This window comes from Aotus nancymaae, unplaced genomic scaffold, assembly GCF_030222135.1.
Source record: "Aotus nancymaae isolate 86718 unplaced genomic scaffold, 86718_ANA_hifiasm-v0.15.2.pri h1tg000017l, whole genome shotgun sequence".
NCBI lineage: Eukaryota > Metazoa > Chordata > Mammalia > Primates > Aotidae > Aotus > Aotus nancymaae.
In genome coordinates this window covers 9,222,379-9,366,557 of record NW_026988429.1, presented here as the reverse complement: position 1 = coordinate 9,366,557, position 144,179 = coordinate 9,222,379, and positions in this window count along the sequence as shown.

Genomic DNA, 144,179 nt, shown 5'->3' with positions numbered 1-144,179 from the left:
TCAGAAGTAATTGCTTTGAGACTTAACTCTTGATCTCTAGAAATGGAGAAACTGACCTAAATAATCTTTAAAGCATCTTCCTACACAAGAACTCAAAAGGACAAATAAATCTGCTTGCATTTATATTGATTTAATTCTAGACCTGTAAAACAAAACTTATTTCAACATTAAACTCTATAGTAAAATCGAATAAGAAAGAGTATAATGTTAATTTTCAGTAAAAGGATTAAAAAAAATCCTAGAACCTATTTCTCCTGTATCACATAAGTACCGTGAAGTGACATGGAAGTAATTTGATTCAGTCTATGATAGCTAGATTAAGTTCTATATTTAAAGTCTGTTGTTGCCTAGGTTTAAATGCTTTGAGGTCTTTAGTCTATATATAATGTTATAGCATGTTTATTAATTGCAAAATTTTTCAATTTAATATGACAAATATATTACCTAGTAATCTGGGTTTTAATGTTTATAGTTTCTATCACTTCACCTCAAACCTACACAAAGCTTTTTTCTTTCCTTCTTTCTTTATTATTTTTTGCTTTTGCTTTTTAATTTTTATTATTATTTTTTATTTTAATGAGACAAGTCTCTCTATGTTGCCCAGGCTAGTCTCCAACTCTTGGCCTCAAGCAATCTTTTCACATCAGCTTCCTGATCAGCAGAGACTACAGGAGGAAGTCACCATGCCCAGCCACAAAGCTCTATATGGACAAAAAGAGAGCTAAATAAGATGTAGTGTTCTCACACTACAGAATAGTTAAATAAATTTGCAAATGTCAAGGAGATTTAAGACAACATAGAATCAAGAAGACAATGAACTTTAATGAAGTTCACTGTCTTCTTGACCCTGACAACTTTCCTTAAGAAAAATTCTCAAAAGAATGGTACTTCTTAATAGAAAACAAACAATACATACTTTACTTGCACATATTCAGAAAGGTGAAATACATTTTCCTTTAAATTCCAATGTTAGGAAATATTTTCTTTTTATTAATTCACAAAACCTGATATCGTATATGTTACTTCTTTGTTTAACATCTCTCTACTGGTACTAACATATAAAGGTCATGAGGATTAAGGTTTTTATTAACCTTTTTATTCTTGGTTATCTCTCTATCTCTAGGCTTGAGAATAATTTGTGGAAGGAAACTAAGTTCATTACATAGATTTATTAAATAAGTAAATGAATAAAAACAATTTCATCTCAGTTTCATCATAAATAGTTATAATTGGTGACATCAAATCAGGAAGCTGCCATGCGAACTTTCTTTGTAGGACTAAAAAACTCATAACATTATTTTTATGAACTTATTTTATATAACAAAAATTCATTTACCATCTTTTATGTACAAGGCAAAGAAGATGAGAATTATGATTAATCATCTCTGTTTAAATATAAAATGCAAATATTACACTAGTTTACATATAAAGTATATTTCCAAAATTATCATAATCTCTTCCCTGGTTTACACGAACATTTGTGACAATAAATCTGAAAACTGTGGTAATAAATATATGATTAACCTAGTAACTGATACAACATTCAATCCCCTTGGCAACTATTGATTAAAACTCTATTATGAAGGCTCTGCCTTCTCCTTAGTTTGATAATTAGATACTAGAGATAATATTTGATATTCATTCCACTCTCCTGATTCATGAACACATCACAAGGGATTTCATACAGACCACATGACTGATCTTAAGAAATTAAGTAAGATAACACATCATGAGCAAGGCAATGGAAGGTCCTGATTCCTATGTGACTTCTCTTCATGAACTGACTTATACACACTATTAATCTGTTATACCAACAATGTCCAATATTTTGGCTTCTATGGGCCACATTGGAAGAATAAGAATTGTCTTGAGCCACACTAACACTAACGATAGCTAATAAACTAAAAAAAAATCACAAAATACTCATAATGTTTTACAAAAGTTTATGAATTTGTGTTAGGATGCATTCAAAGCTATCCTGGGTCACGTGAGGTCCAGGAGCCACAGATTGAACAAGCTAGTTTTATACTCGTCTGATTTTGGCGTACCTTATTAAACAAAAAAAACTCACAAAATTCACAATAGCGTTCATGAAAAATAATACAACAAATGTATCACTTTGGTAATGGATTTTCAAAAGTGAAAAGTATAAATGAAGATATCAAAGATAAATTACACCAGTCAGAGTTAAACAGGAAAAGAGAATTTCTTATTTAAGACTATTGCAATAGGAATTAAGACTGTTACCATGGGGAAATGAGTAACTTCATTTCCAGTGAAATAAAAGATAAAATATTTTTTGTTTGTTTTTTGTTTAAGTACTGGGTTGAGTTAGTGGAAAAAAATTGGAGGACATTATGGAGAAGAAAATCCATGTGATTAGGTCATCTGTATTTTCCAATTGGCACTATTGAAGTTAGGTTCCTCCTCTCCCAAAGAGACTGAGGTTAGGAGTGCTATCTTAGTTAATGATTACATTTCAAACAGATGGCTGCCAGGTCCTTGAGAAAGTCATTTCTGGGTTGTAAAACAGATAATAGGCTGGAAGAAGACATGTATCAAAGGAGCAGAGGAAGGATTTACAATTGCCAGTTTTCTAAAATACATACTTTAAAAAAAAGGAGGTCAGGGGTCCATTATCAGAAATAAACCTGTCTCATGTTTAGTCCAACTGAGAAAAATGTTAAGGCTGTATTGCTGAAAATAAAGAAAAATATAAGTTTGGTACATATTGATTGTTGGAAAATTGATGCTTAGCTCGTATTCACCTACTAGTTAGTGGTACAGGAATGAAAATAGATGTCTCTTGTTTTCTCCTGTCTGAACTGGCATACTTAATAGATTTTATTGTTTCTTAGTTCCCATTTATCACATATTTGTATGTTTCTTAAAGAAAAGTTCCTAGCACATAGTAAAATATGGAATTTTATGGTTTTAGAAAATGACATTCTTCTTCCTTTACAGAGTTTAGAATCAACTGATTAACAAATGCAGAAATCAGAGAAAAGAGTGACAAAGTATCACTTTTTGACTGATAGGTGGTCTGTTACTATGGTCCTTATGTCAACATAACTAGGCTTTTTCTCTTAAACCAGTTATTGCTCTTCTTGATGCCATCCTGGGCCTAACCAATGCTTAGTTTAGCTTCAATACAAGGTTCTGAAACTGGTTAAGAAAGTCTATTAAATTTAACTAATTCTAGTTTAGTTTGTTCTTAAGGTTAAAAATTACTCATTTAATTCCCCACTAATATGGTTAGGCTTTGTGTCCCCACCCAAATCTCAACCTGAATTGTGACTTAACCCCCAAATCCCCACATGTCAAGGGAGAGACCAGGTGGAGGTAATTGAATCATGGGGTTAGTTTCCTCCATGCTGTTCGCATGACAGTGAGTGAGTTCTCACAAGATCTGATGTTTTTTAAGGGGCTCTTTCCCATTCATTCAACACTTCTCTTTCCTGCTGGCTTGTTAAAAAGTGCCTTGCTTCCCCTTCACCTTCCACCATGATTGTAAGTTTGCTGAGGCCTCCCTAGCCATGCTGATCTATGAGTCAGTTAAACCTCTTTTCCTTATAAATTAACCAGTCTTGGGCAGTGTTTTATGGAAGTGTGAAAATGAACTAATACACTCAACATTATTTATGTCAAGTTATGATATACAAAAGAGTTTGTTCAATGATTTGCAAACAGATGAAAGAGCAACATTATCTAATATACAGCAACATATGGAAAGTTCAATTTCAAATATAATTCAGATTTATCAACATACCTTATGGAAAAATTAAAAGCCAAAGTATCAAATAAACAGGAAAATTAAAGTTTAAATAATTGTAATCAAATAAATTAAATTATGGGTTTGTCCTTCTCTATTTACTATTCTTTTATGTTTCAGTCAGCGTATTCTCACTCCAATGCCTGTGTGGACATGGCGCTTCTTCACAACTTTATCCTAGGCCCCCTTTTATATAGTAGATGTGTTCCTTGTAGGTCTTCAAATGTTAATCTAGACTTTCAGAGGTTCTTCTGCTAAATAATCTATAATATCAGAGACCATTAAAGATCATAGCCCATGCCAACATCCAAACCTTGTAACTGCTTCGAGCAAAATTATATTCTCATAATAAACACAGCAGGTGATTCATTAGCTATCCAGGTTAATGATGCCAAACTCAAGGCATAAAATTAGTGATGCTAGAAGAAGGAAAGAAGAGTACAATTGTCTTGGTTTCAACCAGGCTAGAATGCTGATCAATCTATGAGAATATTCATAATGTAAATTGGGTGCTATAGCAGATGAACACCAACTTTTTGTTGTTGTTGTTGTTGTGTTGTTTTAGAGGCAGAGTTTAACTCTGTCAACTAGGCTGTAGTGCAGTGGCATGATCATAACTTACTGCAACCTCCACGTCCCAGGCTAAGTGAACCTCTTGCCTTAGCATCCCAAGTAGTTAGGACTCAGGTGAACACCACCGTGCTGGTTAATTTTTGTTTATTTTTTTGGTAGAGATAGGGTTTTGCCATTTTGCCCAGGCTGGTCTCAAACTCCTAGGCGCAAGTGATCTGTCAACCTCAGCCTCCAAAAGTGCTGAGTGTTAAAAGGCATGAGCCACCACGCCCAGACAAACATCAATATTTAATGGCTTCACACAATAGAAGCTCATTTTCTGTTCAATGGAGGTGGTGTGGCATGGGAAACAAAAAGTTTCACTCTATGCCATTATATACTGATTGTGGACTTTGTGGCAAGGCTCCCATAGTCACCTAGAGCATTCATATCCACTGGTCAAAGGGTGCACAGAGAGCTGAGGATCATGAAAGAAGTTTTTATGGATCAGGCTTGCAAGTGGCGTACATCATTTTCCCCACATTCCATTGGTAAGGACATAGTAATATGGCCAATCTAACTATAAGGAAGATTAGAAAATGCAGGCTACATGTCTGCCAGGAAAAAGACATATTAGATGCCTCCACAGCAAATCAGTTTAATTCCTAAAGGACCTATGAGCTTAAATTCATTAGGATATATCTTTTATGCTAAAATCATTATCAGAGTATAATTTAATATTTTTCTGATGGGATGGTGGATATTGTCTCTTGTCTCAGAGAGGAACATTTGAATATTTCATTCTGCAAATTTAGAAATTTTCAGTGGTAGTAACTTCATTCACCAGGACTTATTGTGGTGTCTTTCTCAATCAGAATATTTCAAACTTCCATTTCTTCTGTAGCCCATTATTTTTGGTACTCTGAGGTTTCATTATATGTGAGTTTTACCTAACAACAGAACTCCTATTCTATCCTTTGAGCATGCATTTTCCTGTGCAAAAGAGATATTGCCACTGCTTTTGTAATGGAATTTCTTATACCTATGAGATTTGCTTATTGGAAAAGTAGCCCACTCATCCCTATAATTGTTTTAGTTAGCGAGTGATTTTCAACAGGTGTGTAAACTAAAGCTCCTATTGATATTTCATAAGTATATACTCTTAGTGGTTTGTTAAAGTCTCAACTTGAAGTATTGTGCTCTTGGGAACACATATTTTCCTGAGATATAAAGTGTTCTGTATTTTAAATATGCATTTCTGCCTTATTTTATTGCTGTTTGTACTATAGGCTATTAATGTTCTCTTTTCCTGTGATATACAGCTATCACTTTTGGGCAAATTACTGGACATCCTAATACTTTAATGGGCTTCTTAACTCCTTTTTCTTCTACTATAATTATGGTTCTATTTCCTGAAATTGAACGATTATTTCTGTTTCCTTTGCTTTCTGCATCAGATGTTATTTCTGGTTTATAACATATTCCTCTAGATTTTGTCTTGTGGTTTCCCAGAATTATAGAATTGAAAAATCTTGGGTCACTGAAATCAAGTGATTCAAAAAAGTCTCATCCACTTCCATCTTCTTGAGTTGAATAACGTCATCAGTAAAATGATATCATTAAATCAATAGGTAAACCTGATCTGACCTCAGTCTATTATAGTCTCACTTTATCTAGAGTTATCCAGTGACTTCTTTTTATATTCTTTCAAGACAAAGTTTAACTGGAATTTATCTTGTAGAAGTATACTCATTTGAATAGTAGCCAATAACTCTAAGTACTTTCTACAAATAATTCTATTTTTTCTCTCAAACATTTCCATATTATCTAAATACTACTAAGTGTTTATGGAGAACTTAAAAGTCAAAAAGGGCAAATTATCTTGCAAATTAAAATTCAAAAGTTCAAGGGATTATTCTCAGTTCAGATTGACAGTTAAAAAAATTCAAGAGATATTTTTCCATTTTTTACTATAAAATCTTATAAAACAAAAAAATACTGTGACCTTTGATTTATGATGTGGGTCAAGCATGTGGTAAACAGTAAAGTCTACCTTGTGGAGCTCTAGACTGGGAGAGAGTCAGATAAGTAAACAAGTTCCCTGTTTATTTGTAATCAGTCATATATTTAATTATTATGTATATTTAATTGCTCAATTACTTGTATATTTCTTGGTAAGTGCAGTGTGTGCCCATTGGTATCTTTTATGAAGATTACCGTTAGCCCTGCAGGTAGAATTAAACATATCTTTCTTTGTTGTTTCCATGAATTCTGAACACATAATTAGGGTGTCTATACTAAGTTATTACATTGTTTATGATCATATGTTTTTCTAGTTTCTTTACTGTTGATGGTAAGAGCAGGTAATTATTTGCTTTAGATGATTAGATGGATTCTTGCTAACTCAAAATGACCCAGACATATGTTGAGTCAATAATTAGTCAACATGTCTTCTCTAGCCCCTTGCAATACATATTTGAAAGAAAGAAATGGATAACTTTTCATGGCTTTTTTTTTTTTTTCCTGATGAAGGGTTATATACATAGTACCTTGCAGGGAAGTTAAAGCCCAGATGGAAACCAGCAGATTTACAGGCTATAACAAGATACAGGAGTATGAGTACAGTGCAGCAGCTAGAGTTACTAATGCTGTTCAAATGCAGAGTCATTTCTAGAAGCTTTCCTGGCCAAGGCTGAGGGAAAGTCAATAGTCATGGGTACACCAGCCAGGAGGACTGAAAATGGTTTTTCCACTGGTCAGAGCTGCTAATAACCAGCATGTATCAGACTTGTCTACCTATTATGATACCTTTTTATCTAGGGAGAAACCAGAAATTTACTATTTCTCTCAAAGATGATGACCGAAAATGAAAATTTACTTTTTTTCCCATATTTTTTCATCATTTTTCCCACCTTTTACAGTAGACCATATCTGACCACTGCTTTATTATAGTTGTTAATGTTCCCTGTTTGTTTAATGAAATTAGACTACAACTTTTTATGGTGATTGTGTTTTTTGTTCAATTGAACCATAGCTTGCAGAATTGGCATATGTAATTCTTATGTTATTATGCACTCTCTTCATTGGCCCACATCTAAACTTTTAACAAGGAATTAATATCTTCAAAATCATTATCCAAGAAAAAGTTGTAACCTCCATAATAATCTAAATCAAATTACATAGTCCTGTGTACAAACCCATCTTGCTGCCATATATATGTGTCAAATATATTAAAAGTTATTTTTACATTAAGTAAAATGTTTATGAATATTTATAACTGTATAAACATATTTATATTTCATACATTTTTAATATATTTCTTACCATTATTTATTATGTTTATGTCTGAGTAACATATATTTAAAAATACATATATCTATATATGTATTTCTTCAAAAGTATGATATATTTAAATAATTACTTCTAAAAACTTTAATGTGTATTACATTCTTTGTGATTTGGAGGGGTTTACTTTCTTCACTTGATATCGTGAAGTAAGATATTGCTAAGATTTAGAAATATGTAAGCCTCGGAGAGATCCAAGAAGGCTGATCACTAGCAGCTCGGGCTCGTAGTTCCCAGTGAAAGCACAGAGAACGAGAGGGTGCCACACTTTCAGACGAATATTTGTTGCTCACGGACCAGGAGATTCCCAGCAGAGGAGCCCCACGTGTCGCCAGGGCGACTCTTGTGGCCGGCGCGGTGGTTTTGCTGGTGCCTTAGCACGCCAGTTTTTGGTGCAGAGTCCGGAGATTCCCGGGCAGAAAAGCACCATCCATCTTATCACCGCTATTTTGGCCGGCGCAGTGGATTGCTCAGATTTCGGCGCAGGGAATCAACAAGTTGGATGTCTGCTCAGAGACCTAGTTAGAAAGTAGGTAATTACAAAGACAACAGACGGATAAATATATAATGAAGGGAAGAAATCAGCGTAAAAAGGCAGAGAATACTCAAAATCAGAATGCTTCTCCCTCTACAGGGGATTGCAATTCCTCATCAGTAACGGAACAAGGCTTAATAGATTACGAGTGTGTTCCAATAACAGAAGCAGGTTTCAAAATGTGGAATTAAAAGAACTTGTTCTAACCCAATGCAGAGAAACTAAGAAACTTGAAAAAAGGTTTGACAAAATGTTAACGAGAATGGACAATTTAGAGAGGAATATAAGTGAATTGATGGAGCTGAAAAACACAACACGAGAACTTCGCGAAGCATGCACAAGTTTAAACAGTCGAATTGATCAAGTAGAAGAAAGGATATCAGAAGTCGAGAACCAGCTCAGTGAAATGAAACGAGAAGACAAGATTGGAGAAAAAAGGATGAAAAGGAATGAGCAAAGTCTCCAGGAAATATGGGACTATGTGAAAAGACCTAATTTACGTTTGATAGGTGTACCTGAATGTGATGAAGAGAATGAATCCAAGTTGGAAAATACTCTTCAGGATATCATTCAGGAAAACTTTCCCAACCTGGCAAGGCAGGGTAATATTCAACTCCAGGTAATACAGAGAACACCACAAAGATATTCTTCAAGAAGACCAACCCCAAGGCACATAATTGCCAGATTTATTAGGGTTGAAATGAAGGAGAAAATACTAAGGGAAGCCAGAGAGAAAGGTCAGGTTACCCACAAAGGGAAACCTATCAGACTTACAGCAGATCTCTTAGCAGAAACCCTACAAGCCAGAAAAGAGTGGGGACCAATATTTAACATCCTTAAAGAAAAGAATTTTCAACCCAGAATTTCCTATCCAGCCAAACTAAGCTTTATAATCGAAGGAAAAATTAAATCCTTTGCGAACAAACAAGTACTTAGAGAGTTCACTACCACCAGGCCTGCTTTACAAGAGCTTCTGAAAGAAGCACTATACATATAAAGGAACAACCAATATCAGCCTTTCCAAAAATATATCAAAAAGAAAAGAACATTAACACAACGAAAAATTTACACTAACTAATGGGCAAAACAGCCAGCTAGCATCAAATGCCAGTATTAAAGTTATATATATTCTAATCGGATAAAAAGCCAAAACCCATTGCTATGCTGCATCCAGACCCATCTCACATGCAATGATACACAAAGACTCAAAACAAAGAGAAGGAGGAAGATTTATCAACCAATCAGAGAGTAAAAATAAACAAATAAATAAAAAGCAGCAGATGCAATTCTCGCCTCTGATAAAGTAGACTTTAAAGCAACAAAGAGCAAAAGAGGCAAAGACGGACATTACATAATGGTAAAAGGATCAATGTAACAAGAAGAGCTAACGATTTTATAGATCAACGAGACAGAAAATTAACAAGGACATCCAGGACTTGAACTCAGACCCGGAACAAGTAAACTTAATAAACATTTATAGAACTCTCCACTTCAAATACATAAAACATAACATTACTACCTCACACCTATTCCATAAGTGACTACATAATTGGAAGTAAATCACTCCTCAGTAATCGCATAGCATTTCATAGGTTTAAATGAAATATTGGTTGGCGGCTCGTTTGTTATTTTCTTTCCTTATTCCTTCCTGTTTATATCAAGTATAATTATTTGTATAAAAGAAGTTTTCAATACTCATTACTAAACTGCATTCTAGCCTGGGCAAGAAAGCAATACTCCCATTCTCTCTCTCTCTTTCTCTTCCTTTTTCCTCCTCTCCTTTATTCTTTTTCTTTCTTTCTTTTTTTAAAAAAAAAAAAACAAAAAGAAAAAAAAAGAAATATGTAAGCCTCTGTATTTTATTCATTTTTCATATTGTATGACTATACTGTAATTGATTTACTCTCCCTTTGCTAGGCATTTGGGTCCAGTGGTAGGCTGTCTTTAAGATGGCTCCCAATAATCCCTGTATCCCACTAGTCTCACAGTTAGGTTAGCTCTTCTCCTTAAATATGAACGTGCTTCTATGAAATAGAAAATAACAAAAGTTATGAGATGTCACTTCCAAGAAGAGATTATAAAAATACAATGACTGCCCTCTCGCCTTTTTCAGAGTCCTCACTCTGGGAGAAGCAAGATGCCATTTTTAATGTTTTCAGTCAACAATCAGGAACTGTCACTAGCTAGATCAGTGAGGAAGAAAGCAGATTGTCCCCTAGTTGAGCTTTAAATTCACTATAACTCTTGAGTATGACCTGGATCGCAGTCCTTCGAGTAACCCTGAGTCAGGCACCATGAATCAAACTGTTAGATAATAAATGTTGCTTGTTTTAAGCCATTATGTTTTTGGGTAATCTGTAACAACAATTTATAAGTAATATAATTTGATTTGTGGGTTTTGTTGTAGAGAAGAGTAATAACATGAACATTCTTGTACCTGTCTCCTGCTGCACATGTATAAGAGATTATTTAGGGGAATACAGCAAGAAGGAAAATTGTTGAGTCTTGAGGTATGTGAACAGTACCATGTGCTTTCCAAAGCAGTTACACAAATTTACATTTTCACCAAAAATGTAAAACGTAACAATAGATCTGCATCATTTTAGTTTTTCCCACATAATGGGTTTCAAAGTGCATCTCTTCATTGTCTTGATTTGTATTTGCCTTGTTACTGATGGTGTTTAACATCTTGACTTATGTTTATAGGTATATATGTTTCCTCTTCTGTTGTTTATTTATGTCTCTTAATCATTTTTCTATTAGTTACATGAGTTTTTTAAATTAATTTGCAAGATTTATGAATAGCTTCTTGATAACCAATCATTTATCATTTATGAGCATCAGAAATAACATTTTTGATGTCTGTTATTATTATTTTCCATTCCTATTAGATAAATAAGAATGCCTAATTTTTGTCTTTTCTTTACACTTAATACCTTTGTGTCATGTTTAAGGAATTTTTACATATTACAGTTTGTAAAAGACATTAACTTAAATTTTCTAAAGGGGTGGGGGGAGTCTAGTTTAATTTTGACAATAAATATTTTAATTTATCTGAGGGAGAGATAAAATTTAATACTATTTAAACATAAGTAGCAAAATTCTTATAATTCCCTTTTATTGAAAATGGCCTTATTGCTCCACTGATTTTTACATGGCTTCTTTGTCCATTTACCGAAATTCTATCATGTATAGAACTGATTTTGAGCACCTATTCTACTGCACTCATCAATTTGTTGATAGATGCACTGACACCACATTGTCCTGATATATGTAACTCCATATAAAATATATAATAGGGCAAATCTTGCTTTTCTTCTTCAGAATTTTCCTGAACAATTTGAACTTTTGTTTTACATCTATATATATTTAAAACCATCTGTCACATTTCATAAAAATCTCTATTAGAATCATTAAATTTATATTGAATCAATGTTATTTATATAGAATCAATTTTAGATTAAGTATTAACTTTATAAACATCTTCCCATTAATTAGCATTATCTCTCAATTATCTAAATTTTTAATGTCACTCACTAAAGTTCTGCACCTTTAAAATCTTGAATGTCTTTTTTTAGTCATAGGTAATTTACATCCACTGCTCACCCTAGAAAATGTGTCTCTTTTATTATGATTTTAGTGGTTTGCTTTTACACTGTTTTCTTATTTAATTTTGTTTTCAATATCCATTTATTTTACCACTTTTCTTGGGACTAGTACTGCCAAGTGCTTCATTTCTTTGAAATAAAAAAGTAACATGTAAGCATGTATATAGTTCAATTACTGCAGAGTAAGACAGTTTTAACTTTTTTTAAATTAATTATATTAATTGAATAAAAATGAAAATTGGCCATCTCAATCTTAAAACTGGAGAAAATTTCATTTGCCTTATCTGAGATCTTTTCTCAGGAAACCAACCATCAGGCTTCCCAGATAGTATCAAGGAACTGAAACTTACCAGATGTCTGCATCTGCTGCATCTGGACAATAAGAGGCCAGAGTCCTCACCCATCATGATTATGTAACTGACCACCTGCTTCCTGTTGGACTAGCTCCTCTTCCTTACCCCTCCCTAATTTTTTTCCCCCACACATGATTACTTTTCATTCCTGCTATGTAAACCATTAATTTTAGTTAGATGAGGAGACTGATTTGAGACTGATCTCTCATCTCCAAGGTTGTAGCACCTGAATAAAGCCTTCTACCTTGGCATTGCTCATTGTGTCAGTGGTTGGCTTTCTGGGCAGTCAGCAATTGGGCCTAGAATGAACCCCTGGTGTTTCAGGAACAGATTCAATTGTCCTGGTATATTATAATTACAGTATGAAAATTTGAAATAATCATTGACATATAAAGTTTTGTTTTATCTGATTTAATGTCAAGTCAATATGTCAACATTTGAAACTAAATATATGGCTCCAAAACAATTTGAAGCTAAAATAAGACTGAAACCAACCCAATACTGGGTTTATTTAGTCCCATGGACAGTATTTTGGACAAACATAGAAGCTGACTCTTTTGGTCTTAAAGCTTGAAACTTACATTTGTTTTATCTGAGTTCCTTCCTCAGGAAAGGATCCCGAGGCTTTTCAAAAAGGATTAAAAAACTGAAACTCACCAGATCATCTCACTCAGATAATGAGAGGCCAGGCCAACCTCTCATTCATCATGTTTGCTTCCTTACCTCTCCTGAGTTTCCATTTTCTCACACATAGTTACAGTACTCCCCTGCTATATAAACCCCTAATTTTAATTGGTTAGGGAGATGGACTTGAGGCTGATCTCCATTTCGTAGGCTGCAGCACCAGATTAAAACCTTCTTCCTTGGCAATAATCTATGCCTCAGTGATTGGCTTTCTGTATGGCAAGCATCAAGACCTAGACTGAACATCTGGTCTTTTGGTAACAAAACATAGACATTCAGAAATGTGATTGGGATGACATTACTCTGTATATATACATGTGCATATTATTTTTATTAAAATTTGAAATGAGTTTTTTTCAGTCAAAATTCTTCAGACAAATTAATTGGACCTCACTTTACATGTTGTAAAATATATAGTTTTAATTTAAATAGGTATTAATGAGAATTTAAAAATTTGATGTGAATATTTTGCAACCTAGAAAATAAGCATCTTAAAAATATACCAGTAACAACACAAAGTAAAATATGTATGTATATTCTGGGCTTTCCCTAAAAATCTTCTATATTTATAAAATTAAAACTCTGCAACTTCTTCATGTATAGCAGATTACTGGCAAGGAGAATGTAGTAATAATGACTGATGTTTGCAAGGAAAAAAAGTACTGCATTCTTAATTCTTCCTCTTTCTCCTTCACTGTCTTTAAAAATTTTATTTATTCATTTAGATGTAATTTATTATTAGATTTTTTGTGAAATTTAATGAAAATCTCCATTATATTATTTTGAACTGTAAAAATCATATTTTTAAATTTTTGTCATGATATTTATCTTCATGACAAAACAAATAAATATTATTATTTTTAAGAAACTACACATTTTTATTCTGTTCTAATGAAACAATTTGTCTCTGTTGCTTTTTTTTTACTCTTTGTAGTAACAACAGAAATTATAATATTTATATCTAAACATTTAAAAACTAATTTTGCTACCTAAAATATACACTATAATTGTACAATATTTTCAGAAAGTAATAAAATCTATTTATTTGTAATTTACTCCCATCATTCTTCAAAAACCAAGTGGTTTTGGAAAGATAAGAAAGCCCTTCTATATAACCCAAAGTCAATGCCAGAGTACCAGACTCCTCTCTCTTTCTAATAACCTAGCATTTTTCCAAATTATTCTGTAAATTAAGTTGGCTTTCATTCATGTTTAGAAAGAAATATAGGAGATTTATATCGAGTTTAGGACAGATAAGGATGTTCATATGATTCATTTTATTAGGAAGATACTGTGTATATAAATAAACATTCTTTATTTGAATGTTTTAATTATATAATAAAGAAATCATCTATACTAACTCAACTTACTATGTACATTAATAGAACTTTACTCTTCAGCTTTCTTCACTGATACATTTCCACTGTCTTCATCAGTATCATTTTTCTATTCCAGGAAATTTATGCTCAGGAAGATAGAAATTGTAAACAAGGTTATTGTTTGTTTCAAAGACTTTCTCAACAATCTACTTAATATATAAAGATTGCTCAAATTTTAGGCAGATAACATCAAACAATTGTTTACTCTCCAGGCCTCTGAAATTTTCAATTGCTGTATTCTTTAATTCTGAAATAGTATGTTCCTTACTCAATCCAGTCAAATTCTTACATCGAAAGATCTATCTTAAAGCAGACTGCAAAACCTTATAAATAGCCCTCGACTGACATTAAAGCTTTGACAAGGTAGTACCATCCTTTACCGAAACATTCAGTAAACTGAGCTTTGATTTAGGTACACGTTATGTTGGTGGTGTTTGTAAGAAGACAGCATTTGACAAAAGCTTGCTCAATTGTGTTTTCTGTTACCATGTGTATAAAATAAATTTGCAGACAAACAAAGCTGCCTTAGCTTGTGTAATTCTGAAAGAGAAGTTATTAACAGGATTTTAGTATGATGTTACTCCTTGTGATACTCATGTCCAGTCCAAATCTGGAAGTTATTAACATATTTTTTGTACATTAGTTTGATTTATATGTTGAACCTCAAATCAAGGACTGTAGATGGATAGTATTTTGTTATCATATGATTTTTGTATGATCCTCATGAAGTCTGAGGTCTAGGGAATACACCTTTTTTCCAAGGTCATGAGACAAGTAAATACAAAAACAAAAACTCAATTCCAGGTGTTTAGACAACTGCATCAGTTGTAGTTTCTCTCAAGCAGGTGGTAGGCACTATTTTCCATCTGTGGAATTAGTCACCCACAAAATTACTTTTCTCCATTTAAAATATTTAATCATCAGAACACAGACTTGTGTTACACAGATAAAATTTAAGTATCCTCACTTATAAATTAAAATATCTAATCCAAAGATAGCATGTCACCTCTGATGTTGCTTGTAATCAGAAATCTGATACTTCTGTTGACTTTACTGCTCCATTAAATATTTAGTAATAAAATAAATAAATCCATAGTTTGTATCTATTTAATTTCCAACTTGAGGTAATTCTGTTACTGGTTGTTGGATTCCTCTTAATTGAAAACACATTGCAAAGTGGTGTTGTGCTCAATCAAACTTGACTATCACTTGTCCTCAAAAAGTCATGCTCAATATTTTGCTAAAATCAATGTCTTAAAAAATAATCATTTCTAGTTAAAGGAAAAATACAACAATCTTGTTAGGAAACAGGAAAAAACACTTGAATTATGAATGGCAGCAGTCTGCCTGACACATTTCATGAAATTTTAACCAATTACTTCTTGGTAACTGTTAAATGAAGGGGAAAGAAAACTAATATTAAATTTACTTTTAATTATTAAAAACAACAAAAAGGGATTTATTTCTGACAAAGTGAGCTGAGATAATGAATATACCACCTGTTTATGGAAGGAGAGGGATTGAAAATGAATGAATATAGTGATATTTAACTTTTTTTCATTTACATTGTGTGTCAGAGCATGCTCCCTTATATTTTAGTTTCCTTATGTGTAATGTTACAAAGGCATTATACTGGACTTGATGGAAACACAAAATGTAGCCACCCAGACAGGAAAATTTCTCAACACAAGGCCCCTCTACTAAATGAGTGTACTGTTACAGTTGAGTCAATTAAAAATAATGTGTATTATTGAATGAGGGTCTAAGGAAATAAGGGCATTTCTATTACCGATTATTGGGACAACTTGGAAAATAACTGAAGATAAGTTACAAATAGTAAAAAGACGTATTTGGTGACAATGTTGACAAGATAAATCTCCCTGTAAAGATAGCCAAACATTTTAAAATAAGTTCTTGCTACTGAACCAGAGTGTGAGCACTTCAAAGAGCTTCACTCTTTAAACTTTTCTAAATTTAAAAAATTTCTTCAATGTGGTCAGATTATGGAGTCAAATTATTTCTGGAGGACAAAGAGCATGCTTCTTGCTTCAGATTTCTCTAATTGTGGCTACAGAGTATCACAACCAAGAGGTAGCACTCCAGGTTAAGATATATTTCAGTTTTTAAATCATCTTATATTCCAATAATTTTCCCAGCAAAGCACTTCCCTCTACCTCCCAGGAAGGAAAGACGACTTTTCCTTGGCTAATACAGTAGACCCCCTAATGACCAGTACAGATCACATTTGTTATTTTTAAAAATCATAAATAAATCAAGAAATCACACACAGCCTATCAGGGGTACACAGAGGAGTGGTTGGTGGCCCAGAGAATCAGACTTGGAAAACAAATGGGAGACAAAGTAGCCCTGAAAGGACTTTTTGTGAAACACACCTTAAAATATGCATGACTACACATATACACACATGTGTCAGTGTTCACAGGTTCACATGCACATACATACATGTTGAGTTTCTGTGTCATTGATTATTTTATGAAAAGGGAGTTATAGTATATAATCTTTAATTTATTCTATTCTTCTCACTCCATGATACTTTATGAACATTCTTTCTCTCCAGGTCTTCTGATATGGCTCTAATATTTTCTTATTCCAATGGCTACATAATATTTCATGTGCCATAATTTATTAATCCACTTTCCTTCTGATGGGTATTCACTTGATTTTTAGACTTTGCTATATTACAATAAAATCCTTGTTTCTTGAGTGCTAGGATGGTCTTTTGTGGGCAGAATGGTTTAACTGGATGAGAATAGGCTGCCCCTGGCAAGCTCTGGCTTGCTAGCCAAAGTCCCTTGAGTTTCTGCTTGCCTTATTCAGGTGCAGTGCCCCTCATTCGCCTCAGCTGTGGCTAAATGAGCCCATGCATAGCTCAGGCCACGATCCGATCTGAAGATTGTAAATGGCGAGCCCTGGCAGTGCCCACGTGGTTCTATCTGCAGGCTCACAGTATAAAGAGCTGTGGAGGATGTCTGCCTGCACCTAGATTTCAAAAGATGCTACAGAGAACCTCTGGCCAAGGCAGAAGGATGGAGCTTCTGCAGAGAGCACTCACTAGGACAATGCTCAGTGAAACTGTGGGGTCCAGAGTTTCACAGTCTCCACTAATGTAACACCTAGGGCCACCCTTGAGACTCCAAAAGTATGGAGATATCAGTGTGCAGTGCCAGCCTTGGAAAGCTGCCAATAAGCAATTTTAATGTGTAAGAACTGAAGCTTGGACTGTGCCCATCAAACCTATGGGAATGGGGTTGTCAGAGTTTTGGGTACAAAAATGGACTCTCTTTAGACTTATTATAAGTGAATATTGCTTAAGAAAATAAATGTGACTATAACACATGATCTGTAACATGAATCTGAAACTTCAGTTTTATTATTTCCAAGTCATTTGACCTGTCAAGTTTAAGCATTCTCTTACTTTACAATTATAGTCTCTATCATAATAAATGTAAGCAGTTGGTTAAGTACAATTATATATGCATTTATATTATACATATATTCAGATTAATTTTTTTAGTTTCTTGTATCTACAGGAAATTGTTCAGTCAGGTTTTTAACAATGCCACCTTTTTTTTTTTTTTTTTTTTGAGACAGAGTTTCGCTCTTGTTACCCAGGCTGGGGTGCAATGGCGCGATCTCGGCTCACCGCAACCTCCGCCTCCTGGGTTCAGGCAATTCTCCTGCCTCAGCCTCCTGAGTAGCTGGGATTACAGGCACACGCCACCGTGCCCAGCTATATTTTTGTATTTTTAGTAGAGACGGGGTTTCACCATGTTGACCAGGATGGTCTTGATCTCTTGACCTCGTGATCCACCCGCCTCGGCCTCCCAAAGTGCTGGGATTACAGGCGTGAGCCACCGCGCCTGGCCACCTTTTAATAAATTCAGAGAAACAAGTTTACTCACAAGTAAACTTAACATCTTTTGGATGTGGGATGTATCTTCTTTATTTTATTAACTAGATGTTTAATTAATATATAAATTAAAACATAAATAAGGTGCTTGTTAGATTATTTTAGGATTTCTATTTTCTAATATAAAGTTTCAAATTTGTATATATATAAAATTTTCAAACATATTGAATAAGTAAGTTAAATAAGACCACAGAGATGTTTTAAATGACTTAATTATTTGAGAAAAAATTCAAATGATTAGGAAATAAGATAATAACTGAAAAATGGCTCCCCTTTAAAAATGTCATCTGGCTTTTGTTTGGGAGCCCCCAGAATATCCTTTTACATGATTTTATATACAGACAACATAAAAGATGAAAAGTCACATCACAAAGCTAAACTAAGACTAGTTGTAAACCCAGCACTAAAATTCAGCAGGGTACAGTGGGTAGTCTACCTGTATTATACACTGATTAAAATGATCTGTTAGAAACTAGGAAGTGGCCCATTCCATCTTCCTTTCTGTTCACCATCTGGATTAGAAACACAAACTTTTAACAAAAGATCATAGCCGTGGTACCTATTCCTGAACCCAATGACCTTAGCTATTAGAGAACCGTCTCCCTTATTTCTTTACTTTTTTTTTTTTTTTTTTTTTTTTTTTTTTTTTTTTTTTGAGACAGAGTCTCACTCCGTTACCAGGCGCCAGGCTGGAGTGCAGTGGCGCGACCTCGGCTCACTGCAACCTCTGCCTCCTGGGTCAAAGCAATTCTCCTGCCTTAGCCTCCCGAGTAGCTGGGACTACAGGCATGTGTCACCACGCCCAGCTAATTTTTTTTGTGTTTTTAGTAGAAATGGGGTTTCACCATGTTGGCCAGGATGGTCTCAATCTCTTGACCTCGTGATCCACCCTCCTCGGTCTCCCAAAGTGCTGGGATTACAGGTGTGAGCCACCGCGCGCGGTCCTTATTTCTTTGTACATATGTATCCCAGTGAGATAGAGCTATGTCTGAAAACTTGTAGGAAAGAATGTACACGGGCCATCTAGGACTGCAGATGTATCAAAATCTGGGTAGTGTAATTTTTATAGCTACCAAAAGTCAGAAAGGAATCATGATGAGAATTGTGGCAGAGAACTGTGGTCACATTAATTATTCATTTATTTATGAGTTCTGGGCTAAGCGATAGAGAAGTCTGTATTTGGAACAAACAGAATTGCATTATATCAAAGACTGTTATAGAAACTTGGAACTGGCATAAAGTCATTAGGTATCTGCCTGACATCCTTCTAAATCTAATAAAGAGATTTGATCACTGTTTACTGATCAGAGTTTTGCCAAGGGCAGTAATTACACCCTTTTTATTATACAAAATTAATTCAGAGGGCTGATCTTATTGAATGATTAAAAAATAGAAAAAAATAATCCAACAGTATAACACTTGTGAAAAATCAATATAGAAAAGAATAATGGCATGTCACCATAAATACACTAAGTTGGAACAGATGACTAAAAATAATTTACTAGAAGAATTACAAGATATTTAAAAACTTTTTGATATAAAATCAAAATATGGGAAGGCATGGCCTTTGTAGAAAATCATAAGCTAAAAACAAGGTGAGAGGCAAAGTAAACTGAATGAAAGAAAAAAAAAGATAGGTAAGATAAAGAAGAATACCAAGGAAATTACAAACACTAAAATCAAAATATTAAAATCTCTTTTTAATATAGAAAGAGAACAGCTAACATTTAACTAATTGTGTCTTAACATGAAGAGGAAATACTCCAGTCTTTCTCTGAGGAGTTTCAATTAAAAATTCATAGTTAAAATGAGAGAGTGCTTGATATTACAAAAATTAAACTAACACTATCATAATCATAATCTTCCAAAATATTACCAAAAATTTTCCTACAAAGGGTTACTTATATCTAAGGAGAAACAATGACAAGAGTCCTATATCTTGATATCTTCCTATGTTTTAAGAAGTAATTATTATAAAGGCAAAAGTCTTTAGAGAACTAGGTATTAAAAAAAGAAGTCGTTTACAAAGAAAAAAAAACTTTAGCTAATGAGAATTCTGATAACATTCCATGTTAGGACATAGAAAAATATTTGCAGCAAAAACATGGGGAAAGATTGTTTCTATGCCAATAATTTTTCATCTAGCAATGTTTTCTTTTGCATATGAAATGTACAGAAGTGAATTTTCCAGATGGGAAAAAATGTGCTCTTCATGAAATAAATACTCAAAGAAGCGAAGTAACAAAATATGTATGCAATAATAATGAAACAATTATGAAATAAGTATTGCGGGACTTCATTCATTCATATTGAACTAGAAACTTAAGAATAGACTTGAATCATGCACTATAAATTGGATACTATAAACCCAGTACTAGAGGGTGGTTTTTGGTGTTTTCCTTAGCTCTCTCTGTCCACACCCAATTTATATTTTTATCTAGGACAAGGTATGCCCATCTATCTAGAGTAAAATATTTCCATCATCTACATCTGGCCCAGGAGTCACATCTCTTGAAAAATCCTGAAGACTTTTCCATTTTCTTCAGTATATTGTTTAATATGCTGTTACAAGGCCGGATGCAGTGACTCCCACCTGTAATCTCAGCACTTTGGGAGGCTGAGGTAAGAGGATCACAAGATCAGTAGTTCAAGACCAGCCTGGCCAACATGGTAAAATCCTGTGTCTACTGAAAATACAAACATTAGCTGGGCGTGGTGGCAGGTGCTTGTAATCCCAGCTACTCAGGAGGCTGAGGCAGGAGAATCACTTGAACCTGGGAGGTGGAGGTTGCAGTGAGCCAAGATCATGCCATTGCACTCCAGCCTGGGTGACAAGAGCAAGACTCCATCTCAAAATAATAATAATATTAATATGCTGTTAACAGTCTGTATTAGGGTTTTCCAGAGAAACAGAATCAATAGGATATATCTAGATATAAGATGAGTATATATAAAATGTATCATCTTATATCTAGGATATCTATATATCTATGTCTATATATCATCCTATATCTAGAGATACGCTAGACATAGGGTATATATCTAGAGATACACTAGATATAGGATGATATATATCTCTAGATATTTCCTATTGGTTCTGTTTCTCTGGAAACCAAGAGACACACTTATTTTAAGGAATTAACTCACAAGATTTTAGGGGTTGGCAAGTCTGAAATTTGCAGTGCAGGCCAACAGGCTGGAAATTCTGGCAGGGGTTGCTATTGCAGTCTTGAGTTCAAGGGCAGTCAGGAGGCAGCATTCATTCCTGTTAAGAGCCCCTCATTCTTTTAAGGCCTTCGAATGATTGGATGAGGCCACTCACCTTATGAAGGATAATCTGTTTTACTCAGAGTATATCTATTTAAATGTTAATCACATCTAAAAAGTACCTTCACAGCAACATCCTATTATTTAACCAAACAACTGAACACCATAGCCTAGCCAAATTGATACATGCAATTAACCATCACACAATCACTTAATTCATATGATAATTTCGAGATGGCCAAGTATAAAAGGGTCCCTGGAGAATCTCTGACCAGCCTGCACTGGGAAAAATGGGTGGAGTCATGGGAAGTTCTTGCCCTTTGCAGAGGGGAGGAGTCTGGCATCTCCTGTTCCAGGTGGTACCTGAGATTCAATCTGTGAGGCGGTAAGTCTACTAGCAAGACTTTCACTTTGCTGAGAGTTTCTGTTTCCTTTTTTTTTTTTGTCTTTTCACCCTATACACCCTGCCCTTCTCACTTCAAATTGTCTATGATCCTCATCTTTCATGGTCGTGTGACAAGAACTCAGCTTTTAGCTGAACTAAGGAGAAAGTCCTAAAACAGTCATAAGCTTGTTGAAATCAGGCACTGGACCGGTTTGTTTTTTAATCTGTTTTTCCCCCACATTTACACAATCAGCATAATATACTATAAATAAATGAATGCTGCTTAATATATTTTCAGTGCTGCAATTTAAACTAGATATAATTTTAAAACCACACTCTCTCTAGCTTTGTTACTAAGAGCAAAGCAAGTCATGTACAGTGAGGTTTATTCCTATTGTTAAAATAAAAACTTCAGACAACATAAGTTTAACAGAATTTATGTGAAAAAAGAAGGATTCATGAATCACACATCACAAAGAATCTGAAAAGATTCAGAGAGCTCTGCTTTACCACATGGGCAGTGAATATTTACAGACAGAACATGGAATTAAGTATAGAAAGAGCCTGATTGGTTAAAACTTGGTATTTGTCTTATTTGGAAATGGTCTGATCAGTTGGTTGCCTGTGATTGGCTGAGACCTAGCTATATGTTATACAAATTAAGACTCCTAAGTTAGGTTTTGATTTGTTCATGTAGTTGCATTTAATTACACAGAAACAAATTACAGAGACAGCCTCAGGCTAATGGCTTCTTGCTTATGTAATTTAATACTACATTTAGAAAATATATTTACCCATGCACACACACATAATCTATCTGTCTTTTTCTATTCCAACATTTCAACTTGTGATCCTTATTCTCAAATCTTTGTCCTGAGCTGTTAGCATTCTGCAGTATCTTTCAATTTTCTGGTGTTTCTGGCAGCAAGATTACATTGATTTCCATGGAATGGAATTGAAGGAATGAGCAAACATATGTAATATGCGATATTAATCTCAGCAAAAACAGGAATTATTTTAAGAAGAATAAGAAGGAAAGATTATTGAGAATATGACATCTGAGAGGTCATAACAATAGAATGAAAAGGTTCATTTTATTAAGCCTCCTTTTTCCCCTTACATTTATAGTGAATATATGTGTCAAGGATTTTAGAAAAAAAAATGTTTCCACTTTCTATCCCCCTTTTTGAGAATTAATTTAATAGATTTCTTTCATAGATTGATATATGTTTCCTCTATAAGACAAAAATAAACTGTGTATGTGGAAGTAATGTTGCTGACAAATTTATTTTTAACGCCATAGAATCAGAAATGACAGAAAGGACTTCACTAAACCAAGAAAGAATTAAGGTTTAAATAACCCTTTGTCCTCTGTTGGATGAGAAGCTCTAGATAGCATTGTTTGATAGAACTTTCTCTAGTGATGGAATGTTCTGTATCTATGATGTGTAATATGATCGCTCATAGCCACCTATGGCAATGGAGAAATTGGAAGGTTGCTGGAGATACTGAGAAACTAAATTTTAAGATAAATTACATTAATTGGCTTTATCATTTAAATTTAAGTAGAGAAATGTAACTCATGACATTGTTACATTTTTCTATAATTTATAGATGTTTCTATAATTTATAAAGAAAAAGAGGTTTAATGGACTCACAGTTCCACATGGCTGAGGAAGTGTCACAATCACGAAAGAAGGCAAAAGGCACATCCTACATGGTAGCAGAAAAGAGAGAATGAGAGAATGAAGCAGAAGGAGTTTTCCCCTTATAAAACCATTAGATCTCATGAGCCTTATTCACTAACACAAGAACGATATGGGGGAACCTGTCTCCATGATTCAATTGTCTCCCATCAGATCCCTCCCACAACACATGGAAATTATGGGAGCTAAATTCAAGATGAGATTTGAGTGGGGACACAGCCAAACCATATCAGCATCCAAACAGGGAAGGAAGTCAAATTACCTCTCTTTACTGATTATATCATTCCATATGTAGAAATCTCTAAAGACTCCACAGAGCCTAGTGCTATCTTTTATGGAAGGATATTATTGATTCAATTTAAAAAATATATACAGGGACCACTCCTATTCAATATAGTATTGGAAGTTCTAGCCAGAGCAATCAGGCAAGAAAAAGAAATGAAAGTTATTCAGTTAGGAAAGGAGAAAGACAAACTGTCTCTATTTGCAGATGACATGATTGTATATTTAGGAGACCCCATCATCTCAGCCCAAAATCTCCTGAAACTGATAAGCAACTTCAGCAAAGTCTCAGGATACAAAATCAATGTGCAAAAATCACAGGCATTCCTATACACCAATAACAGACTTAAAGAGAGCCAAATCAAGAATGAACTACCATTCACAATTGCTACAAAGAGAATAAAATACCTAGAAATACAACTAACAAAGAATGTAAAGGACCTCTTCAAGGAGAACTACAAACCACTGCTCAACGAAATAAGAGAGGACACAAACAGATGGAGAAATATTCCACGCTCACTGTTAGGAAGAATAAATATTGCGAAAACGGCCATACTGCCCAAAGTAATTTAAAGATTCAATGGTATACCCATCAAGCTACCAATGACCTTCTTTGGAAAACACCACCTTAAACTTCATATGGAACTGAAAGAGAGCCTGCATAACCAAGTCAATTCTAAGCAAAAAGAACAAAGCTGGAGGCATCACGCTACCTGATTTTAAACTAACTATACTGCAAGGATACAGTAATCAAAACAGCATGGTACTGGTACCAAAACAGAGATATAGACCAATGGAAAAGAATAGAAGCCTTGGAGGCAACACCACACATCTACAACCATCTGATCTTTGACAAACCTGACAAAAACAAGCAATGGGGAAAGGATTCCCTGTTTAATAAATGGTATTGGGAAAACTGGCCAGCCCTGTGCAGAAAGCAGAAACTGGAACCCTTCCTGACACCTTACACTACAATTAACTCTAGATGGATTAAAGACTTAAACATAAGACCTAACACCATAAAAACTCTAGAAGAAAATCTAGGCAAAACCATTCAGGACATAGGCATAGGCAAGGCCTTCATGACTAAAACACCAAAAGCATTGGCAACAAAAGCCAAAATAGACAAATGGGACCCAATCAAACTCCACAACTTCTGCACAGCAAAAGAAACAGTCATTAGAGTGAATCGGCAACCAACAGAATGGGAAAACATTTTTACAATCTACCCATCTGACAAAGGGCTAATATCCAGAATCTACAAAGAACTAAAACAGATTTACAAGAAAAAAACAAACAAGCCCATTCAAAAGTGGGTGAAGGATATGAACAGATACTTTACAAAAGAAGACATATATGAGGCCAACAAATAAATGAAAAAATGCTCATCATCACTGGTCAGTAGAGAAAGGCAAATAAAAACTACATTGAGCTACTATCTCACACCAGTTAGAATGGTGATAATTAAAAAATCTGGAGACAACAGATGCTGGAGAGGATGTGGAGAAATAGGAACACTTTTACACTGTTGGTGGGAGTGTAAATTAGTTCAACCATTGTGGAAGACAGTGTGGCAACTCCTCAAGGACCTAGAAATAGAAATACCATTTGACCCACCAATTCCATTATTGGGTATATATGCAAAGGATTATAAATCGTTCTATTATAAGGACACATGCACACAAATGTTCATTGTGGCACTGTTTACAATAGCAAAGACTTGGAACCAACCCAAATGCCCATCGATGATAGACTGGACAGGGAAAACGTGGCATGTATATACCATGGAATACTATGCAGCCATAAAAAAGGATGAGTTTGTGTCCTTTGTAGGGACATGAATGAATCTGGAAACCGTCATTATCAGCAAACTGACACAAAAACAGAAAATGAAACACTTCATGTTCTCACTCATAGGTGAGTGTTCAACAATGAGAACACATGGACACAGGGAGGGGAGCATCACACACCGTGGTCTGTGGGGGGTAATAGGGGAGGGACAGTGGGGAGTGGGGAGTTGAGGATGGATAACATGGGGAGAAATGCCAGATATACGTGATGGGGAGAAAGGCAGCAAACCATACTGCCATCTGTGTACCTATGCAACAATCTTACATGTTCTTCACATGTACCCCAAAACCTAAAATGCAATAAAAAATTTGTACAGGGATATCTATGTTATCTTTTTCTTCTTACATGAAGTCTAGTAGTTTCTCTTTAAGGAAATTGATCTATTTCATTTAAGATATCAAACTTTGGACAGAGAGTAGTATTTTAATGTTTCTAGAATCAAGTAGTGATGACTCCTTTCATTTCTTGTTTCTAGTTTGTATCTTTACTTTTGTAGGTTGGTTAAATTTGCTAGAGATTTATCAATTCTATTTATCTTTTCAAGGAAACATATTTTAGTTTCTCTATATTCTCTATTTTTTCTTTTTTCTGCCCTAATTTTTATTTCTTCTCTTCTGTTTGTTTTCATCTTCATTTGCTTTTTTTCACTTGTATTGTTTTTCAATTGGAATAAATTTCATGTAATAATTATGGGGAATAAAGAATATTTATGTTGGTATGTTTTCTCTTGATAAAAATTGTTTAATTCTTTACAATTGTATTTCAAATTTAGCCAGTTTATATTTTACAATTTTTATTGGTCATTTCAAACTATTTTAGTCACTTCTTTCCCACAGCTACTAAACATTCTATACCCTTCTGAAACAAATTAGGCTGAATATCTGCTGTCCTTTTCAATATGTAGTACTAAATAAAGAATTTCAACCATTTCTTGACTGCTCTTTCTGGACCTTTGCCTTATTACCAAATTTGTCTTCAATAGTTCTGCCAAAGGTTATATTTACCTTGCATTTTTAAATTGCTTGTTCTTACTAGAACTCTCCAGATTCTGCCACACAAAGGTTACCTTGATGTGGCATTCTTTGACGTGTTATTTATTTATTGATATCATATTTGAAATATATGTTCATGATATATGGTATTTACTGGCATTCATTTGTAATATATTCCAACTATTTCACCATTGCCTGACACTGTTGTGTACTACACAGCTAGAATTAGCCAATTACATTTAGCAAACTTGACTGTTTTCACTTTGGTGACATTTCACATTAGCCTTGACATGCACAAATGTCTTCTGTTCTCTGCTTGTCAGTTGGCTGAATTTTATTGCTGAAAAGTCAGCTCAAATATCTCCTCATTGGTAAAGCATTCCTTAATCAGGGTTTTTGTTGTTGTTGTTTTGTTTTTTGTTTGTTCTTTTTTTTTTTTTTTTTTTAGTGGATATAGTGTTCCACTTCCTTAATACCCAAAAATAATTTAAAAATTTTACTTAAAAAGAAAGCAATCTCTTGTTTTGCTCCTTCTACCTCAAGTTATAACTTTCTTGAGGGCATATCATCTGCTTAACATTTGAATTATACTACCACTTAGCATGTGTTGACTATTTTCAGTTAAAACAATAATGAGGTGTGTAGAAGAAATATTTCTTCTAAACCCTTACTTGATCACTTTTACAAATGTGTCAGAATTATAAGGGAGAAAATACTCCTAGAGTACTTCAGTGAAGTGACTGGGTGAAAATATCAATTTCAAAATTTGATCTTTCAGTGATGATGATTAAATTAGGAAAATAGCCTTTTCTTCTGTCTTTTTCCCATCGCTTTTCTCCTTTTCTGTCTTTTTCCCATTATCATTTCTAAAGTATGGGGACAATTTAAGTTGTAATTTTTGGGTATATATTATTACCTCTATTTGAAGTGGGACATTCCATACATTCACTCAGTTGTCTGTTACCAGGACAGTGAAATTCTTACAGTTTATAAATGCTTGATACAAATAATTGTATTTTATCACTACATGGGATGTATACACAAGTTCCAGAAAGATTCTTCCACTTTCCACCAATCCTTTTAAGTTCCTGATCAGTATAGACTGAAAATATATTAAAAGTCACAATGTATCCATTAAAGATGTTATAAAAGTTCAACTTACACTAGAAAGGGAAGCACATTGACTTCATTGCACACTAACTTGAAAATTATGGCTATGAATTTATTCCTCAGAGATGACACAGGGAAGAAAAGTAAACACATGGACCCTGGCAAGTATTGAAACAGCCAGGTGGGAAGAGGTCCCCAGAAAACTCCAACCAGGCTGCTCACTGGGAGGAGTGCTCATTACGGTGGAGCCACAGAATTTCATACCATTTACAGTGTGGAGGAGCCCAGCCCCTCCTCTTCCTGAGTGGGACCTGGAATTCCATCTGCAAGGTGGGAAGCACACTAGCAGAACTCTAGTCTTGCAGAGAGTCCCCGTTTCCTTTTTTTTTTTCTTTCCTTTTTGCACTATGAATTCCATTTTTCTCCCCCTTCAAATTATCCATGAGCCTAATTTTTTATGGCTGTGTGACAAGGACCCAACTCTCAGCTGAACTAAGGAGGAGGGTCCTACAACAAAATGGGTACAAGACACTCAGGGTTACTAAGTGATAAGTGACTATCCATCAGGGAAAGAGAAATCAACATTGTAATTTCAGTGGTCAATGTGTCAGAAAAATCAGGATGAGAAGAAAAAATAGTGCAGATTATGTTTTTTCTTAATAGATTCCATTTTCTCCTCCTCAATATTCATTAATTTCTTTTTACAAAGTACACGTATGAGGATAAAATATAAGAGAAAAAGTGAACTGAAGTCATCAACAGTCTAAGTTCAAAGTGTAAGGAAAAGGTTCAAAGCTTTTTATTTATTTATTTATTTATTTATTTATTTATTATTTTAGAAAGAAAGAGAAAGAGAAAGGGGGAGAGAGAACAGAATTTTTTTTTAAAAGAAAGAAAGAAAGAGAAAGGGGGAGAGAGAGAACAGGAGTCTTACTCTATTGTCCAGGCTGGAATGCACTCTAATACTAGGTGTTGAAAACCTCTTTTATGCTGATAATTGTGCTTAACAGTGGAGACAGGAAGGAATAAGGGAAGAAAATAACAAACAAACAGCCAACCGATATTTCATTTAAGTCTGTGAAATGCTATGCAAATGCTGAAGGATGATTTATTTCCAATTATGTGGTCACTTTCAAAATAGGTGCAATATGATACTGAGAAAAATGTTTGTTCTGTGGACCTGGGGTAAAGAATTCTATAAATATTCACTGAGTTTACTTGTTCCAGGTCTGAGTTCAAATCATAGATGTCTCTGTTAATTTTCTATCTCATTGATCCGTCGAATATTAACAATGTGGTGTCAAAGTCTCCCGCTATTATTGTGCGGGAGTCCAAGTCTCTTTATAAGTCATTAAGAACTTGTCTTATGTATCTGGGTGCTCCTATATTGGGTGCATATATATTTATGATCATTGACTCTTGTTGTTGCATTGATCCTTTTACCATTATGTAATGTCCTTCTTTGTTTCTTTTAGTCTTTGTTGCTATTAAAGTCTATTTTATTGAAATCTGGCACTAGACAAGGATGCCCTCTCTCACCACTCCTATTCAATATAGTACTGGAAGTTCTAGCCAGAGCAATCAGACAAGAAAAAGAAATAAAGGGTATTCGATTAGGAAAGGAGGAAGTCAAATTGTCTCTATTTGCAGATGACATGATTGTATATCTTGAAGACCCTATCGCCTCAGCCCAAAATCTCCTGAAACTGATAAGCAACTTCAGCAAAGTCTCAGGATACAAAATCAATGTGCAAAAATCACAAGCATTCCTATACACCAATAACAGACTTAAAGAGAGCCAAATCAAGAACGAACTGCCATTCACAATTGCTACAAAGAGAATAAAATACCTAGGAATACAACTAACAAGGAACGTAAAGGACCTCTTCAAGGAGAACTACAAACCACTGCTCAACGAAATAAGAGAGGACACAAACAGATGGAGAAACATTCCATGTTCATGGTTAGGAAGAATTAATATCGTGAAAATGGCCATACTGCCCAAAGTAATTTACAGATTCAACGCTATCCCCATCAAGCTACCAATGACCTTCCTCACAGAACTGGAAAAAACCACCTTAAACTTCATATGGAACCAAAAGAGAGCCCGCATAGCCAAGTCAATTCTAAGCAAAAAGAACAAAGCAGGAGGCATCACACTACCGGACATCAAACTCTACTACAAGGCTACAGTAATCAAAACAGCATGGTACTGGTACCAAAACAGAGATATAGACCAATGGAACAGAACAGAGGCGTCAGAGGCAACACAACATATCTACAACCACCCGATCTTTGACAAACCTGAAAAAAACAAGCAATGGGGAAAGGATTCCCTGTTCAATAAGTGGTGTTGGGAAAACTGGCTAGCCATATGCAGAAAGCAGAAACTGGACCCCTTCCTGACACCTTACACTAAAATTGACTCCAGATGGATTAAAGACTTAAACATAAGACGTAACACCATAAAAACACTAGAAGGAAACCTAGGCAAAACCATTCAGGACATAGGCGTAGGCAAGGACTTCATGACCAAAACACCAAAAGCATTGGCAACAAAAGCCAAAATAGACAAATGGGACCTAATCAAACTCCACAGCTTCTGCACGGCAAAAGAAACAGTCAATAGAGTGAATCGGCAACCAACAGAATGGGAAAAAATTTTTGCAGCCTACCCGTCTGACAAAGGGCTGATATCCAGAATTTACAATGAACTAAAAAAGATTTACAAGAAAAAAACAAACAAGCCCATTCAAAAATGGGCGAAGGATATGAACAGATACTTTACAAAAGAAGACATACATGAGGCCAACAAACATATGAAAAAATGCTCATCATCACTGGTCATCAGAGAAATGCAAATCAAAACTACATTGAGATACCATCTCACGCCAGTTAGAATGGCGATCATTAAAAAATCTGGAGAAAACAGATGCTGGAGAGGATGTGGAGAAATAGGAACACTTTTACACTGTTGGTGGGAGTGTAAATTAGTTCAACCACTGTGGAAAACAGTGTGGCGATTCCTCAAGGACCTAGAAATAGAAATTCCATTTGACCCAGCAATCCCATTACTGGGCATATATCCAAAGGATTATAAATCGTTCTACTATAAGGACACATGCACACGAATGTTTATTGCAGCACAGTTTACAATAGCAAAGACCTGGAACCAGCCCAAATGCCCATCGATGATAGACTGGACAGGAAAAATGTGGCACATATACACCATGGAATATTATGCAGCCATTAAAAAGGAGGAGTTCACATCCTTCGTAGGGACATGGATGAACCTGGAAAACATCATTCTCAGCAAACTGACACAAGAACACAAAATCAAACACCACATGTTCTCACTCATAGGTGGGTGTTGAACAAGGAGAACACATGGACACGGGGAGGGGAGCACTATACACGGGGGTCTGTTGGGGGGGGGGGGATAGTGGGGGGGGTGGGGAGTTGGGGAGGGATAGCATGGGGAGTAATGCCAGTTATAGGTGAAGGGGAGGGAGGCAGCAAATCATACTGCCACGTGTGCACCTGTGCAACAACCTTGCATGTTATTCACATGTACCCCAAAACCTAAAATGCAATAAAAAAAAAAAAAAAAAAAAAAAAAAAAAAAAAAAAAATAAATACTGTTAAAAAAAAAAAAAAAAAAAAAAAAAAAAAAAAAAAAAAAAAATAAAGTCTATTTTATCAAAGACAAAAGTTATGACTCCTGGTTATTTTTATTTATTTATTTTTTTGCCCTCCATTTGATTGGTAAGTCTTCCACCAATCCTTTGTTTTGAGTCTTTGTGTGCTTATAAGATGGATCTGGATACAGGGTACTGATGGGTTTTGACTTTTTATTCAATTTGCCTGTCTGTGTCTTTGACTGGGGCATTTAATCCATTTAAATTTAGGATTAATATTGATATTTGTAAGTTTAGTATTGTCGTTTAACACTAGCTTGCTATTTTGCCCATTAGTTGATATAGATTCTTCATTATGGAGATACTCTTTACCTTTTGGTGAATTTCTGCAATGACTGATTCTGGTTTTTCCTTTCTGTGTATAGTGCTTCTTTCAGAAGCTCTTGTAAAGCAGGCCTTGTGGTGATGAAATCTCTGAGTGCTTGCTTGTTTGTGAAAAATTTTATTTTTCCTTCATTTATGAAGCTTAGTTTGGCTGGGTATGAGATTCTGGGTTGAAGATTCTTTTCTTTGAGGATATTGAATATTGACCCCCACTCTCTTCTAACTTGTAGGGTTTCAGCTGAGAGATCTGCTGTGAGTCTGATAGGCTTCCCTTTATAGGTAACCTGACCTTTCTCTCTAGCTGCCCTTAGAATTTTCTCCTTTATTTCAACCCTGGCGAATCTAACGATTATGTGTCTTGAGTTGCTCTACTTGAGGAATATCTTTGTAGTGTTCTCTGTATTACCTGGAGTTGAGTATTGTCCTGCCTTACTAGGTTAGGAAAGTTTTCCTGAATAATATCCTGAAGAATATTTTCCAGCTTGGATTCATTCTCTTCATGACATTTAGGTACACCTATCAAACGTAAATTAGGTCTTTTCACATAGTCCCATATTTCTTGGAGACTTTGCTCATTCCTTTTTATTATTTCTTCTCTAATATTGTCTTCTTGTTTCATTTCATTAAGTTGATCTTTGACCTCTGATATCCTTTCTTTTGCTTGATCAATTCGACTGTTAAAACCTGTGCATATTTCATGGAGTTCTCGTATTGTATTCTTCAGTTCCATTAATTCGCTTACATTCCTCTCTAGATTGCCTATTCTCATTAGGATTTCGTCAAACCTTTTTTCAAGGTTCTTAGTTTCTTTACGTTGGGCTAAAATATGTTCTTTTAGCTCACAGCAGTTTCTTATTATCCACCTTCTGAAGCCTAATTCTGTTATTGGAAAGCACTTGTTCTCCATTGGGCCTTGTTCTCTTGTTGATGAGGAACTGTGATCCCCTGTAGAGGGAGAGGCATTCTGATTTTGGGTATTCTCAGCCTTTTTACGCTGGTTTCTTCCCATCATTGTAAATCTATCCACCTGTTGTCTTTGTAATTACTGACTTTCAAATTAGGTCTCTGAGTGGACGTCCAACTTGTTGATTCCCAGTGCTGGAATCTGAGCAACCCACTGCACCGGCCACAACAACGGCATCAAGATTTGTGGTGATTTTCTGCCTGGGAATCTCCGGTCTGGCTTCCTTCTTGAGCCACTTTTTCAATCAGCTAAACAGGCAACTCTGCCTTCCTGGACCTCCAATCGTCGACCAGAAGGGGACCCAGTCCCATTTACTCTGCACTGGGAACTGCCACACTGAGGCGCCGGCAAAACTGCCGCGCCAGCCACAAGGGTCGTGCTGGCGACCTGTGGGGCTTCTCCACTGGGATTCTCCTGGTCTGTAAGCAACAAAAATTCATCTGAAAGTGTGGCGTCCTCTCATTCTCTGTGCTTTCACTGGGAGCTACAATCCTGAGCAGCTAGTAGTCTGACCATCTTGGATCTCTTTTTTATTGTTTTTTTTATAAGAATAATGTAGTAATTCTTTAAGTAAGTTCTGCACTTGATAACACAGCACATATCTCTAGTTATTAAAAAAATACAGAATTAGTGTGTGGTCATTTGTACCTCATTAGATTATTCACTAATGCCTGTCCTTTAAATTAAAACCCATATAATTACTGTGGTCATTTAATGAAGTTGCATAATATGTTAGCCATTCAATTAATATACTTTCTGTTAAACTCACCAGGAATTCAATATAAAATATTCTGTCTCATTTATCTGATGGAACACATGGTGGTTAAATGGACAACTATGGAGGTATATAACTCAGTGACCCTCTTCTTGGTCAATGAATTATTCATTTCAGTGAAAAAGTTTAGTTTAAATGGATATTAAATCCCATGGAAAAGGGGGAAGGCTTGCAAAATTCTTCAGAGATGACACAAGACTTTGTATCACAGCACTGGCATTGCCTGACTTACAACTGGTCCATGAGATAAGAGTTGTCTCTATTAATTCAAGACTCACTACAGTGTAATTTCTGAAAGAAAAGAAAGTTCTTTCTATTTTTACATATATATTTCTCATTAATTCTATCTGACCTCAGTTTCCTATACCTACCACATACAATACACATTCTAGAGATAATAAATTAAACCATTCTTTTGTTATGTGGTGAATCACTCTTGTCCTTCAAAACATAGTTCACCTGTTGCCCCATGAATATAAATGAAAGTCATCCCCATGAATATAATTAAAATTTCTTCTCATATATTTGCTTTGCCTGGCTTAGGAAAAAATAAGTGCATTTATTAATAAGAAAAATAGACCAAGAAAGTTACTAAAATTTCCTGACCCTTTGAGTTAATGTTTGACCATGAGATTTGTTTGAGTTGATGAAATGTGAATGGATGTACTAAGTATTACTTCCATGAAAAGGACTTAAGAGTTGATGTCCTATTTGTCTTGCTCTCACTTTTGTTCTTGTGCTCTCTCTCATTTTCTACTGCTATGGTAATTATAGAAACACAAGTCAAGAGGAAACTCCACTAGGCTGGATCCCTGATGGATTAAAATGAACAGAACCAAATGTCCAACTGTTGCTAAATGCATAGTATGAGTGAGAAACAGATTTCGCACTTCTGGGGCACTCAGATTTTGGGATCATTTGTTAGGGAAATGTAATTTGGTGTAGCCAGACTACCAAATGCAGTTTTACAACCCTACCCCACCTAGCTCCCATCCCGTTTTATTTTTCTCTTTAGCACTTCACATTTTCCAACACCTAATGCATTCTTCTTATTAAAATATATTTTGATTTGTTTTTCATTCTCTCCCAACAGCAAGAAGAAAATTGAGCCAGAGGGATGCATGGGTTATAAAATGTTATTGGTATGTTGGGAAATATCTATAATATGCTAGATAATCTACTTAACTATTGATTATTAAGTAAATATATGGGTGTTAAATTTAACTTTACTTTTTTACTTTAAAGAAAGTAAAAGTAAAGTTCAAGACATGTGCTGTCAAATTGGAAGTCACTAGACAATGTCGCTATTTGAGTTAATTAAAATTTTTAGACACCAAAAACAATGGCAACAAAAGACAAAATAGACAAATGGCATCTAATTAAACTTAAGAGCTTCTGCACAGCAAAAGAAACTACCATTATAGACTGGACAAAGAAAATGTGGCACATATACACCATGGAACACTATGCAGCCTTAAGAAAAGGATGAGTTCTTGTCCTTTGCAGTGACATGGATGAAGCTGGAAGCTATCATTCTCAGCAAACTGACACAAGAACAGAAAACCAAACACCACATGTTCTCACTCATAAGTGGGTGTTGAACAATGAGAACACATGGACACAGGGAGGGGAACATCAAACACTGGGGCCTGTTGGGGGGCAGGGGTGTGGTAGGGGAGGGATAGTAGGGGAAGGGGGGATTGGGGAGGGATAACATTAGGAGAAATACCTAAAATAGGTGACGGGGGGATGGATGCAGCAAACCACCATGGCATGTGTATCCCTATGTAACAGTGCTGCACAATCTGTACATGTACCACAGAACTTAAAATATTTTTAAAAATTAAATTAAAAATTTGTTTCATCATTCACACTTACCCAGATTTCAAGTTTAGTTTCACCTAACCATGAGGCTCAATAGTGTCATGTAGTGTATCAGCGGCTACTGTACCAATTAGTGGAGATAATAGAACATTTCTATCATTGTAGGACATTCTGTTGTACAACACTGTTGCTGACAACAGTAAGAAAGAGGAGAGAAATTGCCACAAGTTGAAGCAACTTTATCAAGTGATGGTTGGCATGTTCAATTTTTACTAAATGCATTCAATTTAGAAGAAAAAATATAGTTTAAGGGTATATGTAAAAATTGACTGCTGACAAACAAAAGGGCAGACATCGCTTCCAAAGTGGCATTTTTTTTTTAATTGAGAATGCAGGAAACTGCAGAGATAACACAGTGCAGTGCTTAAGGATATGAACTCTGCCACCATTCTGTGTGACTACTAGCTTCATGATGTAGAAAATTTACATCAGTATGCCTTGGTTTTCTCATTTGTAAAACAGGAATGATAATAATAGTTTCATCATAGGTTCATGTTAATTAGTTTCATGCAATAGGTTCAAGATTAAATGCAAAAAAAAAGAAAAAGGAAAAGAAAAACTTGTTTTTTTAGATGGAGTTTCACTTTTGTCACCCAGGCTGGAGTATAGTGGTGCGATCTTGGCTCACCGCGACTTCTGCCTCCTGGATTCAAGTGATTCTCTGGACTCAGCCTCCCAAGTAGCTGGGATTACAGGTGCTTACCACCACACTTGGCTAATTTTTGTATTTTTAGTAGAGACAGTGTTTCACCATGTTGGCCAAGCTGGTCTAGAGCTCCTGACCTCAGGTGATCTACCCACCTCGGCCTCCCAAAGTGCTGGGATTACAAATGTGAGCCACCGCTCCCAGCAAAAAACTCTTAAAATTGGGAATAGTACTTGGGTATCTGAAGGAGCCTACTTGTAGACAACAATGAAACTGTGGATGAATTGTTGATAGCACTAAAGAGGTTATTTGCATTCTTTTGTTTTGTTCAAGCACATACATACATCATTGTTTGTGAATTGAGCAAGCTAGTGTGAGCTGCATTCTCAAATGAAGCAGAGGCCATTGTGTTTATTAGATCAGGAGGAAACTAGGTAATTTTGGGACATCAGATTGAAGAATAAGGGAGATTTAGTGTGTACTGCCTTGCATTCACCACAGGAAACGTGAAAGCAGAAACAAAAACTGCTCAGTCTTTCCAAAGTTTTCCAGGCTAATATATACTCAACATAGCAATTAATACATCTTTTAAATCAGTTAAATTATTTATATTAATCTATTGTAAGAGTTTAAAATAATTATCTTATTCATTTACTAAACATGTATGTGAATATTTTTAACTTTAAAAATGTTGCATTAAACAATTAACAGTCCTTCAGGTGATCTTTAAATTCAAAGCTGGATGCAATAGAATCCTAGATTTTAAAAACTATGTATACTCTGTTAGGTAGTTGTTATTTTCTGCTGTTAGAGAAACTATACAATCTTCTACAGACATTTCAAGTCGCTAGAGCAATACTCATGCAGAAATTTATTTTGTAGGTTTTAATATATGGGATACCCTTAAAAATAAGCATTGCTATTAAAACTAAAATTCGGATTTGAAAGAAAAAAATTAAATATGTTAATATAGAAACCCATACTTTGTCTGCTGTATGTGTAAGGTAGAAGAAAATAGATAGCTAATAGTATAATAAAATAACAAAAGGGCTGCATAGAGACTAAATTCCCTCTTGAAAAAAAAGTAGATGGCTTGAAGATATATTTTTTTTTATATCATCTCCTAACTAATACAAGAACATAAAGGCACAAATAGTTTGGCATGATTACTTTCGAATTTCACATATCTGGTTTCCAAAGCACAATCATGAATAATAGATATGCCCGACAATACATGTTTATGTTATATAATTCTTTCAAACGGCTTTTGGTAATATGTCCATAGTATGCAGAAGCCAATAATTTTAAATTGCACATTTGTAAGCCTGGGCTAATAATAAACTTTTATACATTCTGAGATTCCCAACTGAATGGTTTTTGGAATAAAGATATTGAATTTTATCACCCAAAAGCTACTGAAGAAAGATTATAGCTACTGCAGAAAAGTGTAAAATGTTGCAACTCCTGAATATTCTGAACTCTATCTTTCCTATCTATGGTTTTCCAGGTATTCCAAAAGAAAGGCTGGATATTTATCAAGAAACACACACACACACACACACACACACACACACACAAATTTCTGCAGAGAAAAAGGCTGTTGATTTTATCAAATAAATTCTCCCCGAATTTACTATTGCTCATAGTCCACTTATCTGAATATTGCTTATATTCCACTGATATAGATGTAAGTCTAAAACAAACGTCTTTGCCATGAAAACATGAAAGTGAATCTGTGATTTAAGATTATTTACTGTTATTTCATATCCATGAATGGTTATTAATGGTTTCTGGAAAGTCAGAGAGAAGTATAAATATGGGAATACTGACATTATTAAGTGATCTCAAAGATGAAACAAACATTCTGCTTAATTGCCTTTAAAGTGGTAATTAATCCCAAATAAAAATCATGTTTAATTTGATATTAAAATAGGAGCTCATCTGTTAGCTTCTCCTAGGGAACATGACTGGTTAAAATAGAATGCTCTTTGTATAAATATTGCCACAACTCTGGGCACAATAGACATTTAATGATTTTAATGCCTATGAAGACGAAGACAAGTAGGATGACGATATTATACTAACTCATAAAATAAATGTTCAACATTTTTAAAAAGCTCTCTATGTACTTGTACATTCTCAGATGACAAAGTATATTTGCATTTCATATTTGTGTAATCAAACCACTTTACTACTAATGTAGTTTTCCATTTATATGAGATATCTTTGTATTATATACCACTCACTGAAGAAAAAATAAGAAAAAAATATACTGTAGTGTTAGAAAAAAAATAAAAATAAATAAGAAAAAATATAATGTAGCACTAGAAAGAGAAGCAAATGTTATATTTTCTTTCTTTTTTTCTTTTTCTTTTCTTTTTCTTTTTTTTTTTTTTTTTTTTGAGACGGAGTCTCGCTCTTGTTACCCAGGCTGGAGTGCAATGGCGCGATCTCGGCTCACCGCAACCTCCGCCTCCTGGGTTCAGGCAATTCTCCTGCCTCAGCCTCCTGAGTAGCTGGGATTACAGGCACGCGCCACCGTGCCCAGCTAATTTTTTTTTGTATTAATAGAGACGGGGTTTCACAATGTTGACCAGGATGGTCTCGATCTCTCGACCTCATGATCCACCCGCCTCGGCCTCCCAAAGTGCTGGGATTACAGGCTTGAGCCACCGTGCCCGGCCAAATGTTATATTTTCAAACACCACATATTAAAAGTAAAGTTTTGGTCAATAACATGAAATTTTAGAGAGAAAATGTTAGCTCAATTATTTTTAATTGTAATACCTAAAATAATAATATAGAAGCATAAATAAAACTAAGGAATTAAATAAAGCAAAGCATTGATGTTAACTAAAACAAGCATTTGTATAAGTAAACACAGACTTAGCTTTAAACATAAACTTATATGGTTATAATCATATAAATTGATTCTTATATTAGCCAGACATTAGTATCTTCATAAGAAATTTTGAGAGTGAGGATGTTTGTATTTTTAGGGAGGAGAAGTAGTTACAGGAACTACATGCTCCACTTGAATTGAAATATTTCCTATTTTAGAAGTATTTAGGCAAATGCCACAAACAGTTGGAAAGATTGAGTTGTACATGAGGATTGAGTTGCTGATTTAGCTGTCTTCACTTCTCCTACCTGTAATATTTCTTCCTCTTGTTATTCCGACATAAACATAAGCATATTCAGATTACCAGTTCTGACTAGATTGTGAAAGAACAGGAAATTTCTGTTTTGATTATATGCTTTAAGTCTTAATTTTAAAACAATGTGCATATATTCCACAAAAACTTTTAAAATTAAAGACAAAAGACAAAATAAATAAAAAACAGAACTTGGATGTTGAAAACAGTGTAATCACTATAGAAAAGAACACAACAAATGAGAAAAAGTTTCTTATATTTATTAAAAGTGAGTTTTATTTAAATTTTGTAAAAAATGAGTTTTGTGTGTGACTTTGGAAAAACACTGTCACTGAAAAGAATGGGAAGATGAGTTAAGCCAAACTGCAGAATAGAATATATGTACTGTCGATCTGTTTAAATGGCTAGTGGGAACTAGGAAAGGAAAAGAGAACTATGTGGTGCACCAAAATCTGTGAGGAGAAGAAGACACTCAGACACAGTGACTGATTGGTCAATAACAGGATGATGGTCAGACACTACCCACTTGGTAAGATAAAAGGAACAGAGAGAACATGTTGCAGAGATAAGGTTGTAGGTAGAAAGGCAGGTTGTTGTATAAGAATGAAGCTATCGGCCAGGGTGGTAGTTCATGCCTGTAATCCCAGCACTTTGGAAGGCCAAGGTGGGAGCATACCTTGAGGCCAGGAGTTTGAGACCAGCCTGGGCAATATTGTGAAACCCCATCTCAACTACAAATACAAAAACATAGCTGGGTGTGGTGGCGCATGCCTGTAATCTCAGCTTCTCCAGAGACTGAGGCACAAGAATCACTGGAATCTGAAGGGCGGAGGTTACAATGAGCTAAGATCGTGCCATTGCACTCCAGCCTAGGTGACAGAATGAGACTCTTTCTAAAAACAAAACCAAACAAACAAAACAAAAAAAGTCTTTGAAATCTATACATCTGAGAAAAGACTAGAATCCAGAATCTATAAGGAACTCAAAAATCAGCAAGAAAAAAATCAAACAATCCCATCCGAAAGTGGAGTACAGACATGAATAGACAATTCTGTAAAGAAGATATACAAATGGCCAACAAGCATATGGAAAACTGCTTAACATCATTAATTATCAAGGAAATGAAAATCAAAACCTCAATGTCATACCACCTCACTCCTGCAAAAATGACTATAATAAAACAGTTAAAAAAAATAGATGCTAGTGTGGATGCAGTGAAAAGGGAACACTTCTGCACCGCTGTAGGGGGAATGTAAACTAGTACATCCACCATGGAAAGCAGTGTGGAGATTCCTTAGAGAACTAAAAGTAGAACTACCACTTGATCCAGCAATCCCTCTACTGGGTATCTACCCAGAGGAAAATAAGTCATTATATTAAAAAGATATTTGTACACACGCGTTTATAGCAGCACAATTTGCAATTGCAAAAATATGGAACTAGCCCAAATGTCCATCAATCAACAAATAAAGAAGACATCTTTATGAAATACTACTCAGCCATAAAAAGGAACAGAACAATGACATTTGCAGCAACCTGGATGGAATTGGAGACTAATTTTCTAAGTTAAATAATTCAGGAATGGAAAACCAAATATTGTATCTTCTCAGTCATATGTGGGAGCTAAGCTATGAGGATGCAAAGGCATAAAAATGATACATTGGACTTTGGGGACTTGGGAAGAAGGGTGGGGGTGGTGAGGGATAAAAGATTACAGATTAGGTACAATGTATACTGCTCATTTGATGAGTACACCAGAGTCTCAAGAATCACCACTAAAGAACTTACTCATGTAACCAAACACCATCTGTTCCACAAAAGTCTATTGAAATAAAATAAATAAGGAAAATAAAAAACACTATATTCTATTACTTTTCTGAAGCATATGATTTGGAGCTGTCTTCTGAGAGTCAGCGTAGGGCATGTGGTTATGGATGCTGAGAGGAGAGAGAAACTGAAGGCTCCATGAAGACAGACACTACTCATCCCATTCTTTGTTATCTCTGCAGTGTTACATCATGCTGTGCACATGAGTGATCAATAAATGGTTGTTGGAAGAGCATGTGAAGAGACAAAACATCCCTGAGGAAAAGAGGAAAACTAATTCTAACTGAACAAACATGCAACTTTAGCAGGTTTTTTGATAACATCGAGGCTTCAATTCTTTTTTTTTTTTTTTTTTTTTTCAATTTTCTTTGTGTTTTTCTTTTCTATCTTTATATAGGTCTTTCAAAGCTTCTGACAAGTAAAAGGAGGGCCAGCTTCAGGTAGAAACAATCCATGGACTTGCCTGGACCCTGCATACTCAGGAGGGCCAGAATTTGGTTTAGTGCTCTACTTTTACTGTGTTGAAATCCTCAAGGATTTTTAAAGAAGGGATTCCACATTTTTATTTTGCATGGGGTCCCAGTAGCACTAGAGTCAGTCATCTTTAAGGTATCAAGAGCAGAAATGTTTCTTGCCATTGGAAGCTTATTTCCTTCTGGTATCCAGTTTTAAAATCAATACTATTTATCTTACATTGTTCAACCAAGAATGTTTTCTGTGTTTTTGTACCGTAACCTGTTTTGTGTCTTTACATCTTACCACATAAATATCATAAGCACCACTATTATTAAATATAGATTTCCATTACACTGATTAGAGACTAATATCCTTAAAATATTATATACTTAGCCAATATTTGAAGATTTGTTTTTCTTTTCCACACATTTTTCCCTTATGTGAATCTTTGTTTCTGAACTTTAAATTTTAACTTTTTGGTCACAAATCTTTCTGAGAAGAGGATTTAAGTTACAGAGGCTCTCCCCAAATACACGTATCATGTATATGACTATTACATACTGTAAGATGTACTATTTGTTGGATCCCAATAGATGAGTTCACATTGAGAAAACCTCTAAGCAGAAACATCCATTATTCCTGCTGATTATGTGCTTTTCTCTGCTTTATGCTTTATTCATTCTGAGTTCTCACTAAACAGGACACAACTATTAGGTTGGTGCAAAAGTAATCATGGTTTTTGCCATTACTTTCATACCAACCTAATAATAAAATTTTCCCTAATAGACAATTCAATGAGAATGGGAGAATTTAAGTTCAAGTTTCATGTTTGAAGTTCTGAATTTCACCAAAGACAAATTTAAAGTAAAATCATGCACTTTAAAATCTATACCCCTCTCACCTTACCCAATTTATCTTCTAACATTTTACCACTTGTAAACACTTATATTGCTGAGTATAAATACATTCCTCTTCAGAAAAATCTGAGATTTGGAACTGCTGCTGTCTTGCAAAATATATTTCTACAAAGGGAATGGATTTGGGAGGGAAAGCTAAATCCTTTCTAAGGAACTGCATTTTGTCACATGCAATGATTTATTCTGTCAGGAAAATAGATTCTATGAAGTACTGTAAGCCCCGTTGGCAAGGAAATTCATTTAGTCAAAAACTTTAATCTATCCTGGTGACAAAATTTTCTCTTTAGTTTATTGCTTAAAAATTGAGTTTTATAACTTCTATTCACTTTTGCAAAAAAGGTCTGTCATATTATGACATGATGATCTTAGGTCACAAAAATATTTGTTCACTCTATAGGAATTATGATTTCATAATTTAAAGTGAATAGTTAGCTTTGATGTAAATATGTATTTTCCTCTCAAATATGTAACACTTTAGTTTTCTCCTTATCAATAATTGATCTCTAAGGCTGCAGCTCTTGAAACAACTACAATATTCTTTAATGACATAATGAATTTTTTATGCTAAAACTAAATTTTCATATGTCGTTAAACAAAAGAAAGTAAAATTATGCTCTTGAAGTTACATTTTTTCCCCTAAGGCCACATTACTTTTATCTATAGGATAAGTTTTAAATGCATTGGGTTAGCATTCTAATTCAGGAAACCTTTTGAGACTACTAGTACTCTCATTTCTTTCTCTTATTTCTGAGCTAATATAGAAGGCTTATGTTCTTCACGTGGAGATAATATAATAAATTATAATAAAACTGTTTTTCTCTATAATTACATGCCTTTCATTTAGAACATTTTTCTGACTAGAGGTCTACAGGTTTTATCAGACTTCTAAAAGAGTCTGTAAAACAAATAAACAAAAAATTAAAAGCCTCTGCTAGAAAATGTCTCTTTAGCAGTAAGCTTATAAAATGGCTACTGTGCATGTCCTTATGTAGACATCAAAGTCATTTACATGCTGCACTGAATTAAGTCTTTGTTCTTGGCTCAATGAAGACCATAACTTTATATGTGATGTGATAAATATTTTCTTTCTTTCTGGATTTGCAGCATGGAGTCTCTCAGCATATATAGCCATATCAATGGAAGTTATGTCTTGAGTTTAAACATCCAGGCCAATAATATTGTTTATCTTGGCCCTGATTTGTCTTATTTTCATGCAGGGTCTTCCCTTTCTTAGGGTCTGGCAAGGCAAGCCTCGGCCCTTTAGGATTAGTCTCCTAGCTACATAATGCCACTGAATCATTTTCTCCAGTACTCATGGGTGTCGTTAAGAAAGGACTGGAGATGAGTTTCACGATACCACCCCATTAAATCTTTTTAAAATCTAACAGGACCTTCCATTTGCAGGTGTGTCAGCTCAGCTAAGAGAGTTGTCAGATACCAGGAAAATAACGATGCTCTAGACACTATTCCTGCCTCCAGAACAACTTCCTATGCCAGACAGATATCTCATCATCTTTTTTTTTTTTTTTTTTTTTGAGGCAGAGTCTCGCTGTGTCACCAGGCTGGAGTGCAGTGGCACAATCTCGGTGGCTCACTGCAACCTCTGCCTCCCGGGTTCAAGTGATGCTCCTGCCTCAGCCTCCTGAGTAGCTGGGACTACAGGTGCATGCCACCATGTCCAGCTAATTTTTGTATTTTCAATAGAGATGGGATTTTACCATGTTGGCCAGGATGATCTCGATTGATCTCTTGACCTCGTGATCTACCCGCCTCGGCCTCCCAAAGTGCTGGGATTAGAGGTGTGAGCCACCGTGCTTGGCCTCATCGTACTTTTTGTAGACAGGCTTGTATTAGGATATACAAAACATCAAATTTAAAAAAAAGGCCATCTTGTTTTAAAATGAATATTTGATAGTAGAAAAAAGAAGAAAGCATTAAATTTTCTGTGGGCTTGCAGTCCACTGTTTAAAAATTGACTGGGCCTCAAGCACTCCAAACCCCATGTTGGCTAAGCCTAACTGCTGTGAGGTGCCTACTATTACTATCTGCAGACTCTTCTAGGGCTAGGCACAATGGCATGCTGGATACTTACCTAAGAACTGAAATAAAATACTGATATTTGCAACAGCAGTTTGGGAAAATGCTCAGAAACTTTCTTCAAGATGAACTGATAGTCATTTATTCAACTATTTCCTGCTACTTTATAACTCCAAACTCAGATTGCTATATTACACTGGAACTATCCAAGGTCATACTGTCTATGTTACCTGGGACCTTTACCTAGCTGGGACTCTGGCAAGCTACTGAAGGACCATACACCTCCATTACACTGATTTTCTAGCATCACACTTACCAGTTTCCCCTTCATAGTTGCTGTCTCCTTGGCTAGCAGATTAAGAGTTGCACTCACACTGGAGTAAGAGATTTATTTTCTACCAAGTTGTGTGAAACCCCAAGACCTTTGAAAGTGTGGTTGCTGGCCAGGTGTAGTGTCTCACCCCTGTAAGCCCAGCACTTTGGGAGGCTGAGGTGGGCAGATCACGAGGTCAAGAGATGGAGACCAAGCAACATGGTGTAACGCCGTCTCTACTAAAAATGCAAAAATGAGCTGGGCATGGTGGCCTGTGTCTGTAGTCTCAGCTACTTGGGAGGATGAGGCACGGGAATTGCTTGAACCTGGGAGGTGGGGGTTGCAGTGAGACGCCAAGATTGCGCCACTACACTCCAGACTGACAGAGCGAGACTCCATTTCAAAAATAAAAATAAAAAATAATAAAATAAGAAAGTGCGGTTACTTTAATATTCAAGGAGAACTTTCCATATGATGAGGTCTTGATTCTTAGAGACAAAAAATGGACAATTCTGATTCAGTTGGAATTACCAACATGATTACCACTGTACCTCAATTTGTTTTGTAAATTTGGATAAGAATAGCACCTATTCTGTAGGGTTACTCCAAGGATTAAATAAAATAACATTTGTAACATTTTTAGACGAGTGCCTGAGACATGGTTAAGTCCCTTATTATTGTTGGCTTTGTTGTTTCTGAATTATTTTAGTTGTTATCATTATTTGTTATTATTATTTAGTCTCATGATTATGGGACATGCTAGACCAATGTCATATGTTATTGATGTTATTAAATTGGTTCTACAGAACACTACAACCTTGTCAGTATCAGAGGATGTGTTTAGTAATGAACATGACTTTCCAGGTAGGCCATGATACCATGACATTGGTGGTGTGATTTTGGACTTAGACAGCGTCCTGATGATATATCAACTTTGATTATGAATGTTGTGCATGGCATTTAATTTTGTTCTTATTGTCTGTTAAACATCATTGTGACTTACTTCCCAGACAAACTTCTTAGCATTCTAGGTTCAGAGAAAGTACATTCTGTAGCATTCATGCCATAATGAATTCAGAAAAGATGTTAGGTTTGAGGAAGAGATGTATGGGGACCCATGGGCAATTGAGACAATAGGATATTTCCCATTCTTTAGCCATAATTGTTGTTTTCTCCAGAACAATCCCGGCTTATATTTATGGTTTTCTAATCAACTGTAGAAATTTAATTTTTTGAACACTTACACAGTTACACATATCCTGATTAAATTTATAAATGTCTATTTTATTTTCCCATGCTCCATGACTCCTTTATAATTCCAATGTTTTCTGCCTTTGTAATATGATCAATATTTGATTTTGTTCATATCATTAATCTGAAAGGCATTTTTATTTGGAAAGTATTTTTGTTTCTGGGTTCACGGGTTCAGGGGAGCCCTCAATTTCCCTGAGAGGATGTTTCTCCAGGTTCTTGGTCTATCGCTCCCCAAGAATGGGAGAGGAGATCACTACTCAGTGAGCAGTAAATGCTGGACTCAAAAGTATTTGTAGAAAGTGATTTATTTCAGTAGAGGGAGAGAAACAGGAGAAGGAGAGAGAAAGAAACAGCTAACTCTCACATTAAGTGAGAGAATCCAGACAGACGGAATCCAGGAGAGGAAAGCAGCTTCCACATTGAAAGGAGGGGAATATAGAGAGAGATGGAGTTCAGGAGGGGAAGACAGGCTTCGATGAGAGAGTGTGGAGGGAACTCCAGATGGGAAATCCAGGAGAGAGAAAGACGGCTTCCACAATGGGAGTCTTCGTGTAAGGGGATCCAAACATGGAGTCCAAAGGGGTTTGGAGGAAGAGGGCTTTGAACCTGGGAGTAACCCCTACCTTCTCTAAGACCCAGGGCCAATGAAAGGAGTTCCTTAGAACTTCCACTGGAGTGATTGACTTTTGACCCTTTCTCGCGCCCGTGAAAATTAAAACAGAGATCACCGTTAAATCTCCCGAATGGAGAGAGATGGGACAGGGGCATGGCGCTGGGAAGTTCTTGCCCTTAAAACTACGCCCCCTTGTGGACCCAGAAAGAGAACACATTCCCTTTGTGTTTTGGTACTAAGATTTAGGGCTTTAACTAATATGTATAAATCTACATATTTACCTTATACACCTTATTCATGAGTCTGGTAATACCTTTTATAACTTTAGGTTAAATATATCTTTCTAAACCAGTCAATTTCAATTGAAAGAAAAATTATTAAGTCTCTATGTAGTCATGTTTTCTGTTCACTCTTTGCATTAATTTTGTAAATTCATTTATTCTGAAGTTTTGGCTTTGATCTATAATAGTCAAGATTAAATTGCATTTTTTAAATAAGACATTTTATCTTTCTGATTACTATACACACCATTGTTTCTGACTTTTAACCATAATTACACACATCAATATCATCACTTAAGCTGAAGTGTATCTTCAGCTTTATTAAATGCACTGTGGTAATGATTATATACAAAAGCTTCAAAATTTAGACTCTTTTGTTTGCTTAATTTTTCTTTATCTAGGCTTTCCATGGGAATAGTAGCAGGGATACATTTCACAATGACTTGCCCAGTGGCAATGTGTATCTGTCAACTTTATTAGAAACAATAATTTGGTAAAATATATCTTGAGAATTGAGCTCTTGAAAGATACTCTACTGTCACTTAATTGTGTAGAAGACATATAAAACATAACCTCATTTTCCATTTTTAATCTTTTTTTTTTTTTTAAGACAGAGTTTCACTCTTGTGGAGTGCAATGGCACGATCTCAGCTCACCACAACCTCTGTCTCCTGGGTTCAAGTGATTCTCCTGCCTCAGCCTCCAAAACAGCTGGGATTACAAGCTTGCACCACCATGCCTGGATAATTTTATATTTTTAGTAGATATGGCGTTTCTCCATACTAGTTGGGCTGGTCTTGAACTCCCAACCTGAGATTATCCACCTGCCTCTGCCTCCGAAAGTGCTGGGATTACAGGCATGAGTCACCACACCTGGCCTCTTGTTTTATGTAAGTAAATGTTTACTTAATTCGAAAAAAATATACCTCCCAAATTGTTGTTAATCTTTTTAGGGAAAAAAAAAATCTTTTTTATGCCATTAATACACATCTACTTGTGTTTGAGAAAAATTCCTATATGTATGCATATTTTTCCACAAGTTATTATATGGTTTAATATTTGAATATCAGTCAAGGTGTTCCACAATATCAATAGATAAATTTAATAAAAACTATCTAGTCATGTTAACTGATGTAGAAAAATGTTTTGACAAAATTCAACAGTTGTTGATGGAAAAAACTCTCTGGTAAATAGAGATGAACTGCCTCAAACTGGTAAAGAACATTTATGAAATCTATAGGTAACATTATAATTAATGAAGAACAACTGAGTGATTTTTTTTCCCCTAAGATTAGTAACAATGTCTGTTAGCAGTAGTCTCTCAGTTTTCTTTGTCCTAAAAATGTCTTGTTTCCCTTCATTCCTCAATAATATTTTTGCTTAATATAGAATTCTGGGCTGAAAGTTCCTGTAGTAGTTGAAAAACGTTATGCTGTTTTAGTCTAGGTTCCATGGTTTCTGTTGAAATCTGTCATTTGACTTATTCTTCTATAGGTAATGAATCAGTTCTTTCTGCCTGCTTTTAAGATTTTTATTTTGTTTCTTAGTTTTCACACATGTAACTGCAAATGTTTGTTAGCATGGATTTATTGAAGTTCATGTTTGGAGTTTACTAAAATTCTTGAATCTACAGCTTTATGTCTTTATGCTAAATTTGTGATATTTTCAGCTATTATTTTGTTTGAGTTCTTTTTGACTCCAATGGCATGAATGTTAGAAACTTGTAAAATTCAACATATTCCTAAAACTTTGCTTAATGTTGCTCAACATATCTCTATGGTTAATTTCCATTTTTTTTGTCTTCAATTTCACTGATACTTTCCTCTATCTTTTCCATTTTGTTGTTGAGGCAGGATGGAGGTGATATTTTGTCTGCTATATTTCTCAGTTTTAAACTGTATCTTTATAATTCCTACTGACTTGATGAGAGTTTACTTTTTTTAATAGATGGAGTCTCGCTCTGTTGCCCAGGCTGGAGTGCAGTGGTGTGACCTCAGCTCCCTGCAACCTCTGCCTCCCAGGTTCAAGCGATTCTCCTGCCTCAGCCTTCTGAATAGCTGGGATTACAGGTGTGCATGTAATTTTTGTATTTTTAGTATAGACAGGTTTCACCACTTTAGTCAGGCTGGTCTTGAACTCCTGACTTCATGATCCACCCACCTTGGCCTCCCAACGTGTGCTGGGATTACAGGCGTGAGCCACTGCGCCTGAAATTTTACACATTTAAATTTGTTTTAAATATTTTTGTAACTTCTGACTCAAATATTTGTACATTGCCTACTTGAAAATTTTTGTCAGATATTTCTAACATCTGGGTTATCTCCATGTTCACCTCTGTTGATTAGTTTTTGTCATTCAAGTTGAGATCTTCATTTCAATTTGTAGTATGAATGACTCTTAATCGAACTCGGGACTTTTTTTGTGTTACATTATGGGAATCTGGATCTTCTAAAAATACAGTTTCACCTGCATGTTCAGACACTATTTTTAAAGGAGAAGGGAGTACTGCCTAGTTGCTGCCATGTAAGAGATGAATTCTAATTTCTCCTTTTGACTTTTGTTGGCACATGAGTTGGAGAGGAAATCCTTGTTTATTGCTCAGTGGGAGTGGGAGCTCAGGCTCTCCACTATGTCTCCACTAATATTTCCCTGGCCGAGAAGGCAAAGGCCACCATGTTTTTCTTCCCTGCTCGGCCTTCATTGACATTATAAGGGGAGAGTGTCCTGAATAACACTAAGCACTTATAAAATCTCAACATTTCACTAGACCTGGACTAAAATTAGCCCACTAGGCAGAGAGGAATACCTTGTATCCTCTGAGTAGGGTATGAAATCTAAGCACCCCAGAGGGCCTCTGCTAGCACTGCACAATGGAGCACTTCTTGCTGGTAGGTGACAAAGCAAGCCTCATCTTCCTCCTCAGTCTACTCTGATACTGCCCCTGTGCAGTGTGTGCGTGTGTCTTTACAGCTTGTTGAGTGTGGAGTAGGCTCTCTACTTTAGCTTTCATTGGCAACTTTCTGGTTTGCTGTCTTCTCCTTTATTGTGATTTAGACAGAAAAGGCAAAGGCCAAAGCCAGGGAACCCATTGCTCTGTCACTTCTCCAGTTGCAAATTCCCTGGCCACTTTATCTTCTCTCCGTTTTCAAGAGTCTCCTCATGTTTGTTTTCTATGAAACATCTAGATTTTTTAGCTCAGTTTTGTGAAAGAAATAGAGAAAAACATGTCTCTTCATATTTCTATAAATAGAATTTGGAAGAATATTTTCATATGTAAACTTTTCTTATGAGAATTAGCTATAACCTTTTATTAAGAATGAAATGATATTTTTACCCAACAATAAAAACTATGGATTTATTAGTGGACAGGGTAAGATGGTAGCAAGATTTAGATATGAGAATCAGAGGAAAAACAAAGGGTTCTAAATAACTGAGACTGGAAACAGTAAGACTGGTTCTCAATTAATATTTAAGAAAATATTGAGTGTCAATTTGGGGTAATGAAGAATGCTTGATTGGCTCAATAGAGAGAAGGAAGGTTATACTTGGGACTCAGCATGAAGTTTTATGAACATAGCGCTGAATAATAATATCATGAGAGGTAAAAGAAAGTGAAAGGAAAGACTCCTTATAAAATTTTAAGTATTAGAACTTGTTTTATGGATGTCAGTAATTTTTCTCACCAATCCCACTCATTTTGCCCTATACACAAACTATTCTTTGATATAGCTATCCTCTTTTTATATATGTTATTTTATGTCTATGCTCTGTGGGAAATGAGGTGAATGATTCAATTTCTCAGAGACAGTTCTGTAAAAAATGGGATGAGATGTAGCACAAACTGGGCCAAGAGTGCTTTTTTTTTTTTGAAATTTTGGAATAACAATTATAAAATAAATAAATAAAGATACAGAGAATAACGTTTACTCAAATGTGAGAGTTTTGTTAACATTTAAAAATAATCTAATTCCCATAAGCAGCCTCATGTTATAGAACCCACAGCAATAATTAAAATGTGGCTTCTAAAGCAATTGCCCTAAAAACTGGTGAGTCAGGAGCTGTATTGTTGGTCACACATTCGTTTCAGAGAGCGCTTTACTACTTAGATTGCAGGTGTGATTTGCTTCAATTATTTCTGTTTTACATAACCTCTATTGTTAAGAACTCAGCAGAGATTGTGGTTTCTCTCTCTATATATATATATTTCAATTAACAAATATATATTTATAATATATTAATATATATTTATTCACAAAATATAAATGTATAAATATTAACAAGTATATATATATGCAGAAATTACTCTATTTTTGAAATTACTCTAAATGCAGAAATTAATTACTCTAATTTTGAAATAGAGTGTTAAAATGAATACAGTTAAGCTTTGAATACCAATGGGTAAAAAAATAAAATTAAATAAAAATCAATTATATTAGTACAGTAAAAAGTCTGTTTTTGGAAAATAAATCATAAAATCATTAATCACCTAGTAAGGGATACTAGCAGAAGGAAATTCTGGTTCCAATTAGGCCATCTCTGAACTCCAGACAGTGATACTGTGTGACTGTATGACTGTGCAATTGTAAATATATGGTAAAGACCAAGAATGCTTGCTTAGAGCAGAATTGTTATGCAGTTGATATGGCATATGTGATTTCATAAGGACTGTTGAACTTATACTCACAGATCTTTTGGCATGACTCACGACTCTCCTACCCCTCCTCTTTTTGTGATACTCTGGGACACACTTAGGGGAAAATTTTGCTTGGAGGTAAAAATAGCATCATGCTTTCTTGGAAACCCTAGGCATGTCACAATTTTGGTTCTCTTTACCATTACTGTGTTCATTAAAGATATATGTCTGTATTTCCCCAATCTACAAAAATTTTTGGAGCTATATTTTGACTTGTGACAGCATTCTATACTTCTGATGACATAATCATCACTACAGAAGAAAAAAATAGGTACTTGTAATTCCATTTATTTTTCAAGTTGTACAATTTCCATGTGGTCATTTTTTTTTTCTAATTACCAACTTTTGGTAAGGAACTGTGTCGGAAAGAAAGTTAAATACAATTTCGTAGTGGTCGTTCTGCAAATTGGCTCTCTCTACCCAGCAAGCCCTGTGTTTGTATTTGGAATGCATAGAATCAGGATTTTAAAAATGTACCAAACTATTTAACATGAGATAAATGGCCTCATGTAAACATTTATTTTAACTGTTTATATTTCTATATTTATGTGTGACATGCTCCCATAAAAAGAGTACTCAAGAAAAAATATTGCAGTTGAGATAGACATTTTAAACCTGATATCTGTAATTAGAATTGTTAAACCAGGATGTTTGAATATAGCAGAATGAACTGAGGTCACTATTGGAACAAACTGATTTACTCATGATGTCAGGTATAATAGTAAAACTAAAGAAAACGTTATATAATTCTGAATTGTGACATTTGATCTCTTTGGCCCCTATCTGTAAAAGATAATTTTATTTTCCAAAAAGAAGATAAAAATTCGTTATTTTTAAATTAGATTTTACATCAGTTGCAGTAACTTCATCTGACCTCATCAAATAGTATCATGCTGGACAACATCCAATTGCAAAAAAAGTTATTGCTTAAATATACCATGTATTATGAAGTGCTTCAACATCAAAATTATTATAGATACCTTATAAATTATTATAGACAACCATTTTATAAAATTCAAATCAAGCCAGTTTCCCAGAAAACACAGAAATACAAATTGAATGTTTGCTCCAGTTAGCTCAAGAAGGTCTTAAGAGAGCTTTTTTTTTCCCTGTAAGATCACTATTATTCCAGAATTTAAAATTTAAAAATCATTTACATAGATCCAAATACAGGCAAGGAATACGTTTACCTTTCTAATATAACAACTCTCACTTGATGATTGATGGTAGCAGAGAAAACATATTTGGAAACTTCAAGAAAAAAAGAAAGTCTTCAGATATGTCAAATGTTTAAAAGTGGTAAAGGACAGTTGCTAGACAGTCTTTAATAACATTTTATAATAAAGAGCCTACCTCTTTTACTTTACTGACAATGTAGAATGCATTGTAGACCTCTTTTTTTTTTTTTTTTTTTTTTTTTTTTAGGATGGAGTCTCAGTTTGTGGCCCAGGCTGGAGTGCAGTGGTGTGATCCTAGCTTACTGCAAGCCCTGCCTCCCAGGTTCTAGCAATTCTCCTGCCTCAGCTTCCCCAGTAGCTGGGATTGCAGTGTGTGCCACCATACCTGGCTAATTTTTGTATTTTTAGTAGAGACAGAGTTTCACCATGTTGGCCAGGGTGGTCTTAAACTCCTGACCTCAAGTGATCTGCTCACCTCGACCTCCCAAAGTGCTGGGATTGCAGGCGTAAGCCACTGTGCCTTGCCCGTTCATTGTAGACCTCTCTTTTTATAAACACCTCTTCTACCATGCTTTTGTTCCATGTAGTTGTTCATCCATCTTTCCCAAACCACTTCCTATTGCTGGTGCATCATTTCTCACTTGAGCTATAGCAAATGTCTCTAGCTGCTTTCCTACGTCTAGTTCATCTCACCTCCTCCATTATACCTACTTCATTTCTCTCTTCAATCCTCAGTTTACAGTCTCAGAGTAACTTTTCAAAATATAATCTACCAAACTACGATTCCTTCCAACAATTTTCAAAGATCCCTAACAACCTGCCAAAGCCTGAACACATAGATGCTGGAATGAAAATAGTCGGGTGATAAAGTGATGTTGAAGATAAAGGATAAAATTAGTGCATCAAGGTCTCAAAGAATTGGCAGTTTTTAGAACAAATGTGAAGCCTTAAGAAGGAGTGAAAAAATTACTATGTAGATATATTTAAATATAATTTAGGATATATAGTAACAAACTTCCTTAAGCACATGAAATAATGAGAGTTAATAAGGCCCCTTTCTTTCCCTAAAATGTTTCACAATTAGTAGGATGACAAAAATGTATTCAATTTGACAGGTGCTGTATAATCAGATGGGTATGAAGTTGAAAGTACAAATGGATGACAGCTCAATTTGAACTAAAGTTGTCAATAAACAATTGTCCTTAAGAGGCAAAAACTTACAGTGTGACATTTTGACTTTAACTTCAAGGATGACAAAGACTGTCTGGGAGACCAGGCATAGTGGCTCATATCTGTAATCCCAGCACTTTGGGAGGCCAAGGTGGACAGATCACAAGGTCAGGAGATCAAGACCATCCTGGCCAAAATGGTGACTGTCTCTACTAAAATTAAAAAAAAAAAAAATTAGCTGGGCATGGTGGTGCAAGCCTGTAGTCCCAGCTACTCCAGAGGCTGAGGCAGGGGAATCCTTTGAACCCAGGATGCTGAGATTGCAGTGAGCAGAAATTGCACCACTGTATTCCAGCCTGGTGACAAAGTGTGATTCTGTCTCAAAAACAAACAAACAAAAAGAATGTCTGGGCATACAGAAAAAACATTTTCAACTATTACTTAAGGGCACGCTTGTATCTCTTTCAAGATCCTTGATGTTTCCAAGTTAACTGTGGTGTTGTAGACTGAATTGTGTTACCCCAAATGTATATGATGAAGCCCTAACCTTGAATGTGGCTGTATTTGGAGATAGGTCCTTTTAATAGGTAATCAAGGTTAAATGAGGTAATAAGAGTGGAATTATAATGTAGTATTACTAATGTCCTTGTGAGAAGAGGAAGATACCAGGGCTGCATGCTTACAGAGAAAATGCTGTGTGAGGAAAAAGAGAGAAGGTGGTTACCTGCAAGCCAAAAATAAAGACTTCAGGAGAAACCAAACCTGCCAACACTTTGACTTCAGACTTCTATCAACCAGAACTGTGAGAAAATAAATTTATGTTGTTTAAGTCACCCAGTCTGTAGCATTTTGTAAAAATAGTCCTAGCTAGCTAATACAGATTTTGGTAACATGAAGTAGGGTGCTGCTGTAACAAATCCTAAAAATATGGAAATGGCTTTGGAAATCAGGGATGAGTAGAAGCTGATAGAGTTTTGAGGTGCATGCTAGGAAAAGGCCAGTTTGCCTCAAAGACACTGATAGTAGGGATATGGACATTAATGGTAATTCTGATGACATTTTATTCTGAAATGAGGAACAAATTATTAGAAATTAGAGAAAACTCTATCTATGTTATAAAGTGGCAAAGAGGTTTGCTGAATTGTGTTCTAGTGTGTTGAGGGAAGTAGAAGTTCAACGTGAAATTGGATGCTTAGTTAAGCAGGAAGAGATAACAGTTCTCAAACAAGTGCAAAACCTAGCAAAGCCAATTCCGTTAAATCTTAAGGCTGGCAAATTATCCTCTTTGGTTCTACAGCTCACATTCCAGGCCCTCTGGAGTCACCCTCATGACTCTATGGGATTATTCTAGCTTCAGCTCAGCAGGCACTGCCCCCTTGGCTCTGCAAGGATCCTGCCCACATAGATCTCTGCTGGGTGCGTAGGTCCTGCCCTTTGAAACAGATGAAGACAGCCTTGTCTCCTGGACTGGTATACTCTGGACCTGTCAGAATCACTTTTGGCAACTTTCTTTGTTTTTCTGTATGAATAGTGCATGTTGAATAGTTTTGTGACATTATCTTCTATAATCTGCAAAATCCAACAGCCTTCCTTCATTCCTTCCCACTTTTAGTGTTCTCTTCAGTTCAAACCAGCAGTGTCTCTGCTTATATAATCCCATCTCTGTTCATGGCTTCAGCAGAGATGGTTGATTCAGGGAGTTGCACCCATGACCTCTTTGTTAAATGATTATTCAGGCATATTGTTAGTGTTTTCTTTCAAACAAGTTATTTTTCTAATATTTTAAGTGGCTATGGCCATGGAGAAATTTACAAATCTTCAAAATATGGATTCTTTTTGCTTAATAATTTCTTCTTCAATTCTTCTCTCTATTCTCACACTTTACTAAAAGCCATTAGGAGAAACAAAAGTATTTTTGTTATTGCTGTTGCTTGTTGGTTTTGTTTTGGTTTCTAGTGAGCACATTAAAACTCTCCCAGCCTTCCTATCACCCAGGTCCAAATCACCTTCACACTTTTAGGTGTTTGTTACAGCAGGATCCCACTTCTGGTACCAAAATTTGTCTTAGTCTACTAAGGTTGCCATAAGAAAATACCACAAATTATGTGCTTAAGTAAAATCAATTCGTTTTTTCATAGTTCTAGAGGCTCAACGTCCACCACCAAGGTGACAGCATTCTTTTACTCATGGCTCTCTTCCTCTGTAATCAAAGCCAACAGAAGTGGACTGTATCCTTCTCAAATCACTTCAATCTGTCTTCTGTCTCCATCTTACGCTTTTAAAGAGTCTTATGATTATATGTGGCACACCTGGATAACCATGAGTAATTTATCTCAGTGTCAGCTAATAGCAATTTTTATTCTATATGCAATCTTAATTTTTCCTTTTCTTTCCCATGTAGCACCATGTTCCCGGGATTTGGGTGAGGAAATACTTGAGAGACCATTATTCTGCCTACCACATTCACAGTCCCAGACAACTTCAGGAGGAGAGGAGAATAATATAATTATACCTCAATTTTACAACTTTAGATAGATTTTCTTCAAATTACCTTCTAAGACACTGTTTCTTGTGGGAGCAAAGAGAAAAATGAAGTGGTTCAATTTCATGGGGTTTTAAAAATAAGGGAGTTTCTGTTTTATAATAGTGATGAAGTCCTGCCATGTTGTCCAGACTGGTCTAGAACTCTTGCACTGAAACGATCCATCCACCTTAGGCTCCCAAAGTGCTGAGATTACAGGCGTTAGCCACCAAGACTGGCCTTTTTTTCTTCTTCTTCTTCATACAGCTGCTAATAACCAAACTGATCAGATTGTATATGGTAGTCATTAGAAAACAAATCAGGGTTTTGGGAAATCACAGAACTGCCCTATCTAACCTTAGGCAAGTCAATTGATAGTTCAGAGCTGGTTTTCACATCTATAAAAGTAAAATAATAAATACTGACCTACATAGGCATAGGGCTTTATGAAGAGAAATAAATGTATAGAGAGGAACTCTAAAATATGAAAAGATGAAGGCAAATATATAGTTATACAATTAATATTGGTTCCTTGCCTTCTTGAGAATAAAGATTGGGAAGGTGCTTTTTAACCTTCTTGTGGTCATATTGCCAGAAAATGAAAGCACAGGCATGCATTTATTTCAGATTGACTACAATTTACTTTAGAGTTAGCAAAATCTTTATTTTATCTAGTATGAGGCATCCAGCAAATTAAGGTAATATTATGGGCTAAATTTTGTACCCTTGAAATTGACATGTTGTGGTCATAACATAAAATAAAGCATAATCATGTACTTTAGAACATGATTGTGTTTGTGATGAATGCGAAACTTGGACATAAACATGTACAGAGGCAAGACAGTGTAAAGACAAAGAGAGAAGTCATCCATGTATGAGCCAAGGAGAAGAGCCTGGAACAGAGCCTTCTCTTATGGTCCAAGGAAGAAACTAACTTTGCAAACACTTTAATCTCAGACTTCTAGTGTATTAGTCTATTTTCACTTTGCTATAAGGAAATAACAAAGACTGTGTAATTTATAAAGAAAATAGGTTTAATTGACTCACAGTTCCGTGTGGCTGGGAAGGCCTCAGGAAACTTACAGTCATGGTGGAAGGTACCTCTTTACAGGGCAGCAGGAGAGAGAATGAGTGCCAGCAGGGGAAATGCCAGACGCATAAAACTACCAGATCTCATGAGAACTCACTCATTATCACAAGGAAAGCATGAGTGAAACTGCCCCTGTGATTCAGTTACCTCCCACCAGGTCCCTCCCATGACACATGGGGCTTATCGGGATTACGATTGATGAGATTTGTGTGAGGACATAGCCAAACCATATCATCCAGCCTCCAGAATTATGAGAAAATAAATTTCTTCTTTTTAAACCATCGAGTCTGTGGTACTTTGTTATGGTTGCCCTAGCAAATTAATATAGCTAATGACAAGGTGATTACTGCATATATTGCACCCATATGTGGCAGTTAACTTTGTAAACATCGATGACTATTTTTTTCACGTATGCCACAAAGTAATAATTCCCAAATAGGGGTTTATGTAAAGTTCTCTATAGGCATTATGTTGATATCAGTTATATAAATAACCAGCTTCTACATTGAAGATGCATATGATGTAGTACATGGAATCAATATATTTTTCTCTGTTGTCTTTATCTCAGAACAAAATATGGGAGCATGCTATCACATACTGTGGCCCCAAATAGTCATTGTGCAGTGAAAGATTACACAGGTCAATGCTAATGGCATTCAGAATAGTGAGGAGAGGATGGTGAGGTATCACATCCTGCCACTTACTTGCCTCTGAATACGACAATTAAAATGATTTCATTGAGGGCCTGCCAATGACTCCACTATAAACAAAAATCCCATGGCTTTTTGCAAGCATTTTTTATGAAGGATGATTTTTTAAAAGTCTCATATCTTATCTAAAGGCAGCAATAGCTTCTATTTTGGCATATACTAAATATAACCATGTAATAAAACACATTTTAAATATAATGTGATATGTATATGTAATACCATGTATATTAAAAAGATGCATTTCTTAGCTGAGAAGTGATTTTTAAAATTAATAATCTAGAAAGTTTTTTCCTTTTTTTAAGGAAAAGGATTTGTGGTGGGAGTGGGATTTGAGGAAAACCTCTAAAAGAAGCCAGTTACAAAAGATCATGATTCCATATATATGAAATATCTGAAATTAGCAAATCTATAGACAGGACGTAGTTTAGTGGCTTTCTAAGGCCAGGAAAGGGGGTTTGAGGGTTATGACTAAGAGGTAAAAGGTTTTTTTTAGGTAATTAAAAATTGCAAAAATTGATAGTGGGGAGAGATGCACAACCCTATGAATGTAACAAAAGACGATTAACTGTATACTTTAAATTGGCGGATTGTGTGATATGTATGTCATATGAGCCACAAACTAATCTAAGTGCTTAAGAAATATTATCTCTTGTAGTTGTTTTAACCAGACTATGAAATAAACAATGTTATTATCCCTTTATGTAAAAAGAAACTGAGGCAAAGAGAGGTTAAGTGACTTGTTCATTGACCAGACAACTAGAAAGTGATAAAATCTGCAGTTGAACCCAAGCAGTCAGCATAGAGAGCCTGTGCTTTTAATTTTACATTATGCTGCTTTTATCAGGCAGTAAATCAATTTACCCATTTATGTAGCAGCAAGAACCATCTGGACATTTAACATCATGTGAAAAATAGTAATTGAATGTACATTTATTTTGTTCACAAAGCCGAACAGTGTTGTCTGTGTACATATATATGCATTGTATTTGTGTATATATACATAAAACCTACACACACACACACACATGCACACACACACATGCACACATATACATGTTAGGGCTTGCTCTGGTCACACTGCAAACCCCAAAGAGCTCTAACTTTGAAAATAAAACATTACTTTCCCACCATCGTGTATTACTTTTTAAATCAGAGATTACACTGTGCATCAATAACCCGAAACCACCAGCAATAAGCAATCATGCCTACAATTGTCATCTCCTTGGGCTGCTGTCTCTGAGCAGTGGTTCCTTTCTGTTGACATGTATTGCTTAGCTGCTGGCATTACAAGTTTTCTCACTGAAGCTCCACTAAAACACTATTTATTTTGGCTAGATGGCTAAAAAAGAGTCACTATCTTGTTATCATCTTCCTTGAATTGGCCTTAGTACTTCTCAGCCACAGAAATTTTTCTTTCTGGACAAAAGGGGAAAATTCTACTAAAATATGAAAAAAAAATTGGAAGGTTAGTGACAGTCATGATAAGTGTTTTTACCTTTCCTTTTTAGACTATATATTTGGAGAACTTTTAAATTCACATCAGAACTGAGAGGAAGGAAAAGAGATACTCCATATGCTCCTTGCTCCCACAAATGCATAGCCTCCATTTCAACATCCTCCATCAAAGTGGTACATTAATTACAATCGATGAAACTGTATTGACACATTATTTTCTCCCAAGGTTGATTAGTTTACATTAGGGATCACGATGATGTTGTACATTTTATGGATTTAGACAAATGTATGATGATGTATGTCCACCTGTTATAGTAGTATACAGACTAATTTCAATGCCCTAAAAATCCTCATGCTCCACATGTTCATCTTTCCCACCACTCAACTCCTGGCAACCACTGATATGTTTACTATCTCCATAGTTTGCTTCTTCCCGAATGTCATATATTTGGACTCATACTGTATAATATGTAGGCTTCTCAGATTGATCTCTTTCACTTACTAATATATATTTGAGTTTCTTCCACATCTTTTAATGGCTTGACAGCTTATTCCTTTTAGTGCTAAATAATAGTCCGTTATCTGGTTGTATCACAGTTTATTCATTCATTCACCTGTATAAAGACTTATTGGTTGCTTCTAAGTGTTGATAATTTTTGAATTAAGCTTCTATAAACATCAATGCACAGGTTTTTGTGTGAATATATATTTTCAACTCTCTTGTGTAAATACCAGGAAGCACGATTGCTGGATCATATGATAAAGTAATGTTTGTTTCAATTTGCATTCATACCAGCAATGAAACAAGAGTTCTTGTTGCTCTACATCCTCATCAGAATTTGTTGTTGTCCGTGTCCTGGATTTTATCATTAAAATAGGAATGTACTATTATCTCACTGTTGTTTTAATTTGCATTTCCCTGATGACATATGATGTGAAACAACTTTTCATATGCTTATTTGCCACCTGTATATTTTCTATTTTCTATGCTAATATGTCTGTTAAAGTCTTTGGTCTATTTTTAACTGGGTTGTTTTCTTTGTGTGTGTGTGTGTGTGTGTGTGTGTGTGTGTGTGTGTTTACCTTCTGAAGACATGTTTTTATTGATGTTTTGCTTAGAGATTATACTAATCTTTGAGTGTTTTTTTAAATTATACTTTATTTCTGGGGGTACATGAGCAGATTGTGCAGGATTTTTACTTAAGTATACACATGCCATGGTGGTTTACTGCTTGCATCCCCCCATCATCTACATTAGGTATTTATCCTAATGTTATCCCTCCCCAATACCCCCACCCCCTGCCATCCCTCCCCTAGCTCTCCCACCCCACAACAGGCCCTGGTGTGTGATGTTCCCCTCCCTGTGTCCATGTGTTCTCATTGTTCAAAAATGACTTCTGAGTGAGAACATGTGGTATTTGGTTTCCTGTTCTTGTGTCAGTTTGCTGAGAATGATGGTTTCCAGATTCATCCATGTCCCTGCAAAGGACATGAACTCATCCTTTTTTGTGGCTGCACAGTATTTCATGGTGTGTATGTGCCACATTTTCTTTATCCAGTCTATCATTGATGGGCATTTGGGTTGGTTCCAAGTCTTTGCTATTGTAAACAGTGCCGCAATGAACATACATGTGTATGTGTCTTTATAATAGAATGATTTATAATCATTTGGGTATATACCCAGTAATGAGATTGCTGGGTCAAATGGAATTTCTATTTCTAGTTCCTTGAGGAATTGCCACTCTTTCTTCCACAATGGTTGAACTAATTTACACTCCCACCAACAGTGTAAAAGTGTTCCTATTTCTCCACATCCTCCCCAGCATCTGTTGTCTCCAGACTTTTTAATGATCACCACTCTAACTGGCATGAGATGGTATCTCAATGTGGTTTTGATTTGCATTTCTCTAATGACCAGTAATGATGAGTTTATTTTTCATATGTTTGTTGGCCGCCTTAACTGTCTTCTTGAAAAGTGTCCTTTGCCCACTTTTCGATGGGGTTGTTTTTTTCTTGTAAATTTGTTTAAGTTCTTTGTAGAGTCTGGATATTAGCCCTTTGTCAGATGGGTAAATTGCAAAAAAATTTTCCCATTCTGTTGGCTACTGGTTCACTCTAATGATTGTTTCTTTTGCTGTGCAGAAGCTCTTAAGTTTAATTAGATCCCATTTGTCTATTTTGGCTTTTGTTGCCATTGCTTTTGGTGTTTTAGTCATCAAATCCTTGCCTATGACTATGTCGTAATGGTATTGCCTAGGTCTTCTTCTAGGGTTTTTATGGTGCTAGGTCTTATGTTTAAATCTTTAATCCTTTCTTCTGTTTGATCAATTCAGCTATTGAAGCATGTGTATGTTTCATGAAGTTCTCATGCTGTGTTTTTCAGCCCTATCAAGTCATTTATGTTCTTCTCTAAGCTGGTTATTCTAGTTAGCGTTTTGTCTAACCTTTTTTCAAGGTTTTTAGTGTCTTTGCACTGGGTTAGAACATGCTCCTTTAGCTCAGAGAAGTTTGTTATTACTCACTTCTGAAGCCTGCTTTTGTCAATTCATCAAACTCATTCTTCAACCAGTTCTATTCCCTTGCTGGTGAGGGGTTGTGATCCCTTGAAGGAGAAGAGACATTCTGGGTTTTGGTGAATTCAGCCTTTTTGCACTGGTTTCTTCCCATCTTCATGGATTTATCTATCTTTGGTCTTTGAAGTTGGTGACTTTGGATGGTGTCTCTTAAGTCGACATCCTTTCTGTTGACATTGAAGCTATTTCTTTCTGTTTTTTCGTTTTCCTTCTAACAGTCAGGTCCCTCTGCTGCAGGACTGCTAGAGGTCCCCTCTAGACACTGCTTGCCTGGGAATCACCAGTAGGGGCTGCAGAACAGCAAGGATTGCTGCCTGTTTCTTCTTTTGGTAGCTTCATCCCAGAAGGGTATCCATCAGATGTCAGCCAGAGCTCTTTCGTATGAGTTGTCTGTTAGGATTAATGGGGGTCAGTGAGCCACCTGAGGAGGTAGTCTGTCTCTTATCAGAGCGCAAGTGCTGTGCTGGGAACTCTGTTGCTCCCTTCAGAGCTGCTGGGCAGGGATGTTTAAGTTTGCTTCAGCGGAACTCACAACAGTCCCTTTTCCAAGGTGCTCTGTCCTAGGAAGGTGAAACTTTATTTATAAGTCCCTGAGGGGCTGCTGCCTTTTTTCAGAGATGGCCTGCCCAGCAAGAAGGGAGTCTAGTCACAGTCTTCCTGTAGAGGTCTTGCTGAGCTGCTACGGGCTCTGCCCATCTGCTGTGTAGACTTCCTTGTGATTTTGTTTACGCAGGCAATTTTAGAACTACCTCGGTAATGGCAGCCCCCTTCCACCCATCAAGCTCGACCATCCCACATTGAGCTCAAACTGCCATGCTGGCTGTGAAAATCTCAAGCCAGTGAATTTCAGCTTGCTGGTCTTTTTGTGGGTGAAACCCGCCAAGCCAGATCACTTGGCTCCCTGCCTTCAGCCCCTCTTTTTTCCAGGTAATGGGTGGTTCTGTCTTATAGGCGTTCTAGGGGCAAGCTAAAACGGCCACCCAGTCTTGTGCTGGAAACCTGCATGGCACTGGTGGGAATCTCCTGGTCTGTGGGCTATAAAGACCATGAGAAAAGAACAGTATCTGGGCCGGAGTGCTGCAGTGTCATCTCTGAAGTCCCGGATGACCTCCAGTCCCTTGCACTTCCCGGGTGAGGCAAAATCCGACCCTGCCTTGGTTTGCTCTCCTTGGTCTACACTAACTGTCCAACCAGTCCTATTGAGATGAACCTGGTACCTCGGTTAGAAATGCAGAGATCACTCACCTTCTGCACCACTGTCACTGGGAACTGCACTCCAGAGCTGTTCTTATTTGGCCATCTTGGTGGAAGTTCCCCCTCTTTTCGTGTTTTAAATGTTCTTTGTATATTTTGAATAACAGTTATTTATCAAATGTATCTTCTACAAATATTTCTCCAAGTCTGTTGCTTGTCCTGTTATTCTCTCGGTACTAAAGTTCAGATTATTAATCATTACTTTCATGGATCATGCCCTCTATGTTAAATCTAACAAATCACTGACATACTCAAAGTCATTTAGGTTTTCCTCTCTTTCATCTTCTACTTGTATAGTTTTGCATTTAGCACTCAAGTGTATGATCCATTTAGAGTTAACTTTTGCAAAGGATGTGAGGTCTGTGTCAGGATTCGTTGTTTTGCCTATGGATATGCATAGGTACTTCTGGCATATGAATGCTGTTTCAATACCATTTGTTAAAAAAGACTATCTTTGCTACATTGTATTGTCTTAGCTCTTTCATCAAAGATCGGTTGACTAGATTTATATGGGTCAATTTCTGGGTTCACTATTCTGTTCTTTTGATTTTTAATTTATTTGTCTTTTTTTTAAAAAAAACAATACTACAGTCTTTGTGGGGTTTTTTTTTTGTTGTTGTTGTTGTTTGTTTCTTTCTTTTTCTTTTCTTTCCTTTTTTTTTTTTTTTTTTTTGAGAAGGAATTTTGCTCTTTTACCCAAGCTAGAGTGCAATGGCATGATCTTGGCTCACTGCGTGCAACTTCTGGCTTCTGGTTTCAAGTGATTCTGCTGCCTCAGCCTCCCGAGTAGCTGGGATTACAGGTGCCCACCACCATGCCCAGCTAATTTTTGTATTTTTAGTAGAGACAGCATTTCACCATGTTGACCAGGCTGTTCCTGAACTCCTGACCTTGTGATCTGCTCAACTTGGCCTCCCAAAATGCTAGGATTACAGGCTTGAGCCACCATGCCCGGCTTACAGTCTTGATTACTATAGCAATATAGTAAGTCTCTTTTTCTTTTCTTTTTTTTTTTTTTTGAGACAGTGTCTCCCTCTGTTGCCCAGGATGGAGTGCAATGGCATAATTTTGGCTCAATGAAACCTCCACTTCCCAGGTTCAAGGGATTTTCTTGCCTCAGTCTCCTGAGTAGCTGAGATTACAGTTCAGGCACCACCACACCTGGCTAATTTTTTTGTATTTTTAGTAGAGATGAGATTTCACAATGTTGGCCATGCTGGTCTCAAGTCCTGGCCTCAAGTGATCCACCTGCCTTGGCCTTCCACAATGCTGGAATAGCAGATGTGAACCACAACACCTGGCTATAATAAATCTTAAAGTTAGGTTGTGTCAGTCCTCCAACTTTGTTCTTCAAATTTTTGATGGTTGTTCCATGCTTTTAGACTCTTCATTCAAACTTCAGGATCAATTTGGTGATAACCACAACATAACTTGACAACATTTCTGTTGAGATTGCATTGAATCTATAGGTCAAATTGTGAAGAACTGACATCTTGACAATATTGAGTCTCCCTACACGTGAACGTGGAATATCTCTCCATATTAAGTCTTTCTTTGACATATTTCATCAGAAGTTTGTAGTTTTCCTCATACAGATCTTATACATATTTTTGTTGTATTTATGCCAAAGTATTTCTGTTTGGGAGGAGCACTAAAAATACTAACAAAAAATAGTATTTGTATTAAATTTCATATTCTACTTGTTTGTTGCTGCTTTAGGATAATTATTGACTTTTGTGTGTTAATCTTTTATGGTGCAACCTGGCTATAACCACTTATTGGTTTGAGGAGGTTTATTTTATTTTATTTTATTTATTTTATTTCAATTCTTTGGGCTTTTCTACAGAGATGATCATGTCATCTTTGAAGATAGTTTTATTTCTTCCTTTTTACTCTAGATACTTTTCATTTTATTTTCTTGTCTTACTGAATTAGCAAAGACTACTTTTTAATTTTCCTTTTCTTCATTGCATTTTTTTGGAAGAAGATGTGATAAGTACTTCAAATTTTCATACAAGTATCTATTTATCTCAAGGCAAGAAAAAAATGTGAATTTTCATAGTTAAATATTCTCTTTCTATTAGAAAGAATTTGTACATTGTGGTCAAGATATTAAGTCTTCCTCACTGAGAGACTATTCAGCAAGAAGTCTTTATAATGAGACCCATGTACATTGTGGTCAAGATATTAAGTCTTCCTCACTGAGAGACTATTCAGCAAGAAGTCTTTATAATGAGACCCATATTCCAATAACAGTTACTCTGCATGCTAGCTGAAGACCAAGAATGGAAGATAAAATAATGCAGACAATTTTAACCATTAAAATTATACTCACTCCTGTAACTGCAAATATTATTCATGTTTACATTATGCCTGGCATCATCATAATTATCCATGTGTATTATCTGGCATTTTTTCTTTCAGAAATGTAGTAAAATAAGTTTTATTAACCTCATCTTAACGATGAAGAAAACTGATGCTCAGAGATTTTTAAGAAACTTGCTTTTTGTTGCATTGATAATGTGTGACCAAATTGAACAAGATGGTCTAATTGAAACCTAGTAGCCTCTGAACAATAGACTATAATCCATGTCCCTTCTCTGAAGCTCAGTTTCTCTATCCTTAAATTTGAAAAATTATTCATTTAACATTTAATGTATGCTTTTCTCATTGACCAACCAATCAACAAACCAGGAAAAACAAAAGAAGGCACTAAGATTCATATCAAAGAAGTAACAGTTGACAGAGAATGTGATTCAGATATACCATGCTTTTCATAGCATAGGTGTCTGTACTTAATACAGAAAGTGATCTAAGAGAAACAGGGAACCTGACTCACTAGGACTAAATATTCTTTTTTGAATTTTTCTCAGTAGAGGTCTTTTGACAGAAACTAACAATTGTTCAAGATTAACACATCATTTGAACATTAATTGCCTTTCCTATCGAGGTAATGCTAAAATGATGGATGCCTACTAAAGCTTATTATCTATCTCTTGAAAAGGAAAAGGAAATTGAGCTCATGAGCCCAGCTATTTTTAAAAAAAATATTTTCTTATTCATGCCTGAATAAAAGGGGACTTTGTCTATCTGAGATGCTGTTTTCTGTTATCAGGTCAAAAAGAAAGAACAAAGAAATAATAAAATGTGAATTCTCTAACACATAGTGCTAGCTTCATTTTTAGCATATGTTGTAGTATTATTATATTCATCAGGCCATAATATGGAAATATATATTTGAAACTAATTAATATAAATAGGAAAATGTTATCAAGAAACCAGGTGTGGTGGTGTGTGTCTGTAGTATCGGTTACTGTGAAGGCTGAGGTAGGAGGATCACTTGAGCCTAGGAGTTGAAGTCCAGCTTGGATACCAAAGCAAGACCTGGTTCTAAAAGAAAGAAAAAGAAAATAAAAAGTAAGGAAAAAAAGAAAAATGCACTTAAATATAGTCTCATATTGTGGAACTGGAAATAAATATATTCTATTAGAAAAGTATCAATAAGGAATCTGGTGAGAATGAGTTTATAAGTTGGAAATAGGTAACAGGCAATAAAAGAATGTTCATCTATAAAATACCACAAAACAAGAATAAAATAAACTTTGGTAATAAAATCAGCAAATAATTAACATAACAGAAATGTGCAAGATAACAAATAATGATAAAAACACTAGGTGATATAAGGTTATGCAAAAGTGAATATCATAGGAATAACAAAAAGAAATAGATGATGACCCCTCTCTTACAAATCAAAATTGAGTTATTTTTATTAAAAACCATGAAAGAAACTGATTGGAATTTTGAATTTAAATGAATATATGCTTTAATAGAGAGAGTAACTTATAGCAGAGTAAAGGAGGGAGTAGGGTAAAACTGTTACTCTTCTTAACACTTCATTCTTTAATTTCTAAAGTCGCTTGGTAATTTGTTGTAGTTAATGGACTTATGTTGAGGTGCATCATATTTTATGGTTGAGTTGTTTGAGGATGGAAAAAAGAATGATTAGAAATGACAAAGGTTAATTGTCACCTTGAGAGTTTACTTACCACCAAGAATTTATTAGTGGAACAACTCAACCACATCTTTTCCTAGCTTGCTAGAAAATAAAATAAAAATGACAACAAATTTTTTGTGAAAAGCTATCAAAATAAACTTGTATTTGGATTAATCATTATAAAGGAGTTTTGGGTATCCTGCCAGTTAAATTTAAATAAAAAGTACATCTTTTTAATATGAAATTGACATAATTGATATTTCCATTATCAATTTTCAGTGTCTGTATTTAAGGGTGAAAAGTAATATCTATAATTGTATAGGCAAATTAATACAAAACTTAAACAAATTTTGCAATTTTTAAAGTGGACATTAAGATTATATACAAAACTTTCATAACTAAGCTGGTATGGCAATTCTGTCATAATATATACATACTGATAAAATTTAATAAAAAATCTGGCTTTTTTTTAAGCAAAGATATACAATGATTTTTTTTGTTTCTCTTTTTTGTTGCTTATAGTAGAATACCTAAAAGTAGATAATTTATAAATAAAATAAATTTATTTTTTACAGTCATCGAGGCTGAGAAGTCCATGGCTGAGGTGCCACATCTGATAAGGCCCTTCTTGCTGGGGGCTCCAGAGATAGCATATGTCATGGGGGCTGAGTGTGCTAGCTCAGGGTCCTCTCCCTCTTCTTATAAAGTCACCATATCTACTTCCATAATAATCCAATAACTCATTACATTATACATTATTAATCCATGAATGGGCTAATCTATTCCTGAGGGCAGAGCCCTCACACCCAATCACCTCTTAAAGACTCCAACTCTCAATACTGCCACATTGGAAAGTCACTTTCCATGTGAGTTTTGGAGGGGATAAATATTCAAACAATACCATAGTTAAATAGGCAAGGGACTGCTTTTTGAAAAAAAATTTGATGGTATAAAAGTTGGATTATCAGCATTGAAAAAAGTAACTATTATCCAGTATTCCACCACAAACACAAAAATGAACTTGAAATGTATTGGAGGATTACAAGATAACACTATAAACCTACTGACCAGGTTTGGCCAGTACAGGTGTGGTGGTGCACCCCTGAAATTTCAGCATTTTGAGAGGACTAGGTAGGTGGATCACCTGAAGTTAGGAGTTCAAGACCAGCCTGGCCAAATGGAAAAACCCCATCTCTACCAAAAAAAAAAAAAAAAAAAAAAAAAAAAAATACAAAAATTAGCTGGGCATGGTGGGGCAACTTTTAGTCCCAGCTACTTGGGAGGCCGAGGAAGGAGGATCGCTTAAACCCAGGAGGCAGAGGTTTCAGTGAGCTGGAATTGTGCCACTATACTCCAGCCTGGGCAACAGAGTGAGAATCCCTCTCAAAATAAAACTAAAAATTAAATAAATAAACCAACTAATTTGCAAGAAAAAATAGATGAATTCACTATAACAGTTGTAGAATTCAACATTCTGCTTTTAGTAATTGATACATAAAAAAGAAAAAATCAATAAAGATAGTTGAATTGATATTATTATCAATGAATTTGATGTAATTGACATTTGTAGAACACTCCATCCATTAACAGCTGAAACATTTAGCAAGGTAGACCACTTTCTGGCCAATCAAAGACAATGTTAAGAATTTTTAAAAATCTGTAAATAAATCAAAGTGTGTTGTCAGACCACAATGGAATTCAACTACATGTCAATAACAGAAAGATAGCTGGAAAATCTCTGAATATTTGGAAACTAATATCATACTGTTAAATAACACATGTACCAAAGAAGAAGTCAAAGGTAAAGTTAAAGGAAATAATTTGACTAAATAAAAATGGTATTACAAATTTTCAACATTTTGGGGAAGCAGCAAAAGCAGTGCTTAGAGGGAATTTTAAGCAGTAAATGCATATATTAGAAAGAAGAAAAATCTCAAATCAATAATCTAAGCCTCCCTTTTACAAAATTAGAGAAAGAAGAGTATTTTAAGCCAAAAGCATCAATGGAAGAATAAATAATAAAAATAAAGCATAAAACAATGTAATTAAACATAGAAAAGTAGGCTGGGCAGGGTGGCTCACAGCTGTAATCCCCGCACTTTGGGAGGCAGAGGCTGGTGGATCATGAGGTCAGGAGTTCGAGACCAGTCTGACCAATATGGTGAAACCCCATCTCTAGTAAAAAATATAAAAATTAGCCAGGTGTGGTGGCACGCACCTGTAGTCCCAGCTACTCGGGAGGCTGAGGCAGGAGAATCTCTGGAATCTAGGAAGCAGAGGTTGCAGTGAGCCGAGATTGTGCCACTGCACTCAAGCCTGGGAGACAGAGTGAGACTCTGCCTCAAAAAAAAAAAAAAAAAAAAAAAAAAAAAAAAGAGAGAGAAAAAATAAATAGAAAAATAATAGAGAAAATAGACAAAACCAAAGTTTGATTCTGTTAAAAATTAAATTGTCACATCCCTAAACAAGCTAACCAAAAAACCCAAAAGAATGCAAAGAGTGGTCAGCACTACTGATTCCAGATTATCAAATGGTAGTAAAGAAATAGAATGAACAACTCTATGACAACAAATATGACTTAGACAAATGAACTAATTCCTTGAAAGATGCAAACTAAATCAAAACCAAAACCGAAAGTCCCTATAGATGTGGGACTATTACTATAGGTATTAAAAAATTAAATCAACAATTGGTAATCTTCAATAAAGAAATAATCAAGCTCATATAATTTGACTAATAATTCTTCCAAACATTTAAGAAAGGATAACAAACTTCGTAGTCTCTTCCAGAAAACAGAAGCAGAGGAAACACTTTTTAACTCATTCAGTGAGACCAGCATACCTGAATTAAATATCGAAACTAGATAAAGGTATTAAAAGAAAGGAAATCTACAGCCCAATATCTTTCCTAAATATAGAATTTAAAATCCTCAACCAAATAATAGTAAATGAAATTCAGCAATGTATAAGAAAATTATATGCCATGACCAAGTAGAATTTCTTCAGGTATGCAAGGCTCATTGAACATTCAAAAATCAGTTAATGACATCCATTATGTTAAGAACTAAGGAAGAAAAGTAATATGAGCCTATCAGTAGATTCAGAGAAAAATTTGACAAAAATTCAACACCCATACGTGATTAAAACTCTCAGTAATCTAGAAATATGGAAAAACTTCCTATCCTTGATAGAGTATCTTTAATTTTTAAAAAGCAGCTAACATTATAATTAAAGATGAGAATTAGATAATTTCCCACTACAATTAGGAATAAGGCCAAGTCCATTCTCACCACTCTTACTCAATATTGTATTGGAAGTCCTAGTAATAAAATAAGAAAATAAAAACAAAAATGGATAGGTAAATAGAAAATGAAGAAATAAAACCATTCTTGTTCACTGATGCTATGTTTTTCTATACAAATGATCCAAAATAATTGACAAATTCTCTAGAAACTAATAAATGATTATGGCCAGATCACAGAATTCTAGGTTATCAAAAAAGTCAAACATTTTCTTATATGAAAAATTAAAATGCAGTATCAATTACAGTCGAAACAAGAAAATAAAATATATATAAAACAACTACTACTACGTGATCTGCATGTAGAAAACCGTAAAACTGATTGAATAAGATCAATGAAAATCTAAACAAATAGAAACATATTCCATGTTCATGAATTAGAAGACTCAACAGTAGTCAGATGTCAATTTCTTTTTTTCCAAGTTGATTTATTGATTCGAGGTAATACTGAACAAAATCCCAGAAATTTACTCTGTGAATGTAAATAAAATGATTCTAAAATTTTTTTAAAGATACACAAATCTCTGAAATATCAACACAATAAAGATCAAAGTTGGAGGACTGACACTACCAACTTCAAAATTTAAAGACATTGTAATTAAGATAGCACAATATTGGCAAAAGAATATGTCCTGGGATTAAAAGAATAAATAGGGAGCCTGGAAATAGACCCATACAATAAAGTTAACTGATTTTTAATGAAGACATAAACACTAGTAAAGAAAATTGTTGTTTTAAACAAATGAAGCTGGAATAATTGAAAATGTAAACACAGGAAAAAAGTAAAATTAGACACAAATCTCACACTTTTCACAAAAGCAAACTCAAATGAATCATATAACTAAGCACGTAATACCGTACAGGAGAAAAGCACAGGATAAAATGTATGTGAATTGGATTTGACAGTGAGATTTTAGAACAACACCAATATCACAATCAATGAAATAAAATATTTAAGAATTTAGACATTGTTAATAAACATTTAATTAAGGTTTAATTAACATTAAAACCTTCTGTTGTGAGAAAGACACTGTTGGGAGAATCCAAAGACAAGCTATATACTGAAAGAAAATCTTTGCAAAACACATATCTGGCAAAGAATTTGTTTCTTTAACACACGGAAATATCTTATAATCCAAGAATAAGAAACCAAACAATTCAACTAATAAGGGTAGAAGATTGGAAGAGCGAACTCACTATATATATATATGTGCAAAAAATATGAAGTAATACTCATTATAGTTTGTCATTAGTGAGCTGCAAATTAAAGCAATAATAGAAAACCATTAGACATCTAACAGATTAGCTAAAAAAAAAAAAAAAAAAAAAAAAATCTGCCAATGCCAAATGCTGGCAAAGATGCAGAGTAATAGAAACTCATGTGTATGACTGGTCAAAATGAAAAATAGTACAGCCACTTTAAATACAGTCTGGTACTTTTTGAAAAGCTTAATATAGTCTCCTTACATGACTCAGCAATTATGCTCCCAGATATTTACCTAAACAAATTGGCAACCTATGTTTATTGAAAAAACTGCATGCATATATTTTTAATTATTTTATTTATTTAAACGTATTCATAATCACAGCATTTGGAAGTAACCAAGATGCCCTTTGACAGCCGAATGGGTAAATTATTAATAACTGATATATTCATACAACTGACTAATATGCAGTGATTAAATGAACTGTCCAGACATAAAAAGACATAGAAGAACTCTAAATGCATATAGATAGTTGAAACAAGGCAGCCTAAAACTATCTACATACTTTATGATTCTTATTACAATACATTCTAGAAAATGCAAAGCACTAGTGGGAGAAAAGAACCAATGGTTTCTAAAGATTCAGGGAGATGGGACAGATAAACAGGTGAAATGCAAAGAATTGTTTTCACAGCAGAATTATTTTATATAATATTATAATAGTGGATAACAATTATTATATATTTGTCAAAACTCATAGTACTGAACAGCATAGAGTGTGCCCTGCTGGGTGCGGTGGCTCATGACTGTAATCCCAGCACTTTGGGAGGCGAGACGGGTGGATCAAGAGGTCAAGAGATGGAGACCTTCCTGGCCAACAGGTGAAACCCATCTCTACTAAAAATATAAAAATTAGCTGGGTGTGGTGGCAGGTGCCTGTAGTCCCAGCTACTCTGGAGGCTGGGAAAGGAGAATCACTGGAACCCGGGAGATGGAGGTTGCAGTGAGCCAAGATTGCACCTCTGCACTCCTGCCTGGCGACAGAGTGAGACTCCAGCACAAAAAAAAAAAAAAAAAAAGAAAAGAAAAGAAAAAGAAAAGACTGTGCACCAATGTATGCAAATTTAAAAATCATTTGGCGCTGGGGGATCCCAGAAAGAAATGCAGAATGTGATAGGAGAATATAATGTATATTACAAAAGTATGAAACAATCACACTGTAGGGAATAAAGGGGAAAATGCTGATGTAAGTATCTTTCAAAATGAATGGAGTCTGCACAAACTAAAGGCAAAATAAACTGAGTATAGACACTGTACTCTAGTTGATAGAATTATTTCTCAGGGGAAGCACAGTGCTTTACTGGCGGTATGAGAATTTTCAGTTACAAGGGGAGAAAGCCAGTATAATTCATGTGGTAATAGATTAGAATTGTGGAAAAGTGTGTGAACTCATGTTTAGCTTAATGTAGATTCTGATAGTTACATAATAAATATTTGTAGATATGTTTATAAACATGGGCTAATATATACATATATTTTTTGCTTTGTCAGCTGAGAGATGGTTAAAATAATGAAGCTCTAGTGGCAATAAGCATGTCTAGCATCTACATCTTGGTTTCTAAATACAATTATTGAATAAAAACAATAAGAAATTTTTGGAGATATGACTGATTGTAGGAGTAGTGCAAGAAATACACAAGAAGAGCCTGAGACAGCTGAAGAGATGGAAAGTCAGGAAGAATCAACACAAACGCACACACAGTGATGGGGTATGTCAAAGAATCACAAGAGCCAAGAGGAGCTACCAATAGCCAAATCTACAACAATATGGAAAACAAAATATATAAACTATTATTGAATTATACCCAAAGTATGAAATAAATATTCATGTGTCATTACTAACACAAATAAATGATTGAATAAATTAATAAATAGATAAAAAAGACACAAATCTCCCATGTAGAAAAATTTCAAATAACACTCCATAGATGTTAAGCTGCATATTTTGAGTTTGTTTCTTCCTTTGCATGATACAGAAAGGGGCGGAAAGGTAACTACAGTGAAGAAAACTGAGAAATGCTACCTCAGACATGTAATCAAGGCCAACAACAGCAGTCATAAATTACATTGATTGTATGTACACTCGACATGATGTAGTAAAAATGGCACTTTACTCCTGTAATCCTTCTCTTAGTACCCATAACTCCAGTCTTTTCTGGAGAAACATCAAACAAATTCTAATAGTGGGACATGTTACAACATGCTTGTCAAGTATTAATCAAAACTGTCAAAGTTAGCAAAATTGACACAGCTAAGAGAAGTCTAAAGAGACATGAAAAATAAATCTAATACGATGTCCTGGATGGGAACTAGAATTAAAATAAAAGGACATTAAAAAAAAAATAAAAGGACATTAGGCAAAAGCTAAGAAAATCTAAATACACTATGGACTTTTGTTACTACTACTACTACTACTAAGCTAACTGGAACATCATAAAAATTAAATAGTCTGGTTTTCAAAAAGCATTATCTAAAAATTAGAAATGTCAAAGCCATAAGATGGGAGAAAATAATTGTAATTCATCTGTCAAAGTACTTGTACAGATTATATTTTAAAATACATATCCAATTAATAAAAACAAAAACAATACAACAGAAGTGAGTGTTATATTTCAATAGGCATTTTGAAAAGACTGCCTATAAATTGCTAATGAGCATTCTTGACATAATTAGTAGTCAGGAAATTGCAAATGAACTGTGTATCAGAAGTACCTTTCAGACTCCAGAAGATAGTACGGACAATAAAGTAGGAGTAACAAATTGAAAACAATTCCTTACCAGTCAGTTTCTCTGTCACAGGACATCACAATAAATATGAGTTTCAGATTCCTCATCTGAAAATTATAGAATTGAGCAGTATTATCTCTGAAGTCAGTTCTCATGGTGAGTTTATTTTATACAAGAAATACATAAAATTGTATATTTTTCTTTTCTTCTCCCAATAGCTGCATTAATTCAGGTTCTTTGTACAATTTCTGCCACATAAAAGAACTTAGCATAGAATAATTTATTAGCAATTGAACACTTTCATTTGCAATTTGCTATATGATCAAAAGTATTATTACCTTTAAAATAATGTTAGCAATAGCTAAATGATAAGAGTTACCTATTTTATCATGGATAAAGTAGCAGGGATATGGTCCTTAATTTCCTAAAACAGAATGTTCTCTTACCCCCATTATTAAACTAAACATTGCAAAGTGAAAACTGTATATCATGTGTGTTATTATTACTTAAAAAGTTTTCTTAAAAGACATCTTACAAAATTAAATTCATCCCCAAGCTGGGCCCTGGTGTAATGACTGATCTAACTATAAATTTTATAGCTAAGTTATAAACTTCTGAAATTGCTAGTGTGTAATAAAAGGACTGACAGAACTTTTAAACTTCATTTCTCTACCCATGTTCCCATGCTATTATTACAAGTTCAAGTTGATATTTGAAAGTTTGGTAATGGAAATAATTTTTTAGATTATATTATTGACCAATGCACATCAGTGAGACAAAATATTTCTTATCTCTGTGTGTGTCAAAGTTGTCCCTCTTGGGACAGAGGTTCGAGTACTAAAATTGCCCCTGAACATCCAGAAGGGAATGAAAAATCTCTTCACATTCAAGTTGTCTTCTGACATCTACCTCATCAATACTAAGCATAAACAAATATACACACACACACAGATCTCCAAAAATCTGTTGTGAATATGTAAAATAACTGAGAGTATGAAACCATTGTGATACCAGGTTTCATTTTTTTTTTAGCTTTTTGGTTATGTAAATATAATGTAACTTATTAAATCTGCATCATTTGCATAGCATCTATTATGAGAAGCTGTGTTGACTTCCAAAGGAGGCACGGATTTTTTTGTGTCAACTTAAAGGTGTTTTACCATAAACGCTCTGGGGCATGATTGGAATTAAAATACAGAAATCAGCTAAATACAGGAATATGAAATATAGAAAGAAGCCTAGATAGACTTAGTAGAATAATAATGGTAAGGCTAAAATAATTCAGAAAGTGTTTATTTTAATTTTTTCATTTGTGTTAACTTACTGTCACATGAGGTATTACTATTAAAATTTCATTATGTAGATGTGGTAGGCTGACTTCTAAGGTGATCCTCAATGATCTCCATCCTTGAGTCCAAACCCTTTGAACCTCTCCATTTTACAAGATTTAGACAATTTTTGTCGCAACATGAGCAAATGGTCTAAAATACCCTACATCCAAGCATTTGTTACACTTAATTCCATTCCCAGCCTCTGTTCCCAATGTAATCCGTCTCAAATTTTCCTTCTTTCTCTCCCATCCGAGACTCCTGTCCCTGCCACCAGTGCAGAGTCTGCCTTCTCCGTAGACCCTTCTGACCTTTCCCTTCCTCCTAAGGCTCTCTCTCAGGCTGTTCCCCAACAGGCAGAGCCAAATTCTGCCCTCCCCACCACCCCTTGCCCCCCATCCTATGCCTCCTCTGTCACTTCTTCTCCCCACACCCTCTCTGGGGCACAATTCAGTCTAAAAACTAGCTCCCCCTCCTCTGCTCAGCAGTTTCCCCTTCGAGAGGTGGCTGGAACCTATATGTGTTTGCCTACTAACTGGACAGGCACCTGTACCTTAGTCTTCCTTATTCCTAAAATCCAATTTGCCAATGGTAATGAACAACTACCTGTGCCCCTAATGACACCTACCTGACAAAAAAGAGCTATACAACTAATCCCATTATTTGTAGGAATAGGGCTTGCAGTCTCCACCATAGGCCTTGGAACTGGCATAGTGGGGGTCACCACCTCTGTCACAACATTCTGCAGTCTGTCCACTAATTTCTCTGACAGAATTACAGACATATATATATATCTTGTCTGCTCTTCAGGCTCAAATTAACTCTTTGGCTGCAGTTGTCCTTCAAAACTGTCATGACCTTGACTTACTCACTGCAGAAAAAGGAGAACTCTGTATATTTCTAATTGAAGAATGTTGGTTTTACTTAAACCAATCTGGCCTAGTGTATAATAGTGTCAAAAAACTTAAAGACAGGGCCCAGAAATTTGCTAACCAGGCAAACACCTATGTGGATCCTGCCTGGCCATTTTCTAATTGGATGGCATGGCTCCTTCCAATCCTTACTCCTTTAATACCCATCTTTCTTATTCTCCTATTTGGACCTTGTATCTTCTGCTTAGTCTCCCAATTCATACAACACCACATCCAGGCTATCACAAATTGGCAAATGCTGCTCTGGACAACCCCACAATATAGTGCGTTGCCTCAAAGTCCCCTAGCAGCTTAAGCATTTGTAAGGCAACTTACTTATTTGCATACCTGTCCTGTTCCCACTTCTACCCTGTTTCCCCAGCTCAAAAAAAGTTTTTTTAGGTGTCAGCACAGTCCCCTGTCACACATGAAGTAGCCTTGAGAAACTTTGCCCTCACCCCTAGAAACCTGTCATCACCCCCGCTTCTCTAATTCTTTCTCTCTCTATATAAAAAGACAGGAATGTCAGGTCTCCATACACAAGCCTAGAACCAGAAAGTCTGAAGTCCTGCCTGCCTCGGCTAATCATCTCCCACCCGCCACCTGCGTTCACCATTGTCCCTAATTGCCCAGCAGAGCTTCCCCAGACAATCCTCTCACCCCACTCTGACATCTTAACTGTTCCTATGATAAATGTGAATACCTCTCACCCTATCCTGCCATCTTAACTGTTCTTATGATAATGTGACTGCTCCTTGCCCCATCCTGCCATCTTAACCGCTCTTCTGCCTTACTCAATCCGCCATTGTAACTGAACTTGTGGTCAAGTATACTCCTTGCCACTACCCCCAACCACTGTAACTGATCTTACTCTGCAACACCCCAGCCCCTCAAAATTACTCCAGCCTATAAAACCAATTCCCACCCTTGCTCCCTTTGCCTGTCCTTTCTTGGATTTGGTCCACTTGCACACAAGCAAGAAATAAAATGGCCTTGTTGCCCACACAAAGCCTGTTTGGAAGATCTCTTTATTAAATGCATTTAATATTCGGTACTATTGGACACAAATAACACTAAGCTGGAATAGTTTGAGCAACAATAAAAAATAAAATAGTATTAAATTATTATTCAATTTATAAATAAGTATTCTTTAGCCCAAGCTTACACAAATAAATTATCAAATAAATAAGCATACACAAATCTTCCATGCAGAAAAATCCCAAATAATGTAGATTCTCTGCCCTCCGAGAGGTAGAGCATGACTCCTCACTTCTTAAGTGTGGGTTACACATAGTAACATCTTTCTAAAGAGAACAGCAGTGAAAGGAAGAAGCATTTTACAGTGGAGAAATCTAAAGAGTATAGCAGTGAAAGGCGGAAGTAAGTTTATAGTGGATAAACCCGGCAAACACTATCTTAGCCAGGTAACTAAGGGCAACATCAACAAAAGTAAGTAATGTTGATAATATATACCCTTGAGATGATGTGATGATAATGGCTCTTCACCTCTGTGGTCCTCCTTCCCCAGGTCCATAACATAGATCTATTCCCAAGAAAAACAACAAACAAATCCCACTGAAATGACATTCTACTAGTGTTTCTCTAAACTCTCATGGTCATGAAAACAAAAAAATAAAAGTCTGAGAAACCATCCCAGCTAAGAGGAGCCTATGGAGACCCAATAACTCAGTGTAATTGTTTATCCTGAAAAGGATCCTGGAACAGGAAAGGAAAACAAAAAGTAAGAAAATTTGAATAAAGTGTTAATTTTAATTAATAATAAAAATATTACAAATATAATTAGTGTCACAATATTAGCAGCAGACAAAATAGAATGCAAGACACACAGTTTTATTAGGGAATGGGGAAAACTATAATTATAAAATAAACATTTCATCAGAAATGTGCATAAATTCTTAATATCTAACTCCTAATCCTATAGATTCCAAAAATCTGAAATATATAATTTTTATATTGAGATATTAATCATTACCACAACAAATAAGACTGAGAAACCAGTTAATCAGTAAGGAAATTAATTATTAAAATAATCAATAATAAAGACACACACACTTGAGTAGAAGGACACTGTTCTAGGAAGAGTAAACACCTAATCTTATTTAATGCTTAGAGGCAATCAGCCCTTTTGAAGAGGCAGGATTCCTACAGAAAGAAAAGCAGAGCACAAAGGATCATGGACCAAGTCATGAGAGTGGCCTCAGGAAACGGAATAGCTTGATTTGCAGAAAAAGAATGTGATGGTTACATTATTGTCTTCAGTCACTATTATAATACAGACTGATACTAAGTACATACTAAGACGGTGAATAACTCAGAGATTCAGTAGATGATTCTGTCCTGGAAAATTATCAATTATTATCAGTTATTGATATCAAATATTACCAATAAGAAACAAGGTACAGCTGTCCAGATCATGAAGTTATCTAAAGGATAATACTGGTAAAAGTGGTGTAGAATTTTGAATCAATTAACATTTTGGACATGTCTCCTACACATATAGGTAATCTATTTGGGGCCAAGAGGGTGCAAAGCTAGGCAGGGGCCATTTGCCAGGGGGAGAAAAAATGGAACTTAGTCAGTGAGGGTACCAGAATTTTTATATCTGAAAGTTTTGTAAATTAATTATTTTAATTCATTGTACTTTGTCTAGAAATTATTTAGAAGCATTTTATAATTTTTTGGTGCATTTCTTCCTTCCTATAATTTTGAGTAAATTAAGAATATTGATTCGGTCATTTTCTTATGTGAAAGTGTGTAAAAGAAAAGAAATGGGTCTATCAGCACTTTAGCCAGTGGTTTACTGGTGAGCACTGAGCCCTTTATAGGCAGTCTGCCAAGTGAAAGTATAATAGACTGCAAATAAAACTTCCCAGAACCTTGTAGCAAAAGGAATCATTCTTAAATTGATAACATTTGATACCACTCTATATATTCAATCCATTGTACTTTTCCTGTTGATATCTCTTTTGTTTCGATCCAGCCTCAGCTTTCGTATCTTGGCTGTCTAACTCCTACCTAATATTTTGACTCTTAACTTTAGTGCGTTATTTTCTCCCCCTTAGCTTGCCATTGCTCAGTTCACTGCAAAAGCTCTAGCTTAGCTTCTTGAATATTTCCACTGAGACGGTCATGGCTCTCCTGAGATTCACATGCTCCACATCCAGGGTGTTTTATGTGATGCTGGCTCTGGTCCTTGATATTAACCAAACCCACTGAGAGAGCAAAATGGGAGGACAGCAACTCCTTTGTATGCGGCGAGTCCTTTCCCCAATCTTTCACATTGTAGGTAACGTTCCTAAGTGCCCAGTCCTGAGTGTAAAGTCATCCAGGGTGGCTGTAATAGCTGGGTTGCATCCTCGGTAGAACGTAGAAAGTTTCTATCTTGATGCTTTCAAATCTCATATTTCTCCATCTCTCTCCTCTTCACTCTTTTAACCTGAGACTCAGAGATATTTTCCATAAAATGGAAATAATGATTATTCTATAAGATTGCATGAGAAAATGAAGATTCCATATATCTTATAAGAATTAGTCTTATGTTTCTAATCAAATTGAAAGACAATAGCCTCCTCCTGTGCTCCTTTTAGCTCAGACCAATACTTAGGAATATATCTAAACACCATGGATATTAGTAACTAATCTATACACATATTTATTCAATCTAGTGGACTTAATATGATGTCTGTGTGATTACCCTAAATTGCATTATATATTACTCTAAGAAGCTGATTTGTTTTTGTTGTTATTGTTATAGTACTTGATAACATTTATCACTGTTGTTGTACTGGTTTGCTTTGCACATACTAGTGCAAGCATACTAGTTTCTTCTTTTATATCTACAATTGTTGGCATCTGAAAAACCATTCCCTACCATCAAAAAGCTGACGTCATACTATTTAGTTCAGTATTCTAAAGCATTTTCCAGGGAGCAGGCAACTTCCGCTGTAAAAATACTGTGTTCATATAGATAAGAAAGAGTTGTTTTATTAAAGAACCAAAGTCTTTATTCCTTTGATAAGCATGCCCTTAAGAGATATGATCCCAATACAATGGTTTTCAGCTTGCATTGCTACCCAAGAGCCCTTCAGCAACGTTGTGTTATACAGGATTGCAATGATGCATGAAAAGAAATGGAATTTTGATTTCAAAGTAGCCTTCTTTTCAGAATTCAAAATTATTTTACGCTTTCCTTGCCTCTCCTGATTTTAACCTGAAGTCATGGAAACAAAAGTAGCTTACTTGATTTCCATGAAATATCTTGAAACTTATATTTTTTTCTAAGATAAACAATACCTGAAGTTTACACTATTATAGCTCAGGTTTAAGTCAGCACTTCATAAGACATTTTGTAAATCATTGTTAATCACTGTAGTACCACATATTCATAACTGCTGAAGTTGTAGCTTATTAAAAAGCATATTTTTATTTTCTTGTATCACAAGAATCAGTTTTCTCCTCACTTGGTGAGATGTCTAAAACAAAAAAATGACATCAGAAAGTGTTAATATGGGTTACTCTAACCAGAATTGATCAGAATGTTAATCTACCAGGATTCTAATATATCACGGAAATAAATCAGAGTAGCTATTCCACATCTCCATGGCAGTTTCTCACAAAAATTGTAAAATGTAAATTAGTCTGTCTTCCTCTGTTAACAACAGAAGAGAAATACACAAATACATTTAAAACAATGGTAAAAATCATCCACAAACACAAAATCACTTGGCTTAATCCATTTCTGCAGAGTGTCATTCTTTTTGCACACACACGATGCAGATTCTGTTGGTAGTTGCAAACAGCTGATATTTAGATTTTGAATATTGCATTATATATAATGTTTATGTGGAATTAGAAATTTGCTTAATTTTCTAAAATTTTACCCCTTTAATATGCCTCCTATGAATGTATCTTGTTTTGCCAATTTCAGAAAAGATCTAGAATTATTGAAAATTAGAAAATATTCCACCAACATAGAAGTCAGGAAAATAATTTCAACATATATAAAACCTGACTTCCTAAATATATCTATATATATTTCTCTGTTTTCAATGAAGTGCGTAATTAATGCTACATGATTAGGAACATTGCTTGTATGTAGATACTGATTCCCACTCTTCCTCATCTCAATGAAGCCTTGGGTTTTAGGAGTTAAATTCTCTTAGCTTACCACTGTAGTTAAGTTTGCTTTTCCGGTGATTGATTTAGGAATGGGGATGACACTAAATTTAGACCAATTAGATGTGAGAATAAGTTTTCTAGGGATTTCTTTGAAAGGTTTGAGCACTGACAAATAGCACATAAGAGATACTCAAAGAGAGTGAGTTTTCCTTATTCCATCCTATCTTATCATGTCTCTATGTGATCCCTGGCACTATGATGGACACTTTATTATTATTATTATTAAGGGAAATAGCATGAGGATCACAGAGCTCTAAGTCGAAGAAACCAGACAAGCATTCAAATGATTTATATAAAATGATAAAGTGAGCCTTGTAGCTCAATCAGATCCTAGCAGCCTAAAGCAAGAAGTTAGAAGGCTGTGAAAAAGAAAACAGAATTGTGAATACTTGTGCTTTAAATGTAGAATGTATTTAGCAATTTTAAAAGCTTACAGATATGTCACTGAATATTATCTTTCTTATAATGCAAAATTTACTTAGTTTTCTACCATTCCATTGGTAGGATATTGAAATTCTGAACTCTTATATAAATTCTGAAGTCTTATATATAAGGCCTTTTTAAGACCTTTTTAAAGCCTTACAAAATTGGAAACATAGTAAAGGCTGGAGGCCAGGATTTCAGACTCTGAAAGCGATGCTTTTTCTGCTTCTGTATGGTGAGTCATCTTCAGAATAAATAAAATGATGCAGCTTGACATTATTGGTTATTAATAAATATATTACCTTGTCTTGGAACCAACGAGGTACATATGACAAAGAAAACAGAAGAAAACATTATTCCATATTTTGTCCTAGGGAAATTCTTTGATCAAGATAGTCACATGTTTCACATGTAATTTAACCAGTCAAATAAGCTTTCCCGGTATATTGCATTGTTTTTTGACTCAGTCATCCTTTCCCTTTCAATGGTCAATTTTTCCAGATTCCTTTCCCGTTACACTTCCCAAACTATCTTACATTATGTCTTCCTTATTTAGTATTTAAATTGTATTTTCAAACATTCAGTATTCCTTCTTCTGTATCCACCTTAGGTTTTTTGTATAATTAGTTCAGTTACTTCGGAAGCCATTTTCTGTGAGATATGTGATATGGACATCTCTGAGTGTGGTTTACTCAGACAGGTCTATTCTGTTTTAATAAGAAACACTCCTGCCTACCTTTGATTCACTAGTTGCCTCTGGCTATGCAACACACAGACTTCACATTCCTTTTGTCGTTCTAGGAAGACACAGACAGCTGAGCACTGGGGATTGCTTTTGAGTAACTTAACATTCTTGTCCTATTAGTATGCCACAAGAAGGGCTTGGTAGAGTGTCCTGTGATAAGAGGTAATCACATGGTCCAATCAGCTTTTGCTTACAGGCCAGACGAGAATCCTCTCTCTACAGAGTCACACAAAATGTGCTTTAAGTATAAATTAATGTTTATTTAAAAAAAAATCACATGAACCTCTCTTAGAGAGATTATGGTGGTGTAATAGTGAGCTGCAAATGTTTCCTAACCCCCAAATCTTTCCTTCTTTATTCTGTAAGTCAGCCTTATCAATTTGTTACTCATGGGCAAATTGATAAGGCTGATTTATAGGACATAGAAGGATAATTTTAACTTAATTCAATCAATTTGTTACTCATAGACAAATTGATAAGGCTGATTTACAGGATAGAGAAGGATAATTTTAACTTAATTCAATAATTACAATTTCAACTACTGTTATTTATACCCCTCCATCAGGTTTGCTTCTGAACCTTATTTTTCCAAGATCCACTCAACCTCATGCCCTCTAAATCCAATTCTTACCTTTACAGGCTTCTACTGTACCTATTACCAGAAACAAAAGAGTTCTATCTGCTTATATCATGATTGAAGGCGTGTTGAAGGAAATGGGATGTTTATGTCTGCTTCCTTTCTATCTTTTTGTCAGTGAAAATTTTGGGAGCTCCCACCTAATCCATTTCCGTGTATTACTGGAAACCAGTCACCTATGATTTGGCCAGTAGCTAATTCCCTCAGCCTGTTCAGTAATGAGGGCAGTTTGGGTTTATATAGTGCATATGGTGATGGTGGTCTTTGCACCTCACCTGGACATGTGCTCTGAAGTTTCTAAAGTAAGAAATTCTATAGGAACATAGTAATGACCATCTCCTGTTCTGCTGAGTTGTTCACTTCAGAAGTTCTCAATTGGATCCCTCCACCTGTTAAGTAGCCCTTTCCTGGGAGGGGTGATGGCTGTCATGGCATTTCCCTCAGCTTCTATTTTCTGCAGATTTCTATAGACCCACAAAGAATAAGATATTCTAGCTCAGAAACTTTTGCTCCTTGGAAACAAGTTTATGTTTTTTCCAGTTTAATATGTACTGCCTTTATCCCATGGTCCTTTACTTAATAGGTAGGGGTACCAAGGTCTGTCTGCATGTTCTCTAATACCCAGTTAACTCTAGCTAGGGGCAAGCTGCTAATTTCTCCTAGCTCTAGCACGACAAATGGACCAGTGCTACCTGGACTTAGGAGATTTCCAGGATGTGGGACTTTCAGTGCTAAAATTGGACCATCCCAGACAACTAAGGCCACATTGGGCATCCTACATAGCTTCATTCATCCTAAAACTTCCTGGAAAGATGCAAGCCACTGGACAAGGCACTTAAAACTGTATAGAGGCTCTTCCAAATACTTTTTAATGAAAGCACATTTTTTTTTTTTTCAATTTACTCTTAACTTCTCTCATGGCAAAGTCTACAAAATCACTACAGGGATCTTGAGGCAAGGTGGGGATGTGGAGAGCTAGAGGGGTGGAGTGAGGTGAAATCTGCACCAAGAATAATTTAAAAGCTAAAGAAGTACCTCTCTTTACTTCCAGGTGTGAGCTGCCTGTTGCAATACAACACTGTAACTTTTGGGAGAGTCTGAAGATAACAAAGAAAATCCTAACCTTATTTCACTTCATCAACTTTACTTTTAGTTTTCAGGTCTCCAAAATAGAATCATATTAAGGGTAGAGTCAGCTCTTTATTCTTTATTGTTGCAGTTAAATTTTGCTTTGTTTTGATATATTTGTCAAATCTAACTTATGAACATAGTTTTTCAACCACAAGTATCCACCCAGAACACATTTTCTCAGGAGCCTCATCTCTGAATGCAAGTATAAGTACATTACGGAAAGAGTCCCTTCCCATGCAAATAGCAATTTATTCTCTCTCATTTTTTCCTCCCACATTGTGCCTCTTTTTCCCTTTACCATAAACAAATTTTGCTGCTTCCATTCATCCATCACAAACCTTTTTATATGTTTCTCCCCACTGTGGGCTTGCTTATCAGGCTCTTAGGACACTTTCTGATATGTTGTCTGTTTGTAACTGAAGTATTTATTTTGGTGCCTGCAGTTGCCAGTACATGTCCATAAATTGTAATTTTAAGCATATTTCACAGGGTCAATTGATGTTTTATTTAACCTGGACAAGACAGATACCTGCTTTGTTATTGGACAGCGCTAGGCTGCAGACAAGTCTCTTTTGATGGTGTTATCTCTTCTTTTGCATTCTTTTAACTACCTCATTCCTGCAGGTGCAATACCGTATAGGTTTTTTTGCAAGTAAAGAAAGCACAGATTTTTCAAGCAACAGGGGTGGGGGAAAATACTGAATCCCTCAAGGTCTTTCATTCTACCTCTCAGATGACCCCAAACAGCACCTCTCCTCTTTCACTGTATATGAGGAAAGTAGTATGTTGATAGCATATTGAGAAACCAAGAATTAAAGAAAGGAAAAAGGAATGGAGTAGAGAGCCAAGATTTAAGGGACACTGACAGAGTCAGTACCTGGCTGGTTAATCTGAACTATCCTCTTCCTCCAAAGCCACTTTGCATGATTTAAGGTGCCTTTTAAAATTCTATTTTCTTTCTTGCATCAAGCCAAAGGGATTCAGTCTATTTTCTTTTGCATTATAACATATCAGTCCTGGGTACAGAGAAAAATAATTTGCTCAGTTTTCCCCTTCTTTGGTTACTAAGCATAAGAATGCAGCTGTTTTTGTTGTTCTTAAGTCTTTATGCTACTTATTGTGTGAATACAAGGGTAAAAAGGTAACAAACTTTGGGAAGCTATAAAGGTCTAGGAATGTCCACGACTTCTTTCAGACATGACTGTGGGTAAAATCAATGTCTGCCCCATTCTTCTCATCTCAAATTTTTTTTTTGTGGAGGAAAGGGAATGTATTATCTGTCAACCATTTAATTATTCAACAATGTTGATTTGCTTTTATTTTCAATCATATATTATGATGTTTCACATGGCAATATTATGCCAATGTTATCTCCTTTAACTATAATATCATTTTCTAGTCCCCTGGGCAGAAAAACTACTTTATTCTTCAAGAATCACCTTAGTTTCCAACTTTTCACACCCAAAGTCAGCGGAAGTGTTTCCTTTTTGTACCCTGTAGCACCTCATGCTTGTCACTATTCTGACTTTATTCTGTATTATATCTCCACTAAACTGGGTTCTCTTTGATGGCAGTATCATTAGTGTTGTTATTTTGGTATCTCAAGGCCTTTGGTCACTTGCGTGTCTATCACAATATTTTAGAACTTTTAGTCACTGAAAATGATGTTTAGGTGAACTCAGTTCTACAACTGTGAATCACATCTTTTGTTCTACTATAGTATACTACTATAGTAGACCTCTGAAATATTATAGAATGAAACTATGCCCTCTTCCTTATGAGCAAATCTTAGATTTGATTAGTTTGAAAAAAAAGACCCAAGAATGATTATAAATCAGAGACAAGTATTATTTAAAGGAAATGGGTAACCTGTCTATGGAAAGTCAGGGAGCAAAAGCCTCACTTAGCTAAAGAATTGACAATTATGTAAAATATAGTTGGTAAGCATATGATAGCATTTCTAAAGGAATTGAAATGTGACATAGAAGGTGTTAACCAAAACCTGTTTACAGAAAGTTGTATGACGTTTTCAAGACCTCTATGCAATTAGACATTTTCTACAATTAAAGGATATGAGAAGAAACTTGAAAGGGGCAATGCATGAATCTTCCAGAAATACTGGGGTCAATATTTTCTTTCCCTGGAAAATGAGAAAATAGGCACAGGAGAGTTATTAAGATAAAATATTGTTTAATAATTAAAATGAGGGCAAGGAACGAGGAGATTTCCACTTTAAAGAGATGTCAGTTGGTGGTGTTTTAAAAGATGGCCTAGAATTGAGATTTCTTTAATGAAAATTATGTGTGAAATCACTGGGACAAGCTATGCCCTGGCATTTAAAGTGAAAAGGCACATGGGGTATAGAGACCAGCAGATCCCAAAGACTTTCTTGTAACGAAGTCAGGAGTTCTTTTTGACTGATGAGATAAAGAAAGAGCAAATCATTGGTGACAACGTTGAGATCTTTTTCTATGTTAGCTGGAAGGAAAATGTATTTGTTTGCTGGGGCTTGTATAACAGCATACCACACAGCTTGGGTGGCTTAAACAATAGGAATTTATTTTTTAACTGTTCTGGAGGCTGGAAGTCCAAGATCAAGATGGTGACAGTTCAGGAAAAAAAAAAAAAAAGGAACAAAAAAGACATTGGGCAAAGTGATTTGCTAAGATCACACACGTGATTTGCTAGGATCTCACACACTGGTGGGGAAATAGACATTTTAACTTCCAACTCCTTATTCCTAATATCATGCTGGATTCAATTACTGTATGAAACACCATTAAAGAGGTGTACCAAGGATTAGTAATACATATGTCCAGTTGTGTTTATAATAATCTATTTCTGAGGTAGAGAACTTTTCTAGTATGCTGTGATTGAAAGTTCTGTTTATTGTACAAATTGAGTAAAGCCAATTGTGTCATGGGAATAAGGGCTCCTCACAGAAGAGAGAGCTGTATTAGTCAGCTTTTATGGCAATAACATTTTAGGAAAATGCAACTCCCAAAGTTGCAAAAAATCATGTAAGAATCTGCAAATCTGACTACATGGTTCTGTATTTTATATATCAAAGTTCAATCTAATCACTATGCCTCTCTTTAGGGGACTAAGCTAAAGCAACTGTCATCCCCTCAAATGCCAGTGGTCAAAACTAGTCACCTGGTCAAACCAGAATCAGTATAATCTAACGCAATGGCTCTGACATTCACAGGGCATTGAAAAGAGCAATAGTGCCTTTTCTACACTCTTGAGTTTTGCTGTAGTTGGCCTAAAAGGCTTCCTATATACAGCCCTGTTCTGTAAATATGGCAAGGATATTATTAAGTTGTTTAAATTTAAAAAATAAAATAGAATATATAAATTTTTTCTCGTTGAATTCTCTGACTTAAAAACTATAAGGAGAAAGTCGAGGGCAATAAGTTGTGTATAACTGTATATGTCCTACTAAGGTTTGGTGAGTCATAACAATATAGCAGATTCCACTGATACACATCTTGCAAAATTTGTCTTTATATTTAGTCACTGGCCAGGAGTAGCACGAAGCCACAGCCATGTCTATAACACAATGAATAAATCATTACAGTAGTATTTTTGTGTGTCTGCAGGAAATAAAGTTAAAAATAGAAGTGTGTAAATTTGTATTAAATAAGAAAACTATCTCATATCCCCTAAACGACACCAAAAATTACTCAAAATCTTTGCCCAGATACTACATGAGCTAAGAAATAGAGGGGTTGGCCTGGGTCACTGTGAAGATGAAATTACCTGTCTGCTCTAAGCTCATAACTTGCATTTTGGCATGTTAGAAAATGAATTTTAGTCATTAGAAAAACCTCATGAGATTTTTTTTCAATTATATCAGATATCATATGTCTTATCCAGATATAAATTGATCACTTTAGTTCTGAATATGAGCCCTAAAATCATTTATAGCCACCAATTTTATTTATACAATGTTTGATATTTCTTAAAATTAACAGTACCTAAAATACTGGAAAACTATCCAAATTTTAGAAATATAGCTCATTTCAGTAAGTTTAATTGAGGAGTGGAAGAAGCAAAATGATTCTTTAAAATTGCCTTAAAATATGTTAGTAAGTTTGTTATGAATATTGCATTCATTCTGATCTCATTTGAGTTAATCTCCAAAGATCTAAAACAGAGTAATATAATCTAAGAAGTGTTTTGTAAGAAAATAGGTCAATTTTACAGAAAGAACAATGTCAGAAACTATATGGTACATTTCCCCCTATATTTACAAATAAAAACAATGGAATTTTAAATAAGAGAAACAAAGTAGACTGACTGAGACATGCACTTTTAAAAATGGGAATTTATTCAAATAAAACCCTAAAATATCAAATAATTCCATTATTTGATGTTTTTCTTAAAATTGCTATTTCTTAGAGATTATCTCTGAGCTAATTAATTTGGTGGCTCAATTCACCAAATATATTCATTCAGGTTAGGTTTAGAGAAGGAAAGTGAAGTGAAAAGCAAATTGAAAGTATTTTTTAAAATTGGGTTGATTTAACAACCAGGGACCCATGGGCAGGGAGGAGTCATGGTGTTTAAAATTGAGAATTTTAAAATAAAATTTAAATAGAATCAAGTACTTATAATAAAAAATTAAGAGAGTAGAATTATGTGATAAAGAGAAAGGAGGAAGAGATAAATTTTAGTTTTAAACTAGGGCCATTTTAAGGAGAAAGATGAAGTGTGGAAGGGGTCTAGTTGTGTCAGCAATAAAAGAGCAAGCAAAAAGAGAGAAAAGATATATAGTTATAGATATAGAGAGTTGGGGACTTGATGAAAGGGAATGCATAATCAGCAAGAATAAAAAAGATAAAGTGAAATAAAGGTAGCAAATAGGAAGACAAACCAGTCCTAGGGTTTTGGGTGAAGCAGAGAGGACTTACTATTTTCTGAGGCAACTACATGGGAAATGTGGTTTTTGTCCATTCCACCTCTTCACCTGGGCTACTATTCCATTATAGTAGGAAAGTTTTGCATTTTATTTGTGAGCTTTGAAATGAGGAGTAATAATTTTTGTGTAACTCGAAGCAATTTTCTTATATCAATAACTTCACAGAAACTGGTTGAAATGTGTTTTTATGCAATTCTGAGTGGTGTATATATACATACATATACACACACACATATGTATATATAAATTATTTCTTATATGTTAGAACTTTAAAATTCTACCAATTGGTAACGTTAGAAGAATAACAGTTTTCTTTACATGCAAATCTTTCCTTGGAACCTTATAATTTTGCTTGAAGGTCAGTATCACTTTACTTATTTGCCCTCAAATTTGAATAAATTTTCCTCATAGAGCATATAAGATGAGAGGCTCTGTACCCTGGTCTAAATAATTTCCAGCCTCACCGAAAGATTCATGTGAATAAATCGTTTAGATGGCAATACACGATAGATCAGACTTATTTATGTTGGTGATCTGCATACATAAATTGACTGGATAACATATAGACTTTATTTTCTATCAACCTGCCTATGTTTTCTGGGATTTTCATAGCGGAAGCTACTGAGCTGAGATCTTAGTAGTTCTTAAAATGTTTGATCATGTACCTGCTGGGTGAGGTGGCTCATGCATATAATCCCAGCATTTTGAGAGGCCCAGGCAGGCAGATTACCTGAGGTCAGCAGTTTGAGACCAGCCTAGCCAACATGGTGAAATGCTGTCTCTATTAAAAATACCAAAAATTATCAAAAAAATACCAAAAATTAGCCAGGCATGGTGGAAGGCACGTGTAATCCCAGCTATTTGGGAGGCTGAGGCAGGAGAATCGCTTGAATATGGGAGACAGAGGTTGCAGTGAGTTGAGATCTCATCACTGAACTCCAGCCTGAGCAACAGAGTGAGACTATCTCAAAAAAAAAAAAAAAAAAAAAAAAGTTTCATCGTGTTCCTTTGGGATCTGCAGAAGCTTTGGAAATTCTCTCCACAGAAATTTTGAAAGTCACCAGAGAAGAATACCCAACCTACAGACTGAGATACACTCCACACTTTAATTCAATCCTAATACCTCTAATCCTTATTGGTTAGTGTCAGGAGGCCTTTGGTGCCTTCTCAGAAACTCAGCTTTCTGAGTCTGCTTCCTGAAAATCTCCTTACCTGGAGCTGGATTCTTACCTCCAGTTCTAGTCCACTGGCTTACTGTAATACACCACCAATAAATAGGGCTACTTCTGACTTGTAAAAGCTGACATTGGCTTAATGGTTGCCTCTGAGGAACCAACCCAACCTATGGCAGATATATATCAATTCCTAGTTGAACCTTCCTACACTTACCTGATCACCATTTCGTGCCTTACACCAGGATTTCTAAAGCTATTGATGGTAAAATACCTGTTCCTCAAATTTCAGCTGGGGCTGTTCCATGAGGCTATTTAAGATACCAGAGGTGAAATGAGTTTCCTAATATTTTTATAGTAAACTGAAGGTAAAATTAAACTCTAAATTGTTTATCTATGACCTATGTATATCTTTTTGGTATGTGTAAAGTTAGACAATTTTTATACTGTAATTATAGTATCAGTTACTTGTTCAAATATAGAATAGTTAACAACTAATAAACATTTATAGACAAAAAAATTCCACTTCCAAAATTAAGGTCAATATTATAAAATTAGTGTCACTTTTTAATAGCTAGTATTGTATGTGTAATGGTGTCTCCAAGATACATTGAAGTCCTAACCACGGTGCATGTGAAAACAGTGTCTCTGCTGATCTAATGTATTAATAGTTAAGATGAGGTCTACTGAAATAGGGGTAGGCCCTCCATCAAATATGAATGGTGTTCTTATAAGAAGGGAAGAGCCACAGAGACTATATTTTTACAGAAAAAAAATTAGCAGTGATTAAAATGCAATGCAGACAAGACCTGCTCTTATACAAAGGAGAATATACAAAGGAGAATACCATGTGAAGACACAGACACATAGAGTGAAGAGACCACTTGATGATGGAAGCAGAGAGACAAGTTATACAGCACCAGCCAAGGAATACAAAGGATTGTTCACACACCAGAAGCTAAGAGAGAGCATGGTCCTGCTGATAACTGGATTTCAGACTTCTAGTCTCCAGACCTATGGAAGGATACATTTCTAATGGTGTTTTGGCACTGACTTTGTGGTCGTTTCTTGACTGCTGCCATAGGAAACACATACAGATAGTTCTGTTGGTTTAGTGCTCAGAGCAGGTCTTATCTGCCATAGCATTTTAATCACAGCTATTTTTTTTCCCGTGAAAATACAGAAAATTCTACTCACAAATGTAATTTTCTTTAGACAAAAATATTTCTCAAGAATGTGTTTACATTGGCTAAACTTTACTAATTTATTTGCTTATTTTATTACCCCATCCTGGAATTAACACTATTCATAAAGCTTTCAACTTTTCTACAAAATGTGTCTGTGGCACTATCAGGTTTATTCTTCTTTTCATTTTGCTTAGAGACAACCATCACTCAAAGGCAGTAGTTTTGTTGCTGGTGGTTTCAATTAATTAGTCAGTTCCTGAGGCTCTAATTCACAAACTTAAAAGATTTAGAAAATGAAATAGTACAAGCCGAAAATTCACAAATCAATAAATTATCACTTGGTGCTCTTAAAGGAAAAATCCTTAACAAATACATCAGAGAATAAAATCCAGAATAGCATTGTCTATTGCTAATGGTAGTAATTTTTTTTTTTTACTTTAAAAAATAACAATAATCCAGAAAAGTATATTTAACTTACACATTTTAAGAAGGGTTACCCACACGCTTGCAAGTCACTGATATTTTTACTTTCTCCATACTTCTACCTTTTCCAGAATGTCATATAATTAGAATCATACAGTGTGTAGCCTTTCCAGATTGGTTTCTTCCTCTTAGCAATATTCTTTTAAGGTTTTGTTAAGTTGTATGATTCTTTACATATTCTGGAATAGACTTTCCTCAGGCGTATGATTTCCAAATAATTTCTCCCATTCTATGTGTTTCGCTTCTCTTTTTAAAAATTTTAAAATATTTACTTAGCAAATAAGGATTGTGTATATACAAAGTGTACAGCATGATGATTTGATATATACATACATTGTGTAATTATTTCTACAATCAAATTAATTAACACAGCTACTAACATCCATGATGTACATTAGATTCCCAGTGTTAATTCATTTTATAACTGAAAGTTTGTGCCCTTTGACCAACATATTCCCATTTCCTTGAGATTTTGGCAACCACCATTCTGCTCTCTCCTTCTATGAGTGTGACATTTTTAGAATCCACAAATAAGTTGATTATAAGTGAGGTTATACAGTGTTTGTCTTTCTGTGTTGGGCTTATTTCACTTAGCATAATGTCTTCCAAGTTCATCCACATTGTTTCAAATGATAGAATTTCCTTCTTTTTATGGCTCAATAATATTCCATTGTATATATGTACCACAATTACTTTATCCATTCATCCACTGATAGACTAGTAGGTTGTTTCATATCTTGGCTATTATGAATAATGTAATAATAAACATAGGAGTGTATATAGCTCTTTGAGACACTGATTTTATTTTTTTAATATGTGCTCAGAAGTGTGACAGCTAAATTGTATGGTAGCACTATCTCTAATTTTTTTTAGCAACTTACAGAATCACCATACTATTTTCCATAATGATGGTACCAATGTACATTATCGCCAACATTGAACAAGATTGCTTTTTCTCCACCTCACCAATACTTGTTATCGCTTGTCTTTTTAAAAATAGCCATCCTAACAGGTAAAAGCTGATATATTATTGTGGCTTTGATATATATTCCTCTGGTAATTAACTATTTTGAGCACTGTTTCTTATACCTATTTGCCATTGAATGTGTTCTTCAGGAAATAAAATTCTATTCATGTCTTTTGTCCATCGGTTTTTGTTGTTGTTGTTGTTGTTGTTGTTGTTTTTGCTATTGAGTTGTGTGAGTTCTTTATGTTTTTGCATATGAAATCTGTATTAAATATTTGCCTTACAAATAGCTTCTCCCATTCTATATGTTGCCTTTGAATTTTGTTGATTATTCTTTTGGGTCTGTAGAAGAATTTTAGTTTAATGTATGTGATGTTAATACCGAATGTCAATTGATTGGATTGAAAGTTGCAAAGTATTGATCTTGGGTACGTCTGTGAGAGTGTTATACCAAAAAAGATTAACACTTGAGTCATTGGGCTGGAAAAGGTAGACCCACACCTAATCTGGGTAAGCACTATCTGATCAGCTGTCAATGCAATCAGAATATAATTCTGGCAGAAAAATAATGTGAAAAGGCTAGATGGGCTTAGCCTCCCAGCTTACATAGAGTTTATGTAGAGTAGGTAGTTTAATGTTTGCACCAAGATTAAAACCATAAAATCATTCTTCATTGAGGAGAAATTTTCTTGTTGGACATTTGGCTCTGATAGTCTTTCTCAGATATACACTAATTACAAAAAGACGGATGCCCTTTCTAGGCACTGGAGGCATTTTTAAATTTTATTTTTATTTATTTAGTTTACCATGAAAACTAAATAAATAAAATAAAAATTTAAAAATTGTAAAGCCAGATAGACAAAGATTAAATTAAAAAGTGCAAAGCTCTTTCTGGGAATGGCTACATTGACATGAACTTACCAGGCTACCTACCTACTCAGTACCTTATACTATACAAAGAAATACCTTATTGGTGAGATTACATCTTGATATAGCCATTTCTTCCCATTTAAGTGATAGGCTTATAGAGAAAAGTGACTTACATAATTCACCTAACTATACTAATAGACACATAATAAACATAATTCTTCATTTTGAAATATTAGATAATAAACAGCATGAAAAATGAAAAAGATCTGAATCAGAAAGAATAAAGCAAAATGTAGGGTATATATAAGAACCTAAGGAAATAAATTAGAATTCTGAAAGCTATATGTTGATCTAGCTATATGTGGCTTCTGTAAATCAAAGGAAATATGTAGAACTCATCCACCCCTTCCACAATGTGAGCTTACAATGAGAAGATGGACATCTAGGAGGAAGCAAGCTCCCACCGGACCCAAAATCTGCTGGTGCCTTGATTTTGAACTGCTTTGCTTCCAAACAGTGAGAAATAAATGTCTATTGTTTATAAGCCAGCCAGTTTATGGTATTTTTTCGTATGAATTTAAATGGACTAAGATGGCCATTATACTGTGTAAATTAATAAACATAAGAGTACATTCCATATGAATCCATTTATATGAAATTCAAAAACTTTTTTATAAGGCTAATTGAGCCTTATAAAAATGCTGATAGAGCCAAAACAGGTGTGCTTTAGGGATGAGAGAAAGTGCAGAGTGCTGACTATGAAGAAGCATGAGGGAAATTTTAGGAGTGTTAGAAATATTTATATCTTGATCAAGGTATGATCTTAATAAAAGCACCTGAAAGATGCATCTTGTGTCCATAGATAAAGAATATATCAAGTGAAATAGCTAAGACTAGCATGCTTAATATACTTCATTGTATGTATGTTATGCTACAACAAATAAAATTTAAAATCAACATTTTTTAAGAGTCTGATAATTTGAGTTCCACAGAAGCAGATAGTGAAGTAAGAATCAAAATGAAAGTAGCTTATTTAAGATGCTTTCAGAAGAAACTAAAAAATAAATGAGAAAATTTGACAAAAAGGAAGTAAACAGGCCAAGCAAAAAATAAAGTGCCAAGCAAATCACACGTGCATTAGCTCTGACTCTCCTGCAGAGAAGCTCTGGATATAGAATAGATAATCTCTCAGAATTGTTCAAATAGGGATCAAGGAAGCAGAAAAATTTGAACTCCTGTGCCTGTCAGTTATTGATTAGGAAATTTAAATTCTCATACACTTCGGCTTTCCATTTCTGTTATTAAAAAAAAAATTTCTTCAGTGCAACAGAAGAAAAAGCAGGGGCTTGTTCTTGAGAGGGAAAAAAATGAAATGATGTGAAAGAAAATGGTGAAAGAAAGGAACAAAGAAGGGAAGATCAGAACCCTAATAGCATTGTCAGCTATAAATAGGTAGATGTAGAGATTGATAAACACTTATATAGATAAATATATTTAAAATGCTTAAAATAAGAAAGTAATTACTTGTAAATAAATAAATATTCTCCAAAATAAAAAAGGAAAATAGCCAGGAGCTGTGGCTCACACCTGTAATTCCAGAACTTTGAGACACTGAGGCAGGCAGTTTATGAGATCAGAAGTTCGAGACCAGGCTAACCAACATGGTGAAACCCTATCTCCATTAAAAATACAAAAATTAGATGGGTGCAGTGATGGATACCTGTGATCCCAGCTACTAGGGAGGCTGAGGCAGAAGAATTGCTTGAACCCGGGAGGAGGAGGTTGCAATGAGCCAAGATCGTAACACTGCACTCCAGCCTGGGCAACAGAGCAAGACTCTGTCTCAAAAGAAAAAAAAAAAAAAGGAGAAAACTAGACAATAATTATGAATAAGAAATTTATAAAAAGCACAAAATTTGAAGTGTTAAAAACCTAATATGAAGTAGGTTTGGGATAACGCATATACTTCCACAGGAGACAAATGATGAAAGCATTCTGAACAATAATTTTCCAGAATATATCAAAAGCCTAATATTTCAGAAGCCTAAATAATGTTTATAATAAGCAAATTGACTTCAGCAATACAAAGGTATGAATTAAGAAACAATAGAAGATGCAGGTGCTTTCACAATAGTGAACAAAATGGACAATGTATTAAAATACTAAAAATTATGGCTATAAGAGTTCTCCAATCTTGTTTCTCTTTTTTTTTTTTTTTTCAAGATTGTTTTGGATCCTTTGGGAACCACACAGTTCCATTTGAATTTCAGAATTGACTTTGCCATTTCTGCAAAGAAGGCCACTGGAACGTTGGTAAGGATTTCTCTGAATTTGTATATAAATTTGAGGATTACCACCGTTTTAATAATATCAAAATTTTCAATTCATGAATGTAGAACTTTTTCATTTATTTAGATGTTATTTGACAGGAATGTTTTATAGTTTTCAGTGGTTACTTTACTTTTACTGTATGCATTTTATTCTTTTTGATGCTATTGTACATTGAATTATTTTTATTTTATTTTCTGATTTTTCATTGCTAGTGTATGGAAATGAAACTTATTTTTGAATGTTGACCTTGCATTTTGAAATTTTGCTTAATTCATTTATTAGCATTATAATTTTTCTGGGAATTATTTAGTATTTCTATATATATGTAATTATGTCATCTGTGAACATAAGTAATTTAACTTCTCCTTTTCCAATTTGGAAGATTTTTATTTCTTTTTCCTTGACTAGTTGTTGTAGCTACAGTAACCAGTGCAATGTTCCATGGAAGTGGTGATAGCCTTCATCCTCCTCAAGGACTTGAACTTATAGGTAAAATTTTTATTTTCATTTCTTGTAAGGATGTTCTCTATGAGTTTTTCATAAATGTCATGTATCCTATTAAAAATTATTCTATTCTGTTTATTGAGTGTTTTTATTCTAAACATGTGCTGAATTTTGTCAATTTTTCCTGCATGAGATGATCATGTGAGTTTTACCCCCTTTCATTCCTTTTAGTGTGGTATATTACATTGATTTAATTTTATATGTTGGACCATTCTTTCATTCTTAAGATAAATCTCATTTGGCCATAATGTTTAATTATGTTAACATGCTGCTCTATTCTGATTGCTGCTTTTTAAAAATAATTTTTGAATTAATATTTATGGAAAGTGTTATTCTATAGTTTTCTTTTTTCATGATGTCCCTGTGTGGCTTTGGTATTACGGAAATCCTGGACTTATAGAATGAGTTTGAACTGTTCCTTCCTCCACATTTTTGAGACTTTGAGAAGGGTTAATATTTCTTCTTCTTTAAATATTTGATAGAATTCATCAGTGAAGTCATCAGGTCTTTGGATTGTCTTGGAAAGTTTATAATTATGAATTCAATGTCTTAGACACCTTGTAATAGGCTTATTCATTTTTTTAAATTTCTTCTTGATTTAATTTCATTAGAGGTGTCTTTATAGGAATTTATCCATTTCATTTAAGTTATCTAATTTGTTGACTAAATTTATTTATACTATTATTTTATAAGTCATTTTATTTCTGGAATATCAGTGGTAATGTTCCTACTTTCCATTTCTGATATTACTAGTAGTTTGTCTTTTATAGTGGTCAATTGATCTAAAAGCTTATCATTTTTTGTTTTTTCTTAATTCTATTGTTTTCTGTTTTATATTTTGTTGATCTTCCTTTCAATCTTTATTCTCTTTGTTCTGCTAGCTTTGGGCTCAGTTTGCTCTTTTTTTCTAATTAAGATACAAAGTTAGGGTATTGATTTTATATATTTCTAACTTTTTAATGTAAGTGTTTACTGCCATATATTGCCCTCTAAGCACTGTCTTTAGTACATTTCATTACTTTTGGTATTTTTTTCACTTTCTTTAATCTCAAAGTATTTTATCATTTTCTTATAATTTTCCTTTGATTCATTGGTCAAGCATGTTTTGTTTAATTTCTACATACTTGTGAATTGTCTAGATTTCCTTCTATTACTGATTTTTATTTAACTTCATTGTCATCAGAGAAATTATAGTGTATGCTTTAAGTCTTTTAAACTATTGTGACTTGTTTTGTGATCTAAAATACACTCTATTCTGGAGAACGTTCATGGAGATCAGGTGCATTATGCTATAGTTAGGTGGAGTGCCGTACAGGTGGCTGATAGTCTAGTTGATTCATGGCGTTGTTCAAGTCCTTTATTTCTTTATTGATATTCTTCTGTCTACTTGTTAAAAGTAGGGTACTATGGAGGATAAGTTGGAGTAGGATTAGAACTTTCCAGAGATTGTCCCCCAACAGGAACACCAAATTAAAAAAGTATCCATGCAAGAAAACCTTCATAAGAACCAAAAAAATAAGGTGAGAAATCACAGTACCTCATTTTAACATAACAGGGAAAGAGGCATTGAAGGGAGGAAGAAGGACAATCTTCCACTGCCTACGCCATTCTTACCTTACCTGCAGGCTGCTCATGGAGAGGGAATCTCTGTGCTTGGAGGAGGAAGAGCAAAAAAAAAAAAAAAATGTGGGACTTTGTACTGGAACTCAGTGCTTCCTTGTCACAGTGAAATACAACACTTGGCAGAATATTTTTGGTGCCCAGGAAGGGAACATGTAGATCAGTCCTGAGCCAGAGGGATATCCTCCATCTCAGTGGGAAAAACTAAATCCTGGCTGTCTTCATCACCAGTGGACTAAAGTGGCCTGGGATCCCAAATAAATTTGAATGGCAGACAGGGCACAGAGACTGCCGTTCTTGAGCAGACTGTTGGTGCTACACTAGTCTCAGAGGCAGTGGGCTTGATGTGCAACCCAGTGCAAAACCAGCTGCTATGGCCACAGGAGTGCCTGCCTCACCCCTCCCTCAACTACAGGCAGTGCAGTATAGAGAGATTCTCTGTATTGGGGGAAAAATGAGAGATGAATATTCACCACCTGCTGACTAAAGTAGCCTTGGGCTTTGAATTAACAACAGCAGAAACAAGGCAGTAGCAGACCTGGGCCTTGAGCAAGCTCTAATACTATACTGCTCTGGGAAGTCAAGTCTCCCAGGACGCTGAACTCAGTTCACTGCTAGATGTAATGGCAAAGTAAATACCTGTGTCACCTTTCCCCCAGGTCCAGGCAGCCCAGCATGGAGAGAGATTTCTACTGCTTAAAAGAAAATGAGGGAAGGGAGCAAGAAAGTTTTTCTAGGAACCTGGGGAATTCTTCCTTAACTTCCCCAAGTCCATCAACACTGTATATCTAGAAATCTGCACGTGTCTGGGGCTTATGACACTCCCATTTGGCTGCAGTGATGACAGGCTTAGATAATAGCACTCAATTCTCTTTGAATGCTTGGAGAGCACTCCCAAGAAAAATGGATACAAACAAGCCCAGCCTTTGAAGATTGGAATAAACACTCAACTCTTCAATGCCAAGACATGGGCAAATGTCCACATGCATTAAGAACATCCAGGAAAACAAGATGTCATAAAACAGACAAAATAAGTCAACAGTGACAAATCCTGGATTGATGGAAATACATCACCTCTCAGAAAGGGAATGCAAAATATCAGTCTCGAGAGAGTTCAATTAATTTCAAGATAATGCAGAGAAGGAATTTAGGATTCTATCAAAGAAGTTTGACAAATATATTGAAATAATTTTTAAAAACCAAGCAGAAATTCTAGAGTTGATAAATTATTGGAAGAACTGAAAAATGTATCAAAGCCTCTTAAAAGCAGAATTGATGAGGCAGAAGAAATAATTAGGGAACTCAAATACAGGCTATATAAAAAGAGAGTCAGTGGAAAAACAAATAAAAATAATTAAACACACCTACGAGATCTAGACAATAGACTAAAAATGGAAAATCTAAGAGCTACTGAACTCAAAGAAAATGTAGAGAAACAGATTAAGGCCGAACTAGGATATTGAAGTCTGCAACTATTATTGTGAAACTCTATTTCTCCTTCTAGTCTCTGTTTGCTTTACACATTTTTGGGGCTTATTATTGGGTGTATATATATTTATAATGGTTATATATTTGTTATGTATTGACTCTTTTATCATTACATAATGAAATTTCTTTTCTCTTGTCACAATTTTTGACTTAAATTTTATTTAATCTATTAGTATAAATATTCCACCTCTTTTTTATTAATATTTGCAGAAAATATATTTTTTCATTCTGTTACTTTCAACTCATTTGTGTCTTTAGATTTAAAGTGAGTGTCTTGTAGGTAGCATGAATTGGATCATTTTCAAGTCTATTCTGCCAATTTGGCAGAGTTCAGAAAATGAGGAATCTATGGCAGCGAGCTTTTGATGCTTTTTGCCTTCATGAAGTGTTGTACATTTTTGCTAGATTCCAGAGTCCCTGAGAAGTTGGTTCTGATATATTTTTACAGTTTACTCATTGCTTTTACGGACAATGGAGTTTTGAAGTTTCCTACCCTATCATATTTACTGACAACATTGAAAGCATTACATTTTAACCGTAGGTTTTTTTTTTTAATTAAAAATATAGTCTGGGCATAGTGGCTCATGTCTGTAATTTCAGCACTTAGAGAGGTCAATGCAGGTGGATTGCTTGAGTTGAGGGGTTTGAGACAAGCCTGGGAAACATGGCAAAAAACCTGTGTATACAAAAAATAGAAAAGTTAGCTAGACATGGTGGCATGTATCTGTGGTCCCAGCTACTCAGGAGGCTGAGGTGGGAGGGTTGATTGAACCCAAAGTGGGGAGAGGTTGCAGTGAGACAAGATGGAACCACTGCACTCTAGCCTGGGCAATAGAGTGTAATAATTATTATAATTATTATAATAATTTTGTCAAGACAGAGAACTTTCCATACCTCAGTCATCAGTTTTGTCAGAAAAAAGGGCTGTAATTTTGCATCAAATCTTCCTTTTTTCCTTATATTTTAATTAGTTTTTTAATGTTCTCATTACTATACTTTTCGAGGCATTGTTATGTTCTTAATGATGCTCATTAATTCGGAATATTTAATTTCCAAGAGGAACAGTACAAAATTCGTGTTTCATTATAAATATTTTCTTCTCTCTACATATTAAATAATATTTTATGATGATTGAACAAGTATATAGAATATGAAACAATATATTTTTAAGTTAAATATGTCTTCTATTTTATATCTCAAATCAAAATAATATAAACTTGCAGTTGAACCATACAAATTATTGTATATTTTCATTACAAATCATTCCCTATCTGCACAATTATTCGTTTTATTAAAAAACAAAAAAGAGGGAGCTTTATCATATTAATCTTATCTTAGTACACTCTATAAAATTGTTTAGTGCTGCTATCTTTGAACTAATAGTAACTGCAGAAAGAATCATGCAAATAACCATATAATCAAGAAACAACTCTTATTAATATAGTTTCTGATTTGCATTTTTCTTCCAATCAGACCTGACTTATTTGTTTATTCATAAAATAATCACCTACTCCTTCCACAAAATATTTGAAAGCTGAATGCAATAGATTTTAATTACATTATTGTAATAATGGTTTATTAGTGGTTTATCATAATAATTTAATATACACAGAGATCCAGAAATGGAAGGCCTAGTGGAAAACTAAAGTTTAATTTTCTAATAAAAATAGTACTTCCAACTGATAAAATAAATTTTATACTGATATAAGTGACAACCATAGGCAAAATAAAGTGCTTTTCTTGGTGAAGAACAGATCCATAGTTTGTCTTTCTACCAATTGCACAATATTGTCACCCCAAATATATATATATATATATATATATATATATATATATATATATCTGTGTTCCTGTGTATGTGCGTGTGTGTGTGTGTGCATGTATGTGTGTGTGTGTATTTGTTGTTGTTTAGAATTTACTGCCCTTTGTGTTTTTCATGATAGATAAGGAGGTACAGGTTAAAGAGCATGGAGTTTGAAGACATGAGTTCACACTGTGACTCTGTCACATAATGTCTTAATTCTGAGTCTTGATTTCTATATCTGTTTGAGTTGTATAAAAATATCTTCCTGGCAGAATTGTGAATATTAGACATAATTATTTGAAATGTATAATACATATTTGCATTAAAATGTCACAAAGAATTGGTTATTGTTATGACAATGGAGATAATGTACTTAATTCAGTGAGTACTTGTTACTGCAAATCCTGAAAAAATATACTGCTTTTCCTAGTAACATATTTTATAATCCCAAATTAAGAGACACAGGTGGAAATATCCTTGCTTTTTTTTCAGATGGAGTCTCATTCCATCACCTAGGCAGGGGTGCAGTGACACGATCTCAGCTCCCTATGACCTCTGCCTCCTAGGTCCAAGCAATTCTCCTGCCTCAGCCTCCCAAGTAGCTGGGGCTACAGGCGCCCACCTCCACACCCAGCTAGCTAAGTTTTGTATTTTTAGTAGAGATGGGGTTTTGCCATGTTGGCCAGGCTGGTCTTGAACTCCTGGCCTCAAGTGATCCACCTGCCTCGACCTCCCAAAATGCTGGGATTACAGGCGCAAGCTATTGCGCCTGGCTTTGTTATGTTTTTTTGTTGTTTGTTTTTGTTTTGTTTGTTTGTTTTCACAATATAGTCTCCATCTACCCAGTCATCTGGTTCTAGTCAAAGACAGGTAGAGAAGTAAATTAAGGCTGATCATATGCAAGATTTTGGTTAAAATAACTCTTTTCTTATCAACGATATATATATTTTGTTTTGGACATTTGTTGCTGCATTGTGTTCTAGCAGTCAGAAAATCAACAAAAGTAATTCAAAATTTTTGATCTATAAAAATGACAATTTTATATGGCTTCACCTGTTTTAATTCTCAAATCATTTTTATGTTGCTTTAAGAATATTTTTAGATTTATTGTAATAAATGTCCTATCCTTTGTATCATTCCTCTCACCAAATGACTTGAATACGTAGGATCAGAAACTCATAGCAAAGGAAATTATGTTTATTACAGCTCTGTTAGGTTTTAAGCATAGGAATTTATGAATACTAAGGTTGTATTTGCCTTTCAAAAATAAATTTTATTATATCATTAATCTATACTAAAGCAACTTTCTAACACCCCTGAACTTTGTTACCTATTGCCAAGGGACATAGCTAGCAATCAGACTTACAAGGCACAAATAGGCATCAATATGATACTGCATTTACTTAGTTTTAGGGAAGGAAAAAGGACTGGAACTACAGTAGATAGGTTTCTGTACCATGGAGAGGTTCACCTCTGGCCCCAGAATTTCTTTTTTTCCCTTGCCTGATGGTTATGTAGGGATGCCACAGACAGACAGATATGAACCAACTTATAAGTGGGCCATCTTGACACAGAGCAGATGCAATCTGAGTCTTCCACCAATTATATAGATACACAGCTTTCATGCAAATTCAATGTGTCTAATCTAGGAGAGTTAAACAGACTAGATGTTAAGAGTAGAATGGACACAAAATTCCACATTAATTTTAAATATAGCTTTCAAGGAAAAATATACCAAAATCATTAATAAGTAGACTAGCATTAGCCCAGGTCTAATATTACCTCTATTTAAAAACCTGTTAGGCAAATTCAAAAATAAAACATAATTTAAAAAGTGTAATCTTTACCAAACACTGCATGTTCTTGAGAAACTCATAAGTGGGTGTTGAACAGTGAGAACACATGGACATAGGGAGGGGAACATCACACACCAGGGCCTGTTGTTGGGTAGGGGGGCTAGGGGAGGGATAGCAGGGGGTTGGGGGATTGGGGAGGGATAACATTAGGAGAAACACCTAACGTAGGTGACAGGAGGATGAATGCAGCAAACCACCATGGCATGTGTATACCTATGTAACACTCTTGCGTGATCTGCACATGTATCCCAGAACTTAAAGTATAATAAAAGAAAAGAAAAAAAAAGTGTAATCTGAAGAAGCCTTCCCAATTCCATACTGTTGCATTTTTCCACACCTGAATTCGCCCTTTATTATTGTTTTGCAAACTCAAACGTTCAAACTTGCTAGTTTCTCAGTTGTTATGATTCTGGAATATTAAATCAGGGTAAGGATACTTATAAAAGACAAATATAAAAGCAGAATATATTTTTTTATATTGAGCAATAAGCTGCCAACAGTACCATAATCACAATAAAAGGGCCAGTGCATACTCTCCATGTAAAAAGCTACACATGTTGTGAGACAAAAATCTCTAGAGAAGTGTAGGGAACCAGCCCCACATCATACCCATGGGTACCCCAAGTTTGGTGGAAACAAAGGAATGAGAAAAAGACAGATTAACAGAGAAAGTGGGACCAGGAGGCCATCACTTATTACTGGAGGAGACAGTGAAGGCCCCGAGCTCTGATCATCCACAGTATTGGTTACAATGACTTTGATCTATAGGATAGGGGTGGAGTGATGGTGGGGAGAGGGTGATGTGATGGTGGAGTGAATCAGTGAGCCAGAAGTGAATCAGTGAGCCGGAACTGGTGTGTCATTCTGAAGGCTGATAACAGTGACGGTTTGGGAGTTTCACACACAAAAAAAATAATGTGTGGTTATCTTTAGTTTATTATCTATGTGCTGCTGGTGGAACTCGGGCCTTAAAAGGAGCCTACAAGTCTGGCTATGTCATAGTGCTACGAAGGGGTTTTACGTACTTGAGCACAATGTTTATGGTAACAGATCCTAGGTCACCCTGCACTGGAACATGAAACATGGAGAAGTTTGCCTCCCCAGAGACCTCTTGCAGTTTGCTGCAGTTTGTTGTTCCGTTTATATGTTACTCATAACCAATTTATGTAGGCAGTCTGTAAGTCCTTTCTCCTTTTCTGCTTCTCCCAACAGAGAGGCTTGAAAGCATGGAAATGCTTGAAATCAGAAAGATAAAATCTATTATGTTAATTGTATGTTTATTAGCATTAGACTCTAGTAGCTTTCATGCCTATCCCATGCCTTTCATCTCTTCTGTATCTATGATGTGTGCTAAATATCAGTTCTAAAAGTCATCATGTTCCAATTCTCTTAAAAGAATTGTATGAACTTAAAACTGGCTGCTATGCCTCTCTGATTATCTTATTTCTTTATATTTTTTTTTTAAAAAACTTTTCTCACATTTTTATTTTTAATTTTTATATATTTAGGGAGTAGATGTATAGATTTATCACATGGATATACCATGTCATAGTGAATGAAGTGTGGGCTTTTAGTGTACCCATAGTCAATATAGTGAACATTGTAGCCAATAGATGATTTTTTTTTTTTCAATCCTCACCCAACTCCCACCTTCCCAACTTTTGGTATGGTTCATATATACCATTGTTAAGCTCCCACTTATAGGTGAGAAAACACAATATTTCACTTTCTGTTTCAGGGTAATGACCTCTAGTTCCATCCATATTGCTGCAAAATACATGATTTCATTTTATTTTTCTTTATCTCTGATTAGTATTCCATGCTGTGTGTGTGTGTGTGTGTGTGTGTGTGTGTGTGTGTGTGTGTGTGTGTACCAGTACTCCACTGATGGATACTTAGCTGGAGGCATCGCATTACCTGACTTTGAATTATGCTGCAAGGATATAGTAACCAAAATAGCATGGTGCTGATATAAAAATGGATACACAGATAAATGAAACAGGATAGAGAACCAAGAGGTAAAGTCAAATATCTGCAACCAACTGATCTTATAAAAAGTAAACCAATGGGGAACAAATATGGAAATGACACCCTATTTAATCAATTTTGCTGGGAAAATTGTATAGTCACAGGTGAAAGGATGGAACTAGAATCATACTCCTTACCATATAAAAAAAGTAACTCAAATGAATTAAAGACCTCAACCTAAGAACTGAAACTATAACATTGATAGAAGAAAACCTAGGAAAAATCTTTGCTGGACATTGGCCTAGACAAAGAAATTATGACTACGTAAATACAACAAAAACGAAAATAGACGAGGAGGACATAATTAAACCAAAAAGTTCCTGCATAGGAAAAGAAACAATCAACATAGTGAATAGAAAGCCTACACAATGGGAACAAATATTTGCAAACTATGCATCTGACAAAGGGCCGATATCTAGAATCTACAAGGAACTCAACAAGAAAAAACAAACAAATAATCACATTAAAAAGTGAGCAAAGGACATGAACAGACATATTTCAAAAGAAGACATGCAGGTAGCCAACAAACATGTAAAGAAAATGCTTACCATCACTAATCATCAGATAAACGAACATTAAAACCACAATGAAATACCATCCTACACCAGTTGGAATAGCTTTTATTAAAATGTCTAAAAACAACAGGTGTTAATGAGGATGCAAAGAAAAGGAATCCTTAAACACTGTTGGTGGGAATGTACATTAGTACAAACTTTATGGAAAACAGTGTGGTGTTCTCTCAAAAAACTAAAAATAGAACTACCATTTAATTCAGTAATCCCACTATTGACTACATGCTCAAAGTGAAAGAAATTATCATCTCAAAAAGATACTTGCACTGATATGCTTATTGCAGCACTACTCACAATAGCAAAGATATTTTCTTTATATTTAAGGCTGACCAACATGTCTCCTAAATGACAGTTTATTTCTCTATATCTGTCATCCATTAAGACATACTTAGTGTAGTCCTTCTAACTTTAGGGACACTACATTTTATTAATAATTATTTATATCTCTCATTTTAGTAATAATTATTAATATCTCTGTTATCATTTTATTGATATTTATATCTCTTTTATGATTAATGATGTCTTCATAGATCCTAGAAAGTAGAATTACTGTCCTATTTCTGAGTTTTAGTCATCACCATCACCCTATCAATGACCTACGTATATTAATAGTAACGTCTGAATGAAAGACATTGGAAAATCAATAGGTAAACTCTGCTTCTACCTCTATTTTATTTCTAAATACATTTGCCCAGTTCTTTTCCATGTGAAAATGTGCTCTCTCTGACTTCTCATTCACTTATTTTTTCAGAAATTGCTCAACTGAGCTGAGGAACTCTGGAGTTTACTTTAATTTTGTTTCCTATCACACGCAGATACTGAGTGTCTAATTCTAGCTTAAACCATTGTGTCCGGAGAGGAAAGCCACCTGGAATTCACATGGCTACTAGGGTCATTCTAGTTGGTAAATAAGTTTTCGAAAGAAGAACATTTTGGGAGATGAAAAGACACTTTAGTTGTAACCACTAGTAGGACTTAAATTAAATTTTATTTAAGTGTTAGCACACATCATGCTAGTCTCTGAATTTTTGAATATTAACTAAATTATACAAGACTTTTTAGCGTATGTTATTGCAAAATTTTACCTGCAAATTTGAAAGTTATGTGTCCTATAACAATTTATTTTTAAAAATAAAAAGTCTTTCAACGGTTCATCAACAAAAGAATTGTCCAGCTTTTCACTACAGATTAGTCTCTATGTTGTCATGGAATAATTGATTCTGTTGAGATTACATACTTGTGGGTTATTGTCATATAAAAGTATATGAACACTTATTTTATGTTAGAAACATTAGTTTTTATCATTATGATGTATTAAATTTCAATATGTATAAGCTATTTATTTCAATATCAATCTCAATTTTGCCAAAAATAGCATGTAAGTTTAAACTTTGCCTCAATTTATAGTGTTCTACTTTGTAATCTTGAAAATAGTAGTATACTTGCAATATGTTCAATGTTTCCGCAAGTTCAGAAGTCTTATATCAATATGTGTTTATATATTGGCCACTATATAACACCAATGAATAGGCTTGCTTTTAACCACTGCAATATTGTCTTGTACTTTTCTATTTATCAGCACATGATATTTTATAAACTGGTGTGCTTAACAAATGTTAAACTCTTTTAAATGGAAACTACTTTAGAGTCTGATTCACGTTACCTAGTAATTGAATCTCTTTATTCCATTGGTCTTCAGAAGTGTATGTATAATTCCTCTGAACCCTAAAAATAGTTATTAGAATTAAAATAGCTTCTGCTTCATTGTCTTGCATTAACTTAACATTTTGGACCTCATGAAATAATGAAATTCTAGTGCCATATATTAGGATCAGAGTGTGGACCTGTGTCTGAAATTACTGGCCTTAAACCCGACCTTTACTCCCTTTGTTAAGATAGGTACCAAAAGCAAATATGTTCAAGTGCCTCTTGAAGACCACTTGGATATTGCACAGGTATCACAATTTCATCTTGTTCAGTTGTACTCATACCAATACCACCAGCCATATTTGCCTCAGACACACAAGTAAAGTGATGGACTGTAACTTTTGTTGTTCATTTATCAATTAAGAAAGTAAAATTGGAAGTACATTTTAAACCCCTCCCTGAGTGGCAAGGAGGCAGTTAGGAACAACAACTTATTTTCAGGGCCAACAGCAGTTACTGAAACCAAGTAACCATTTAATAAATATTTATTTAAGTAATTGATCTTTTAATAACATAGCTCTGAATGTTTCACTGAAAGATCTGGCTACTTAATAAACAAAATGTCTGTGCAAATAGAAGTATTTCTTTGTGTTATAGGTAGGCATATTTCACCAACTTTCATAGTGTGTAGATAATGCATTTGGATATTTATCATAAAAAGCTTTTATTACCTCCTATAATATATAACTTTGAAAGCATCAGTTTATTCTTTCATAATTTAATTTTTACTCCTTAAATGCCGCAGACATAAAAGTTAACAGACTTATGTGATTATTTTTTCTTAACTGTGCATTAAAATGTTCACTTTGTGTTCTTAGCAAGTTGCTGGATACGTACAGGGATATGTGACCTTTTTGTTAAATAGTGTTGATTATTTCTATCTACCCCACCAAGAATACACAGGGAATAATGTGATGATTTATATGCAAAGCACTTCAAGCTTGCCTAGAGCAGTCCAGCAAATGCCAAGTGTTTACTAAGAGGATACCAAGTTCCTGAATCTCGATAGAAAACAAGATTATAGAATGGGGCTGTACCTGCAGCCATTTTGCTACTGAAACTTATGGAAATCTTTTTTGCAGTTTCTTTATGTTCTACTAATATTCAAATGCAGGGTCTTATAAAACTTAGTAGAGTTCTGGTAACTTTCCTAAGTTTATACATTTTGAATAAACAAAATCAGTAAAACTCCCAACCCAAAACTGTTGTAGGTACAATGACTTCCTAAGGGGTGTGTGTGTGTGTGTGTGTGTGTGTGTGTATAGGATTTAACTTCAGTTGTTCAAAGCAAGGCCTTCAGGATATAATGAAATATATTTCAGAAGAGTAATGACATAAGGAATACAGGTTGATTTCTCCTGATGTCAACAGAACAGAGAAAATGTTTTCTATTCTATGTACACAGTTAATTAAAAATAAAAACATACTAACCTTGAGAATTAATGATAAAGAGAAAAAAACCAACTGGAAAAGTCTATTATTTGTGCTTGCTATTAAGCAGTAGTTATTAGTTTTAGATTGGGGGAAGAGGGGTATGGGCAGCGAGGGAAAGTTAGCCTGTGTCTGATTCACATTTCTAAGACCAAATTCCTAGTAGAGCTGGAAGGAGGATCTTATTTATTTGCTTATAAAAATTTTCCATAAAAACAGAATTGGATACTGTTTAAAAAAATTATATGTCCAATATCAATGTTGACCATTTAATGTTACGTTTAGGAAAGTAAGAATGTTCTATTTATATTAATACAAATTACCCAGTGCTATATTATTCTTAAAGTGAAAAATCATTTGTTCATGTCTTTCAGTATTTTTAGTGTTTTCCTTAACTATCATTGTTAAATTAACCTAGAGATCATCCTTATTTTATTATATATATTCATTTATTTTAACATCGGTTATGGTCTAGGAATTCACTGTCCTTTCTCTGCTTCAAAACTTTCTCAGCTGGCTAAGGATAGAAATGGGGTTACATGACTAATCACTCAGATGTCTCTTTTCTCTTCAGAAGCAAGGGGTCCAGGCAATCACTGGGCTCTGCAGAGATATGTGCTACTGTCAAAGGCTCATACAGATTTGTAGATTCTCTTTTCAGTGTCAGGCACATTTAATTGACTTTTGTAGCACAAGACAACTGCCTTATTCTGATAGGGTATAGCAATTTTACTTACGGAGATTCTAGGATGTTAACCAAAATAAGATATTGCAACCAGAGCTAAAAAAGAAGCCAGAACCTAATACATATATATTAAATGCATTGTCTTACAATCAATATACATCAACTATTGTAAATTTAACTATTTAAATTTGGTGCCTATATCAAAGAGTATGCTTTAAATTTTGTCATCTTAATAGTCATTATCAAATTTTATCCACATTAAATATTAAATATCTGCCATTATGCAACAAAAATCATATAAAAACTATTTATTGTTGGCTAACAAATTAATGGTGACTCTTCAGCAGAGAAGCAATACAACTTTTCTTGTAAGAACATATGGGATCTAAGGAAATCTAGTTTCACCTGGTCCTGCAACATATCTGATAAGCTTAATCAGTGAAGAAAATAACATATGTATTAATAAATAAGTGTAGATTGATAGTGCATTTTACATCACTATACATTCATAAAGCAAAAGTAGCATCATGCTTAAAATCTGAAACAGTAAACATATTGCAAATATAGTAAGAAATGGGACAAAAATAGTCATTATCTCCATTACCATTTAATATTGTTGTAGAAGGACTAGCAAATGTGATTAAAGAAGAAGTGGTGTCGAGAGAGATCCAAGATGGCTGATGATTAGCAGCTCGGGCACGTACCTCCCAGTGATAGCGCAAAGAACGAGAGGACGCCACACTTTCAGATGAATATTAGTTGCTCACGGACCAGGAGATTCCCAGTGGAGGAGCTCCACGGGTCGCCAGGGCGACTCTTGTGGCCGGCGTGGCGGTTTTGCTGGTGCCTTAGCACGCCAGTTCTTGGTGCGGAGTCCGGAGATTCCCGGGCAGAAAAGCACCATCAGTCTTAACACCGCTGTTTTGGCTGGCTCAGTGGATTGCTCAGATTTCGGCGCAGGGAATCAACAAGTTGGACGTCAGAGACCCAGTTAGAAAGTCGGTAATTATAAAGACGACAGACGGACAAATATATAATGAAGGGAAGAAACCAGCGTAAAAAGGCAGAGAATACTCAAAATCAGAATGCCTCTCCCTCTACAGGGGATTGCAATTCCTCATCAGTAACGGAACAAGGCTTAATAGATTACACGTGTGTTCCAATAACAGAAGCAGGTTTCAAAACGTGGGTGATAAGAAACTTCTGTGAATTAAAAGAACTTGTTCTAACCCAATGCAAAGAAACTAAGAACCTTGAAAAAAGGTTTGACGAAATGTTAACGAGAATGGACAATTTAGAGAAGAATATAAGTGAATTGATGGAGCTGAAAAACACAACACGAGAACTTCGCGAAGCATGCACAAGTTTAAACAGTCGAATTGATCAAGCAGAAGGAAGGATATCAGAAGTCGAGGACCGGCTCAGTGAAATGAAACGAGAAGACAAGAATGCAGAAAAAAGGATGAAAAGGAATGAGCAAAGTCTCCAGGAAATATGGGACTATGTGAAAAGACCTAATTTACGTTTGATAGGTGTACCTGAATGTGATGAAGAGAATGAATCCAAGTTGGAAAATACTCTTCAGGATATCATTCAGGAAAACTTTCCCAATCTGGTAAGGCAGGGTAATACTCAACTCCAGGTAATACAGAGAACACCACAGAGATATTCTTCAAGAAGACCAACCCCAAGGCACATAATCGCCAGATTTATTAGGGTTGAAATGAAGGAGAAAATACTAAGGGCAGCCAGAGAGAAAGGTCAGGTTACCCATAAAGGGCAACCTATCAGACTCACAGCAGATCTCTCAGCAGAAACCCTACAAGCCAGAAAAGAGTGGGGACCAATATTTAACATCCTTAAAGAAAAGAACTTTCAACCCAGAATTTCCTATCCTGCCAAACTAAGCTTTATGAGCGAAGGAAAAATTAAATCTTTTGTGAACAAACAAGTACTTAGAGAGTTCACCACCACCAGGCCTGCTTTACAAGAGCTTCTGAAAGAAGCACTATACATATAAAGGAACAACCAATATCAGCCTTTCCAAAAATATATCAAAAAGCAAAGAACTTTAACACAATAAAAAATTTACATCAACTAATGGGCAAAACAGCCAGCTAGCATCAAACGCCGGTATTAAACTTATATATATTTTAATTGAATAAAAAGCCAAAACCCATCGGTATGCTGCATCCGGGCCCATCTTACATGCAACAATACACAAAGACTCAGAGAGAAGGAGGAAGATTTACCAATCAAACAGAGAGTAAAAATAAACAAATAAACAAAAAGCAGGAGATGCAATTCTCGCCTCTGATAAAGTAGACTTTAAAGCAACAAAGATCAAAAGAGGCGAGGAATGACATTACATAATGGCAAAAGGATCAATGCAGCAAGAAAAGCTAACGATTCTATAGATCAACGAGATAGAAAATTAACAAGGATATTCAGAACTTGAACTCAGACCCGGAACAAGTAAACTTAATAAACATTTATAGAACTCTCCACTTCAAATACACAAAACATACATTACCACCTCACACCTATTCCAAAGGTGACTATATAATTGGAAGTAAATCACTCCTCAGTAATCGTATAGCATTTCATAGGTTTAAATTAAATATTGGTTGGCTGTTTGTTTGTTATCTTCTTCCCTTATTCCTTCCTGACTACATCATTAAGTATAATTATCAGTATAAAAGAGGTTTTCAATACCCATTACTAAATTGCATTCTAGCCTGGGCAAGAAAGCAATACTCCCATTCTCTCTACCTCTTTCTTTTCCTTCTCCCTCCTCCCCATTCTCTCTCTCTCTTTCTCTTCCTTTTTCCTCCTTCCTATTCTCTCTCTCTCTTTCTCTTTAAAAAAAAAAAAAAAAAAAGAAGTGGTGTAATAATTGGTAAAGTAGAGGCAAATGCATCTTTATTTACAAATAATAAAATATATTGCTTATTTATTTACTTACTTTGAGAAAGGGTCTCACTCCATCACCCAGGCTGGAGTTCAGTGGTGCCATCTCAGGTCACTGCAACCTCTACCTCTCAGATTCAAGCAATTTTAGTGCCTCAGTCTCCCAAGTAGCTGGGATTACAGGCATGTGCCACTATGCTTTTTGCATTTTCTTTTTTTTTTAGTAGAAATGGGGTTCACCATGTTCATGAGTCTGGTCTTGAACTCCTGGCTTCAGGTGATCCACCAGCCTTGGCCTCCCTAAATGTTGGTTGGTTTTATATATAAATAAATATATATATATATATATATATATATATATATATATGTGATAACTGCTGCTAAAATGTAAAAATAATATCAATTTTAAAAAAGCCAATTTTCAAGGAATTAGCTTTCTTTTTCATATGAAATTTGAAATGGAATTTGGGAATATTTTAAGCAGATGTGTAGCTCACCTCCAGCAATTTGACAGGACTTTATGGTAGGTTGTTTACATTATCTTCCCTCATGGCTGAAGTTTATGACATTAGACCTTGAATTTCTCCTGCTTTTCTTATCTGCATTCAATTTATTCTAACTTACATGTGGTAGATCCCTGCAGGTCACCTTAAACATGTCTTTGGAAGAAGACAGGATGTAAATTAGCAAACACAATGCAAATCTGACAGGAATCTTGAGCATGGATCAGATTAATAAAAATCGTCAGTATTTCTTCCATATGTCTACACTATTATAAACACTAGGAAGCTTTTAAGTAGTAAATATACTACAGGCTGTATATCAATTCCAGTCTTTTTCTGAAACACACACAAGATGCAGTTCTACAACTGAGATCCCTTCACAGTTGCCCAGAGCTTTGCCATTATGTCAACTTTTTCTCTATATACATAGAATTGATCTGTGGTCAAAGGTATTCCTCAAATTCCAAACTCTCCTAACATTAAAACCTTTTATTTCTTTTATTTTAGATGATCAAAATCATCAATACAAATAAATGAAATTGGTAAATAAACCAAATCTATCAAGCACATATTGCAAGACAAATCTTATTCTAAATAAATTAATGTATTATCTAATTTAGTCCTGAAAGCAGTTCTATGAGGTAAGTGGTATAGTTTTCACTATTTTACAGATGAAAAATTCCAGGCATAGGGAAGTTAGGTAAGTTCTGAAATTAGTTGGTGTACAGCAGAATTTTACCACATGCAGTCTGTTTCTAAAGCTTACACTTTTAACCATCATATTATACTGCCTAGTCAAGAATAAATTGGAAGAAATAACTATAGGAAGATAAGCTATTTTAAATAAGTATGAAAACTGAATTATGTAATATATACTAAGTGGTACAGGTTTATCACCTTTACAAACACATACACTAACTCAGCATCAATTAATAAAAATGTTCTTAAAAATTAAGACCACTATTTGTTATTTACTAAGCATTTATTGTGCTCCAATAATTTTCTGTCATTAAGACTCATATATATTTTGATATATTAAAATGTTCTAAAACATGGATTTTCTTATCTTCATATTTAGAAATGAGAAGACAAATATTACTGTTCTCAAGGAAGTCTCAAAAAATATGTTGCATTGTTCTTGAAACAAACATGCTAAATTTCACATTAGAAAAAGTAAAGCACATGATAGTTGCAAAGTTTCTGAGATATATCTCCATTCAAAAACTCTGCAGGGCTGGATGTGGTGGCTCATGCCTTTAATCCCAGCACTTGGGGATGCGGAGGTGGGCGGATCATGAGGTCAGGAGATAGAGATCATCCTGGCCAACATGGTGAAACTTGTCTCTACTAAAATACAAAAAATTAGCCTGGCATGGTAGTTTGCACCTATAGTCCCAGCTACTTGGGAGGCTGAGGCAGGGGAATCCCTTGAACTCAGGAGGCGGAGATTGTGGTGAAGCCAAGATCAGCCACTGAACTCCAACCTGGCAACTAAGCGAGACTCTGTCTCAAAAAAACAAAAACAAAACAAAAAAACCCTCTTTTCAGGTATTTCCTGAAAACTTTCACTAAACCGAAACCCCAGAAGGGTACTTTTCCTTTCACCTGAAGGGAAGAATTATAATGACTTGTCATCTCTGCCTACTGTCATGTCTGAAGAAAAATTCTATAAACAATTAGAGCAACATTCTTTACAACTGGACATGAATGAAACTTACTACATCCAAAAATCCTATAATTTAGAGTTCTAAATTTGACCAGGCATATGAAAATACATAATACATAGTAGGTCATAAAATTGATGCTGTAGTATTTATTTTTTTTTAATTGAGAAATTGTTGTTACTAAGAATATTTGAAACAACCCAGTCAAGGAAGTCTTCCCCAACCTCATAAAGGCCTAAGACAGAGCAAAGATGGCAGCACTAAAATATGTCTAAGTCAAGTTTCCAAAACTCAAAATAACATATTTTAAATAAACATGGATCATCAAAATAACTTACTGCAGATGTGATCATTGTAAGGGTTCCTGGGTTCTTGCCGAGTTTAAAATGAAGAAACTGAGGCCAGCACAAGAAGATCCAATGTAAATTTATTCAGCTCCTGGGCAAGGTTCTGCGGTCCAACAGGAGGGGCCGGAGAAGTCGCGTGGACTCCTCTCAGACATGGGGTTTTATAGGGAGTGGAGGTGTTCAATTGGTTGTGGGAGAGCAGGACGTGGATGTGGCAAGCTGCTATTGGCAGGTAGGCAGGGTTTGAATGCTATTGGGTAGATTTACAAGACTCGACTGCTATTGGGTAGATTTACAAGACTCAACTGCTATTGGGTAGCTTTACAAGACTCTAATGCTATTGGGTAGATTTACAAGACTTGACTGCTATTGGGTAGATTTACAAGACTTCTTTTGCATTTTGGTGGGGTTCTTCAATGGCTGACTAGGTGCCGAGTGCAGAGCCTAGTGTCAAGTGCAGAAGTGGGCGTGGAGTAATGACGTGGTTTCCAGGCACAGAGGAGAGTGGGCTTGTCCAAGCTCCCAGCGAGGGTGTGTGTGTGTCTGAGCTCCCAGCGACGGAGGGGGTGTGTGTGTTCTAGTTCCCAGCGAGGCAACCGGCCTTACAATCATGGGTAAATCGATACTTCTGAGCTTCATTAATTTTATTTAGTTGTAAAATTTGGAATATAGATCAGGGGATACTTAGTGGTACAATGTTTATAAGTCTATATTTTATGCGTTTGTATTTACTACCAATTTTATTTATCTCTGACATAATCCATCAATGCTTTTTCTGCCAAAAATTCACACAGTGTTCACCCCATATATAAATGTTACAAGGATGTTTTTCAGTCTGTTGCCATGAAATTGGAATGAAAGAATTCCAATAGTCCTGTGCTGCATAATTTTCATTTTTATGCTCAGGAAAGATTTATTTCCCAGGGTAATTTTACCCTCTGCCTGATGTGATATCTCTCTATTAGAGTGGGGTCTTTCACTTTGACTGGCACTAATGAGTGCATTGTTTGTCTATCATGTGTAAAAATGTAAAGTTAACACTATTTAAAACTGTAATTTTCTCATCAAATTTCAAATGACCTTTTTCATGTCATTGAAGGTATTTTGATAATATTTGGTAAATATTTGTAACTCCGGGGTCAGTTGACCGATGGTAGACAAACAGTCATAATCTGGTAGATAATGGGATAAGATTTAAGGTTATCATTGTACAAGATTTATTAAAGTGTATTTCTCCAATAGTAGAGAAATTGACAGTAGGCACCAGCCCCCCTGTCTAGGTCTCCTCCTTCCTCTTTCTTCTTCTCTTTATCCTACTTTTCTTCTTTCTCCTTTTTCTTTCAGTGATTGGGTGTCTGCTTGAAAAATAACTCTTAAGACTTGTTGAGCACATTTCCTGGACTTTAACTGAAACAAAAATAACACTATATTGGGTAAAAAAAACTGATTTACACTTCTCTTGAATATTTGAAGGGGTCATTGTAAGTGGAAAGTAATTAAGGTGATATTTACAATATTTAACCATTTATAAGAAATGGACACACACATATCAGAACTAAAGCTGTATGTAATGTTAAAACAAAGACCTAGTGAGCTAGCTTTCACTCTATTGGTTACTGGATTATGGGGCATTTTCTGGATTGGGAGACCTGTGGTAGCACCAGGGTGAGTGAGAGTTAGACCATGAGCTATTTGCCAACTTGTATAGAAGTGTTTTGAATATTTAAACAACATGTAGAAATATATTAAAACATATCACCTGAATATCAGCTTTAGAAATAAAAAAAGTCTAATTATTAATACTCTGAAATCTTGGTTGTCTGTGTTTTTTCCCACCCATAGAGATTTTAAATCTAATTAATTAGGCCAGGTAATATAGAAAGGGTTGAAATGTCTTCAAGTCCCAAAGTACTCTTCAGGTAAAGGCTAGAGGAAAGCAAAGGAAAGGATTTTTTTATCATGTCTGTTTTAGCACAGGGTTCTATTTAGATTAAATTTAAAGTAATATTTAGTAATAACTTTCTCTTTACACATCAGTGAAAATAATCTTCATGAATTGAAAAATACTAAAAATATTTTTGAATGGTTAAGGTGAACTATTTAATAGAAATAAAGGGCATCTTTAAGTGAGAGAAATTATATCACAGAGACACACTTTTCAACTGGAAATTTACCTTTTTGCCAGTAAACAGCATGAATTATTGCAATTCTTGAGTTTGTGATGCAATGTACAAGAACATACAAAGTTTTTTTTTTTGTGCTGTTAAAATTTATTAAATACTTTTATAGTTTAAGCAGCATAGGCCCAGAAAATTGTAAACAACATGAATAATACCATAATGAAAACATTTGCAGAGGAACAAAGCAATGTTTGCATATAATATTGGACAGAACACAAAGAAGATGGCAAATTCAACCTCAGCCAAAGCTACTGATGCCCTGTCTGAAATATATTCCTATGTTGGTTAAACTATGGGCTGACAGACACTTGTATGGGTTTTCTTTCCTTTTGAGTCTAAAAGAAATATTTTAAATAATAGTTGTCACATACAAAGTGATAAGGAGGGATGATTTCAGCAAAGCTTATGATTCTAATAGGTGTTGTCTGAGTTGAAACTTGGTCAGTTAGTTTCTCTTTGTAGGATTTCAGAGGTAAAAGTAATGTTACCAAATATCTAATAAACTCTGTTTAGAAACACTTGGTTTTTAAAAGCCATAAAGTGAGTTTGTTTCCCGGTCTGAACAATTGGCCAAACTGTATTCATTAACTGAATAAATGAGATTGACGTTTCTTTGCATCTTCTAAAATCTTTAATATTGGTCAAATAATGATTTTTTTTCTCCTTTAGATATGGTTACTAATAAAAATCCTTATCTAGGGTATTCAATCAAAAGGCTTCTTTTCATCTCACTGAATGCTGTCTGTACATTTTATTCTCAGTTTTGGACTACTATTCTTTTTTACTATCTTAATAGAAACATTGCTCAAATAATTTTATGAAATTTGGTTAACAATACAAATTCAAAGAGCTTTTTATGGTTTCCCAAAGATCCTTGAATCACATACATAGCATTCTTGTGTGTATGTTTCTATATGCACATATGTGTTCATGTGTATGCATTATATTATATATCTACATATATTATAAATATTCCAGATAAACATAGTCATGCTTAGCATATTCTATATGTATGTTTCATACAGACAGACATGCACCTGCACACATATAAACATAAAATATTCATTATTGATATAGATGTTTTAATTTTGTATTTCATTTTCTCTTCAAAAAATGGATGAGCCAAATCTTAATTTATTCACTTCATACATAATAATGGGTGAGCCAAATCTTAATTTCATATTTACTTAATATATTCATATTTAATATGGGTGAGCCAAATCTTAATTTATTCACTTCATACATAATAACACAAAGTTTCATTGACATCTTGCTCTTTAACACAGACAGCTAGTAGGTGACCTTATTATAATTATTTTTTATAGGTCAAGTATTCATTCTACTAGATATAGCTTTACTCACAAAATCCATTTATGGAAGTAAAATCAATGCTCTTAGCATCATTTTATAAATAAACATATGGGAAAATATAAATATTAATTTTCCTACTGTCCAACAGAATGTCTGATGTCTGAAACAAAAGCACAATGTCTAGCTTTTTATTTTAGTGTCTACCTTTATATTATACAGGAACTCTATGCATAGAAATGGAATTTCTAATAAACTATATGAAGATATAGATCATCCAAATAACTCTATATAGATACCAGATCTGGAACACCTGCCATGAGTCATTTCTAGAACACCTGTCATGAGCCTAAAATTCAGATTTGATTTAAATTTGTTTGCTCTCACTTAATCAGTTTAAATTGGAGACCCTTAACTCATAGAGAATTCTGGATGGATGCTAGGAGAGAAAAATCAACTTTAAAACCAGTTTTATAATGGAAGAAATGGGCCTCACGTTCAGAAAAGAAAATTCAATAAACCAAACTTATTCATTATTTAAGGTACAGCTAAATACAATCAAGGATTTATGAACATATCCTCTTAGGCTCACTACATTTGTGAAGAATTCAAATAAAACTGCTCTTCCTGTCCTGTGGGAGTCTGAGGGAGAACTCTAACTTTGTGAGCATAAAAGTATTTCTTCCAACAGATGAGAGAAGTCAAACTTCTATATTATGGATCAGAGGGAATTTCAATTGGCCAGAATGCAGTGAAAAGAGGGCTCTCATGAGTTTAATTCACCAGAGTACAATGTTTATTGTATTAAAATATCTTTTTGGTATTGCTTTTTCTAAAAGTATTTTAGATTGCTTGAGTCTACTTTATGGCTGTAGAACAGTTGACACTAATGAATAAGAAAGCATTTGAGGATGAGAATCAGAATTCAAGGATGTATATCTAAATATCTTCTCTGGAGATGCCATCATCTCCATGACTAAAAAGCAAATTCTTTTTGTGACCTAGAAAGTGGTTATTCACCCATGGAGACACACCTTTTTCTAATATATAAAATAAAAAACATTGAACCAGAAAAGTGTTAAAGTAATTCTTAGCATTAATATATGTACCTTTCTGATTTTACTTTTTTATATACTTTTTCTTAGCATTAATATAGGTGCCTTTCTGATTCCTTTTTTATATAAAAAGGAAACAATAACATTGAGCTATGTTGAAAAGAAAAAATCCTATAGAAGCAGATATTATTTATGATTTCTGAAAATCTGGGATGAGAAAATCTTACCTAGAAATTACAATCTGTGGAATATAGTAACTCATGGATAGTTTAAACTGGTACCTGGCAAACTCAATCCCACCTAAAAGGCTGAAATAAAATACTGCAGCTCATAAAGACATTGTTTTGAATAGCAAACTAGTAAGGAGAATATGAGGAAAGGTTCTATTTAAAATATTATAATACCCTCAGCTTTTCTGTAGGAAAAATGAAAGTGAAATATTCAATGTACAATTGCTGCTAATACATGGATATTTTTCAGAATAAGACTCATTTAGAGTAAATTATAGTAACATTATCTGTAAATGTCTTTAATATATGAAAATTACATTTTGGCAAATTTGGAAGCTATTATCTAAGAAAGAGTATATATGTAAAGAAACCCTCTACTCAGCTGTTTAATATTTTTGTGAGGTCTACTTTCTGAATAACAAGATTACATCTTGTGGGATGTTTTATATGTGTGTGTGTATGTATGTGTGTGTGTGTGATATATTGATTTTAGTGTTGATTTGTGATTTGCTACTACATTTTTCACAGAATCAGGTTAGTTACTAAATCTGATGATAATCTGAAAATAATCTGATGAAAATCTGATAAAAATGTTATATACTCCGTCCCTTGTTTCTGAGAAGAATCATTAAATGTTTTCTGAGTTTGAATAGATGATTTAAAGTTTCTTAGAATGTATGTGCAAGAAGATGCAAAAACTGTTTACTTGGCTTTACTTAATAATGCTGAGAATTACTTGAACACTTTTCTGGTTCAATGTTTTTCATTTTATAGATTAGAAAAATGTACGTCTCCATGAGTGAGTAACCACTTTCCAGGTCAACAACGTAATTGTTGTTGTTGTCATCATTTTCCTTCAGCTGTCACTAATGGGAATTGCTAAGGTTGAATTGAAATAAAATAAATCAGCGCTATAAAGAGCAGAAAAATTAGATGATATTGCTCTGGATAAATAATAAAATATCTTCATGGAAAGGAGCCTAAAATTATCTGTGCTCTCCAATTAATAGTAAACTCATTCACAGAGAGAAGTGATTTGCCCAAATTCCAATAAAAAGTTGATAGCGTAACAGAGACCCAAACAAAATCAAGTTTCTTGAACCTCTATCCAAGTCCTCATTCTTCTCATTCTTGTATGTCACAGTTTTAAGCCATGGTAAATTTCCTGATAATAATCAACACTAGTAATATGTTTCTTCATTACAAATATCAAATGCCCTGCTGAGTGTCACTTTGATGAGTTAATGGAAGAGGCTGATATATATGTAACATAATTTATATGGGTCCTGTGCATTTGGGGAATCAGTCACTTCTTCCAGATTTTAAAGACTGTTTTTGGTGATTAGAAACATTGACCTACAGGTGGGTGCAAGGCTGACAATAATTTTTGGAAACAAATGCAAAATTAGATTAATGGGGTTACATCAAACTATAAAGTTTCTGTACAAAATAGAAAATAATCAACAAAGAAAAAAGGTAACCTATAGAATAGGAGAAAATGTTTACAAAATATATGTCTAACAAAGGGTTAATATCCAAAATGTTTAAGAAACTCATGCAACTCAATAGCAAAAATGCCCAGATAACTCAATTAAAAATATACAAAGGATCTGAATTGACTTTCTCAAAAAAAAAAACAAAAAACTCGACATACCAATGGTAAGTAGGTATCTGAAAATGTCCTCAACTTATTAATCTTCAAGAAAATGTAAAGAAAAACCACAATGGGATAGTATTTTATGCATATTAGAATGACTATTCCAAAATCAAATGTAACAAGTGTTGGTGAGGATCTGGGTACCCTTTTACAGTTTGTTGGGAGTGAAATTGATACAGCCATTATAAAAAAACTATATGGAGGTTTCTCAAAAAATTAAAAATAGAATTAGCTTACAATCCAACAGTCCTACTTTTAGGTGTATTTTTGAAGGAAATAAAATCAGTTTTCTCAGAAAGATCTCTGCTTTCTCATGTTCATTTCAGCATTTATTCATAATGGCCCAAATATGGAAGCAATCTAAGTGTTTGTTAATGGGTGACTATTTGTTTAAAAAATTGATGTACACACACACACCCCCCCTCACATACACACACAATGAAAGATTCCTTTGTTTAACAAAGAAAAAGAATCCTTCTATTTGTGAAAACATGGATTCACTTAGAGAACAGCATATTAAGTTAAATAAGCCAAATAATATGTAATGTCACTTATATGTAGGTGTAATACAAAAATGTCAGAATCATGGAAACAGAGAGAAGAATGCTGGTTAATATGGAATGAGGAGGTGGAATACTGAAAGATGTTGGTCAAAGGGTAAAAGTTTTCAATTATGCAAGATAAATACATTCTAGTGACCTAATGTAAAACAATGTGACTATATATAGTTTAAAATATTGTACACTTCAAATCTGCTAAGAAAGTAAATAAAAGATTTCTCCCTACACTCACAAAATGGTAAATATGTGAGGTGATGAATATGCTAATCAGCTTGAGTGTGCTTACTGTTTCACCATGTATATGTATATCAAGCCATCAAGTTGTAGAACTTAACTATGTACATTATATCAATTGTCAGCTATGCCCCAATGAAGTTGAAGAAAAAGGAGAAAAAAGGAAAAGATTGTACATATCCCTAAGGTGTGGAGAATTTATGCCCTATTAGGTATATTGGGCTGAGGGAGTGGGAGAGGTTGTTTCTAAAATTTTTCTCATAATAGACCTGAACAAGGTAATTGGTGCTAACTAGAACAGGAAAGAACAAGTGTTATTTTTAATGATTCCATAATGTGAATATGAATTGTTACTTTTATTCATTTCATTTTTCTGAATATGGATTACATTAATTCTGAGAAAAAGAGTAACTATATAAGCTATCTGAAGTTTATGAAATAATTCTTATACCTGTTTGCAATATAGTTGCTACATAAAAAAGAAGATGCATTCTTTGTCTTCATGTTCTTTGAAGAATGTAGAGGATAAATCTTGATTGTTTGTCCTGAAAAAAACCCATAATTTCTTTGTCTCTGCTACACAAATTTAGAACTCAAAGGGAGATGCATTACCACAAATAATGCAGGAACAAGCAACTTTCCTTTTAAACCACCTTTGGAAAAGCTATTTATGTAAATTGAAGTCTGACCTGTCGTGCTCATTTATTACTCTGCCACTTTTTTTCATTGCAATTCATTGCTCTTCTTGCTCTTGTTTTCTCATATTAGATTTGCCAGATGAATTTTTAATAGCATGACTTCAAAACACTATAGAAGTAAATGATGTTTATATTTTGCTTGCAAAATCAAACTAGAAGAATAACTTGCCTACAAATTGACCCTGGTAAATTCCTAAAAGCTATAACTTCACCCAGACATTCAGATGTGAAAAATTGGAGATAGCTTTAGGCAACAAGAGCTTCCAATCTCAGGGTGATAGCATGGAGGCAGGGTGTGAACACTAAGGAGGAATATCATTCAATGGGATTTGCTTTTGCTAGACTACCATAATCTATGGGTATGAAAGTTATCACTTTATCAAATGCACAATAAACACCTTTGAGAATATGGCTTTGAGAAAATGCTTTGAGAATATTTGTAATCATTATGATTTAGCAAATATATTTGAATATATATTAATCCAAGAACAATTTGGAATATTTATTGTCTAATTGATTTTTGATAATTTGGTATTTATGATTCAAACTGATTATGTCTCAGATTTCTTCAGGTTCATTTGTAGAGGAAATCGGCATATGTGGCTTAATATTTCCTTGGCAGGAAATGGCAGACTCTATTATTGAGGAAGCTACTATTTTGTTACGGAAATCAGGTATTACATTTGTCTGAGTGTTTGGTAATAAATACAAGCTGAGATTATGCAATATAAAGTCCTTAGTATTAAATGGATTAGTCAATAAAGATGTCTGAAAAGAAGTTTTGAGAATCATCTTCAAGAAGGAAACAGATAAGGATTTATAATAAATGTTTTGTTAATTATGAGACCAAGAGAACAAAAAGCCCTTTCCTTACTTAGATCAATGTCTTTCTAAGTACATATTTTTTTTGAACTAGAATTTTATAAAATATCTCATGATGTTTTTTGAAGAAACTTGGGAAAGTTCAACCATTTCTTTTTACATAAATATTTAATACATTTATTCTGTGGCCATGTCATCTTTAGAAGATCACAGAATAAAATAGAACCTACATAGGTATTAAAATGAGAGAAAGTTAGATTCATATCCTAGTTTTCCATTTTCTCACTTTGAGACTACAGTCAGTTTAACTTCTCAAAAATGGAGAAAACACTTGACTCAGAGTTTTTGAAAGTATTAAATACAATTGCGTATGTAAAACCCTGGTACTATGGCCTGCACAAAGATACTAATACTGCTTTCCTCACTCTTAGGTCTAAATTTCCAAAACTATGTTCCACAAAACAATAGTTCTAGTAGATTCTTTGTGGAAAATACAAATCTTGTATGTTCATCCTCTGAATGTTACAGTGCATATTATTGTCTCTGAAAGGATAATTGGGATTCAATGCTATTTCCTCCATTACTTCCTTTTCCTAATGAGAGTAGCAGATCATAAAAAGCAAATAATTTAAAGAAAAAATAGCAATTTAACTGTGCAAATGTAGAATTCAGAGAGTCATTTAATTAATTCTGAGGCTCTGTTTTCTTATCTGTAAAAACCATTCCTTTATTCTTGAATTAAAACTTATTGTGGGCTGACTATGCTGAAAATGCTATGAAGGGCAGGGAGTACAAGGATGTAAACACATAACCACTGAATTCAAGAATGCAGCCTAAGAGGGAACCAAACAGACAAAAACTGAAAATAAAAAGAGATGGAGGTTAAAATAGACAAAGTTATAAGTATCATGTACACTGTGATCCTATGGAGGCAACATGTAGGGCAGTGCTGCAGCCTGATAATATTCAGAAAGACCTCATGGAGCAATGAAACTTCATACACGTGTTTATCTGTTCAACACATTATCAGTGAGATTCTACTGAGTGTCAGACACTATTGTCAGTGTTAGTGATACAGTGGGCACATAAATATAAAAATGGTCTTAACTTCATGCCACTAATGTACTAGCGGATACACAAACAAAAAGCATTTAGATAAATGCTACAAAAAAAGAAAACAGGAGAGGAGGTAGTATGAAAGGAGTTGCTATATTGGACAGGGGAGACAGGAAAGACCTCTTGGAGAACTCTAGTTAATCCTGTTAATTCCATTTGTTCATCCATTATATTCTTGAACAAACATCCACTGTGTTATAGTAAACTGCATTTATGGATAAAGTACATCAAATAAAACATCCTTTTTGGAATTGCACAGTTAGAGGCATTTTTATAATGATATACAACGTAGTAACTAGCACTAGAAGCAATATACAGATGTACTTCATGTAATTGTACTTTTCTTTATTACGCTTCACAGATATTATATTTCTTACAAATTGAAAGTTTGTTGCAACCCTGCATAGAGCAAGTATTTGAGCACCATTTTTCCATTAGTATGTGTTCACTTTGTGTCTCTGCATCACAATTCAGTAATTATCACAATATTTCAAAACTCTTCCACCATTCTTAGGCCTATTATGGTGATCTGTGATCAGCAATCTTTGATAATAGTATTGTAATTATTTTGGGACAATGAAATACGCATATACTGACTGCTCTACCAGCTGGCTATTTCCCTTTCTCCTTCTTCTCAGGCCTCTCTATTCTCTAAGATACAACGATATTGAAATTAAACCAGTTAGTAACTTTACAGTGGCCTCTAAGTGTTCAAGAGAAAGGGAGAGATGCATGCCTCTTACTATAAATAAAAAGCCAGAAATGATTAAGTGACATTAAATGACAAAAGCTGAGACAGGATGAAAGCTAGGCCTCTTGTGCCAAAGTAAGCCAAGTTGCAAATGCAGAGGAAAAGTTCTTGAAGGAAATTAAAATGCTACTCCTGTAAATATATGAATGATAAGAAAGCATAATAGCCTTATTGCTGATATGGAGAAAGTTTTAGAGGTCCGGATAGATGATCAAAGCAGCAACAACATTCCTGTAAGCCACAGTCCAGAGGACAGCCCTGATTCTCTTCAATTCTGTAAAGGGTGAGAGAGGTGAGGAAGCTGCAAGAAAAATTGGAAGCTACCAGAGATTGGTACATAAGTATTAAAGAAAAAGATCATCTCCATACATAATAGCACAAGATGACGCGTCACGTGCTGTGTGAAGCTGCAGCATATTATCCAGAATATCTAGCTATGAATATCATTGATGATGGTGGCTACAATAAGCTGCATCTTTTAAATAGAAATGAAACAGCCTTGTTATGAAAGAAGATGCCATCTAGGACTTTATGAGTTAAAGCAGAGAAGCCAATGCCTGGCTTCAACGCTTCAAAGAACAGGATAACTCTTGTTAGGGGCTACTGAAGCTAAGTTGAAACATGCTCATTTACCACTCCAAAAATCCTAGGGCCCTTTAGAACTATGCTAAATCCACTCTGCTTGTGTGATTAGAACAGCATTGCCTGGAAGACAGCATATCTGTTTACAGTGTAGTTTACTGAATATTTGAAGTGCACTGTAGAGATCCACTGTAGACAAACATGTATCTTTCAAAATACTACTGCTCATTGACGATGCATCTGGTAACCCAAGAGCTCTGATATAGCTGTACAAGGTGATTCATATCATTTTCATAGCTGCTAATTTAACATCCATTCTGTAGTATACAAATTAAACAGTAATTTTGACTTATTAAATTTTATCTTGTTATTAAAGAAATGCATTTCATAAGGCTATAGATTGTAATTCCTCTACTGGATCTAGGCAAAGTAAATTAAAAACCGTCGGGAAAATATTTACCATTCTATATACCATTAAGAACATTAGTGATTCATGAGAGAAGATCAAAATACCAAAATTAACAAGAATTTGCAGGAAATTTATTTTGACTCTAATGGATGACATTTACAGTTTCAAGACTTCAGTGGAAAAATTAACTCCATGTAATGGGACTAGCAAGAAAAATGGCACTAGAAGTGGACCCTGAAGATTTGACTGACCTGCTGAAATCTCTTAGTAAAACTTGAATGAAAGAAGAGTTGGTTCTTACAGATGAGTAAAGAAAGCAGATTCTTGAGACAGAATGTCCTCCTGGCAAAAATGTTGTAATACTGTAAAATCGTCATTAAAGATTTAGAATATTACATAAACTTACTTGACAAAGCAGTGGCAGGTTTGAGAGGATTGACTCCAATTTTGAAAAAAGTTCTGTTGTGGATAAAATGCTATCAAACAGCATCAAATGCTACAGAGAAATAGTTCATGAAAGGGAGAATCAATTGATGCAGTGAATTTCATTGCTGCCTTATTTTAAGAAATTGCCATAGCTACCCTGCCCTTTAAGAACCATCTTCCTCATCAGTAAGCAGCCATCAACTTTGAGGAAAGACCATCCACCAGCAAAAAGATTATGATTCACTGAAGGCTTTGTTAGCATTTTTTAGAAATATTTTTAAATTAATATAAATACATTATTTTTATAAATAATGTCATCACACTCTTAACAAATGATAGCATAGTGTAAACATAACTTTTATATGCAGTGAGAAACCAAAAAATGTGTGTAACTTGCTTTATTATGATATTTTCTTTATTGCAGTAGTTTGAAACCAATACCGCAATATCTCCAAGATATGCCCATGCAGGATACCTGCAACCTCTCTAAAAAGTTCCTTCATACAACTTTGTAGTAAATTATCTCACCTTTGACAGAAGGCATTTACTGAACTACATTATATCACTACAGTTTATTTAGTCTGTCCTACAATTTTATAAAAATGAGATGAATAGAATAGGTATTCTTTTGTGTCTGGCTTTCAGCATAAAATGTTTGAAACTTATGTTGTTTATGTATCAGTGATTTATTCCACTTTATCTCTGAGTCAAATTTTTAAAAATATACTATAATTTTCCATGAATCCAACAATGGCCATATGGACTATTTTATGTTTTTAAATTATTATGAGTAGATCTGCTATGAAAATTTGTGTACAAGTGTTCTATGAATATGTAATTTTTATCTTTTGAGTAATACATAGGGGTGGAATTTATCCTCAATACTTTGCCATTTTGGACCAGATGATTCTGTGTTGTGGGAGGCAGTTCTGATGTTTAACAGCAACCTGCTCTTTACCCAACTGGATGCCAATAGCACCTGCTGCCAGCTGTGACTAATGAAAATAACTCTAGATACTGCCAAATGTCTCCTGGGAAGCAAAATTAGCCCACAGTTAAGAACTGCTGGTTTAACTGATTTGAAAATGTCAAATTGTTTTCAAAAGTTGTGGTATACTTTTGTTGCAGATAGGTAAGCCCTGAAGTTGGGGCTTAACCCGGAAAGGTCCTTGGCTTTGTCCAGGAAAAAATTCAAGAGCAAGGCGGTGGTGTTAGACAGCAATCTTTTATTAAACAGTACTGCTCCTTGTGGAGTAGGGCTAACTCATAGGCAGTACACCCAGAGTTGGCAACCTAAGAGCTCTTGACAAGTGTATTTATACTCAAGTAAACTCACTTTCAATTACGTGTAAATTAATGGGTGGGTCAATGCAAATTGAGGGGCAGGTTATTTATAACTTTCCAGGAAAGGGGTAGTAACTTCTGAGTTGTTATCATGACATTTGTAAACTGTCATGGTGCCAGTCGGTGTGTTATGCAAATGAGTAATGAGGGCAGCTAGGGATCCCTTCAGGCACTATCTGCTGATTCTAGCTGGTTTCTTTGCTTCATCCCATCTGGACCAGATCCTTTTTTGGTCAGTAGTGTTGTGAACAGCAAACAAGTTCTGCTAGTCTCCTACTTCACTTTTGCATCCTCTCCAAGAACATAGGCATTACTCTGCATCCTCAATAATAGTTGGCAATGCCAAATTTTTTAATTCTTATCATTCTAGAACTATCAGGGCTTAATTTTTTAATTTGCATTTTTTGGATTTCTAATGATGTCAAACATATTTGAAAGTTATTCTTTTTTGAATTATTTTCAAATCTTTACCCACTTTTAACTTTTTTTCTTAAAATAAGTATAGATTTGCATACATTTAAAATAAACAATACAAAGTGATCATGTGTAAACTATGTACACTTTCACCTGTGATGAAATTTTTAAAAGTTGTAGTGTAATACCATAATCAGGATACTGGAAGTGATGCAATCTATCAATCTTATTCTAGTTTCAGCAGCTTTGTTGTGTGTATGTCTATGTGTGTGTGTGTTATTTAGTTGTAAATAATTTTACCACATACATATATAGGTTTCTGAGGTTTCTATATTCACAGAGTCAAAAACTGAACGGTTCCATAACTACAAGAGTCCCTATTTCTCTTTTCTAAGCACACTCCCCTTCCTCTGTCCCATTCCACTCTTTTAAAACCTATCAACCACAGATCTCTTCTTTGCTAAAATTTTGTCATTTCAAAAGATATTTACAAATGAAATCAGTAAACTATAGAGATTGACTTATATAACTGAACATAATTTCCTAAAGATTCATGTGCTCTCTTTGTATCAATATTTCATTTCTGTTTATTGCTGAGTAATATTTGATTATGTGTTTGTCACAGCTTATCAGCTTATTTTAACGTTCAGTTGCTGAAGGATGTCTGAATTGTTTTCCAGTTTTGGACTATTGCAACTAAAGTTGCTATGATCATTTTTATACAACTTTTTAGAAAACATAAGTTTTCTATATTCTCACATAAATGCCCATAAATGCAATTGCTTGGTTATATGATAACTGCATGTATAATTTCATAAGAAACTGCAAATGGTTCAGAATGATTGTACCATTTACATTTCCACTAGCAATGTATGACTGATCAAGGTTTTTTTTTTTCAATATTAGCGTGTCACTTTTTTTTTTTTTTTTTTTTTTTTTTGCTACACTGATGGGTGTGTAATGATATTCCACTATGGTTTCAATATATATTTCTCCAACAGCTAATGATGTTCAATGTCTTTTCATGTTTACATCCTTTTCTCTTAGATATTTGTATGTTTAGTCCATTATGTTACTGCATTGTTTGTTCTTGTTACTGTCATAATAATTCTTTACACACTGTGGAGACTAATTATTTGTCAGACACATAGTGTAAACATACTTTTCCCCAGTCTGTAGCTTGTTTTTACATCCTCTAAACAAGATCTCTGTAGAGCAAAGTTGTGTGTATGTGTGTGTGTGTTTGTGTGTGCATGTGTTTTGATAAATCTATTGATTTGCAAAGGGTACCATGACAAATTATCAAGAACTTGCTGGAACAGAAAAATAGAACTTTATTTTCTCACAGCTGTAGGCCAAAATTCCAGAATCAAGGTTTTGGCAGGACTGTACTCTCTGAAGCTCCCAGAAAGAATTCATACTTGCCTGTTCAAGCTTCTGGTGCTCTAGGCTTTCCTAGGCTTGTAACTCATGGACTTAAATCTTGACTTCCATTTTCACATGGCCTTTTTGTCTTTCTCTCTGTGTCTCTCCTCTCTGTGTCTCTTTTAAGAACTCTTGTCCTAGATTTATCCCATCTGAATAATCCAAGATGATCTCATCTCAATATCCTCAGCTTAATTACATCCACAAAGATCCCTTCTCTAAACAAGGTCACAGTTATAAGTTCAGAAAGGTGAGCATATTGCTTTTAAACAGCATTCAACCCACTACAAGTCCCATTTATCAATTTTTCCATTTTATTTTTTATAATTTCTATTTATTTTCTGAGATTGTCTACTTCTCATTTGTTTCAAATAAATTTTAATTGCTTAAATTAATTGTTTAATTAAAGTCATTAATTTGCAACACTGATTCATCTCTGTGTTGGAGTCAGTTGATTGTCTTCTCATTCAGGTTGTTATCTTCTTATTTCTTGCTTTGTGTAGTAATTCTGAATTGTATGCTAGATGTTTGACTTAGGAGAAGATGGGTCATATTTAAATCTTTTATTTTAGCAGACACTCACTCTATTTAGCTCTAGCATGCTGGTTTGGTCTATTATATTGTTTTAGTGGTAGTTATGTTTTCATAGCCTTTGAGGTATGATTTGATGTGTTTGCTTTATATGGTGCTGCTGGGGACACCTAGTGTTACTGATGTTGCTGCCCAAGGCAAAGGAAGGGTTTCCCAGGCTGGGCCCTGGGTGGAGAGGCAGGTGTCAGGCCTGAGGGCATAAAGAGCCTTCCCTGGCTAGACACTTGTTTGTTGGTATCCCTTGCCCATTGCTTTTCCTTTTCATTGGCACTTCAAATGGAATTTGTCTCCTGATGCTCTCTCTGCTATATTCCTATTATTTTACCCAATTCTTGCCATTTTGGAAGTAGAGATAAAAGTTTGCAAATATTCTCTTGTGTTCTGATTTAGTCTCAGCCTTATGCAGGCACTATGTCCAAGAATCTCATGGGGGTTTTGTCACAATTACTCAGGCCCCTTCTCTACCTGTAATGGTGGGGCTAACACTTATCCATGCCCTTTGCCATGACACAGAGATTTTTTTATTGCTCTTATCTCCTTAACTCAGCTTCAGTGGGCTACCTAGGGTTTTTAGGTGACAATCTGTTGTCTTTTTATCTGAAGACAAATACCTTTATTCTATAGAGGAGGAAGATGAGAGGATTCAAGGCAAAGTTTCAACAGTTTCACCTACGCCCTTCCTGTAGCTAGTCTCAAAAGGCAAGATTCCTTAGGATTCTTTCTAATTGTCCCTGTGAGTGTCTGGTGGGGTTCATGGAGAAAAGTCCTTAAGAGGTGTGAACTTTCCCTAAATCTGCAATCCCTAAGGGATTTCCATTTTCACACTAGCTAAAACTTGACCCTCAATAATAAACATTTCAGCTGAATTATTTTTACTGGCTTATTTCATGTCCTGTGGTACCGATCCACATTGGGGATTAGTTGGATGTGAGAATTCACTTCTTTGATGTGTTCAAAAAAGTCATTAATTTGTAGTCTGTCTAGCTCTTTCATTGTTCTAAGTGTGGGAACAATGGTCTTTCAGGCTTTATATTTCTCTGAACTGAGAATGAAAAGCTTCTCTTTGTGATTTTTTATGGGTATTTATTGAATAATATAATGAAATCTGGTGAAACAACCAATGAACCCACAAATTAGCTCATTACAAATGAATGTGTTTCTAATAATGTGCCGCTTTCTACCACATTTCCGTTTCCATTCAGATGAAAATGCTAACTCCATTGTTTTTTTTTAGCATTTCATTACCTGTGCATTTTTAATCTTAATACACACACACACACACACACACACACACACACACAGAGGCACACACGGAGAAACATGTATATATTTCAAATGTATTTCTGGTTTGACAAAATTTTGCTTTTATTAATTTCTTTTATTATTCTACTTAGGTATACATTGGTTCCCTGGCTACCCATCCAAGATGGCTAAGCGGTTCACTGTGCTTGAAAACTTGTATTCTCTTCTCCAGCATAAATAATGGTTTCATGTGTAAGTATATGGGAATGGAGCTATCTACAAAGCAAGTAATTTAAGCAATTTTCCGGTATCATAATCAGAAGATATGGCTTATTTCACCTTGATGAATCTCAAATACTCAATATCTTTGACTAGCAAAAATTCAGCACATCAGAAATAATTGATTTTTCTTATTCTGTCTGATCCAATATGGAAATATTAGTGATTAATCTGAAAACAACTTTTAAATTAACAATTTACAGAGAGCTGAAACAAAATTTGATGTTATATGCACTTGGAAAATTGATCTGTAAGAGTATAACTTTGACATTTACTTAAAAAAAACCCTAACAAAATAGAGTTGGGTGCTATTTAATTGTGATTCTTACAATAGTGTTTCCATGCTCTAGTAATACATAAACTGCTTTTGAAAGCATATTTCTTCTAGCATTTATATAGAGCCTGATTGACATAATTATTTTAGAATAATTATGCCATTTGAAAATTTGAACATAGTGTTTCATTTCCTATTCATACATATACACACATACACACACAGATGAAACAAAGGTATTTTACTAAAAGGGTTTAAATTGCAATTAGATACTTATTATTATATCCTCAGTGCCATCAGGGCACTCTGCCACTCTCTTCTGTCTGTCACTGGGCTTTTAGAACACAAAGTCTGTTATAGACAGTGCTCCTACATTATGTAAGGATTAAGTGGCATTTGATCTAGTTAAAATATATTGCCTTTTCTCAAATTTGGAAAATAATTCCCATCACTTTGGAAACTGTCACTTTATAAAGCAGGGTGCTGCAAGTATTTGGAAATAATTTTAGTTATTTCTTAGAGGAGCTTCTATGTTTGAAATTGTAATATATTATTCGCCACACATTGAAACTGAATACATCACTTATCAAGGCAAAGAAAAGTAGTGAAATGACCCCAAATGCACAAAGACGTGCATTGTCGATTTTATACATGATATATAGTCTGGGAAAAGTCACTTAATGGAACTTGCTGTGATTTTATTCTGAATTATATACAATGTTATCTTAAGCACTCACTTTCTCTAATTGAGCTAAATCAAATAAAACACAAATCGATAAAATTGGCAAGGCATAAGTCACTTACTCTTTTAGCAAACACTTGGCAATCCTAACTTAACCTAAATCTGTGATCTGCAATAAGGGGGTGGTTGACATTCTGAGCATGTGCTAGCATATAACAAAATTAGACTGAAAATATATTAACATTGAAGAATTGTCAAACCTCAGAAATAAATTCACTGTAACTTGCTTCAGTTTGCAGCTCCAGGAGGAAGCTGGAGCTCCTTCTGTGCTTTGCTATGCCTAACAAAATAATGAAGTCTCCTTTGGTAAACCTTGAGCTCTGTGGAAATCGGAAATCAAGGCATGATTGACAGAGTAATTGTATTTCTCTCCTGACCATTGTGGAGATTGTAAGATATTGATGAAATGTGGAGGTGGCAAAACAGACATCATCAAATGATTTTGCATGTTTCTGGAAAAGGATAATTGAGTTAGAAGTGGTGAATATTTATAAATCTTAGTATATCAGCATCACTCTGGAGATATATTTTACTAAGATTTATCTAAATATTGCAAAAATAAAAATAAAGTTATTAGTAATTTCCTGAGGAGACACTGTAAGGTGTTTGGGTAGGTGGGGCAAACCATTAACACCAAAACCACCTCCACTTTCAAATGGTTGACAAGACACAGAATGATGATATCTGCCTAATTAGATAAATATTTTAGATAAGAAAAATTCCCAACTATAATTAAAAAATATTCTAAAACATGTATGTCTATTTGAATACATTAATAAATAGAAGCTAGTTACTAGAATAGCATTTTTGTCCCCAGAATAGCCCTCATAATCCAGTTGACCATGAGTTTTTTATTTGTTACCCAAACTGACATGTTTTCCACATTTTTATGGCCTTTACTTGGCAAAAATCTCAGTAATTTTTCACAAAAGCTGATGCTAATATTTCCTCATTACACTGCTCACACTGATAGCATAGAAAAGGATTTTGTAAAATTTAATAAAAGCATTTGTATAAAATTGGTGGATTAAAATGAAAATATATTAAAATTGCCATTATCTTCAGGGACAGTCCCCAAATGATTCTCATATACTGTAAGACATTTTAAGTTTCGGCATTTGTCTTATATTCTACCTTCCTCACTCCTGACTTTCCAAATTGTAACTTTTGTTTTAGCATAAATGAACTACTTTCATTCCACAATACACCCTACTATATTGCTTCTCATGGCTTGCTTTTTCCTTTTTTTGTTTCCTTTGTGTTGTAAGATCCGTATTTACTTCTTACTTAAACACTTTCTTCTTGCACTTCTTTACTAACTTCTCTGATAAATCATTATTCAGATCACTTATTTGGACCATGCACCCTCAGGACAACATGTATTTAATAGCATCTACTATTTATTATCATCTTATTAGTTGTCTGTTTTTTCCACTAGACCATGAGCTCCTTGGAGGAAGCAGTTCCCATTCTTGGTGCTCAGTTAACACAGTACTGGGCACAAAAGAGTCAATATATAAATGTTTGCTGAAAGCGAATGTTTTGGTAATTGTCTGAACTTCAGTTCTCACATTCTTCAGGCGAGAACATCTGAAATAAGGTTTCCTATGTTCTGTCTTTAGCTCCTTACTTACTAGCTATGTGCCCTTAAATAAGATATATATCATCTGTAATTCTTAATTTCTTCATCTGTGAGATGGGAATAATAGGGATCCCAACTCATTGAGCTGTTGTAAGGATTTAATAGAATTACTGTTAATAAGGGTTATAATTATTTTTCTGGGAGGAGACATGATTAAAGAAAAAAACAGACATATATGATTTCTATGCCAAGTCTTCCTTTTGAAAAATTAAATATAAACTGATATTCAGATTACATGAATATCAGTTTATATTTAATTTTTCAAAAGGAAGACTTGGCATAGAAATCATATATGTCTATTTCTTTATATGAAGAGAATTGAGAAAGTTTATTTTTCAGCCACTCAAATATGAAAGTTCCATGACAGATTCATGAATAGAGTGCATATCCTTCTATTTATGAAAACCATGATTAAACAAACTCACATTCTAAAAATTAATTGTAAGTATCACATTTTGGTGCCCACACGCACACAAACATACACACACACACCACATTATCCACTATTTTGCGCAGTGCTGTAGAAAAGTTGATTCTCAACAATATTAACACATTGGCAAATGTTCTTTCTCTATTCTATTTTCAAACAGCTTGGTTAATCTAGTGTACAAAACAATGTTGATCTATTACTAAGTAATCATGGTAAAAACCTTCCCCATCACTTTAAATAAACTTGATTCATCCACACAAAAGAACTGCATGAAGAATACTAAAAATCAGTAACAAAAATTAATTGGCTCAATTTATATTTTATTTTCCTTTTGTCAAACATTTTCTTCCCCAAGATCTTTTTCTTGCATTCATTCTACTGCTTAGGCTGACTCCTACCCTCTTCAGTATGTAGTGGTGATAAACTTAAGGGAGAGAATGTATGATGGAATATAGTCTCTGTGACACTATAATTATCTCCATTGTTTGACTTATTAATTGTTTCATTATTAATAAATTTATGCATACATCAGGTACTATAGAATAAATTACTGAGAACCTAATTTTGTGTTACTAAGGATGAAGAATGTTAAAAATAGACATGACTTCTGTCCCTCCAAAAATTTCAATGGTATAAGAGAGGAAGAAAATAAAATACTTATTTATGATATATAGCAATAAGAGCAATAAATGGTAATTATAATATGGTATGAGACCTTATAACACAAGAACCTAATGTAATATAAATTTCTGCAAAAATCTAAAAGATAAGTAGGGGTTCATTGAGTGAGAGGAGAGGAGAAAGGTCTTAACTAGAAGAGGCAACATGTGAAGGAGTTGTGAGGAATGAGGGGCCCAGTGCATTCAAGAGGCTTAATGTGGTCCTGTTGTGAGGACAGCATGGAGGATGAAATTGGAAGTCCAGTATAGTTGGCTAGTCATGCCTACATGAAACATGTTAATGATATGGGTCTTAGCCCTAAGAGCAGAGTAAAGCTGTAGCAAGCATTTAAATAATAAGATATGCATTTTTAAGTATCTCCTTCTGTCATGAAGAGAAAACACCAGGAAGAGGAATTGTTTGTTAGAAATGAGACTATCAAAGAGATCATTGACTAATTCATGGCTACTTTAGTATCTCTCTAATTTATACTGCTTTGTCAGTGGTAGAAATGGAAACCAACTGGAGGGATATTTAGAAGGTAAAATGTGGAAGGTCTGCATGATTTCCTTTTTATTTGGGTAATTGAAGGTTGATAGAAGCTAGATGAGACATGGGCAACTGTCACCTACCTCAGCAGGGTATATTAAATGTTGCCCTTAGATAATCTCAGTAAGTGTTGTTGAAAACTGTCTAGGAGTGTCCTTTACACTATTTTGATTTACACATATAGATATTAACTGGACATCTTTTATGGTTTAACTCTTAACTGCTTTTAAAAACCTAATATGGGTTATTTCCTTCTGCTTCTAAGTATCAAGATTGCATCTAATGCACAGTTCTGCTTTATACTTTAGCTTCACCCACTAGAGCTGAATTGCAGTGAAAGCCACTATTTTAGGTTCCATGACAGCTGAGAAAATAAAAACATGGCAAGTTCTAAAGCATAGCCATTTGTCTAGTTTTTTCTAGTTTTTTCTATAGGTCTAGTATATAAAGGATTATGTGGAGGAGAGCATATAAAAATGCATGACATATTTTAAATGTAGCAATTATTGAGCATAAATTATGCCACTACTTCCTTTCTATCCCAGCAAAAATCCATGGGCACCACATCAACAACATTTTCGTCCAGATTCTTAAACAACAATCTGCTTGATCTTTTGTTGCTACAATGCAGAGTACAATAACACTGCCTTTTCTAGCTCAGGCTACTGTCTGGAAGATATCACACAGATAGAAAACAAAATCTTACATAATGGAGTCCAGTGACAAACAGGGTCTCAAAAGTGATAAGTGCATTACCTATTTGTTCCTAATCAATGCTCATTCTCATTACTGACTGTAGATATTTGAAAACGTCACCACTTCCACAGCCTCATTCTAAATATTTTTGTTGCCAGTGGTTTGCTTATAAGTCTTTTTACTGTACTCCCTCTTTTCCATGATTTAGTGCTCCCTGAAGGTCTCAATTACTGACTATATACGTCTGCCCCAGGTCACTCTCCTTTTTATGTGGTTCATCACCTACTGCAAATTTCTACCTGAGTATTCCACAGACACTAACCGAATAGATCTTCTCCATCCCCTAAATTTTGAATCTTCTCAATTAGCCCCAGTCTCGAAGAAAGCAACACTGATGTCTTTTTTCTCTCATTCACATTTGAGTAGAATCAATCCTGTCAATTCTCTAGCTTTGCTCATTCTTAAATTTCCCTGTCTCCATTTTCTCTGCCACTAATTTAGCAACATCCTTTTGCTAAATTAATGCAACAATTTCCATGAGCCTCCTTATCATGCATCTTTGCTGTGGATAGTCCGATGTTCCCTGTAATATAGTCAGAACAAACTTGCAAAAATATAAATCTAGGCATAGCATACCTCTTTTAAACTATTTCAGTGCCTTATACCATTCAGAATTAACTGCAAACTCCTTAGCTGACATAGAAACCCTGTTTTTGCTTTCCCTTTTCATTCAACTCTGGCTTGTGTCTCTCTTTTAATATCATTTTTCACCAAATCTTCTCACTTCTCATCTAACTAATATATTAATATATGTTGTCCCTAAATGCAACTATCACTTATCTCAATCTTTCTAGACTCTTAACATTTCATTCAGTGGTTTCTTTCCAGGGTTCCGTCATATTACAAATCACATTATAATTGTAATTTAGCTTAACAGTTACCAGCATTAAATTTAAGTTTCTTAAGAAGAGAAACTATATCTTAATATTTTATTATAAGCTCTATGAATGTTGCAAATAGTAGGTGATCAATTAATATTTGAAAAAATATAGTTTTTTACAAAATATACATAGAGATTAATTTTATTTGCTGCATTAGATAAACCTTGGGGAAAAATAATAGATGTTTCTATCCCACCCTTCCCCAAACAAAAAATGAAGGACCTGCAGCTTACATTTGAATTTTATGACTCAAAATTTGATGTAATTTTCATTAAGTGTTATTATGTAAGTCAGTTGAAGACTAGATTTCCATAATAAATAATTTCCATTTCCAATGCCACGAATTTGACAGGTAAGTTACTCCAGACAAGCATCCATTAATCAAGTATTAATTCAAATGTATTAAGCATATGCAAAGGAATTGGAAAATAGTCACCAAAAATACACAAATCTGCTTCAAATCTTATATTAGAGGCACAGTGGTATCTCATTTATATCAAATAATTTTCAGTTGAAAATAATGTTCTACTGCTTGAATAATTTAAACTTATTTTAAATTGACTTATGATATGCATCGCCAATAGTAATCTGCACTTTACTTATGTTTCCACTTTTGTCTTGTTTTGTTTTGATCAGAACATTTTCTACCAAAGCTCAGGCATTATGCTGATTTTGAACTTCCTCACATAAGTAGCAGGCACTTCAGTAAAAGGTCACTACCCACCCTAGTGATTTAATGAATTCAAAGTAAAGGAAATATATTCATCAAAGTTCCCACAGGCCTATCTTCCTATTTCCTTTGCTTTTCTCATATTCCTTACAGACCTTTGATTTGCTTTCTTTAGTGTACTAGAGAAATGCAAACCCCCGTCAATATTCATTGAAGCTCCTGCTGTGTGTGTTGGATCTATTGAGACTTTTGAACACCTAGCTCACATATGGAATTAAAGTATATGGACATTTTATTCATCTCTAAAATAAGTTGGTTTTCATAGGTTAAGGCTCTTTTTCAGCATGATACTGGCTTGACATGTATCTGTCTAGGCTTCTGACTCATGTTTTAGGCATATGTTTTTCTCTTCTTTTACTGTTTTTCTTTTTCTTAGTTTTAGCCCATTTATAGTGGTTGCTATACCAGATTTCATGAGTGTGTTTGCATTATAACCCCACTTCTTTCAGTGCCCAGTGTTCATGAGGGGCATCTTTTCTCTTACCAGCAGTTCCTTTCAAGTGACTGGCAATTTCAAGTCCCTCATCTGTTTCAGGTTTCTTTTTAGATACGTAACTCCTGTTGATACAGCTCACTGTGTTACATTTGATGGATATTAGGTTCACAATCATTATTTCTCAACATCTCTGTGTTCTATCTAAGGAAAAAAATGTATCCATAGAATGGAAGATCAAGGTATTACCTGCTTTTTAGGTGCAGTCTAATAACTGTCAAAGTACAGGGATCTTGAGTAAGGTACATTACAAAACAAAGATTTTACTTTAAGTCTAAGATGAGCTTCTATATACTTTCTGCAAAGTGAAGATATTTTTACTGATCTGAAAGAAATATGAACTTTTAGAGCATTATTGCTGTACACATTTAGCTGCTTCCTAAAATACAAAATGCTTGATTTAAAAGAAGCATTTTGGCATCAGGGAAAATGCAATAGAGAGACAGTGCCTTCTTAATAATCTCTTTACCCCTTTCAACATGTTCAATGAAAGCCACTTCTTTTAACAATCAAAAGTAGATATTGACCAAGCCAACCTAATGCTCCCCTCAGCTTGACTTAATTTTAGATAGGTTCCTTTTGGTCTATAGGTACCTATGTGTTTACTTTAGAAAACTGACAATTGTAAATTATTCCTCTGCCACTTTGATATGAAAGTCTTCTCCCAGCATTCTGCCAGTTTTACATTCCAGGCATATCCTTCTCATGGATCTGGGAACTATTCCTTTGAAATGTAGTTATCCAGAAAGCTAGAGCCCTTATCTCACAGTTTCTGTCGGAGGGTAGATAGGAGCCTAACTGTGACGAATTCCAGTTAGCAAATACAGAAGCCATAAACACTTCAACCAACTTTCTTCCTTAATGTCCTGGAGTACTTTTCTACTAGGTCCCTCCAGTGCCTAAAAACTTTTCTGCCTTTTGGTTCTTTGAAGTTAAATTTCTTTCCTCTCCTGCAATAATATTGGCCCCTATTGCACTACTTTGGTGCAATTCCTCTTTGACAGTATTAATCCTTTTTGAGAAAGAGCAAATAAATGAACAATGAGAGAATTGAAAGGATCCATCGATCCCCTTCTCCCATCTCAATAGGAGGAAGGGAGAGTGCATTAATGTTCTGTGAAAACAGAAAGGGCAGAATGAACTTTCCTATGCTCCATAGGAAACAACAGTATCTAAAGTTTATTTTTCTGGAGCAGAATAGGGTCTGAATGTCCTGGAACATATGAAGGAGACTACAGTGAGAAAATTAAAACCCATTACTTTTGTGGAATGTTTTAAATTTTACAAGTACATGGTCTGTGGAAGAGATTCATAGTGTGCACACTTACAAACATCAAACATTTGAAGGATTTGGAAAGGGGAATATCACATGGAGAAGGAATCAGGTCTGTTTTGTGTTTTCCTCCAAAACAGTAACAAGACTAACATATACAAGTTAAAATGAAAAATGTTTCAGTTTCATAGAAAAAAAAATCTTTCCAAAACTACAATGTTTAAAGATGGGACATGCTAGGCTGACTTGGAAGGTAGTAAGTTCACAAACAAGGGATATTAAGACAGTTGTTCAAGGAAGTTTTGATTGAAATGCTGAACAATTTCAGACATCACATGGGGATGTGGGAAGCCAGAGTTACAGTTTTCCTTATAGCCTTGAATTTTTCTCCATTTCTCTGCATTTTTTAATTTAAATATTCAGAATAAATTGTTTTGACTTTGACAAGAAGAAAACAATATAAAGGATCTTTTGTAACAATTAAAAATGTTGAGTAGTTTAATTCAAACATACACACACACACACACACACACACACACACAAAGCCAGTGTCTCTCACTGAAGAAGTTTTTTCTAGAAATACTTACTAGAAAAGAGAAAAAAAATGCAAAAGTGTTATAATCAGAAAACCAGAGAGCTATATTATTATGTTTTCTTTAACATGTCTAAATTTGTGTTATTGTTTTAACATGTCTAATTTTATCTGGCTTTCAACGCAGTAAAGACTATCACCCTGAAACCACAGTGCATCCAAATACCCCCGTTAGCAACCTAGAGGCCCTGCAAAGGTGAAAGAAAGATTTTTTGTTGATGCATCCGTTATAGTCACGTATGGTCCTTTAAACTGAAAGTGCTGCATCTCTTTTCTTCACTGTGCCTTCTTAACTGCATCTTTCACCTCCAAACTAGATTAGGCTATATATCACAGGAAACATAAAGTAGATCAATGACCTTAAGAAATTCAGAAATGGTAGGATCTTTGATTTTCAAAATAGATTAGAAGTAGGATGGCTTCAGATGGCCCTGTTGAATGACTCCTCTGGGAAGATCAGTCTGTAGCTATTAATGTGATTTGTCCACCATGTTGGGCTGTAAGAAGATTGTCAATTGCCACGAGGCGTATGCTTTGCTGAAACTTCCTGTGAAATGTATAATAGCTTTAGCAGCTTGGTAGAAAATTCCCAGACATTTTCTGGTCACCAAATAGAGGAGGTTAGATATCTCTGTTATCTAAAGTGAAGACCCAGGCTATAATCCAAACCAAACCAAATTCTAAAATTCCTAAGGTTTTTATGAGATTCACAGGTATAGGCTTTCTCTGTACCTGGATAGTAGCTTTTAATAGCTGCAAATAAATGGATAAAATAGCCGAGAATAAGTGGATAAAACAGGGACATTGACACTCCAAACATCAGATGAGGTGAAAAAACTGAAAACATATGAATTACTGATGGGATATTATCAACAGTATCTTCATCAAATATAGTAGTTTCTATTATTTGCTTATTCTCTATATGACACTATGATAGTGTATAATTATAGAACAAAGGAAATAAAAATGTCCAACTTTATCTGGTTTTCAATGAAGACAAGACTTTATCACTCTGAACCCACAGTGCATAATTTTAGTGTAATATGTGCATAATCTAAAATTTGCTCTTACATAGATAGGATGATTTTACATTTAAATTGTTACTTAATTGGGTTAATAAAGATGTTAACATTTCCCCACACAATAAGGTTATGCTCTAAATATTTTAAATCCATTTTTGCTCTGATATAAATATTGGTGCCCTCTCCTTCTACAATTTATATGCAGGAACCTAATATTCAATGTGATTGTATTAAAAGATGGGCCTTTGGGAAGTGATTAATTCATGCAGGATTTATCACCCTCATGACTAGGATTAGCACTTTTATTGAAGAAGATACAGGGAGCTCCCTTGCCCCTTCCACCATGTTAGGACACTGCGAGAAGGTGAAGTATGTGGAAGTGGCCACAGACAAGTATCTGATGGTCCTTTGATTTTGGACTTCCCAACCTCCAGAACTGTGAGGAATACATTTCTATTATTTAAAATTACCCAGTCTAAGACATTTTGTTATAGTAGCCAGAACATACTAACAACCTCCCACCAAAATAAAAGCATATTTACTTTACATTTCTTTTATG